This window comes from Zonotrichia leucophrys, unplaced genomic scaffold, assembly GCF_028769735.1.
Source record: "Zonotrichia leucophrys gambelii isolate GWCS_2022_RI unplaced genomic scaffold, RI_Zleu_2.0 Scaffold_53_334942, whole genome shotgun sequence".
NCBI lineage: Eukaryota > Metazoa > Chordata > Aves > Passeriformes > Passerellidae > Zonotrichia > Zonotrichia leucophrys.
Genome location: NW_026992258.1, coordinates 28,756 through 158,141, shown reverse-complemented (window position 1 = coordinate 158,141; position 129,386 = coordinate 28,756). Strand labels below are relative to the sequence as shown.

The 129,386-nt window shown below is 48.4% G+C and overlaps 1 protein-coding gene and 1 pseudogene across 6 annotated transcripts; one reads left to right on the top strand and one right to left on the bottom strand.

Annotated features, from left to right (window-relative positions):
- Positions 1–10,376: 10,376 nt before the first annotated feature.
- On the top strand, positions 10,377–17,220 carry LOC135460521 (serine/threonine-protein kinase PAK 3-like; annotated as a pseudogene).
- A 34,465-nt stretch (positions 17,221–51,685) lies between these two features.
- LOC135460519 (golgin subfamily A member 6-like protein 22) lies at positions 51,686–92,033 on the bottom strand. 6 transcript variants are annotated; one of them, XM_064737387.1, is made up of 17 exons: positions 91,897–91,958; positions 85,953–86,083; positions 83,736–83,838; positions 82,799–82,858; positions 82,126–82,185; positions 80,557–80,721; positions 79,271–79,432; positions 77,990–78,145; positions 76,707–76,868; positions 75,426–75,587; positions 74,151–74,306; positions 72,869–73,030; positions 71,595–71,756; positions 69,885–70,049; positions 63,142–63,297; positions 62,190–62,309; positions 51,686–56,401 (listed from the first exon to the last, which is right to left on the bottom strand). In XM_064737387.1, the coding sequence occupies exons 4-17, from the start codon at positions 82,818–82,820 to the stop codon at positions 56,238–56,240; spliced, it is 1,974 nt and encodes a 657-aa protein (XP_064593457.1). In that variant the 5' UTR covers positions 82,821–82,858; positions 83,736–83,838; positions 85,953–86,083; positions 91,897–91,958; the 3' UTR covers positions 51,686–56,237. The 6 variants fall into 6 exon arrangements, with proteins under 6 accessions (XP_064593457.1, XP_064593456.1, XP_064593455.1 ...); XM_064737386.1 differs by having other exon boundaries at positions 83,736–83,789; XM_064737385.1 differs by lacking the exon at positions 85,953–86,083 and having other exon boundaries at positions 83,736–83,789; positions 91,897–92,033.
- Positions 92,034–129,386: the final 37,353 nt, after the last annotated feature.

Below are 129,386 nucleotides of genomic sequence, written 5' to 3'. Positions count from 1 at the left end.
CTTGCACAGGAATTTCCATCCAGGAGCCTGGGTGCCCCTCAGGGACTGGGACCCAGCCCCTTCCAGCCAGAGGGAAAAGGGCCCCCCCAAGCCTTGTTAGCCACAGACAGCATGGGAAAGCTGAACAGCAAAGGGCCTCGGGGCATTATTCTGGAATTAAAAAGGTGCCAGCTCCATGGACAACAGAATTCTTGTTCCTAATTGGAATGAGATTGAGAAAAAAGAATGAAGAACGGTGTCACTAAAGTACTACTGATGTCTGTAAGGTGTACCTTGATAGTCAGCCAGAATCTTTGTCGGCCACAAACACCTCTAGTGTTTCACGTAGGGATTGGTCATCAAAATGTAATGATGAGTTATGATGGATTGCTGAGCTTCTTCTATAATTCTTTGGTAATGATGATGTGCTTTGCTGAGCTTATCCTTTTGTAAATCTTTGCAGCTGTGCATGATATAAATGACACAATTCTTTAGGTTGGTGTCTGTGTCTTTGGTAGTGACCCTGCCCACTGGTGAAACAGGGCCCCCTCTTGCCTAAGTGTTACCTGGCAAGGCAAAAGCCCTCCCTCCAAAATTCCCCCCTTCACACCCTGAGCATGATGTGCTCTGGTCTGGGGTATGCCCGGGCTCAGTTGGGGTCCCCTGTCCTGGCTGTGTCCCTGCCCAGCTCCCCCGCAGCCCCAGCCCCTCCCCAGCGTGGCTGACGAGGGGCAGGACAGGCCTTGGCTGTGCTGCAGCTCAGCAAGAACAAAACCATCTCTGCGTGCTCAGCCCTGTGCTCAGCACCCGGCCCAGCAGTGTCTCAGTGCCAGGGGCTGTGCCCTCAGTCCCTGCCAGGGGTTTCCATAGCAACTGCCAGGCCAGGTGACCCAGGTGTCCCCCCCAGTGCCAGTTGCCATGGAAACAGTGCCCAGCCCTGCCCCTGTCTGTCTGGCTGAGCTGGCCTTTGGCCCTGGCAGTGCTGTTGGCTGCTGGTTCCTGGTGCCTGAGCGGCCAGCGCGGCACAGGACAGGTGGCCATGGCACAGCCCCCAGCAAGGGATCCCCTCTGGCTCTGGGCACTGACACCAGCCCTGAGCAAGGGCCCAGGGCAGCTTTCCATGGCCACCAACCATCACAACGGGCCGGGCATTGGTTGCCATGGCACCAAACCAAGGAACGGGTCCCTGTGGCCATTGCCATGGCACCTGGTGGCACCAACGAGTGTCACTGCAATTGTACCTGGAACAGCCCTGGCACCGCTTTGTCCTGAGGGTTGCCATGGCAGCTGAGGACGCCAACAGCTGGTGCTCTGCAAGGGCCATGGGGGAGATGGGAAGGAGCAGCAGAGCAGGGGCTGATCCATCCCCAGTGTGCTGGACAGCCCAGGGCAGCGTCCCAGAGCGTCCTCATGGAGCTGCCAACAACATCCCCCCTCTGCAGCCCTGGCCTCTCCCCCAGCTCACACAGGTGCCCCATCCTTGCAGGCACAGACACGGCAGCACTGGCTCAGCAGCCCCTGTTTGCATTGCACAGAGCAGGGGGAGCACTCCCATGCTGTTGCTGTGGGGACATGAACCTGAGGGAGCACAAATGCCATCAGCCCCTGGGGCCAGGAAGGGCTGGGGGACACCAGGGAAACCACTCAGCTTTGTCCTGACCTCTGCACTCAGCTAGAAAGTTTGTTCCCATCAGCTGGGAGTTTCCTGTCCCACTGCAGACGCTTTTGCTCAGAGCCAGGGCTGCCTGGCAGCCACCCCCAAACTGCCCTGAGCATTTCCTTGGCTTCACCTTTGCTTTCTTTCCTCTTCCTGATACAAATTTCTTCCCATTGCCCACCCCTGTTCCCTCCCCTGCAAACAGCCCATCCCTGTTTGCCCTTTCCTCTCTGGCCCCACTCCCCATTGCAGTTCCTGACTTGGCACCATGGGAACGTCCCTTGGGCAGCAGGATCATCCTACAAGTGCTGCAGGAATTGTCTGCAGGCTCCTGCAGTGCCTGGTGCTGCTCCCTTGCCAGAGGCACCCCAGGCCAGGGGGCCACATCTGGGCAGCTGTGTCTGGCTCTGGGGATCCCTGTTCTGGACAGTGAGGAGGAGCTGCAGAGGCTCTGCAGGACTGACAGGATGGGCTTTGGGGCTGGCAGGAGAAGCTGAGGGACCTGGGCTGCTGGAGCTCCTGAAGAGGAGGCCCAGGGCTCATCGTGCAACTGCTCCAAGGGTGGCTTCAGAGAATCACAGAATCAGCAGGGGTGGAACAGGCCATGGAGATCATCCAGTCCAACCTGTCCCCTGACACTGCTGTGTCTCCTCTGGGGCTCCTCCAGGATAAACAACCTCAGATCCCTCAGCTACTCTTCACAGGACTTGTGCTCCAGACCCCTCCCCAGCCTTGTTGCCCTTCTCTGGACACGCTCCAGCCCCTCCATGTCCTTCCTAAAATTGGGGGACCCAGAACTGCAAACAGCACTTGAGGTGCTGCCCAAGCAGTGCTGAGCACAGGGGAAGAATCCCTGCCCTGCTCCTGCTGGCCACACCATTGCTGATCCAGGCCAGGAGCCTTTGGCCCACTTGGCCACCTGGGCACACTGCTGGCTCATGTCCAGCCTGCTGTCCATCAGTCCCTGCAGGTCCCTTTCTGCCTGGCTGCTGTCCAGCCACTCTGTCCCCAGACTGTATTGCTGCAGGGGTTGTTGTGGCCAAAGTGCAGGACCCAGCACTTGGACTTGGTAAACCTCGCTTTGTTGGATTTGGGCCCTGGATCCAGCCTGTACAGGGCCCTCTGCAGAGCCCTCTACCCTCCAGAAGACCCACATTCACACCCAGCTTGGTGTCCTCTGCAAATTTGGTGATTTTCTATTCTTTTTCACACATGTGATAATCATTTCCCCAAAATCATTACAATATTTCCCCTCTCCTTAACCCATGTATTCTTCTGTCCTGGGGGTCTCTCTGGTGGTCCCTGGTGCTCGTGGAACCCATTGTTCCCGTGGGCCTGGCTAAGCTGGCAGGACACTGAGGCTGCTGTACTTCCAGTTCCCCTTCTCACACAATGGGCACTGTGTGGTTTCCACAGGAGTGGGGTTGTGGAGAACAAGCTCCAGGTGTCAGCTCAGCTGGTGGAGACAATTTATCATCTGATAACATGAGGTTACAGAGTGGGCTATGACATCACAGAGTGGTTCATGTGAGGTCATAGAGCAGCTATGGCATCATAGACTGCCTCTGTGACATCAGAGATCCAGCTGTGTGACATTAGAGAATGGGCTGTGACATCCCAGAGAAGGCTGTGACATCGCAGAGGGGCTGTGTGACATCACAGAGGGGCTGTGACATCCCAGAGGGGCTGTGTGAGCTCACTGGGTTGGTCACTCTGCCCCAGCTCCCCCTCACAGTTTCTCCCAACAAGTCCAATGCTGTTCATGCCCAGCGGGTCCCTGTCCGCAGGGATCCCCCCGGCCCACCTGGAGCCACAGCCTCCACCAAAGGATGTTCCGCAGGATCCACCCCAGAGCCTGACATGGGACAAGGGGCCAGGGCTGTGTGACCAGGACATCAAGGACGGGGATTATCCAGGTCACTGTGGCCTGGGTTGGGTTGCCCAGGGCAGGAAAGATGTCTGGCAGCTGGAGCAGGGTCTGGGAAAGGCCTCCAAGGTGGGGCTGGAGCCCTTGGGCTGTGAGCAGAGGCTGAGGGAGCTGGGCTTGTCCAGCCCGGAGCAGGGAAGGCTGAGGGGCTCCTCATCCCAGACTGGCAGAGCCAGCAAGGAGGGGATGGAGAACACAGAGCCAGGCTCTTCACAGGGGGCTGGGGGGAGACAAAAGCCAATGAGTGGAAGGGGAAAGAGGTGAGATCAGCCAGGACAGGAGATGAAATGAGTCAGGCTGTTTTCAGCACAAGGGGTCTGAGTAAATGTATAAATGTCCAAACCTGAGCAACTGAGAGAGCTGGGCATACTGAAACATGAGTGTACTAGAAAATTTAGTCCCAGGTACAATTTGGCTTGTCAAAGGAATTTATGGACCAAGAATCAAAAAGCAATGGAAAAATAGAGTTCTGACAAATTTCTCAGTTCTTGCAACTTTAATTACTACTTAGAATAGCTTACATTGTGTTCTTGGACAGAATCCACTTGAAGTAATATATTCCTCTGCTCCATTAGAAATGAGTGACAATGTGCCCCATCCCCAGAGCAGTGGTATGGGAAGAAGGGAACATAAATCTTAAGTTAACCTTTTAAACTTTAATACAGTGGCTGGTCATTTTGTAATTTAACTCTAATAATTGAACAGCAAGGAGTTCACTCAGGTGGAATAATGAACAAGGATGAGTAGTTTTATAGCATTTTTTCCCCTTCTCAGAATTTTCCAGTACATTCCCTCCCTTCCTCCTCATCTCTGAATTGCACATATATGGAAGAATTTTATTTTATTTTGAAACTGATGGGAGCTGTGTTTCAAGGTGTGACTTTTGACCATGATATCTCTGAATCAAACTCGAGATTCCCAAGGATGCTTGATTTTAATTCTGAGGGATGCTTCCACAGCAGGGATCTACGCTGGATCTGTTGGTCCTAGAAGTACATAGTACCTTGGAGTGGTGCTTCAGATGTCATTTTGTAATTTAATGGATCAGATTACTTTGTTTTCAAGATAAATTAAGTTTCTTGTGGGCTCAGTCGACGAGATGGAGCCATTTCAAGAATAAGCCAGACATGACAGTACTGCACATTTATGTGGAAAACACATTTTACTAAATGATTAGTTTCCCTGTCCAGTCTTACAGGAAAATTAGACTGCTGGAAATCAATTCCTATAATAGAGCTGAAATCCTGCAAGGTAACATTTACTCTGAAGTATAAATTCAATAAAGTTACATATAAAGCATAAAATAAATATTGCCAGAGCATCTTTATAATGCTATTCTACATACTTTCTAATGCTGGGAGAAGTTCCTGTGGTCTGTTTTCAGTCCTACAATTATGAAATATGCTATAAAGCAGAGCACAACTGACTATTTCCATCTCATGCAAGAAAAGTTACACAAAGTAGCAGAAACAGTTGCATTTTAGCTGCATTTCAAAAAGAGGTGCATTGGTGCTTAAGGCCAAAGTAGGGGAAATGAGAAGATCTGTGAGTTGATCAAAAAGCTGTAAGGAAACTTTGCTCACAAAGCAGAGGTAAATTTGTAGAAGTTTGAGAAAATCCCTTTGGGTAATCCCTGGTGTAGCAGATAGGGCCTGGCGTTCGGAAGATCTCGTGATGTTACGGGAAGACAGGGCCCCTGCCCCCTTAGATAAGAAAATTAACATAGGAATGTAGCCCCCTAAACCAGATTCCAGTAACTTTCCACTTGCCCAGGTAACTTTCCATCCCCTACTAACCATAGATGGTAATGACAGACCCCCACCTGACGTAGAAGCCCCCTAGACTATAAAACCCCACGGGAAGAGAGAATAAAGGCCTTTGATCCTCCACCATATTGGTGTCCGCGTGTTTCTTAGGCCCGAGCGACCCCGGGGAAGGGGGTCGCCGTGCTGTTTCCTGAAACCAGGCCGCCTGCCTTGTATCAGAAGGCAACATTCTGGTGCCGAAAACCCGGGAAGCCGATCAGCGCCCGGGGAACGGGAATTCGCCTGGACAGGAAGCAGCGGCTGCCAGCGGCCGGTTCCGACTGCAGCGAGGGAGACGTCCCGGGACCAGCAAGGAACATGGAATCCTATGCAAAGGTCGTATCAGATATGCATGCACAGTTTGGGTTAGAATGTAAAATAAGTGTGAGCTCAGGAATTCTAATCTTGCTATTGCAAGGCTCCTAGAACTCGGGACGATCGAACGTCCGGTAAATATATTATATTCGGAAGTGCGGGAGAAGCGCACTGCCGCCTTAGCAGAGGATACTAAGTCCTCAGGCAGTGGTAAAAGCCTCAAAGCGTGGGGGAAAGGAGAAGAGGCCCTACGCAAGGCATTAGAAGAACAGGAGACGTGGAAAGTCGCGCATATACGTTTATTTCTTGCAGTAAAGCGGGGGGCGGGGGCCGCGACGCACACAGTGTCTGAGAGCGATCGGATTGAATGCGGGAATATGCCGGGGCCGGGAGCGTTCCACCCCTTCCCGAGCCTGAGCCCAGACCCCCCAGAGCCCCCAGGAGACCCCCCGGAGCCCCCATGGGACCCCCCGACCCTCTCGCGGAGCCCGCCGGGTCCCAGCCCCCCCGCGGAACCTTCCGAAAAATCCGCGGTTTCTCTATGCGTCCCTTCCCCGCCGGCCGCCAGCCCAGCGCGGCAGGCAGAGCGGCACGCGCAGTTCTTCTGCCGGGGACAGGCAGAGGGGGCGCGGAGTGCGGCCAGATTGTCAAACCCCGCCGGGACCGGCGGGGACTCGCCGCCACTATTTGCGTTTGAAGGTACCGCCGAACTGCATGGCAAGGGTGGAAGGGAAGAGGCGGGGGGCGGAGATGCAGTCAGTCTGCTTGACAACGCATGCACGGGCGAGCGGGGAGAAGGGGCGGCCCCCGCGGTGGAGCGGGAGACCAATCAGAGCGTTCTATTCAAATTAGGTCCTTATAGGGCAAGGACCTCTCCCAGCAGCAGGCAGGGGGAGCGCAGGGAGAAGGAACGGCACCACCCCCGAAGGGAGGAGCGGGGTCGGACCGAGCCCGGCTGGGACTCGGAAACCGAGAGAGCAGAATTAATACGGTTTCGAGCGAAACCAAATAAAGCTTTAAACAATATCGGGAAACGGTCGCAACACAAACTCACCGATTGGGGAAAAACAAAGACAGCTTGTAGGGACCGAGAACTGGCAGCCCCCATGAACGCTTTCCCGGTGGGGGTTGCCGGAGCGCAGGGAAACCAACGGGGGGCATATACCCCAGTTAACCTAAGGGAAGTCAAAGCGATTTCAGAAAGAGGAGTCAATTCAGCTGTAGTACCCACGTTTGTGGACGACCTTTCTAACAATAATGATCTGTTCACTTTTGATATTACGCAAATAAGCCGCATGCTTTTTGATGGGGCAGGGCGGATTCTATTTAAACAGGGGTGGCGGGACGACCGCGTTAGCCCAGGCTTCTGGGGAAAGGTAGCAACTCAGCGAGCTGTCCCCAGCTGGCACAGCTTTCCCTGGCAGCATCCTCGCTCCGGGCACGCCCGAGAGGGATCTGTAGGAGCTGCGGGAAGACACCCCGATGCAGCGGCCCAGCCACGGCGACCCCCAGGGGGGCAGGAGACCCTCGTGCCCTGTGCCCTCACAGGGAGCGGTCAATTTTGCATCCCCGCTTACGGTGCAATGGCTGAGCGGTCGGACCAAACAAAGTGATTAAAAGCGTGCCGAAAGGAAAAACGCAATCTACCCTAAAACCCTACCCACTAGAGTTAGCAAAGTCCCAACCGGCCATGCGGAAGTCTTTCAGACAGACCGCGCAGCCAGATCGTACTCAGACCCAATCCTTCGTATGTTAGAAGCTGCCTTTTTATCCCTGAATGAATCCAACCCTAACCTAACCGAATCCTGCTGGCTTTGCTACGATGTCAAACCTCCCTTTTATGAAGGAATTGCTTTAAACACTCCCTTCAGTTACTCCACAGCCGATGCCCCTCACCAGTGCAGATGGGAAACCCCTCGGAAAGGAATCACCCTGAGTCAGGTCACAGGCCAGGGCAGATGCTTTGGCAATGAAACCCTAGCTAGGCAGAGAGGCAACGTCTGCACCAAAGTTGTCAAGCCTAACAGGAAAAACAATAAGTGGGTAGTCCCATCCGCACCTGGGATGTGGGTTTGCCAGCGATCTGGAGTGAGTCCCTGTGTGTCTCTTGCCAAATTTGATGACTCTAACGACTTTTGTGTCCAAGTTCTGATTGTTCCTAGGGTCCTGTACCACTCAGACGAAGAGGTGTACCACCTTTTTGAGGAACCCAGCCGACTCCACAAAAGAGAAATACTAACAGGTGTAACTATCGCAATGCTGCTCGGGCTAGGAGCGGCAGGAACGGCAACGGGTGTCTCAGCCCTAGCGACCCAGCACCAAGGACTGTCCCAGCTGCAAATGACCATCGATGAGGACCTGCAAAGAATCGAGAAATCCATCTCCTTCCTGGAGAAGTCAGTCTCCTCTCTCTCGGAAGTGGTCTTGCAGAACAGGCGAGGTCTGGACCTCCTGTTCATGCAGCAAGGAGGCCTGTGTGTCGCCTTGAGAGAGGAGTGCTGCTTCTATGCAGACCACACAGGAGTCGTAAGAGACTCCATGGCGGAACTCAGAAACAGACTGGCTCAGAGGCAGAAGGACAGGGAAGTCCAACAGGGCTGGTTCGAGTCCTGGTTCAATCAATCACCATGGCTAACCACTCTGAATTCTACCCTAATAGGTCCACTGGCATTGCTACTTCTAGCGGTTACCTTCGGACCTTGCCTGCTGAACAAGCTGGTCTCATTCGTTCAGGCCCACCTGGAACGGGCCAACATCCTGTTCATCGGGTGGCGAATACAACCAGGGAACACTGCCAGCCACAAGTCCTAAACTTGACTGGCGAAAACTTATTCAGATGTACCAAACCCCCTTTTCCTTATCGAACTGCAACCTTATACCTCATTTCAGTGTATGACTACCTCATTCATTTGTGAAAAAGCGGGGGGAGATGTAGCAGATAGGGCCTGGCGTTCGGAAGATCTCGTGATGTTACGGGAAGACAGGGCCCCTGCCCCCTTAGATAAGAAAATTAACATAGGAATGTAGCCCCCTAAACCAGATTCCAGTAACTTTCCACTTGCCCAGGTAACTTTCCATCCCCTACTAACCATAGATGGTAATGACAGACCCCCACCTGACGTAGAAGCCCCCTAGACTATAAAACCCCACGGGAAGAGAGAATAAAGGCCTTTGATCCTCCACCATATTGGTGTCCGCGTGTTTCTTAGGCCCGAGCGACCCCGGGGAAGGGGGTCGCCGTGCTGTTTCCTGAAACCAGGCCGCCTGCCTTGTATCAGAAGGCAACACCCTGGTTTTGAAAGTGTTGGGTTAAAAAGTCAACCTGCAATACTGTGACTCAGAATGGGCAATCAAATCCTGGGGTGTCTTCAAGTCACCACTACTTGTGAAAAATCTCCTCAAAATAAAAAATAGCTGACATGTCCTGGGATGCTAAGGCAAATCTATTTCCTACTCACATGTGCTCTTCAGATCTTCCACATGGTGCAAGTGCAATCCATCCTATAAATCCAAAGTCTGATGGGCCCATTCTAGACACGGTCCTGTGGAACATCAGACGACATGTCTGTGCTGAGTCACCACAAAAGAAAGCTAAGCCAAGGCTCATGATTCCATGGGTGAACAGAGCTGATTTGCAGAGGAGTTGCGTGCACTTTATTCCCCTTCCCACCCAGGATTTTGTTCCAATTTCAAGATGCCTCCTAGGTTGGCCTCAAGATTTTGACAAAGGGAGTGACTGCATCTCATTTGTACTGGGATGCAGCTATCCAAATTTCTGCAGGGAATCTTACAGGGAGCATGGAGCTTGGGCAAAAATCTGTCCCACTGCAGCTTTGGACTGTTCCAAAGGGGCCTCCTTTGGGCTCGACATCTGCAGGTCATTGCAGAGCAGCGAGCTGCAGGCCACTGCCAGAGCTCCAACACTACAAAAGTGTGGCAGCCCAAGAATCAGCGCACGTCTCTTTGGGATGTTTTGAGATTTTCAGTTGCCAGAGAAATAGCAAGCAGGACCAGAGGAGCTTTGTGTCAAGACCTAAGCCAGCGTCTCCATGACACAAAGGGAGGACAGCCTCCAAAGCGAGTCAGAGCAAAAGCCAGCATGCACCCGCGTGCTCCAGAAGTGACTTCAGCCTAAAATACTCCTGGAAATTTATTATCTTTGCTTCTTTTTCCCCCTAAATGACATTGAAGAAGTGAGACTTTTCAGAACCAGCTACGATGCCACCTAGAAGAAGCAGACTTGCTTTCAGGCAAAGCTTTTGGGACCAAAGGGCATGTTTGCTTGGATTCCTTGGATGTCGCTTGGCTTGGCGCATTTTCTGAGTTCCCCTGGGATGCCTTGAGCACTGCCTTATGGACTGGGAGGACATTTTCTGCTGCTTTATGAGTGAGGAGAACTTGCCAGGCTTTTCTTTGGCATCAGCTGTACAGAAGGTTGGCTTGCTGGGCACAAGAAAGCCACAGAGCAGCTGCTATTGCGAGGTCAAGGCAGCGGTGCCACGTCACAGTGCTGGCAGCACAGCGTTGTCCCGGTGTGCGCAAGGCCTGCTTGTCCAGAGCGGCTCTTGAGCTTGCTCCCTGCAGGAGGATCCTTGTGCTCAAGGAGTTCTCAGCAGACGGCCTGCACCCCCAGAGGAGTCTGGGCTTTCCCTTGGGTGGCATTCAGTGTGCAAACCCGCACAGCGCTGCCAAAATGATCACGCAGGTCTGTGCTGCGGTTTGCACAGTCTTTTCTGTTGTCTGTTCTGGCTACTACCTGACCCAGCTGACTCGTAAGTAAAGGTTTCTCCTGGGACTGGCATCACCCGCCTTTTTCTTCACTCTGCTCTTTATGCTGCACCAGTGATCCAGTTTATTTGGGACCAAAACGGCCATGAAGATGCCGCCGCTTTGGTCAATGTCCTGCCAGCAGCATCAGCTAAAAAGGGTGCATCTGTATACTGGGTGGCGGGGGCAGAGTATTTGCCGTGCAGCCTGCAGCGGTTGCCTTCCCTCCCCTAGAGAGTGCGCGGCAGCGGAGTCTGTCATTTCCTCCGCTTGCTGCCTCAACCAAGACAAGCTGCAAATTGCAGACTCTGCGGGGAGATCCTCAGAAGTACTTCTAGCAACTCAGTGGTTCTCTCCAGGAGCAAAGGAAAGCACCTTTCACTCCAAATTCTGCCCCTCAGAGGCCTTGGTTGCGTGACTTGACCCTTTGATGTTGTGCCCAGACTGAGATTCCCTTGGCCATGCAGCACAAAGTCCAGTGCAGGGAGGATTTGCTGCTGAGCCCAGCAGCTGTTCCTGGGCTGCTTCAGCAGGGAGCTGCCACAGGGAAGGGGCCCTTGGTGGAAGCTTTGCTGGGCTATCATCTTCAGCCAGTGGATGGGACTTAGGGTATGCCATTAAAAAGAATATCTATCTAAAATGCAGGAAAGCAAAGAGGAAAATGCTGCTTGAGCTGCTGGGCACAACAGAAGCTCAGAGTGTTGAAGAGCAAGGGGCATTTCCACCACCATGTTTCTATTTCTCTCTTGGCAAAAGAGGCCCAAATGTAGACAGAGCCTACTATAGCGCCCTTGTTTTTCTCTTGCTTGCTGTGGGAAAGAGCTGTTGCTCCTGCAGGCATGCTGGGAAAGGGAAATGCTCTGTGTTGGGACTGCCTTGTGCTGTGCGAGTGGCCAGCACAGGCACTTTTCTGAGGGCCTCTTGTTCCTTTTGCCTTGCTTGCTGCAGGTCACCTGACACGCGGATGGAGGCAAGCCTGTCCTTTGGTGAGTGGCAAAGGAAGCTGTGATGTTGCAGGCGTGTGAGAATTGTGCGGCAATTCTGCCAGCTTGGCCTGTTGCAGTCGAGTGTGGAGTGCCAGTGTGGGAGGCTGAAAGAAAGGCCAACTGCCCGGTGGCATCAGCAGCAGCAAAGGGAGCACTGGCTGTCTGCTGATTTTCCAGGGAAGAGCCTTTCAAGAGATGAAAGGCAAATGAGACAGCTCCAAGGCATCTTGCTGCTTCTAGGCAGCAGGGAAGCTCAAATGCACTAAGACAGAGTAGCACCTCATTCAGCCAACTTCCTCAGGTTTTGATGCCTTAGAGTCCCACTTGGATCACAGTCCATGATTTCCCCTTCTTCTGGGTCCTTTCCCAGCTCAATAGAAAGCAGCTCCTAAGGGATTGGCTTTTGCCCATCTCTCTCACTTCTGTCTGTCTGCAGGGCTCAACAGCAGGGTCAGCAGCTCCTCTGGCTGCCTCTGTCTTTGAGGAAGAGGCTGAAGAGGAGCAAAGGAACATCAAGCCTCCAGCTGCTGTCCTTCCACAGCCTGAACGTGCAGAGCCAGATAGTGGCAGCTGAGCTTGGCACTGCCTTTGGTGCAGGGCCAGGCTTCCAGGTTTGGAGCAGCCCTTGTTGCTGGTGGCTGAAGATGCTGGCGGCTGTGTGCCTGCTGTGACGTAGTGCTGCTTCAGGACAGCCAGGCTGCCCTGGCCAATGGGTTCTGAAGTTGGACATTTAAGCTGGGATGCTGAGAGGGTCCGAGAATGTCTCTTGGCATCAGACAGGAGGCATCATTCAGTGATTCTCAGTGTAGGAGTCAGCCCCTTGTGCCCATTGTCAGTGCAGGCTGCCTGTGGTCAGTGAACTGAGCGGCCCAAATTCGCAGTTGACAGCCTTGCAGGGGACCTGCGAGACACTGGCCCCTGGAAGAGACCTGCTGTGTCCATGGACTAATTAGCTTCAGGCTGTGCTTCACTTCCAGCCGCTCAGAGCAGAGTTTGGAGAGGAGAATCCTTGGCAGCCCTACATTGTAAAGGGCGGGTGGGTCTGGGCAGGGCTGGAAGGCGTCTCCCAAGGGCCACTCCCTAAGGGCTGCCATGGAGAGGGGAAATCTGTGAAACAGATCAGAGAAGGGACATGCTGCAGGCTACTGAGCAGACCATTGCATGCCAGCTCCGGGCTGATTTCACTGGCCAGGGAAAGACAGGAGGAGGAAAGCAACGAGGCTCCAGGGCCTTGAATTGATCTCTTTCTGGATTTTGGCAGCCCCATGGCTACCTTGTTGCCAGTGTCTTGCAGAAAAGCTGCAAACACGGAGCATGGAGGTGGCCGTGAGGGGCTGGATCCAAGCAGCCTTTGGGCTTTTCCCAAAGTTGCCATTGAGAAGGGGACATGGGAAACGCCCCAGCTGAAGAGGCCTGGCGGTGGCTTGACAGCACCTTGCCAAGGCCTTGCTTTGGCCGTGCGCTCCGCGGGGCATGTGTGCCAGCCACGCTTCTGACAGGCAATCCTTCCTTGTCCCAGCTCAACACAGGCTCTGCAATTCACCCTGGTGCCACTGGAGCAGCGTGGCCTGCAGCAGCCAGCTCGCCCCCCACTGCTGGCACTGCCTGCAGCAGCGCAGCCCAGCAGCCCGAGGTGAGGGAGGAGCAGGGCCTGAAGACACTGAATAAGTCGGGTGCATTTCTTGTCTGCCAGAGCAGTGTGTTGTGTGCATGTCTGGGTGTAGGCTGCGCCAGAAGCTGTCCCTCAGTCTCAGAGGCACTTAGGCCTCTCTGCAGAACCTGTTGTTGTGCTTTGAGGCAGCGCGGCAGTGCTCAGGGAGTTCCTGCTGCTGGTGAGGGCGGCTGGGCCTGGCTTGGGTCTGCCTGGGCTGCCTTCTGTGCCAAAGACAAAAGCAGAGATTGTTTCTGCTTGAGCAGAAGGCTGGCACCTGGCAAGTGACTAGGCCCCAGGAAGCTCTCTGGCCCCAGCTGTTTTCGGGCTCCCGTTCTTACTCCTTCTCTGGCTCAGACACTTTGTGCCCCTGGCAGTGGACATGCCAGTGATGGTGGGTGTGACTGCAGAGGCTGCAAAGGCCCTTGGTTACCTCTTAGGGCCCCCTTCTTAAGGGCTCCTCATTTTGGCTTATGGCATGGGATGGTGCACTTGAAAGAAATCAAGGCCTTCTTGGAAAGGTCACCTGATGAAAGGTGGAGAAGATGGCCCTCCCACTTGCTGATCTCAGCAGCTGGAAGCCAAGGGACCACAAACAGCCCAGAGCTGCCGGCAGCGGGGCTGCCTTTGGGAGGCTCTGGGCAGCGGCGTCTCTGTGTGTGAGTGAGCGCCCTGCGCTGCTTTTGTCTTTCAGGCAGCATTGTGAGTGTGAGCCAGCCAACGAGCAAATACACGGCATTTGAAGAACTGGGAAGAGGGTAAGCGTGGCATCGGCTCCTTTTGTAAAAGTGTGGGCCAGGTCTTTGGCTGGTGCAATATCAAGCATGAAGTCAGGCAAGCTCCAATCATGGTCAGGCTCTGGCTTGACCTCCTGTCACCTGCCTGGACTGCTCGGTCCAAGCAATCCGAAGGCCTGATCAAAGACAAGTTGATGCTGGCGTTGTCTTGCTTGCAGCAATGAGGAGCAGGAGCTGGGAAACCCCCAGCCTCTGCAGCTTTCTGGCCTGAAAGAGCACCTTGCCATTCAAGAAATGTCAGATTCTCAAGGACAATCTTCTGACTCTAATGGTTCTCACTTTTTTGACACACACATGCATGCACACCCAAACAAGGAGGAGAGTTCCCCTTAGGTTTGGAAATGACCTGGCTGGGCGTGCGCCTTGGAGGTTTCCAGCGGCCCTTGGTCTTCATGCTGCACCTTAGTGTTCCCCTGGACAGGCTGCCCTGCACGGCAGAGGGCTCGCGGGCTGACGTGCTGTTGGCCGAAGAGATGCCGCAGCCAGGCATTTTCTAAGGAAGGTGTGCAGGCAGCCTGGGGAGATCTGCTGCCTAGACTTGATTTCAGTGCCAAGGGCTAAAGGGCTCTTTCTGCTGCTTTTGTCTTTCCAGGGGCTTTGGAGCTGTTTATAAAGCCCTTGACACCAGCAACAGGTAAAGTGCCAACAGCCCCATGGCATGTTGCAGCTCTGAAGTGCTTTCCCCACTGCTGTGAGCTCTGCCTGGAGGTTTGCGTGGCAGCTCCATATCTGCAGCAGAGGCTGTTCCTCTGAAGTACAGTCTAGGCTCAGGGGGCAGAATGTATTTGGGATGGCCTTTGGTGCTTCTACTAAGCTCTGCTGTCTAGTGACAAGACACTTTGGTGCAGCCCGCTGCCTCATTGCACCAGCATTCGCTCCGTGCTCCTTGTGATCTCGAGCAGGGTGCATCTTCTCAAGGGAACAGTGGCCAATGTCATTTCAGGTGGCAATCAAGATCATGTCACTTGAGGAGGGGATGCCCGAGGAGCTGGCTGCCAATGAAATCCTGGCCATGAGGGGACAACAGGAGTCCCAATATCATTACCTACTTAGACAGGTTGGCGCATTCTCGTGTCAATGTAACTTTAGCTAGTGCAAGCCCCAACAGACGATGCCCTTTGGTCACTGGCAGAGAAGGGAGCTGGTGATGATTTCTCTGCTGGTCTCCAGAGCATGGGAGGAGGTGGAGATGATGTTCAGTAATCTCTTGTGGCACACGTAGCTTGGAGAGCAGTTGCAAAAACCTGGCTCAGGCCCTGGGGTGACTGAGGCTGTGCCCATTGCTGTCTCTCCATGCCGTGGTTTTCTTCTTTCAGCTACCTGGTGGATGTGGAGCTCTTGGCTGGCCATGGAGTTCATGGATGGTGGCACCTTGTCTGATGTGCTCGGGGCAGTGTACCTGCAGAAAGGACAGATAGGCGCTGTCTGTCGGGAGGTGAGGGATCCCACTTGTGCTTCCCCAAGCCTGCCCAGGATGCTGCTTGCCAGCTGGAGGTTAAGGAGAGCAGAGATTTCTTGCTCTCACCTTTCTTTTGCTGCTGCTGCTGCTGCTGTCACAACACACAGGAGAAGAAAAAGCATGGGAAGTGAACTGCCTGCCGCTGTCCCCGCACTCCTCAGGCTCTGTTTTTGCACTCTTCCATCCTGTCTGTCCTGTGGCACTGGTGCTCGCTCACTCGCTTGGTTTCACTTGCTTCCTCTTCTCTGCTTTGCCTGGCAATGTTTGCCTGGAGCCTGTCTGTCCTACATTCCTTGCCACTGGAAGACAGCATGCAGGTGGCAGAATTTCAAGCTAAGGGCAAAGAGCTGTCTTCAGCTTCAAAGGATAGCTTTGCAGCCTGGATGGCGACGGATTCTGGAACAGCTCTAAGGTGCTGCTTCCTCCTCTGCTGCCACTAGGCTTCCCCAAAAATCTTTGCCGTGCCGCCTCCCAGCCAAAGGTGACGCGCTTGCTACTGAAGGCCAGTGGAATTTTTGGGAGCCCAGATGCCTTCGCTTGTAAATTGAGAAAAAACTTCCAAGAGTGTTGAAGCAGCAAGCTCTTTTTGGTGTCAGCACCATGATGCTGTGCACTCGCTCGCAATTGCCTGAGAAAGCCGTCAATCCCATCGAGCTCTTTCCTTTCTGGTGGGATGAAAATCAGATCGTGCACGTTAACTTTCCCTCCCTCCTTTTTCTCTCTCAGTGCCTGCAAGGATTGCATTTCCTTCATTCCCACCAAGTCATCCTCAGAGACATCAAAAGCAACAACGTCCTTGTGGACATGGATGGATCTGTCAAGTTGGGCGGGTATCCCTGCTGGGCTGCAACATTTCCAGCACATGCCGTGCGCTTGCATTTTGGTGAGTGCCACTTGGGCAGAAGCGCCGCTTGGCCAGTGCGTAAATGGGAAGGGTGTTTTGGAAATGGCCGATGCCTTATTTGCCTGGCTCCAGGCACGTGGAAGGAGAGCTCAGCTGCTTTTTCAGCTCGATTCAGCATGGCCTGGTCAGGCTTGGAGTGCTTAATGGTTTTGGCTGCTTTGCCAGTGGTAGCTGGCTTTGGCAGGCTTTGTTTTTGTCCTCAGGTGACTTTGGCCTCTGTGCTCAGCTCAGCCCTGAGCACAGCAAGCGCAGCTCCAGCGTCGGCACTCCCAGCTGGATGACACCGGAGGTGGTGAGAGGAGAAGCCTACGGCCCCAAAGTGGACATCTGGTCCCTGGGGATCATGGGGCTGGAAATGGTGGAAGGGGAAGCTCCTTATGAGGGGGAAGCCCGTCTCAGGGTAAGGTGCACCTTAGCAAGAGGGCTCTGTGTGGAGAGAGCTGATGTGGCTAGCAAAGGAGCAGGTGCAGTGTCCTCTTGCATCCTTGTGCTGTAGGTTGATGAACTGATGGAAGGGAATGGGCCCCCAAAACTGCAGAACCCCAGGCACCACTCGGCTCTCCTGCGTGACTTCCTCCGCTGCTGCCTGCAGGCAGACGAGGACAGGCGCTGGTCTGCCAAGGAACTCCTGCAGGTAAGAAAAAGCAAAGGGGCAAAAAGCCCTGTCTGCTGAGGACACCTGCAGGGAGGGATGAGGAGGAGTGTGGGCCACGTGGCTGAGACAGCTGCCAGGACAGGAAGGCGCAGGGGGACCTGCTGCCCTCAGTGCTCTTTCTGTGTCTTCCTGGTAGCCAAGGAATCCTGCTTGAGCCCGTGAGGATGTCATCCTGAAAATAAGGCTTCCTATCTTTGTTCTTATTCCTCCGGGCAGCATCCGTTTGTCACCTCGGGCGATCCTGCCTCCAGCCTGGCTGCTCTCATCATCTCAGCCAAGCAAGTGCAGGAAGACAAGAGAGGAGAAGCCTGCGCCTGAGGAGGTCCTTGTGCCCCACCAGCTGAGAGGAGGGAAACGGGATGGGCCATCTTTAGGCAGAGTTTCAGCCATCCCCTGAGTTTGAAGAGGAGCTGTGCTGTACATAGGAAATATAATGGTTCTATAATTTGCTCCGTTTAGGTCTTAGGGTAGGTTACAGTAGGTTAGGTTAGGTTAGGTTAGGTTAGGTTAGGTGTCTGTTAGGTTCAATTTAGATCTCTGTGGTTTTTCTTTCTGAAAAAGATGTAAGTTTACAAAAAATTAGGAAATATAGGGATTAACTTTTAAGAACTTTAGAATGTAGATAGCTTAGGTAATAGAGGATTGTTTAGCTTAGAAGAGAGTGTTGTTAATTTAGGGAAAATCTGAGGTATCTTTTAAGTTGAAATGAAAGAATTGTCATAATAAGAACTAAGCTGTGAGAGGAAAAGCTGGGCTGCAGCAGAGCTGGACCCTGCAGGCACTGCAAGCTGTTGGCCTGAGCAGGCCACCTGCGGGACAGAAGGATGAAGATTGAGAAGTAGAGAGGGGATACTTTGTTTCATCCCGAGTGACAATAAAAGTCTAAATGATCCAGAGCGTTGTAAGACTCTCTTCCTTGCCATGCTGTAGCTAAGTGGACAGTCCCTTTCAGAGGTAAGCAGCTTTGCTTGCCTGAAGTGTGGAATGCCCGTGAGAAGCTGCGAGACTTCAGGGTAATGTACGCCAGGAGATGAGTTCACATTCAGGACAACACAAGGAGGCAGATGTGCAGTCCATTCTGAGCCTCTTGTCTTGAAGATGTCAGGGTGATCAGCAGCAATCACCATTTGGTTCCCACCCTCCTCTCACTGTGTCGCCTGTGCGATGGAATGGCATTCTCACAGCGGCTTCTGGCCCTTCCTCCCTGCTTCTCCTTTCCCCCCTTTCCACCCCAGACCTCCAGGCACCCTCTGGGCCAGCCTCATCCCCACGGGTGTGTGGAACGACCAGAGCCCCCTGCAGAGCCCCATTCCCACTCTGCTGCCTCCTTGGCCTTTCCCCGCATCTGGGCCAGCCTGCAGTTGCCAGGTGTTGGACACACAGACACACAGCATACCACACCTGTGAGGGAGCAATTTGATGCAGGAGCCCCTGTTAACCACGGCTCACCAGCCCGGCACTTTTCCCACCCAGCTGCGGCTCCATTTGGACTCCATCTGCTGGGATACCCACTGTGAGGGACTGCTCAGGCCCTGGATGCTCCTTGAATGGTGCCCACAGGCCTGATTTCCACACCTCCCCATTCCTCCTACCCCTAAGGCTGCCTCAGCCTTCTAAACACAATTTTTTCTTACTCTAATGGCTTCCTGTGCTTTACTTCATACTATAACCAGGAGTAGACAGTTTTGATTGTCTTTATTCTAGAATTATTTAAAAGAAGTCAGAAGTGCTGCTAGAGTTCGTCATTTCAAACTTGAAGCAACTGCAAAAAGTAAAGAAGCTTTCTGTGCAGCTTTTCAGTGAATTTGAAGTTGATTTTCCTTTGCTGTCATCTTTTAAGCTTCATCACTTGTCTATCGATCTGTAAAAAACCCTGTAAACCCAATGCAAATTTACTATCCTTTGCATTTTTCCTCTTCTGGAAAAGCTGAGGCTCATGTGTTCTTCTTCTGTGATCTAGACTTTGATCCCCATCCTGGCTCTGGCTAAGAGCAGAACAAATGTTATTTCTTAACTGCTAAAAAGATCTGCTAGCAAAGGTCACAGTTAGAGCTAAGCATGGTGCTTCTCTCCCTCCGTTGAATACACATCTTTGTGTCTAGGCCTGGTGATTTCCAGGAGCACCTGGAAGCTACTGCCAAGGACAAAAGTCTCACTCTTGCTGAAATAAACAGGGCAAGGAGACTTTTTCTCCTTTTAATGCCTTTATTAAAAGTGATCAGCTCAGGATTGGGCAGCTCGGTGGGGCTGCAGTCTCCTGTCGTCTCTCCCAGGGAGATGAGGAGGAGGAGGATAGTTGCAGCTGTCCACTAAGGGCAGAGCTGGGGTGTCCGGTCCTTGTGGGAGCCTTTAGGGCGTGGTGACCCCTTCCGATGTTACTCCTGCTGCCTCTCTTGGCCCGGTCCCGGTCGTTAGGGACGACTCCCGTGCTCAGGGTGAGAGGGACTAACGAAGGTGTTCCGCCTCTCTTCCGGCTCAGCACTCCATTCCTGATGTCCAGACATCACTCCAATCTCTCAACTCTTAGGTGGCTCGTTGTTTTTGGGGTTTTCTCAGTATGTTTGGAGCAGTATTCCCCCACAGCATGCTGGTCCTAAGAGTTATTTTGCATAGCCCTCCCCTCAAGTCTCTTCTCCTCACTGTTTGGGGAAGTCCCCACCCTTCACTGTCTCAGAGAAGGGCCATTAACTTGCCCCAGCTAGGGCTTTTACTGATACAAAACCAACTATTAGCAACAACGGCCTGTAATTACCACAACACAAGCAGCACCCCAGCAACAACAGTGGTAACCTTTTTCTCACAAAAATATTGCAGAACTTTTGTTCATAACATTGCTGGTTTGGACACGGATTTTTTGGTAGGATTTTGATCTACATCTACAGTGATCTACAGGAACAGGATCTTTGGCACAAAGTGCCTTCAAGCAACATTTCCAAGCATCGTGGGCAATGAAGTCCAGATACTAATGAGTTGTGGTTTGTTTTAACTCTGTGTAACATACGGTACAATATCCCAAAACACATGATTTTTGAGGGATTCAGGCATTTAAAACTTAGGCTTATTCTTGTCAACCCTTTTCCTTCTTCCCTTCTGAAATCTGCGTGCCCAGGTTGTTGCCTTCTGATATAAGGCAAGGCGACCTGGTTTCGAGGAACAGCACGGAGACCCAACTCTCCAGGGTCGCTCGGGCCAGAGAAGCACGCAGACACCAATGTGGTGGACAGTCTAAGGCCTTTATTATCTCATCTCGTGGGGTTTTATAGTCTAAGGGGTCTGTCTACGTTAGAGGGGTCTGCAGTACCATCTATGGTTAGTAAGGAGTGGAAAGTTACCGGGAGTGGAAAGTTACTAGCACTACTATCGTTAGGGGGGCTACATTCCTGGTTACATTCCTAGAGTGATCTCTTATCTTAAGGGATTAGGGGGAAAAGGAGTCCTGCCTTTCCGTCACATCGTGTGATCTTCCGATCGCCTGTCCCTATCTACCACACCAGGTACTAATTTCTTTCTCAGTTTGTTGAAAAGTTACCTGCCAGAGAATACTTTGTTCTTGACCCAGAGATGGGGCAACTGTCACCGTTAGGCCGGACGTGGCATACACACGTGATCAGGGTCCAAGAAGAAAAAGCTTTTATTTTATTCAGCGTGTTCTCCGGCTTATACACTCTTAACAAAGCGTGATCTTCAGTCTGCCGCTGGCCTTGGCTCGCAGGTGGCCATCAAGCAAGTGTCCCAGGAGCCCATCTCGGAGTGGGCGTGGCTGGTGAGTGAGCAGGGCCAGCAGGAGGAGCCGGGCGGGGCTGAGGCAAGGCCCAGCAGGGCGGCAGCCGGAACGCTGAGAGGGCAGCGAGCGTGGAGTGAGCGGGGGCCATGCAGCACTCCGGGCCGGGCCATGGCGAGCTGCGGCGGGGCCTGGCAGGGGCTGCCCAAGGCGTGGCGCAGCATTGGCCCCGCTGATGGCATCGCGGTCCCCGCAGTGCAAGGGTGCCCTTGTGTCCCTGGAGCCGGCGCTGCTGTGGAAGGTGTCGCGGCCTGGCTTCCGTGGCATTGTGCGGCTCCTGGACTGATTCAAGGTGCCTGAGGGCTTCGCGCTGCTCATGGAGTGTCTGCAGCGCTGTCAGGACTTCTGGTACTTCCTGCACAAGCGGCGATTCCTGATGGAGCCTGTGGCGTGCGGTCTGTTACCCCAGGTCTGGAGGCCGTGCGGCGCTGCAGCAGCCGGGGCATCCTGCTCCTCCACATCAAGGCCGAGAACATCCTCCTCTACCTGACCATGGGCAAGGCGAAACTCATCGACTTAGGCTGCAGCACCATCCTCCAGGACACGTTCTACATCCAGATGTCAGGTGAGCCCAAAGCCGGGGCCCAGCAGGGTAGCAAACTTCCCCCCTTGGCTGACAGAGGGGGAAGAGGGAGGGAAGGAAGGAGGGAGGGAAGGAGGGGGAATCCTTCTTCAGCCAGGTGCAGCCAAGTTGCTTTTTGGCAGGGCAGGGGCTGGCTGTTGTGGAATGGGAGCTGGCTGGGAGGGAGGGAGCAGCATGGGCCTGATGAGCTGTGCCCGTGTCCCATAGCAACACCAGAGTACAGCCCACCGGAGTGGATCCTCTTTGGCTGCTACCATGGCCAGCCAGCCACCATCTGGTCCCTGGGCATCCTGCTCTATGAGCTGGTCTGTGGGCACCTTCCTTTCCACACCAATGAGGACATCGTCTGGGTGTAGGAACGTCTGTTGGAGTGATGGGGTCACGCACGATCGGGAAGGACGGAGACGAGAGATCTCTGAAGCCAGGTCGTGGAACTATCGGTTTATTACAAAGGGCATAGGAGCAGGGCCTTGGTGGGAGCTGCCAGCCGCAGCTCGGAGCAGGCCCGAGAGAAGAGAGGTTTAAAGTGTAAGAGAGTTAAAGGTTTAAGAGTGGAGAGCATGTAGGAAGGAGGGGGTGAAGAAGTGCAGAGGTGAGCGCGAAAAGAGAAGAGGAAGAGCGGAGGAATAGAGGAAGAGAAGTGGAAGAGAGAGAGAAGTTCCTGTTACAATACAATAAATCATCTTTAGTGTTGAATATTCAGATTCTCATCAACCAATCTATTACAGCATGCATATCCTATAACATTTCCATACAACCTATAAGAATCACTACATTACCGTACTGTGTTAGATTTTAAACCCTAAATCTTACTCTTTGGGCCCTATCTGCCAAGCTGCAGGGTCTGCTCTGACACTTGGACCTGTCTGCTTGCAGAGGGTATTGTTTCATCAAGAGGAGATTACCTTCGGCTGGCCACACCATTGTTTTCCAGTTGTTCAGTAACTAAGGCATCTCAAAGGTTGCTTTCATTTCAATCTCGCTTGTAGTTTCTATATTCTCAAAATCTTTTGCCAGGCAATCATATTTATAAGGTTTTCCTGTTCCATCCTCCCCAACATCCGGGGCCAGCTCTTCTTCCCACCCCAGGTGTCTCAAGCTGGGGATGCACCTTCAAGGCACAAGGGGAAGAATGGAATTGGGAGGGGAAGCTGGCACATGAGCGTCCTGCTCTTGCAGCTGGTGAGGAGGTGGATCTCCTGGGCTCAGCTGGAGAAGGTGGCACCTGTGCCTCTCTGCTGGTGTCCTCCACAAGAGAGGTCAGATAGGAAGCTTTTGGGTGCAGCTCTGAGCACTCCTGGTGTGGCCTAGGCACTGTGGAATGTGGGAGAGCATGGACAAGGAGCCTTGTCCTGCTGAGAGACGATTTCTGGTTTCTCTCTGCAGAGTGCCAGGACCTCATCAGGTGGTGTTTATGAATGGACCCCACAGACAGGCCATCACTGGAGGACCTTTTTGAGCATTCCTGGTTGCAGGAGCCCTGCCTGGCCCAGGAGACAGCAGAGATGCATCCCTGTGCACAGTAGGATCCAGGACCCCAGCAAGTAGCAGCGGCACACGTCTGGTGGTGCTGGAAGAACACCCCGGAGCGTTTCCCTGTGGCCGCGGTGCGGAGGAGAGAGCGCAGCCGAGGAGATGCTTCCGCTGGTCCCTGTGAGCTGTGGAGGGAGTGGCTCCATGCTGCCCGTCCCATTGGAGAAGTGGTGGCAGTGCGGTGAAGGTGCCACAGACTGGGACAGGGGAAACATCCCCCTGCAGCTCAATGGCATTGTGATGTCCCCACAAGCCGAGGCACAGCTGGTGTGTTCTTCGGGAGCATGACGTGGAGCTGGGAACACCATCATGGAGCTGGCCGCTGGTGGGGCAGAGCCCATTGGCTTTGGCTGTGGCCCCTGCCTGGAGGACACGATCTGCACCCCGATGGAATCAAGATGAGTCCCCAGCCGGTGCAGGGGCGGGGAGATGCTAGTGCTTCCAGGCATGGCAGGGCTCGGCCTGGCCACACGCCAGAGGTTCCCCGCTCGGCAGCGCTGGGGAATATTAATTTTTCAGCCGGCCGCCGAACTGCATTTTGCCGGGACAGGGGATGGATGTTGTGGAAGGGGAGCTGGCTCCTGGCCTTGCTGATAGCTTCATCCATCCATGTGGATGGGGGGTGGCAGAGGAAGACAGGTTCCAAAACCATGCCCCAGCTGATCTGCTTTGCAGGCCTTTGAGGAAGGGCTGTGTTTATGGGCAGGAAAGGTGGGGATTTTCCTCACCTGTGGACAGGTTTAATTCTCACATGGAGTGGTCAGACCTTCCACAGGCCCGTGAAAGGGTGACAGGCTTTTTGCTTTTTCTTGTTTCCAGGTCTCGTTTTGAATTGACTTTCATGAAATTGTTCTTTTGTTTCCCAGGAGGATTACACCTGGTGCCCTGACCAGACGGGGAAGAGCCTGCAGTGTCCGTGGAGTGCGTCCAGTGCCAGCACTACCCCAGGGGCCATGGTCTGCGGGGACAGCCCTTTCCAGAAGGAGGAGGACCTGGTGCGGGATCGGCTCCTCTCCTGGCAGCAGCTCTCCAGAGATGGGCACCCGACTCCACAGCTTGGCTGGCAGAAGGGCTCCGGGCAGGCGGCAGTGGGCACATGGGCATCCTGCTCTTGCAGCTGCTGAGGAGGTTGATGTGCTGTATTAAGCAGAGGAGGTGGAAAGGTGAGAGAAGGGCCACGCTGCCCTTCTCTCAAAACAGAGAATGGGTCAGGAGGTTTGGGCTCTGAGCGCAGCCAGCAGCGTGGCCCAGGCACAGGCCATGGCAGGACAGGGGGACAGGAGCCTGCTGTGACTGACTGTGGCTCTCTGGTTTCTCTCCGCAGGCTGCCAGCACCTCATGCCATGGGCACAGTCCCGCTCAGCCTGCCAGACTGGGAGGGCTGGAGGGCAGCCAGCCTTGATTTGCTGTCAAAAATAAATTGGGGGTTTTTTTTGTCATCATCATCACAGGAGTGTTTCTTTCCTCCTTTTCCAAGCTTTTGGCCTTCTGTGATAAATAGATGTGATTAGTTGTAACAAAATTGTAATTATTTCAATATTTTTGGAAAATAATTGGAAAGATATATGTGATTAATGCTATGAAGCAGATGAGTTTCTTTGTAGATGATACATGTGGGAAACAGGATACAGGAGATAGGAATGGCCTTGATGAACAAAGTTTAGGAAGAGTCCCAAGTCAGAATTGGCATCAAGACAAAGCTAAGACAACTCCCAGGACAGGATTGGCTGTGACATGAATAAAGTTGGGACAATTCCAGACAAGGAGTCTAAATTTGTGTTCTTATCTATAAAATAATGATGCTTAATTGGAGCATAGTGCTTACTTACATAACACAGGACTTGGGGCACAGGCACAACCTGTCAGGTTATTCAGAGGACAGCGAGGAAGACTGTCGGCCTTCCTCCAAGGAGAACACCAAAGAGCCAGAAGCCCCCTTAGCCACAGCAGGAGCATGCGCTGTGTGGGTGGTGATGTAGATTTCAAGAATCGGAAATAGGAGGAGATTTACAGGAAAATATTGATGAATATTTATTAGTACACATATATAAGTTGTGTTTGGATACTTTTGCCTTTTGCACCTGAGGCAGGGTGAGAAGCCCTCCCCGTACCCTGATCAATCAGTTTTGCTTATGCTTTATCCGAACCACTGCCAAATTTCTTTTTGTAACTACTGGATTCTATTTGATTGTATTATTTTATCTCAGTTAAAACTGCTGCTAAATTTTAAGTTTGGGGTTTATTAAATTAGACACAGGGGACCCCACATCAGGAATATGACTTAATAATTTATAAAACCAAAATGAATATTATTCAGCTAAATTAACAAGGAATAGAAAAGCACTCGAGACTTAATCACAAAGGATAAAGTAAGAGAAATTATGATACTTGATTAAATGAATACATTTTTACTTAATGAGCTCAGTCTCCCCTGGCTTTTGATCTCCTCCCCAGAAGGGGTGCAGTTATCTCCTCTTCATGAGAGGCACAGTCCTTAGGATTTGGTCTTGATTTAATGTGGAGAGTTAGGGATCTGTGTGCGGAAGAAATCGGGCTGTACGGTCAGTCAGGACATCCCCTCCCCCCCCCCCCCCCCCCCCCAGTCAGACCTTTGCTCCGTACCTGGTCGCACCCAGCTGGACGTGAGCAGAAGGAAATGACACTGACTGCCCAAGCTATAAAAACCCTTGTGACCCCTCAATAAACGCCATTTGCTGTCCACCACGTTGCTGTCAGGAGCATATGGACTGAGTGACCCTGGGGTTAGGGCCACCGTGCTGGACAAACAACCAGGTCGTCATGCCTTGAGAAGACAGCAGTTTGGCATGGGGTGCTGTGTTTCGGATAATGATGACTGCCAAAAACACCCCTAAAATCCCCTCCAAAAACCCCAAATTTCCTCAACCCCTCCCCCAAACCTCCCCTAACCCCCTCAGGGTTAATGTTTTGTTAATTTCAGGTAATTTGGGGTGGATTTAGGAGGGTTTTGGTACCTCCAAAACACCAAATTTGGTGTAGTGCTCAAACCCAGCCAAAGTGCCTCCAAATCTCCTCAAAATCCCCCAAATTTCCCCCAACCCCCTTGGGATAGATTTTGGGTGGACTTGGGGTTAATTTGCAAGAAATTTTGGGTGATTTTGGTACCTTGTGGATGCTCAAGTAGGTGAAGAATTTAAACCCAGTGAAAATCCCCCCAAATCCCCTCCAAACTCCCCTTAAATTTCCCCCAGAGCCCCTCAGGATGGGTTCTAGGGTAATTTTGGGTGGATTTGGGAAAATTTTGGGTCCTTTTGTGGAGTGGCAAGGGCCCCGGGTGCAGGGCTTGGAGCGGGGCAGAACAGCGGGGCAGGAAGGGGGGGAGGGAGGGAGGTGCGAAACCCCCCCGAGGATCCCCTGATGGGGATACCCCTAAAAAGTTCTGTAAGTTCTGTGCCAGGACTGAGAAACAAAGGGGACTTTTGATTTTTTTGCTTTTTAAGTTAATGTTTATTTTTCTCTTATCAACAGTTCAGCACACCGGCTGCACACCAGACTTAGCGTACAAAGAGAAGGCACCAAAAGTCACAAGACACACAGGTTCAAGGTCTTTTAAAATTACTTTGTCCAATTAACTCTTAGAACACATTTTATTTCTACCTTTCTACCAGTAACTAATTCTTTGTTTGCCACTCAGCCTCTGCATTGCAGCTCTTTCCAACCAATCACCCTGTGCTCCCAACACAGCAGAAAATGGAGAAGATGAAGAATGAGAAGGAGATCAGACAATGCCCAAAATCTTCCATCTTGTCTTCTATCCACCCTCATACTAAAAACCCAAAGCTCTCAGTTTTTCATCCTGTGATAAACTACACTACTATCTATTTCACACACTCATAGATTCCAGTTCATCCCAAAATCTTGGAAGCTTTCTCCATGGACAAAGGACAAAAGCAGTGTTCTCCTGTGGATCAGGACTTCTCAGGACAGGCAGGGAGACACTCCTTGTGCCCTGGGTTCCGACAGCAGGGGAGAAGGGGAGGTTGGGGACAGGAAATGAAGGACTTAGGCAGGAAAAAGGGGAACCTTAAACAGCGTGGTGAGCGCCTTTTCTAGAGGGAGGGCCCAGGACGGCATGGCCGTCACCTTCCTGGGTAGGTATGGATGCACAATCCAGGTAAGATTTCCCATGGATCGGCCTGGGAAACATCAGAGAGCTGGAGATGAAGAATTCTGAACAACCTCACCGTTGGTGTTTGTGACAATTGTTTTCCTCATGGATTGTTTATCCCAAGGGATGTTTTCTTAATTAGCCAATCATGTGAAATGTAAAATAACCAATCAGGTCCACCTGTATCGGGACCAAGTATAAAATATGGGTTTCCTAATGAAGAAGATTGTTGGCCTTCTGAAGATGCATGGAGTGTGTCACTCATTTATCCGTGACATTTCTGACTCAACAGTGACAGGCAGGGAAGGGGGGACATGGAAAGACGGGGAGGGAAGGAGGACACAGGACAGAGAGAGGACAGCAGCGGTTCCCTGTCACCTCTAGATGGATTCTGTCCCTTGTTCTACCCTCAGGAAAAGGGGGACAGGGCGGCACAGAGTGTTGGGAAGGATGAAAGTTCGACAAGAAACTTTAACAGATATGGGTGCTTGGCAGAAAGACTTTTGAATGTAGAATCTGAAGAAGGAATAGAGATGGAAGCAAGTTTTGATATAGAGGAAAAGAATTGCTGAGCCAGTCTTACTGGATAATTAAGAAGGCAAAGGGTATGTTACTTACAAGGGGTTTTTATGGCTTAGAGCAAAGGATAAACCTACCCCAAACAGAAGATGTTTTTACCAAGCAAAAAGATTTCACAGGCAAACAAGACTGTCAATGTTGCAAATAGAAAAACGGTCTCAGAATTTTCCACTGCAAGAAAACTGAATAACAACTTCTAACTTAAACTGTAACATACTAACTTTAAGTGATTGGAGAATAGTAACATCAATATGGTAATTACAGCAGTTATGAAAGGCTATAGGTAAAAGTAAAAGTATAGATCGGTTCTTCTATCTTGAGATGCTCAGCAAAGAGAGTATATATTGCACTGTAACGAAAGCTAAAAGGTCTCCAGGCTTGTGTGCAGCTGGAGCTGACAGCTGTAGGCACAGGCTCTGCCACCCACGACCCTGGACTGCTGTAACATCTTGGATACAATAAAGTGCATTTTGAAGAGCTGCCTGGAGTCCCACATCTTTCATTCAGGCTCTTACGGGAGAGGGACACGGTGCGACAGAGAGACGGCAGCAACTCCGTGCTGGCTGGCAGTTGGCACTCCTTGCTGCACTCTGGGGAGCAAAAGACTAAGGAAAGACATGAGCAATGTTATGGATACATATTATAATATTGCCTTTTTGGAAATATTAAAATGGATTTTATATATGTGGTGTTAAAGTAACTTTGGTATAAATATACAGTTTTTATTCCTGTTGTTAAGTAAGCTTAGTGGAATAGGTGCTTGTGTTAAACTGCCTGCTTGGATGGGATAACGTCCAATGCACACAGGATGAGGACACCTGTACAGATCTGCCAACTATCAGCACTCACTGTCTGAAGGCAGAGTGGACCAAGGCCCAAAAACTGGAGGTGATAAAGGAGCCAAAACCACAAACAAGAAACACACATGCTCTAAAAAGGCAGACACAAAGAGTGGCGATGTGAAATCGCTCCTGGAATATGTAAAGTGGATTATGGATATGCATGAGGATCTATGAATATGCACCAGGCTGATGTAAGGGAAAGGTATTTCAGGGGGATCCCCGAAGGTAACAGGGTGCTCCTGGCTGAGTGCCAAGATGCATCCGGCCGTAATAACTTTGGCTCCATGGTCCTGGTCTCCCATTGTCCTTTATTAAACTTTGTACATTTTCACAGGAGAGTGAACGTGTTTTACACATTTAGGAACAGTTTAAGTTTTTTTGTTTTTCATGGGAGGTAGTTTTGAAGAGCTACAAGTGGCTAATCTGCCTGCAACAAGAACCATTCCACGGGCTCTTGTCACCTTTCCTGATACATCTTCTGCAGCTCATGGAGGGTAAAGCCCCGGAGGCTCCTTAGGGGCGGTGATGGGCGATTGCAGGCAGTGCCTTGATGCCCTGCATCAGCGGTGCCCCCTCCTGGGAACCCCCACGTTTTCCAGTTTCTGTGAAGCTGCCTGTGAAAAACACGTTCACTCTCCTGTCAAAATGTACAAAGTTTAATAAAGGACAATGGGAGACCAGGACCATGGAGCAAAGGTTATTACGGCCGGATGCATCTTGGCACTCAGCCAGGAGCACCCTGTTACCTTTGGGCATACCCCTGAAATACCTTTCCCCTTACATCTGCCTGTTGCATATTCATAGACCCTCATGCACAGCAAACTTTTCCCCCAAACTAGTTTACATGCTCCAAGAATGGTTTAGCATGGCTCTTCCTTGGATCTGCCTTTTTAGAGCATGCAGATTCCTTGGTTGAGGTTTTAGTCCATTCCTGTTACCTCCAGTTTTTGGGCCTTGGTCCACTCTGCCTTCAGACGGGGAGTGCTGATAGTTGGCAGATCTGTACAGGTGTCTTTATCCTGTGTGCATTGGACGTTATCCCATCCAAGCAGGCAGTTTAACACAAGAAGTTATTTCACTAAGCTTAATTAATGACAGAAAACAAAACTATATCTTTACAACACAGTTACTTTAACATCACACATATAAAATCTATTTTAATATCTGTGAAAAGCCAATATTATAATACGCATCCATAAAAATAAACCTCTTGCTGAATGACAGTAGATGTTGGTCCCATGGCCCAGTCCCAGTACTGGGAATTTTGCTTCCCTTACTGGAAATTCCCCTCCTCATAAGTTTTCTACCCTCATGTTTTTAAGGTCACTATTGTTATACATATTTATTACAATATTGGCTTTTTGCAGATATTAAAATGGTCGGGGTGTTGGCAGCAGTCCCAGTCAATGGTGGCTGCAGCCCTCCTGCAGTGCCAGGTGTGGTTCTGTTGGAGCAGGGATCCTGGAGAAGGGGGGAGTTTTCCTCTGAAGGTCCAGGGCTGCTGTAGATGGGCCTGGTCTTCCTCTGGGAATCCAGTGGAGAAGACAGTTGCTCCTCTGGGAATGCCGTGGGAAAAGGCTGCTCCTCTGGGAATCCAGTGGGAAAAGGCTGCTTGTGCTGTTCCAAACCTCAGAGTCTATCCAGGTAAGAATGCTTGGCCCCTCCACATGGGTGGAGCATCACCCAATGGCATGATGTCATTTTATCAGCCATGCAGGGACACTCAATGGCCCATTAACAGCAGATAATTAACAATTAATGGCCTATCCATTATCAGAAGATGTCTGTTGGAGGGAGGATTGCTTGTGGAAGAGATAAACTGCCTATTGAACAGAAGATAACTGCCCCACCTCTGACAGATGGCAAACAGAACACACACTGATCTAGCAATCCAGGTCCTGTCCTCACTGGCTGCTCCCATTCCACAGAGTTCATGGTGTCCAGGGAGGCTGCAGCTGCCGGTGCTGGGAACAAACGAGACAGGTCTTGGTTTCAGAAAGCTCCAGAATCGATTTATGACCCCTGAAACACAGGGCAAAGGCAGGGCCGTGGGCTTTCTGTAGGGTGTCTCAGGAGTGGAGTAAGGGTTTGGGTCAGGGGAGGAGATGTTAGCAACACAAGAAGGGTGAGATCAAATTCCTGCCCCTTAGCAACAGGGGCACTCCACACAGAATGTGTCCCCAAGTCCTAAAGTCCCCCTCAAACTCCTGTTTAATGGTGGGACTTTAGACATCTTTGATCAATTTATTTCATTTAACCCTGTTTTGTCTATTTTTAAGGGATGAAGATTAAGCAAAAGAAAATTAAGGCCAAACCAAAAGGAGAAGCAGCCAGATGTGTTCCCAGCATGGATCACAGGGAATGTGAGTGACCAGGGTTGTGCCCAAAGTGCCTCCTCCAGTGGGGGATGGAGCTAGAGCAGGGCACAAAACTCTTCCCGCACTCAGGGCACTCGCAGGGCTTCCCTTAGTGGTGCCTCCGTTGGTGTTTGTTCAAGTGAGAGCTTTGTGAGAAGCTCTTCCCACACTGGGGACACTTGTAGGGCCTTTCTCCAGTGTGGATGTGCCGTTGTCTGACGAGGGTGGAGTTGTCCCTGAACGCCTTCCCACAGTCGGGGCATTGGAAGGGCCTCTCCTCTGTGTGAATCCAATAGTGCTGGAGGAGATGGGAGCTGGCCTGAAACCTCTTCCTGCATTTATCACACTCGTAGGGCCTCTCCCCAGTGTAGACCTTTTGGTGATGGATCAGGTAGGAATGCTGCCTGAAGATCTTTCCACTTTTCCCACACCTGTGCGGCCATTTCCCAGCGTGAATGCTCCAGTGCTGAATCAGGTTGGAGCTCTGTCTGAACCTCTTCCCACACTCCCCACACTCATAGGGCCTTTCCCCAGTGTGGGTCCTCTGGTGCCTGATCAGGGTTGAGCTCCGACTGAAGCTCTTCCCACATTCCTCACACTCATGGGGCCTCTCCCCAGTATGGATTTGTTGGTGCATGACAAGATGGGGGTTGTGCCTGAAGCACTGCCTGCAGTCGGGGCAGCAGAAAGGCCTCTCCTCTTGTGCGTGCGCTGGTGCTCAAGGAGACTGGAGCTGCACTTGAATCTCTTCCTGCACTGATCACACTCGTAGGGCCGTTTCCTAGTGTGGATTCTCTTGTGCTTGATCAGGTTGGAGCTCCTCCGGAAGCTCTTCCCACACTCCCCTCATTTCTGGGGCTTCTCCCCATCAAGGAGTTTTCCATGGAGCACAAACTCCGAGCTCTGGCTCCATCTCCGGCCGCCTTCCTGGCCCAGGCTGGCTCTTTCCCCCTCAGATCCCCGCCAGCTGTGTTTGCAGCCCCTCCTCATGCGGCATCTCTGGGACTTTTCCTCCCCATTGGCTTCCTGTGCCGTGGAGCCTCTCAAAATGGCCTCTGCCACCAGGTTCTGCCACGGGCATTTGTCCTCCCTGCTCTCCATGCTCAGCTCCTGCTCTGCGGGAGGAAGGACAGGATGGGATTTGCCTCTGTGCCACAGGCAAGGGCAAGGAGATGCCCCCAGGGCTGTGCTGCAGCTGGGGCCGTGCTGGGCTGGGAGATGGAGCAGCACAGAGGGGAAAGGGGCACTGACTTCCTCCTCACCTGCCTCAGTGTCCCAGGGCATCTTCCTCTTCCTCACAGCCTCCCTGGGGTTGGGAATGGGAAATCCTTGTTTGGGGAAAACAAAGGAAAAGCACACAGAGTTTCAAGGTCCCTCTGCACCAGTCCATCTCTAGGAGTCACCGGCCATCTGGGCAGCATAAAAACCTCCCAAACACCAAGATTCAGCCCTGAAAAAGCCTTCCAGGAGTTGCCCGTCCCTGGTCCCTCCCGTCTGGTGTTCGGGGGTTCCCCCCTGTCCCATCTGCTGGGGTCACACTTGGATTGGGGGTTCCCCTTCTCCTCGGTGCCCGCCCTGCCCAGGCTGCTGGCAGTCCCAGCAATGCCAAAAGCTCCCCCCTCTTGGCTCTCCCCATTTTGGGATGCCAGGGCTGTTTGGGCTCCCGGGCTCCCTTCTCCCCTCATTCTCTGCTCTGGGCTGCAGCGGCTCCAAGGAGTCCCCCCTGCCCCTCTCCAGGCTCTTGAGGCTCCCGCCAATGGCGGCGCTCCCCCTTCTCTGGGCTCCCCACTTTGGGCTCCTGGGGGACACAGGGCTCTGCTCCTCCAGGCTGCCTCTGCCGGCAGCCGCCATCGGCACCCCCCGATGTCCCCCGAGGGGCCTTTTCCGCTCAGCCTTGGACTGCATCATTCTCTAAACATCCCCCCAAAAACCCAACCCAACGACCCCCCGGGATATCTGGGCCGGGCTCCCCTCTCTACTCACCTGCGCGATGTGGGGGGCGAGGATTTCACAGGTGGGGGCTGCGAATTCAGTCATGGCTCAACTCCCTGCATGGTTCCCTCAGCTCAGCCTTGATCCGCCTTTGTCCATCCTCTTCCTCTTCCTCTTCCTCCCGCTCCTCCTCTGTCTGATCTCCACCTCCTTCTCCTCCTCCTTCTCTCCTCCCTCTCCGACGCCCCCCTAACCCCGCCTGCTTCACTTCTCTTTCTTCTCCCGCTCCTCCTCTTCCATCCCCCCTCCTCCTCCTCCTCTGTCTTATCCCCACCTCCTTCTTCTTTTCCATCCTGAGACAGAGTAGAGATCCATTCTACATTAGGTGAAGTGTCTAGGAGAGGTGAAAAGTCTGTGAGGCCAAAGCTGAAGGAAAAACACGCATGCCGAGACAGCAAGGAGACAGAGAAAGAAAAACAGAAAAGACCACGAGGTCAATTTGCCCCCGACCTAGGAATTCCTTTGATAAAGAAGAACTGGAGATAAATGTCACGCGGAATGAATATGTATGAATCTATTGTGAAACTGTATGCATATGCATGTGGGAGGGGGATAAAAGAAGACCTGAGATCTTCAGGGGTACGCATGCCTTTTGAGGAGAATTTTCTCTGCATGCGTCCAGAGCCGTAAATAAACATACTGAGCTTTACAACTTTTATAAAGTTGTGAGGTTTCTTCTTTTCTCCGCAAAACATTTTGGCGAGCCAAGCCAGGAGTTCTCTGTCCCTGCAGGGGCAGAGGGAATAGATGGACCTCCAAGGCGCACCCTAGGATTTTTTTTTTCCTGGTGGGGCTCCGCTCATCTCACTTGCCACCTGCGGAGACAGACAAAGACCTGCTGGTCTGCGAAGGAGAATACGGTGTGTACTGAGGGGCTCCTGGAGGAGGGAAAGGAGAGCAAGGGAGTAAACCACCCTGAGAAGTCTGGGTTCAGCTGATAGAGCAGCTGTATTAGAGATGGGGTTCATCGTTCTGATACAGTGGAACCGCTAGCGGCTCTGGGTGGTGAGCTGGGTGAACCTGTGTATGTGTGTGTTGGGGTTCATCGTTCTGATAGAGCAGAACTGGTGAGCCCATGTGTGTTTTGTTTGTGTGTGTGTGTGTGATGTCCGGACACTGTGTTGCTGTATGGTCAATACTTGTGTGGTCAATGCACTGTGTTTCTAATTGTGCAAGTGATAAGTGTATTGTGTATAAAAGTGAGTAAATCTACAGTGCCCTACAGTGCGGGGGGGTCAGTACTTCCCGTGTTTGAAGCAGCCGAGTGAGGCCAGAGGCGCCGGCTGCAGCAGGCTGTGGGGGCAGGGAGAGAAGTGCCCCGCGGAGAAGCGAGTGGAGGAATGTAAGTGATAGTATTTATTGTGTTCAAATGTAGTAATTTGTGTAAATTTGGTACATTTTAACCGTGAGTATGAGCTCAGAGAGTTCCTTTGCCTTGGATGTTTGGACTTGATCTCTAGACTGTGTGCTGTTATTTTGATTGTGTCCAGGAAAATTGATGTGAGTAAATGTTGAATTATGGTATGGTGTGTGTGTTGAGAAAAGTGAGCACTTTGAGAGATATGCCCTTTCCCAGTGATTTTGTGTGGTGATTTTCTTCCCTGCATTGCGGTAATTTGATTCTCAGATTGTATAGTGGTGTTTGTGGAGACTTTAAGATTTTTGTTGCAACAAGAGTAGCATTTTACATAGGAGAACTATGGTATGGTGATTTATGCTTAACTACGGTAAAGCGAGTTAAAGGAATTCCAAGAATTCTCCCCCTCACAGCAATTCAAGCCTTGGCTCTAGTGAATTTTAGATAAAAGGCGGGGGGTGCACATGTGTGTCTCTGTCTGTGGGCATATCAGAGTTTCGGCTGTGACAAGTACAGCCTTTTTTGCAAGGCAGTAAAACAAGTGTAAGTAGACACAGTGCTTAATTTTGTAAAATAGAGTTTAGAATGAAGAGATGAATTAGTTAATGAGACTTCAGCTGGTACCATAGCAAGTCTGGACTGAGAATAGTCTGCTGTAGGGATTTAAAATTCTCTGTAACAAACAGAAGAGCCTGCCTTTGTGGGCGATTTCGGGTAGCCTTTGGTGCATCAAGAGGCTTGCATGCTGCATGAGGTGACAATGGCTGTCCCCTGGGCACAGGGACAGCTCTGGCTGCCCTGTCTCCCCAGGGAACACGGGAATGGCCTGTGGGCAAAAGCTGGATGTGCAGGTATTATTGCAGTGCGGTGTTTATGAGAAATGCTAGTTCTAATAGGCGTCAGGGCACATGCCCTGAGTGTAAATTAGAGGTTTCTGGTCAAGTGGATTCAGAACCTAAGGTCTTAGATCTTGTGTGTGGGAATCACATCTGATACCTGCCACCTGGAGCTCTGTGTGTGTAGGAGGAAAACTGAGAAACTACTGTGAAGGTCTGTGAAAAGAGGTTTGAGTGGAAGTGAGATAGGGCAAGGAGAAATAAATAATGAGAACTGACCAGAGCAAACAGCTTCCTAAATTAGCCCCTTTTGGGAGGGGCTCACTGGGAGAAGGCTGCCAGTAGGAGCAGCTCAGAAAATAAAAAGATTTATAACACTTCATTGCAGTTAGTACTGTTTTAAAATAGGAAGATAAATGGGATGGGGTTTCTGTATGCTGAAATGTCTTTTTGTTTTAAGAAATCACCCAGAATGGCAAAGAGACTGTGAGATCAGAACGCCCTCTGGTCTTGGCCCTTGAAAAGGAGAACAAGGCAAAGAGAAAGCAAATCAAATGTTTTGTTCAGCATACAGCATAAGAAAGCAATGTATGATGTCAAACAAAGATTATCATGCTGAAATGCAAAGCAATCACAGTTTGCAAAATGAATACATATGATTTGTTAAGGTCCGAAGGTAAGGGAGGGAGGATAAAGATGACCTCCCCAAAAGGGAAGAATTTTAGTTGATACAAGGGCCATATATTCAGTTTTAGAAAAAGCTTTAGTACCTGTGGAGAATGTTTATGTTGTAGTGTGGAGAACAACTGAACAACTGGCCAGTCTGAGAAGGCATACTTTTGCAAATCTTTAAAGTAACATATGTACTATGTATACTTACAATTCGCTCAATTCGCTAAGCATTCTCAAATGAGAAAGGTTACTCTGGAGGCAAATGATAGAAAGATGCTAGGCTTAACATTAACAGACACTGAAATTAAAGACATTATTAAGGAGATATTAGAATAAGTAAATAAGTGTTTTCAAGGCTATGGGCCTCTGCTGTACCAGGGAGAATGAAAGATGCCCCAATGGTAATCAAGCTTAAGGAAAGAACACAACTAGTGAAAACTGAGTAGTACCCTCAAAAGGAAGATAAGGAAGGAATCAGCCCAATAACTGATAGTACTGGATTAAGGGCTGTTAATAAGGTGACACAGAATTTATAACCTGTGGTAGCAAATCCATATACTTTACTAACTTGTTTCGCACCTGAGCTAACCTGGTTCACTGTTTTAGGCCTAAGAGATGCCTTCTTTTTGAAGCCCCAAAGCGGATAGCCTTCAAGAAATAATGAGTTAAAACATGGAATGTGAAACATTCGAAGAAAGCATAGCATTTAGGAAACATATAGAGCAATAAATCGGCTAAGGCATGGAACACAATGACAGGAAAGAGAGATAGGGATAGGGGAGTTGATGGGCTAAGCATGTTCAGAGCCAACAATGTCAAACTGACCCTAAGAGTCTTGCCAAGCCATGGGGACCAAGCCAAGAACACCGGGAATTGGCCATATTAGGATAGGAGTTCAAAAGTTTAAGGAGGAAGACTCATCAGGTGCCCCCTGCCCATGATGAAGGCAACCGGAACGACCACTGAAATGATCCTCAAAAGAGAAGTCTCCGCCCACGCTCCGCCTACACCACGCCTCCTATGAATATGCATGCAAGGCCATGATTATGCATGTGATATGATGTAACCTTGCACCCAAAACTGTATAAAGGGCTTGCTTTCGTTACGAGATACTCAGAAATCCCTTTGTGATTTCTCCGACGCGTCGTAATAAAATACCTCCTGTCTATGCTGACTTACTTGAGTCTCTTAGGCAGTTATTCTCGCCTTTTGGGGCAAAATTCGGCATCATTTTGCCTCCCTATCCACGAAGCCAGCCAGAAAATTTTTAAATGAGCTGGTGAATGGAGAGGCAAAGAAAGCAGCAAAGGGTGAGGTACAGATTTTCCTCGAAGGTAAGCCATAATACAATAATACTAATCAAAAGAGACATACAACTGCAAGGGGTGGGCTACCATTGAAAGAGAGCTAGTAATCTGTCGTGGGGTGACAGCCTTCAGCCTTTATCCCAATATCGTGTGTTGTGTCTGGAAGCTGTGCCTTCCCCTCCCCCGCCCCCCCCCGGCCGTCTTGCTGTGGCCGGATGGGGGAGAGGGGGGGGGGGGGTGTGCCCAGGCACTTTTGCTTTTGGCTTTTGGCTTTGGCTGCTTGGCTTGGCTAGCCGCTTGCTTGCTTGCTTGCTTGCTTGCTTTCTGCTTTTTTTTGCGCTGGTTTTTTTTTCCTTTTTTCCCTTTTCTTTTGTTCTCTCTTTCTTACCCTCCCCTGAAGATACTGGACCGGCTCCGGACCTGGCCTGAAAGCTCCAGGACACCCGAAGCCTGCGACAGAAGCTCGGCGCCCTCACAACACAGTCTGGTCCCTTTTCTTTTCTTGTGTTGGGGAGTGTTCTTTCTGTTACTTGTAAATAAATAGGTTTTGTTTTCCACTTTGCTCCTCCGAGGAATTCCTTCCCGAACCCGGTGTTGGGGGAGGGGTGGTTGGAGGTTTGTTTTGTTTTGGGGGGCTCCCTTTTGGACATTTCCCCCTAATTTGTCCTAAACCAGGACAGTATACTTTTTGGTGCGTTGGCCGGGAAATTCGGAGGCCAAAAAGAGTGGAAAAAAAACCTATAACAATAATATTTTGGTTTTGGTTGTTTTGTGGGCATATTGGTGATTCATAATGTCATTTGGAGTGGAAGCTTGCCGGTTTTGCTGGTCCCTAGGGGCTTTTGAAGTTTTAATACCTTTGTTGTCCCTAGGGTTATTTCCTTACCCAAAAATAGCTCTGATGTTGTCCCTAATAAGTAGCTTTTGTAAGCGGGGGGCACTAACCAGAATAATCATTGTGCTGGCCTTATGTGCGATGATGTGTCGGATAACAATGCTGGACTTTATTTCAGGAATGTATGGATTGTTGTCATGGCTGTGTACTCAGTTTGTTTGGGGAGAAGAAGAGGAAGGGGCTTTTCAGCCTTTGTCTTCCTTCTTCTCCTACAAATTGTTGACATCTCTATTAGAAAATACTGACTTTCCCCTGAGTTTGAAAGAAACCATCTTTCTGGCATTTAATTTATTAAGCCTTGTCTATACTGTCTGGAGTGTATACAAAATGAAAGCTGAGATTTCTAGAGGGGTTAGAGAGACTCCTGATTCAGGAGTAAAACAAAGCAGGAAAAATTTTGACTGGAGTGGGAAATGGGAGGATATGGGCCAGACTTTAAAGGAATTTTCTGATCCTATAGACTGGGACTTTCCATCTGATCAAATTCAGAATCCAGTCCAGGTGGCAAAGTATTTGAGGGAGAAGTGCCATGGTAATACTAAGGAAGAAAGGATTACTGCAGTGAGCTGGGCCTTGGCGTTTGTTTACCGTACTCTGCTAGATACTGTGGAGCAGCAGATAGCAGAAAGGGAACAGGGATATAAGTTAGTTACTATCCCAGTGACCCAGGCTGCAGCTAACATCCCAGGCTCCAGGCTAGCAGCTGAATCAGACAATAGGCCCCAAACCATGGCTGTTGCAGCTAATACAAGAGGTGGAAAGTGTAAAGGCAAGATCGATCGGAAGGTGGAGGATGATGACGATGATGCAGAAGAAGGACCCTCACCAAAATCAGAGGCCACATCAAGGGGCACAGAATCTGGAGCCAATATTGACTCCTTTTCTCTGAAGGACCTCAGAGGCCTAAGAAAGGATTACAGCCGACAACCTGACGAATCTATAATTAGTTGGTTAGTCCGCCTTTGGGATGCTGCAGGGGAGGTTACAATTTTGGATGGTACTGAAGTGAGGCATTTGGGATCCCTGTCACATGATCCTGCCATCGATCAAGGTGTGATGAGGGGGGCTAACCCTCACAGCCTCTGGGAACCGGTCCTAAGAAGCATAGCAGAATGATACCTGTGTACGGATGATCTCTATATGCAGCAGACACGGTGGAAGACCATAGAACAGGGGATCCAACGCCTGAGAGAGATGGCAGTCGCAGAGCTCATTTTCTCAGATGACACAACAACTAGGAATCCGGACCTGGTACCATGCACTCCGGTAATGTGGAGGAAACTTGTGCGACTTGGGCCACCTGAATACGCTTCTGCCCTAGCAATAATGAAGCGAGATGATACATATGAGACTGTGCTCGATATGGCAAAGAATCTTCGAGCGTACACAGATGCTGTGCATGGCCCAACTCATGCCAGAATTGCAGCAGTGGAAACCCGACTGCAGAAACTAGAAGACAAAATAGAGGAGAATCATAAGAAACTCCGGGAAGAGATCAAGGAGGACCTTATTCAAATCTCAGCCATACAAATTAGAAGCCCTGGTGTCCAACGCCGGCGCTCCTTTGATGGGGAGAGAAGGTACATCCCACGGGCTGAGTTATGGTTTTTCCTGCGTGAGTCTGGAGAAGACATGAGGAGATGGGATGGAAAACCCACCGCTGCTTTGGCACAACGGGTGCGTGATTTGAAGAAAAGAGAAAGTATCACCAAAAAGATAGCAGCTCCGGTCGCTCGTAGCCGAGATGATGATGACATGTCCGATCCCCTTGAAGGAACTTCCAAGGCATATGCCCAAGGAAAGAAGGACAATCTGGCTTAGAGGGGCCCTGCCTCTAGCCAGGAAGAGGCACGGGAGAACCGGGTTTTTTGGAAGGTGTGGATCAGATGGCCTGGCACATCAGAGCCACAAGACTATGACCATGTCCCCAGAAGTAGAGCTAATGAAGAGCAGCAAAACAACCAGCAAGTACATCAGGCTGCAAAGATAGGGGAGTTGAAGATAGATCTCGACTGGGAGCATAAGGGAGAGTTATTCTTAGCACGATGGGCCCACGATGCCTCAGGCCACCAGGGTAGAGATGCCACCTATAAGTGGGCACGAGACCGAGGGGTGGATCTAACCATGGACAGTATCTCTCAGGATATTCGTGACTGTGAGACGTGCGCTGCCATTAAGCAGGCCAAGCGACTGAAGCCCCTCTGGTATGGGGGGCGGTGGTCTAAGTACAAATACGGGGAGGCCTGGCAGATTGATTACATCACACTGCCTCAAACCCGCCAGGGCAAGCGCTATGTACTAACCATGGTAGAAGCCACCACAGGATGGTTGGAAACCTACCCTGTGTCCCATGCTACAGCCCGTAACACTATCTTGGGCCTTGAGAAGCAGGTCCTTTGGAGGCACGGTACTCCCGAGAGAATTGAGTCGGATAATGGAACTCATTTTAAAAACAATCTTATTAATACTTGGGCTAGGGAACATGGCATCGAGTGGGTATACCATATCCCCTATCATGCACCAGCTGCAGGGAAGGTGGAAAGGTACAATGGATTGTTAAAAACCACCTTAAAAGCATTGGGTGGGGGGTCTTTAAGAAACTGGGAGCAGCATTTGGCAAAGGCTACCTGGTTAGTTAACACACGAGGTTCCATCAACCGAGCGGGTCCTGCTCAGTCTGAGCTCCTTAATATAGTAGATGGGGATAAAGCCCCAGTGGCCCATGTCAGAGGTTTGTTGGGAAAGACAGTATGGATCAACCCTGCCTCGAGTACAGATAAACCCATCCGTGGGATTGTCTTTGCTCAAGGACCAGGTAATACATGGTGGATAATGCAGAAAGATGGAACAACACGGTGTGTACCTCAGGGAGACCTGATTGTGGGATGAGACTCATATATGAATGTCATTGTTTGTTGAATGTGAGACAGAAGGAAACTGTAAGTGTCAAAGGTCTGAGCAAGTAAGATGAGAGGAATGCGTAAGTGTCAAAGGTGTAAGTGAAATGAAAGTTTTTTATTGTATGTTCACGATATGGGATAAGGGGTGGAGTGTCGTGGGGTGACAGCCTTCAGCCTTTATCCCAATATCATGTGTTGTGTCTGGCAGCTGTGCCTTCCCCCCCCCCCCCGGCTGTCTTGCTGTGGCCGGATGGGGAAGGGGGGGGGGGGGGGTGTGCCCAGGCACTTTTGCTTTTGGCTTTTGGCTTTGGCTGCTTGGCTTGGCTAGCCGCTTGCTTGGGAGGGAGAGGGAGAGGTTAGATTCCCTGAGGTCTCTACATTTCAGAACAAACATCTGCCTCAAGTATGACCTAAACCTCTGTCAGATACACTTGTGAAGTGTGTCTGAATTTGCAGTGTGAGCCCAGCACATCCCTTTGGCAGAGAGGGATGATCATGGACAGAAAGCAGTTCCTGTTCCCCATAACAAACATCTAACTGGCATATTAGGGACAAGATTAGGAGTTTTAAATGGAATTGATTCAGAAATACTGATGAATAAACTGGCTGCTGCAGCAGGTAGCCTAACAAAATTGAAGCAGCCTTTATAGTAATCTCTATTGGCATTAGGAACTAGCCAGTGACAGATTTCAAAGTACTGCCAAAGTAAGGAAGTATGAAAAGGCCGGGGACCAAGACCACAAATTGATAGTAGAAGCACTTAGTATAGTTCAAGATAATGTGTCTTTAGCTTTCAGTTGTATACAAGCACAGTTATGGATACAAGCAACAGCAGCTCTGATCATATAGGAAAGGGGTGAAGGTAATTTTCCAGCTGAAATTTGGAAAATTGAATGGGATAATGCAATTGATTTTGAAAGGAAGTTTCAATCCTGGTGGACTATGGTGAATTTCACCTATGATCCTGTTTCTAATGTGGCCACTGCCTTTGTGCTTACCATACATAATGCCACTGTTTATGTTATCCATCCCATCATTGCCCTAGGATTAAACCATGAAAAAACAACACTCTATCCTTCAGAACATAGAGTGTGGGCACGAAAAGATGAATGAAAAAGTGGCAGACAGTAAACTTAGAATCCTGCATTACCAGAGAACAAATGAGATTCATTTGTGAAAGCAATACTGTTAATGCCCAAGATGTGTTTGGACATTGAACAGAGTATTTGCCACTTTGAAATTCATCCAGTCACTGACCAGAAAAACTGTGCTTGTATATACTGGAAAAGGGTGTATGCTTGAGAACTGCTTGTGCTGCTGTACAAATTGATAGCAATGATGTTATTCTGTCTAGTAGAAACCATTCTAATCTCTGTATTTGTAATTTGTTTAAAATTATTGGGTGTGATTTTTCGTATTTGGTAACAGTAACATCCCACCAGCTGATTACAGCCAATTACACAGTGTATCACAGACTACTACCTACCCCTATTGGGGTGAACATTACATTAGTAAAACAATTAATTAAGCACCAAGACCTATTAGAAGTCTTGAAAGAAATCCAAGAAAGTGGAAGGAAAACCTTAATTACTGTCCAACATGATACAAAAGAGATAACCAGAGTTCTACAAAGAATAAAATAAAATATGGATCATCACTGGTGAGATGTGATCTTTGGGTGGTCACCAAGAGCAAATGGAATCTTTAATAAGTTGTGCCACCCTATTGTAGTTTTACTAATATTAGTTGGGATAAGCTTAAGATTATCTATTACATTGGTAATTTGGAACTAGAGAATACTACAACAAATGGCTGTACTAACCTCTTTATCAAACGTACATAATGAAGCATTAAAAGACACTTATTGTCATGAAAGTTTTCATTAAGTAAAAGAATTTACTTATTTCCTAGGAAAGGGGGGAATAAGACAGAGTAGGGATCCATCCTGAATTAGGTGAAGTGTCTAACAATGGTGAAATGTCTGTGAGGCCAAAGCTGAAGGAAAAACTCGCATGCAGAGACAGCAAGGAGACAGAGAAAGAAAAACAGAAAAGACCACGAGGTCAATTTGCCCCAACCTAGAAATTCCTTTGATAAAGAAGAGCTGGTGCTAAGTGTCATGGGGGATGAATATGTATGAACTTATTGTGAAACTGTATGCATATGCATTTGGGAGGGGGATAAAAGAAGACCTGAGATCTTCAGGGGTACGCATGCCTTTTGAGGAGAATTTTTCTTCGTGTGCATCCAGCGCCGTAAATAAACATACCGAGCTTTACAGCTTTTATAAAGTTGTGAGGTTTCTTCTTTTCTCCGCAAAACAACATCATCCCCAGGCTATCTAACTCCCTGTTCCGAGTTCCAGTCACATGTTTCTCAATTACTCTGAGCTGTTTGCTTAATGCCACCATGTAGGTGGACATTCTGGACATTCCCTTTGTATTCTATATGGTCTTCTATAAGGCATTCCAAAAGGATTCAGCATTCCTTTAGCTCAAAAGGTTTAGTTTGAATTTGCAATAGTGCTAATGGAAGAGCTTGGGATAGGGTAGATTGACTTCTTGCCCCAGTCTTATGATTTGCTGCTTAATCAAATGATTCATTCTCTCCACCTGGCCGCTTGATTGGGGGCGATATAGGGTGTGAAGTTCCCAGTCTATGCCCAGCTGGCTACTAATCTGTTGCACTATTTTCGAAATGAAATGTGATTCTTTATCTGAGGATATTGTTGCTGGAACTCTGAAGCATGGTATTATTTCTTGCAAAAAAATAATCTGGTCACCTCCTGAGTTTTCACACTTCTGGTGGGGAATGTTTCTGGCCACCCTGAAAATGTATCTATTAATACCAGTAAGTACTGATACTCCCCTTTCCTTGGGAGTTCTGAAAAGTTGATTTGCCACTGCTGTACAGGCCCATGGCCTCTCCCAGTCTGACCGAGTTTCGGCCAGGGGGTATTTTGGGGTTAGTCCGGAGGCAAGGATCACATTGTCGGCTTACCTGAGTGATAGTGGCATATAAATTCCTGACAACGATACAACGATTGTTTCAATCAGGTGTGTGTTCTAGAAAGCCTGTGGAAATTACTACTTCAAAGTCAACACTTCATTTCAATGTACTCTGTATCACTCGCAACCTTGGTCATTTGGAGAAAGGAGCCACACTCTATAAAAGGCTTTTAAGTAGTTAGGCCCTAGTGTGTTTTCTAGTGCCCTTCCTTCACTAGTAACCATGAAAATGGGAAGGGATTACTAGCTCTCTTTCAATGGTAGCCCACCCCTTGCAGTTGTACGTCTCTTTTGATTAGTATTATTGTATTATGGCTTACCTTTGAGGAAAATCTGTACCTCACCCTTTGCTGCTTTCTTTGCCTCTCCATCCACCAGCTCATTTCTTTCCTCCAATTTTAAGCTCACTCTCTGGTGTGCCTTAATATGCCTTTTCAGGTAGCAGAACTGCTTCCAACAGCTGGATTGTCTCTTCTTTCCCTGTGAGGTCAGCAGTCCCCTTTCCTTCCAGATGGCTCCATGTGCATGTACAATTCTGAATGCCTTTTGCTGTTTCTAAGGCATGGGTCCATGCCTCAGCATTCTGTGTAGAGGTACCTGTTGGTAAGGGTCCAGACTCTATTACCTCTCTGCAGGTAGTCACTGTGAACTTTGCAATGTCGCTTTCCTTTCAGTGAACCAGGTCTCTGCATCGTCTGGAGGAGTGTCCTTTAAGTCTGGTCGGCTGGAGTAGGTAGCTTCAGTGGTCTCTAGGAAACTATGGTGTACTGTTTCTCCTTGATTCCACTGAGAAAAGAAGCTGGGTTGACAATATTAGTCACCACTATCTCTACATCATCTTGCTCTACCATGATGGCCTGGTATTTCAGAAACATCTCTGGTGAAAGCCAGTGGCCACCCTTTTCTTCCAGCACTGCGGACACTGTATGGGACACTTGCACAGTCATTTTTGTCCCAGGGTAAACTTGCGTGCCTCTTGAATATGTAGCAGCACAACTGCTGCTACAGCTCGGAGGCAACCTGGCCATCCTTTGGCTGTTGCATCTAGTTGCTTAGAGAAGTAAGCAACTGCCCTCTGGTATGGACGCAAGTCTTGAGCCAATATTCCCAGGGCAATTCCTTGCGTGGAAAAATAGAAAGAATGCTTTACTTACATCTGGAAGTTTCAAAGCTGGAGCCGACATGAGGGCACTCTCTAGCTGGTGAAAGGCCCGTGTGGCATATTTTGTCCACTGGAGTTCTCTGTTTCCATTGGCAATAAGAGCATAGAGGAGTCTGCCGAGCAGTCCATAATTATAAGCCCACAGCTGGCACTACTCTGCCATGCCTAAGAAGGTTTGGAGTTCTTTCGTTGTCTGAGGTTTCAGGGTTTGGCATAGGGCTTCCCTGCCTTAAAGTCTGCTGCTCAGTACTCACTTCTTACCCCAGGTAGATTACCTTCTGTTTCACTACCTGTGCCTTTTTCTTTGAGACTCTGCGTCCTTGGAGCCCTAGGAAATTCAAAAGGCTTACCGTCCAGGCTTCTCTTGCTTCCCTCATCCGAGTGGCTACTAGAAGATCATCCACGTACTGCAACAGCCTCCTTTCCTCTTGTGGAGCTTCCCTGGACTCTGGGTCTTTGCAAGCTGTTCTCCAATCGGAGCGGGGAATTTTGAAGCCTTCAGACACATGGACTATGTGAGCTTATGTTTGAATGCAAAAATTTTCTGGCTGGCTTCGTGGATAGGGAGGCAAAAGAAGGCATCTCTTAGGCCTAAAACAGTGAACCCGGTTAGCTCAGGTGCGAAACAAGTTGGTAAAGTCTATGGATTTGCTACTACAGGGTATAAATTCTGTGTTATCTTATTGACAGCCCTTAATCCAGTACTATCAGTTATTGGACTGATTCCTTCCTTATCTTCCTTTTGAGGGTACTACTCAGTTCTCACTGGTTGTGTTCTTTCATTAAGCTTGATTACCATGGGGGAGCATCTTTCACTCTCCCTGGTACAGCAGAGGCCCATACCCTTGAAAACACTTATTTACTTATTCTAATATCTCCTTAATAATGTCTTTCTTAATTTCCGTGTCTGTTAATATTAAGTCTAACATCTTTATATTATTTGCCTCCAGAGTAACCTTTCTCATTTGAGAATGTTTAGCAAATTGAGCGAATTGTACAAAAGCTTTTAGGTACACATAGTACACATGTTACTTTAAAGTTTTGCAAAAGTATGCCTTCTCAGACTGGCCAGTTGTTCAGTTGTTCCCCACACTACAACATCAACATTCTCCACAGGTACTAAAGCTTTATTTAAAACTGAATATATGACCCTTGTGCCGACAAAAATTCTTCCCTTTTGGGGAAGTCATCTTTACCCTTCCTCCCTTACCTTGGGAGGAGCCTTTAGCAAATCATATGTACTCATTTTGCGAACTGTGATTGCTTTGCATTTCAGCATGATAACCCTTGCCTGATTTCATACGTTGCTATCTTATGCTGCATGCTGAACATCATGTTTGATTTGCTTTCTCTTTGCCTTGTTTTCTTTTTCAAGGACCAAGACCAGAGGGCGGTCTGATCTCACAGTCTCTTTGTCATTCTGGGTGATTTCTTAAAACAAAAGACATTTCAGCATACAAAAACTATCCCATTTATCTTCCTATTATAAAACAGTACTAACAGCAATGAAGTATTATAAATCTTTTTATTTTCTGAGCTGCTCTTACTGGCAACCTCCTCCCAGTGAGCCCTTCCCAAAAGGGGCTAATTTAGGAACCTGTTTGCTCTGGTCAGTTCTCATTATTTATTTCTCCTTGCCCTATCTCGCTTCCACTCAAACCTTTTCACAGACCTTCACAGTAGTTTCTCAGTTTTCCTCCTACACACACAGAGCTCCAGGTGGCAGGTATCAGATGTGATTCCCACACACAAGATCTAAGACCTTAGGTTCTGAATCCGCTTGACCAGAAACCTCTAATTTACACTCGGGGAATGCGCCCTGACATTTATTAGAACAGCAAAACAGCAGTACCAGTGTTTCTCATAAACACCGCACTGCAATAATACCTGCACATCCAGCTTTTGCCCACAGGCCATTCCCGTGTTCCCTGGGGAGACAGGGCAGCCAGAGCTGTCCCTATGCCCAGGGCACAGCCACTGTCACCTCACACAGCATGCAAGCCTCTTGATGTACCAAAGGCTCCCTGAAATTGCTCACAAAGGCAGGCTATTCTGTTTGTTAGAGAGAACTTTAAATTCCTACAGCAGAATGTTTCCAGTCCAGACTTACTGCAGTGCCAGCTGAAGTCTCATAAATCTCATAAGTCTCATTAACTAATTAATCTCATTCATCTCTTCCATATAAACTCTGGTTTACAAAATATCAGTCTTTTCTAGTTCTCTTCTTGCACAATCTAATTAAGCACTGTGTCTACTTACACTTGTTTTAATGCTTTGCAAAAGGCTGTGCTAGTCGCAGCCGAAACTCTGATGTGCCCGCAAACACAGACACACGCACCACCCCCCCCCCTTTATCTAAAATTCACTAGAGCCAAGGCTTGAATTGCTGTGAGGGGGAGAATTCTTGGAATTCCTTAACTTTCTTTACCGTAGTTAAGCATAAATCACCATACTATAGTTCTCCTATGTAAAATGCTACTCTTGTTGCAACAAAATCTTAAAACCTCCACAAACGCTACTATACAATCTGAGAATCAAATTACCACAATGCAGCAGAAGAAAATCACCACACAAAATCACTGGGAAGGGGCATATTTCTCAAAGTGCTCACTTTTTTCAACACAACACAGCATACCATAATTCAACATTTACTCATCAATTTTCCTGGACACAATCAAAACAACAGCACACAGTCTAGAGATCAAGTCCAAACATCCAAGGCAAAGGAACTCTCTGAGCTCATACTCACGGTTAAAATGTACCAAATCTACACAAATCACTACATTTAAACACAATAAATACCATCACTGACATTCCTCCACTCGCTTCTCCGCGGGGCACTTCTCTCCCTGCCCCCACAGCCTGCTGCAGCCAGCACCTCTGGCCTCACTTGGCTGCTTCAAACACGGGTAGTACGGAATCCCCTGCACTGTAGGGCACTTGCTCTCTTTTATATACCATACACTTATCACTTGCAAGATCACAAACACAGGGCACTGACCAGACACATTAATCATACAGCAACACAGTGTCTGGACATCACACACACACACACAAACAAAACACACATGGGCTCACCAGTTCTGCTCTATCAGAACAATGAACCCCCAATACACACATACACGGGTTCACCCAGCTCACCCCAGAGCCACTAGCGGTTCCACTCTATCAGAACGAAGAACCCCGTCTCTAATACAGCTGCTCTATCAGCTGAACCCAGACTTCTCAGGGTGGTTTACTCCCTTGCTCTCCTTTCCCTCCCCCAGTGGCCCCTCAGTACATACCATATCTTCCTCTGCAGGCCAGCAGGTCGTTGTCTGTCCTCGCAGGTGGCAAGTTGAGACAAGCGGAGCCCCACCAGGAAAGAAATCCTAGGGCGCGCCTTGGAGGTCCGTCTATTCCCCCTGCCCCTGTGGGGACAGAGAACTCCTGGCTTGGCTCTCCATAATGTTTTGCGGAGAAAAGTAGAAACCTCACAACTTTATAAAAGTTGTAAAGCTCGGTATGTTTATTTACCTCGCCGGACACATACGGAGAAAATTCTCCTCAAAAGGCATGCGTACCCCTGATGATTTCAGGCCTCCTTTTATTCTCCTTCCAAATGCATATGCATACAGTTTCACAATAGGTTCATACATATTCATTCCGCGTGACATTTATCGCCAGTTCTTCTTTATCAAAGGAATTTCTAGGTCAGGGGCAAATTGACCTCGTGGTCTTTTCTGTTTTTCTTTCTCTGTCTCCTTGCTGTCTCGGCATGCGAGAACTGGGACTGACTGGGAACATACTGGGGCTGATCTAGGAAGCAACTGGAACCACGCTGGACACAGCTGGGACCATACTGGGAGACATTGGAAGCAACTGGGATTATACTCGGACTACACTGGGAGGGCTGGCTTGTGACTGGGATCAGACTGGAGCTTACTGGGATCATATTGGGGTTGAAAGGGAGCGACTGGGATCACACTTTGGGCTACTGGGAGCAACTGAGGCAAACTGGGATGATGCTGCAAGCAAACTGGAGGAACTGGGAAGGACTGGATGCATGCTGGAGGCAACTGGGATATACTGGGCATGACTGGGGAATCATACTGGGAGAACTAACATCTTACTGGGGCCACTGGCAGTGTCTGGAAATGACTACAGACATGCTAGGGGCAACTGGGATATACTGGGATTGTCTGTAACCATACTGGGGGGACTGGAATCACACTGGGAACAACTGGGACCATACTGGGGAGAACTGGGACCATGCTGGGGCAACTGAGAGTGAGTGGGATCATACTGGGAGGGACTGGGATAATCTGGGGAGTGACTGGGACTAGAGCAGAGGTAACTGGTTCCACTGGGACCATATTGGGAGTGTCTGTAACCATAGGGGAGTGATGGAAGCACACTGGGAACAGCTGGGCCCATGCTGGGAACAACTGGGATCACTCTGAGGGTGACTGGAATCATGCTTGGATTCACTGGGAGAAACTGGAATGGTGCTGAAAGCAACTGGGAGGAAGTGGGAGTGACAGGGAACTCGCTAGAAGCAACTGGGATAAATTGAGAGAGACAGGGAGCAACTGAGGTCACACTGGAGGCACTGGAATTGTACTGGGATTGTCTGAGAGCAACTGGGATTAGACTGCAAGTGACTGGGATCATACTGGGAGTGGTTACAATCATACTGGGATTATACTGGGTGTGATTATACTGGACCCTGACTGGCTGTTACTGGGAGCTAAAGGGCCCATGCTGGGACCCAACTGGGGACATAGAGCAACTGGGATAAAACTGGGAGCAAGTGAACCATGCTGAGGTAACTGGGAGTGCCTGGCAATGACTGCCAGAATGTTCAGGGCAACTGGGATATATTGGGAGTGTCTGAGATCATAGGGATGGTGACTGTGACCACACTGGGAGGGACAGGGAATGTGCTGGGGAAACTGGGAACACGCTGGGGGCAAGTGGGAGTGACTGGGGCCCCGCTGGGAGAGACTGGGATCATACTGGGAGTGGGTAGGACTATTCTAGGGGAGAACTGGGGGAACTGGGAATACACTGGATGAAAGTTGCAGGAACTGGGATTAACTGGAACAGTGCTGGGAGCCAATTGCATCAGCATAGGGAATGACTGGGAGGGACTGGGATCATACTGAGAGCAACAGGGATCCTGCAGGGAGTGAGGGGGAAGTGACCAGGCTCCTACTGGGAGTGCTGAGGAAACTGGAAGCAGCCACTTCTGGCCCTGGGACCCTCCAAAAACACTTCCCGGGAACCCCTGATGTCCCCCCGAGGGCCATCTGCGGCTCGACTTTAGAGCCCTGCCAGCTCCAAACATCCCCCCCATCCCCCCCCAAAAAACCCAAACCCACGCACCCCTCGCCAGATTTGGGCCGAGCCCCCCCTGACCAGGCACTGCGGGATGGGGGGCGATGCTCCTGGGGCTGCAGAGACTCCAGGGAGTGCCAGGGCCACGAGATTTCTTTTGTCTCCCTTCTCCAGCTGCTTCTTACTGCTGCTGCACCTTGTCCTCTTTCCTCCTCCTCCTCCCCCGGTCCCGAAGCCCTCGCAGCCCACTTCCCAGCCCCCAGCCCCTCCTTTTTCCCCACTGAGGACTCCTGGCACCCCTTTTTCTGGGCACAGGATTCCCTGGACACCCCATCCCAGCTCTCCTAGTGCCTGCACCCTCTTTCCTTGGCTCTGAGCCCCTGAACCTCCTTCCCAGCTCTGCCAGCCCTTCAAGCCCCCCCTTTCCTTGGCCTGTTGACCCCCCTCAATCCCCAAACTCTCACTTTCAGCCCCGCAGCTCCCCCAGATCTCTGTGTCCCCCCAGTTTTGCACTCCCTGCAGTGCCTGGAAGTGGCACTGTCGGAGCCCGGCCCGGGGGTCGCCCAGTCCTGGATTGTGGGGGACGGGGACAGGACCCCCTGGGAGCACTGGGGCAGTGAGCAGGGCTGGATGGAGCTGCAGAGAACGGGGATGGTGGGGGGAGCTGAGCTGGGATATTGGGATAGCCAGAACTGGGATATTGAGATAGCCAGGGCTGGGATATTGGGATAGCCAGAACTGGGATATTAGGATAGCCAGGGCTGGGATATTGGGATAGCCAGAACTGGGATATTGGGATAGCCAGGAGGGCACTGCCGGAGTAGCTTTGGTGGCCCTGGGCACCCGGTGGGGCTGCAGCTGCTGCAGGGGCTCCTGGGGAATGTTCCAGAGCAAAGCTCAAAGCAAACAACAGGTCCTGGAGGGAATTCTGCCCCTGGGTCTGTGCTGGGAGCCCAAGGGAACAGCCCAAAGTGTTGGAGCTCAGTCTCCCTCGGCCAGGCTGTGTTCCCTGTCCCTGTGCCCTGTCCCCCAGCTATCCCCTGTACTTGTGCCCTGTCCTCTGTGCCTCACCTGTTCTCTGTCCCTTAGCTGTTCCCCGTCCTCTGTACCTCAGCTGTACCCTGTCCCTGTCTCTGTCCCTCAGCTCTGTGGGGTCAGAGGTGGCAGCAGGACCTGGGGCAGCCCAGGGGGAGAACAACCCTGAGCCCCAGCTGGGCCAGTTGCCCCAGTTCCCTCCCCCCAGAGGTGTCCAGGTCACTCCCAGCATGGGCCCTGTGTCTCCCAGTCACACCCAGTATGATCCCAGTAACTTTCAGTTACATTCAATACAATCCCAGTATGATCCAAATCACTCCCAGTATGATCCCAATCACTCCCAGAATGATCCCACTAAGATCCCAGCATGGTCCCAGGTATTACCATTCACCCCTAGGATGGTTCCAGCCTCTCCCAGTATGATTCCAGTACCCCTTGTTGTGGGTAAACCAGGACTCCTGAATAACTGACCAATGTGACCAAGCAGAAGCTCTTTATTGTTTACATTACACACACTTTTCCAGATTCTACAAACTATTAAGATCACACTTCTTGATTGGTGCCTTTGTCTCATTCCCTCATTCTCTGTCTCCATTTCTCAATGTCTGTGATTGGTTACCGTGCAGGTGTTTCACAGTCCTCTGTTATCCAGTTCCTGCCATCCTGGTGTGCCCTTTCTCAGCTTCTTTTTTCTTATTTTAGCACAGTTTATGTCTCAGTAACCTTGATGAATTCCACAGTGCCCTGAGACAATTCTGATAAGAACAGTTACAGATGGTATGGCTGGTGCACACTGAGGCCTGAGTTGTTCACATACACTGCTACAATTCCCCCTTCTTCTTCTTGCAGCAGCCAGACTCTCTTTACTGTGTTCTCTTCTAAGGGTCATGAACTTAATTATGCATGGAATAACACAAAGCAATAAAATAATGACTACTAATATTAACAAAATTTCCTTTACAATACCTTTCAACCATCCAGTTATTCCCCATTCCTTAAAACATTCATCCAACCCCCAGTCATTCATTCACAGTCAATTTCTTCACGTTATCTTGTAGTTTTTTGAGTTTCCTGTGAATGGATGCAGAATGGTCAGAGAGGTTCATACAACACATCCCTTCCAACTCCTCACACCCGTGCCCATGTGCTAAAAACAACAAATCTATAGCAGCTATATTTTGCAGTGTGCCATGACTAATACTATCTACATCAGTGAGCATTTGATTTAGAACAGTTGAAGTTGTGTTCAGTTGTTCAGCTGTCCAGCATCCCAACTTATTCAGGGGAGTCAAAGCCTGAGCAGCCACAGCACCTGGAGCAAGGAATGTTGCTGTGATTCGTGCTGGAGCACTCCAAAGATCCACATAATCATTACAATTAGATCCTAAGACTGGGATTGCTCTTTCAGTTCTTGTGCTGTGTCCTGCTCTCCAGATAGTCTGATTCAGCATTTCTCACATGCTAGGGGCAAACATGGTTAGTTTTCCTGGGTAACAAGGTCCACCAAAGGGATTACTTGGAATTGCAGGCCAGGGCCTATCCCCACAGATTAAACAGACACCTGGTGGAAGCCTTTTTACAGTCTCATTTGCACCAGCACTGCCAGGATAAATCCAATTGTGGCAATACTTGGTCACATTCTGATACCATGGAGAATTGGGATTAAGAATGACACTATTATTCTTGGGATGTGGGACTAGAACATTGCTTAGTTGTTTTTGGGTCCAGAAAGTAGTTTAAAACAAGCCATAATTCCCAGGAACTGATCCTAACAGGTCTAGTTCTTGGGGTTCTAGTCCAGTTTCATTCAGGGATTGTGTCATCACACCTGCTTGGAAGCCTTCACCGTTTGCCTTAATTCCCAGCCTTTTGCATATGTCAAATTTTTTACCACCTCTGGTGATGTTACACCAGTGATTCTCCACGCTTGATCTCTTTGCTTCCAAGTATGGTTTTCCTCCAGCTCCTACCCACCTTGCAAACCCAGTAAAATCACTCACTGGGATACCAATTAGACATCTGCAGAAGGGATCTCTGGGCATGGCCAAGGATAAGCAAAAGGAATTCACCCCAGGAGCAAAGGCCTAAACCATGGGGGTTGACTCCAGGACCCAATCCACCAATCATATCCTGGCCCTGTGGACAGGTTGTGACAATTGCCTGAGCATCCTGCAGTAATATTCCAAGTTGTTTGGGTAAAACTTTCACAGTTTGATGAAAAAACTCATGAACCCTTCTGGCTTGGCCAAATTTATTGATGTTGGGAGAAGCTGAGGCCCAAAATGGTGCCACCAATTGATCACCTTCTCGTTCCCTAAGGCCAGGCCTCCCTCCAATCTGCAGTGACTCTGAATATGGGCAATGTTTTGCGGAGATAACCAAAAGCTCCACAACTTTGTGAAAGTTGTAAAGTCGGTGTGTTTATTACAGCGCTGGAGGCATGTGGAGATTACTCACCATAAAAGACATGCGGACCTCTGGGGACTTCAGGTCCCTTTTTGTCCTCCTCTCAAATACATATGTATACAATTTCAGAATAGGTTCATACATATTCATTTTTACGAATTTCGTGTGACATTTGCCGCTAGTTCTTCTTTATCAGAAAGAATTCCTAGGTCAGGTTGACCTGCTCTCACAGCAGCTTCTGTCTCTCTCTATCACCCTCTGTCTCCCCCCCCACCCGCTTCATATCTGTCCTTCACTGAAGCAGTTCCTCTGTGCCTAGGTTTTTGAAGTCAGGATAAATAGCTATGTTTTTTAACTACAGACTCAAATATGTACATTACACCAAAATCAAAATGGATTTCTACTCTGGAGAATTTCTACTCTGTCTCATTTCCCCCCTTTCCTAGAAAATAAGTAAATTCTTTTACTTAATGCAAACTTCTACGACAATAAGTGTCTCAATGCTTTACCAAGTACGTTTGATAAGGAGGTTTACACAGCTACACACTAATTTAGAATTAGAGAATACTACAGCAATATAATGGATAATCTTAAACTTATTCTAACTAATATTAACAAAACTACAATGGGATGACACAACTTATTAAAGATTCCATTTGCTGTTGGCGACCACCCAAAGATCACATCCTACCAGTGATGATCTGCATTTTGTTTTATTCTTTGTAGAATTCTGGTTATTTCTTTTGTATCATGTTGGACAGTAATTAAGGGTTTTTTTCTGCTTTCTTGGATTTCTTTCAAGATTCTCAGTAGGTCTTGGTGCTTATTTAGTTCTTTTACTAATGTAAGGTCTATCTCAATAGGAGTTGGTGATAGTCTGTGATACATTGTATAATTGGTTTTAATCAACTGGTGGGATGTCACTGGGGCTCAGTACAAAAAATCACACCCGATGATCTTAACAAAATTACAAAGATTAGAATGATTTTTACTAGATAAAATAACATCATTGCTATCAATTTTTACAGCAGCACAAGCAGTTCTCAAGCACACGCAACCTTTACCAGTATATATGAGCACAGTTTTCTGATCAGTGACTGGATGAACTTCAAAGTGGCAAATACTCAGTTCAGTGTCTACACACACATATTGGGCATTAATATTATTGCTTTCACAAATGAATCTTAGCTGTTCTCTAGTAATGCATGATTCTAAGTTTACTGTCTGCCACTTTTCATTCACCTTTCATGCCCACACTCTATGTTCTGAAGGGTAGAGCACTGTTTTTTCATGGTTTAATCCCAGTGCAATGATGGGGTGGATAACGTAAACAGTGGCATTACGTATGGTAAGCACAAAGGCAGTGGCCACATTAGAAGCAGGATCATAGGTGAGATTTACTATAGTCCACCAGGATTGAAACTCCTTTTCAAAATCAATCGCAATCTTAGACAACTTTCTGAATTTCAGCTGGAAAATTACCTTCACCCCTTTCGCATATGATCAGAGCTGCTGTTGCTTGCATCTATAACTCTGCTTGTATACAACTGAAAGCTAAAGACATTATCTTGAATTGTACTAAGTGCTTCTACTATTAACTTGTGGTCTTGGTCCCTGGCCTTTTCTTACTTTGGCAGTACTTTTGAAACCTGCTACTGGCTAGTTCCTAATGCCAATAGAGATGACTATAAAGGCTGCTTCAATTTTGTTAGGCTACCTGCTGCAGTGGCCAGCTTATTCATCAGTATTTCTGAATCAATTCTATTTAAAACTCCTAATCCTGTCCCTAATATCTCAGTTAGATCCTTTCTTATCCTGCTCCTGAGATATGCCTGTCTTTGTAACCACTTTGTCCAGCCCTCAAAGGATGTTCTTAGGAAAGAGGAGCAGGCTGGTTGGATTTTTGAGATGTTAATTTGGATCATCAACTCCACTTGTTTGAGAGACCATTCTGGATTGAACAACAGAATGTTGTTCACTCACATTCCTCACTACATAGGGACCTATTTCATACACTTCAGGTTCAAGTTTGGGTTGAGTCTGAACTATTTGAGTCCTAGAGTGGGTTGTATAAGGTCTTATTGTTGTAAAAAGTGCAGTGTCTATTTTAAATTTAAATGAGAGCCCGATAGCATCACGAGCCCAAAGGCAAGTCACTTTTACAGACTGTATCAAGGTGAAATTACACCAACAGTCTGATTCACTTAGGCTATCACAAACTTCCTGGTGTTTGTACACACCAGGAGAGGTTGAGACACTAATTGCATCTGCTCTCTCATAAGCCATCTCATTGACCACCTGGCATCCTACTTTGATTTCTTCTCCTCTGATCTCTTAAGTGTCCACAGTTCTTGCTCCTGCCATTCTTGCTCCTCATATACCTGATTCCCGTGGATTACTACAGTGGATAGGTTTAAATCTTTTATCTCAGAAAGTTCTTCCATGGATCCAGTATACTGATTAAAAGCCTGGGACCAAGGCCATTCAGCATTGCTTTGGACAGAGGTACTCTCTAGTTCTAAAACTTCAGTTATAATTATATACAAAACAATTCTGTAAATGAAAGTATGAACTACCACCAGCCGCAATACACACATTTTGCCCAAGTAAGTTTTAGTCTCAGTTCATTGTCTCCTGGTGTCACTCTCCAAGGGGCTTCTGGGGCCTTCTTCACTCGAGAGTGATGGATCCAGGCGTTCTGCTCCTTGATATTGATTGCGGGGAAGGTGGTGAGAGGTACTTGCAGTGGTCTCTCCCACTGTGGTTCCGAAGTCTTCTCTGTAAGAGACTTAACATATACGTAATCACTAGGCTGTATGTTATGTACTGGCCCATCTAACTCCCTGCTCCAAGTTCCGGCCCTGTGTTTCTCAATTTCTCTGAGCTGTTTGTTTAAGGCCACCATGTAGCTGGCTAGTGTTATCTCCCCAATGTGGGTGGACATTACCTTTTGTATTCAATATGGTCTTCCATAAAGTATTTCAAAAGGACTCAGCTTCTCTTTAGCCCGAGGTTTAGTTCAAATTTGCAATAGTGTCAGTGGAGGAGCTTGGGGCCAGGGTAGATTAACTTCCTGTCCCAGTCTTACAATCTGCTGCTTAATTAAATGATTCATTTTCTCCACCTGGCCACTTGATTGGGGGCGGTATGGAGTGTGAAGTTCCCAATCTATGCCCAGGTGGCTAGTAATCTGTTGCACTATTTTGTAAATGAAATGTGATCCTCTATCCGAGGATATTGTGGCTGGAACTCAGAAGTGTGGTATTATTCCTTGTAATAATACCCTGGTCATCTCTCGAGCTTTTACAGTTTTGGTGGGGAATGGTTCTGGCCACCCTGAAAATGTATCTGTAATACATTTATTAATACTGAAAATTAATGCTAAAATACCAGCAAATACCAATACCCCCCTTTCCTTGGGAGTTCTGAAAAGTCAATTTGCCACTGCTGTCCAGGCCTATGGCCTCTCTCAGTCTGACAGAGTTGTGACCTGGTGGTATTTGTGGGGTTAGTCTGTAGGCAGAGATCACACTGTCGGGTCACTTTAGTAATAGTGGCATATAAATTCCTGGCAACAATTCTTTCAATCAAGTAGGTGTATAGGGCACATATTCCCCAGTGTGCTTTCTGGTGTTCTTCCCGTACTAGTGACTACAATAAATGGGAAGGCATTACCAGCTTCTCTTCAATGGTAGCCCACCCTTCTTGGTTATATGTCCCTCTTTGATCTTCAATTAATTTTCTATCTCTCTTATTATATTCTGGCTTACCTTCAAGGGAAATTTGTCCATCTGAAATTAGGGCATCTCCAGTAGTTACCTCACCTTTCACTGCTTCCTTTGCCTCTCTATCCGCCAGCTCATTTCCTTCTTCCAATTCTGAGCTCACTCTTTGGTGTGCCTTAATATACATAATTGCTACCTTTTCAGGCAGCTGAACTGCTTCTAGCAGCTGGATTATCTCTTGTGCATGTTTGATGTTCTTTCCCTGTGAGGTCAGCAGTCCCCTCTCTTTCCAGACGGCTCCATGTGCATGCACGACTCCGAATGCATAGCTAGAGTCTGTGTAGACGTTTATTCTCTTTCCTTTTGCCATTTCCAAGGCATGGGCCAGGGCAATTATCTCAGCCTTCTGCGCAGAGGTCCCTGTTGGTAAGGGTCCAGATTTGATTACCTCTCTGCAGGTGGTCACTGTGTACCTATCATGTCGGTTTCTATTGGCAATGTAGCTACTCCCGTCAGTGAACCAGGTCTCTGCATCTTCCAAAGGAGTGTCCTTTAAGTCTGGGTGGCTGGAGTAGGTAGGTAGCTTCAATGGTCTCCAGGCAATCATGGTGTACTGCTTCTCCTTGATTTCCACTGAGAAAGGAAGCTGGGCTGACAATATTAGTCACTACTATCTCTACATCATCTTGCTCTATCATGATGGCCTAGTATTTCAGGAGCCTCTGTGGTGAAAACCAGTGGCCACCCATTGCTTCCAGTACTGCAGACACTGTGTGGGACACTAGCACAGTCATTTTTGTCCTAGGGGAGACTTGGGTGCTTCTTGAATATTCAGCACAACTGCTGCTACAGCTCTGAGGCAACCTGGCCATCTTTTGGCTGTTGCATCTGGTTGCTTGGAGAAGTAAGCAACTGCTCTCTGGTATGGACCCAAGTCCTAAGCTAATATTCCCAGGACAATTCCCTGTCTTCCATGGGAAAACAGAAAGAATGGTTTACTTATATCGGGAAGTCCCAAAGCTGGAGCTGACATGAGGGCACTCTTTAGCTGGTGAAAGGCCTGTGTGGCTTTTTTTGTCCACTGGAGATCTCTGTTTCCATTGGCAATAAGAGTTTAAAGAGGGGTCTGCCGAGCAGTTCATAATTATAAACCCACAGCCGGCACCATCCTGCCATGCCTAAGAAGGTTCGGAGTTCTTTTATTGTTTGGAGTTTTGGGGTTTGGCATATGGCCTCCTTGCGAACCTGCCCTAAAGTCCGTTGCCCAGCACTCACCTTGTGCCCCAGGTAGATTACTTTCTGTTTTACTACTTGTGCCTTTTTCTTTGATACTTAGTATCTTTGGAGTCCTAGGAAATTCAAAAGACTTACTGTCCAGGTCACAGGTGCTTCCCTCCTCATAGTGTCTACTAGAAGATCACCCACGTACTACAACAGCCTTCCTTCTTCCTGTGGAGCTTCCCAGGACTCCAGATCTTTTGCAAGTCACCCCCCAAACAGAGTGGGGGAGTTTTTGACACCTTGAGGCAACACGGACCATGTGAGCTGGGTTTTGCACCCACTTTTAGGGCTTTCCCATTCGAATGCAAAAATTTTCTGGCTGGCTTTGTGGATAGGGAGGCAAAAGAAGGCATCTTTTAGGTCTAAAATGGTAAACCAGGTTAGCTCAGGCGTTAGACAAGTTAATAAAGTATACGGATTGGCTATCACCGTATACAAATCTTCTGTTACTTTATTAACAGCCCTCAAATCCTGTACTATCCGGTATGACCCATCAGATTTCCGAACGGGTAAAATGGGAATATTGAAATCAGATTGGCATTCTTTCAGTAATCTTAACCGCAGAAAATTTTCAATTATTTGGCTGATTCCTTCCCTGTTTTCTTTCTTTAGGGGGTACTGCTTAATTCTCACTGGTTGTGTCTCTTCCTGGAGCTTTATTTTATTGCTATGGGGGAGGAATTTTTCGCCCTACCTAGTACATCAGAGGCCCATACTCTGGGAAATACTTGACTTAGTATCTCTTCATCAATTTCCTCCTCAACTTCAATAGCTGTTAAGATTAAACTTAATACCTCTGTGTACATTTGATCATTCACCTCCAGAGTAACCTCTCTATTTTTTAATGTAATGGTTGCTTATAACTACTACAATAAATCTCTGCTTAAAAGTGCCTTTGGTGAACTGGGCATGTACAAAAATTTATGAATACCCCCTTGTTTTCCCAATTTATACCTCAAAGGTTTGCAAAAATATGCCCTTTCAGACTGGCCAGTTGCCCCCTGCACTACAACATAATAATTTTTCCACAGGTACTAAAGCTTTATTTTAAACTGAATATGTGGCCCCAGTATTAACAAAAAATTCCACCCTTTTCCCTTCCTCCCCCAGCCTCATTGTTATAACCAGTGGATCCGCTGGGGCAGAATCCCCTGGTCCTCCTCAGTTGTTTTGTATGTGTGCAGCCACTTGTCAGTCACCTCGTCTCCATTCTGGGCATTGATCTTTCCAGTGACCAGTTCTTTTGCAGATTGCACACTGGTTCCTGCCCAGCCAAGGTGGTCCTTGTCTGGGTGGTCCCTAGTTGTATTTTCTTTGCCTTTCCTCCTGTACCACTGCCACCAACCTTTCATTCCTTGTTTATATCCTTCTTCCTAAATACCCTCCAGGCCTCCTCTAGCAAGATGCTGAGATTTCTCCCTTCCAGTCTCCAAATTTTCTGAAGTTTACGTCTAATATCTCCAGCAGACTGTCCCAAAAATGAATTAACTAGTAGATTCATCCCTATCTCAGACTCTGGATCCAATGATGTATGACAACGCATAGCATCCCTTAAACACTCTAGAAACTCAGATGGAGTCTCAGAAGACCCCTGCTTAAGAGAATATATGACAGACCAATTTATGGGTTTTGGAATAGCTCTTTCCACCCCTGTTGCTATCCACTCTTGATAATCTGCTAATTTCTTTACCTCTGCCGACACATTAGGATACAATTCTGGGTCTTGGAGGGGGAAATATTCTTTTACATCTAGCTGTGTGCTCTTGCAGTAATCCTCTGCCAAAGTGCCTGCTGTCTTTAGGATCAGCTGTTTTTTCTGTTTCAGTGAAAGCATCCAGTAGTAACTGGATATCACCCAATCTGAATTGTGTTTCTTGATAACATATCATAGACGTTTGGCAGTAAGTATCAGATCAACACGATAATTCCCAGCAATCCTTTCCCATGCCTCTAAATCAAGAGTGGTAAATGGCACTTTAATCATTAATCTCCCTCCTTCTTGTCCCACTGCCTCTTGCAGAGGGGCCTGTAACACTGCTTGTCTCCTAGTTCTAGATGCAACTGGACTGTCAGGGGGGATGGGTTCTAGTGGATGTGCCTTCCCAGCCTGAGTCCTCCTCCTTTTTGGGGAAGTCCTCTTCCTCTTCATCCTCATCCTCAATCTCCCTCCTCCTAGAAGGAGTTTTCATCCACTCAAACGTATCTCGTTCTTGCTCCTCAGAATGATAAACCTTGTCTGATCTCATACACCTTGTCCCATACTGCATGCTGAACAACAATGTTTGATTTGCCCCTTTTCTGCCTTGTTTTCATTTTCAAGGGCTAACACCAGCGGGTCCAAGGGGGGTCTGATCCCACAGTCTCTTGCAATTCTTGGTGATTTCTTAAAACAAAAAAACCATATCAGCATACGAAACCTCATCCCATTTACCTTCCCGTCTTAAAAACAACATTAACTGCAGTAAGGTATTATAATCTAAAGTTCCAGTGGGAGGCCACTTAGCTCTGTCCTCTAACCTGTATAATGGCCACCAATGCATGCAATATTGGATTAGATCTTTTTTATTCTCAGAGCCCCCTCTACTAGTGCCTTCTTTCCAGTGGGCCAAGATGCACCCCAACTCCAGGTGGCAGGTATCAGATGTGATTTCACACACACGCTTTAAGATCTTAGGTTCTGAATCCGCTTGATCAGGAAACTTTAATTTACACTCGGGGCATGTGCCCTCACACTTATTAGAACAGCAATACCAGTGTCTCTCACAAACTCCACACTGCAATAGTAGATTGGCAGGGTGCCAATCTCTCGATGCGCCAAAGGCTCTCAGGAATTGCCCACAGAGACAGGCTATTCCATTTATTACAGGAAACTCTAAATCCTCTGCGGCAGGTTGTTCCCAGTCCAGACTTACTATAGTACCAGCTGAAGTCTGGTAAAGCCCCTCTAAATGAACTTGTTAGTCTCCTCTATCTATCCAATAATTCACAGGATTCACAAACTCCCAGGGGTCGAGTCCAAACCACCGGGGCAGAGGAACCCCTTGGGTTCATCTAGCCACGGTGAAAACGTGCACAATCTACACCACAATTCACTACCTTTACTCAATGAACATCCTCACCCACGCTTCTCCACTACTTGCTCTGATTTTCTGCTGGGCGTTCCCTGCCCCCACAGCCTGCCCTGGCCAGTGCCTCAGGCCTCACACGGGCCCTCCAGTCGCAGGTAGAAACCCCTCCGCACCCGAGAGTAGATATACTCTCTTTTGTACATCAAACACAATTACAAAGACACTAACATTAACCACACAATGCATTAACTATACAATGATACAGCGTCTGAACACCACACACACACACACACACACACACACACACACACACACGCGAGTCCACTTGAACCCACCTCCAGGGTCGCTAGCGGCTGCACTATTGGACAGTGAATCCCTGTCTCCCAGTTGTTCTATCAATCGGGCTGCCGCCTGCAGGCACAGGCTGAGCACTCAAACGTCTCTGAGTGACTTATTCAGCCGTCCTATCTCTCTTTTCTCCAGGGGGCCCCTCCATACATACCATGTCCACCGCATGCCAGCAGGTCCTTGTCTGTCTCTCCAAGAGGCAAGCTGAGATGAGTGGAGCTCCGCCAGGAAAATCCCAGGGCGTGCCTTGGAGGTCCGTCTATCCCCTCTGCCCCTGCGGTGACAGAGACGGTTCCTCCTGGCTGGCTTCGCAGGAGTTTTGTTTATCTTGCAGAGATAAACAAAACTCCACAACTTTGTGAAAGTTGTAAAGTCGGTGTGTTTATTACAGCGCTGGAGGCATGTGGAGATTACTCACCATAAAAGACATGCGGACCTCTGGGGACTTCAGGTCCCTTTTTGTCCTCCTCTCAAATACATATGCATGCAATTTCAGAATAGGTTCATACATATTCATTTTTACGAATTTCGTGTGACATTTGCCGCTAGTTCTTCTTTATCAGAAAGAATTCCCAAGTCAGGTTGACCTGCTCTCACAGCAGACTCTGTCTCTCTTTATCATCCTCTGTCTCCCCTCCACCCCCTATCTCTGTCCTTCACTGAAGCAGTTCCTCTGTGCCTAGGTTTTTGAAGTCAGGCTAAATAGGTATGTTTTTAACTACAGACTCAAAGATGTACATTACACCAAAATCAAAATGGATTTCTACTCTGGAGAACTTCTACTCTGTCTGATTGTCAGGTGTAATGAACAGAGTTCAATGCTTGTTTGCTTCTAAGTTCTTCGCCAGCTTCATATCCTCTTCATACCACCCGAGTCCTGGTACTCTCTTTCTGTACCCACGGCTTTACCACCTGGTATCAAAGCCGGTGCCTGAGTCTGAGCCCCTTCTGCCGCCCATTTAGCCTCATGGTCTGCCAATCTGTTTCCTAATTCCTGTTCAGTCTTACCCTTTGGTGACCTCTACAGTGCATGACTGCCACCTGTTCCTCTAAATTTACAGTTTCCAATAGACATAAAATTTCTTCAGCATGTTTAATTTACTTACCTCGAGCTTCACGCAATCTTCTGTTCCAGACATCACCCTGAGCAGGCCCTATGCCAACTGCACATCTGGAGTCAGTCCATGTATTATTAATCCTCTCCCCTCCTGCCAATTCCAGGACTCGTCGGTGAATTATCTCTTCTCGCGGCATGGCTATCCCTGCAAGTAAAGGTTTTGCCTTGATTACCTTGTGGGCAGTGGTCGCTGCATATCCTGCCTTATGAGTCCCTGACTTTATAATGCCACTTCTGTCTGTGGACCAGTAGTCCCCAGCATCCTCCAGAGGTTCCTCCTTCCAGTCAGGTCTGCTGGACTAAACTGTCTCCATCATTTCCAAACAGTCAGAGGCTACAGGTGCCAAAGTAGCTCCACTGAGAAAAGATGCTGTGTTACAATATTAGTGGTTACAAAATTATCATCATTTTGTTCTACCAGTACAGCTTGATACTTCAGGAAAGGAGGAGGGGAGAGCCAGTGACTCCCCTTCTGCTCTAACACCGCAGAGACAGTGTCCAAGTCATTTTCCGGCCCATAGTGAATTTGCAGGCCTCTTGAATGTTAAGAATAATGGCTGCAATGGCTCACAAGCACCCAGGCCAAGCCTTGCTTACCTCATCCCATGGCTTAGAGAAGTAAGCAACAGCTCTCTTGTAAGGTCCCAGTTGTTGGGCTCATGGTAGGGCTGTTCTTGAAATCTAGGGGTAACACTGTCTGGCTTAACGGGGTTTTTCACTCTGTGTCTGGATTTTCCCATTTGAAAGCAAAGAACTTCTGACTATCCTGGCTAAAGCCAAATGGGGAAAGGCATCTTTTAAATACAGTACCATAAACCACACCTAATTAGTTTTTGACTTGGTTAACAGGATGTAGGGGTTTGCTACCACTGGGTAAAAATCCTCCACAATTTTGTTTACTGCTTCTAAATCTTGCACTAATCTATACCTCTTACCATCAGGTTTTTTAACTGGAAAAATGAGAGTATTATATTCTGATTCACATTCTATGAGTAATCCAATCCAATTTCAAAGAAGTATTAATTATTTCTTTGATTGCTTTTTGATCCTCTGCTTTCAATGGATATTGTTTAATTCTAACAGGGTTGGCTTTTGGTTTTTCAATCTTACTTCTATCGGAGTTGCATTTTAGCTCGCACTGATGTCCCTGCTGCCCACACTCCTGGATATACTTGATCCAGGACTTCTTGAGTCATTTTACTACTCACTTCAGGTTGCTTCAATGCCAAGCTTAGTATTTCTGATTAATTGATCTTCCTTTCTTTTAGATTTTTTTTTCCTTGCCTAAAAGTTACTCCAACTCCTAACAGTTCTAACAAGTCTCATCCCAATAATGATTTTGGGGATTCCAGCATGCATAAAAATTCATGTATCCCAGTTTGTTTACTTATTTGATACTTAATTGGCTGCAAAAAGTACACTTTCTTTTGTAGGCCAGTGGCTCCTATTACTTTTACAAAATCTTTACCCACTTGTATTAGTTCTTGATTTAACACTGAATGTGAAGCGCCTGTTTTGACCAGAAATTCAGTTTCTTTTTCTTGATTCTCTAACCTAATTGCAACCATTGGGTATGCTAGTGTAGATCTTCTCGCTTCCCATAATTCGACTTCCAGCATCATTGCAGGCTGAGAATTAACCCCTTGAATGTGCCATGAAGGTATCCTGATGCCCCAAGAATCTGAATTTGGAATCCATAACCTAGGACAATTCTTTTTCCTATGTCCTAATTCCCTACAAGAGGCGCTCTGATTCTCCTGTATTTGGGCTGGGTGTATCTCTGGGTCCCTCAGCCCCTCCCAGCGGGAGTTCTCAATAATTCTTGATCTTGTTTTCTCCTTTACTGCCAGCAGTACTGCTTTCAGCTCTCCTACTTGTGCATTTCCCATTTCTTCTCCTACTACTTCCATTCCTGTTCAATGTGGAAAGCAACTGCTCTGTACTTTGATTTCCAATCGGTGTGTTTGGCTGTGGCATCAGTGAACCATACAGCTTTGCCTTCAGAGTCTGAAGTGAATGCAGGAGCACCCAGTGCAGAACATGGTTTATGTGAGTGTTGTAGAGCTAACACGACTGGAGACACAGCTATCTGTAACTTTGCAGGTTTTGTTGGCCCTTCAGTGACATCCATTTGATCTGTGACCAACTGAGATGTATGTATCATTAATGTGTTCAAGGCTCTTGCTATTCTAGAAAATCCAGGAACACGATTTCTCTGGTATCCCAGAGTACCCAATATTTTATATCCAAAACTGCCATTAGTTTATGTGCAGATGCCTGCACATAAAGTGTAGCAGTGAGATTTGCAATATTTGGGAGAGCTGTGATGAAATGTTTCATGTTAACATTAAGCATTTGATAATCAATTGTTAAATGCCACCTCCTGTCTGCTTTTTTCACAAGCCAAACAAGTTTTGTAAGCAGAACAACAAGAATTATAAGCAGAATGCATCCTATTATAACACCTCTTGGTTTTAAATTTTTAATTACATTGCAACGCATTTCAGCAGAGTAACAGATAATGTTTTACCTATTAAAGCCAGTTAAACAATTTCTATTTTTATCTAAAATTAAAAGTTTCGGCTTTTGGCTTCTGTGGGGGTAATCAAAGAGATTTTAGGCTCCAATGTTAATTACAAATTTTGAAGGTTGCCTCTTTACTACTACAGCCAACTCTGTTGGGATGCCATCTTTGAAAAAAGTAATTACTCAACATATGTTCACATGTTTCCTGAGCAGTTATTAGTTCCTGGTTAAACATAATCCATGGCTCCTGATTTTTAACCATTGTTCCCTTTATCTTTGTTATGCCATAGGGCAGTGTCCTAGTTTTGCAGCACAGAAGTGATGATTTAAGAGAAGCTGCTATCAGTTTCCTCCATGTCTGACAAAAAGAACCCATCAGTAATGGCTTTGGCAATCCATTAAACCACTAAAAGCTGAACACGCTTCTACCTAAAATCACGTTAAAGATGGAAAATCCCGGGAAATCTCTTTCTTTTTCGGCCGGCAAAGAGGTGGCAAGAGCCGGGCCAGACCGGGCAGCCTCTGCTGCGGGGCTGGGCCCCTTCCTGGGACACCCAGCGGGCCGCCATCGGCTGCCGGGCAGGGAGAGGGGAGCGCCAGGGGGCAGAGGCCAGCTGGGCCATGGCTTCCATTTCTAACATCTTACTGCTTGTTATAAGCCCTGCCCCACCGCCAGCCCGGGTCCGCCAGGCCCCAGAGCAGCCCCGGCCGGGCTGGCTTGGCCAAGCTTCTGCCACCATTGAGATTCACCCACAACCCCCGGGCAGGGGGAGGTGAAGCCATCAGGCACCGCCGCTGCTGAGTTCTGGCCTGGCTGCCGGGATCCATGCCGATCCCCCAGCCCAGCCCAGACTGCAGCTCCGACCCGCAAGCACCAAGCCCAGCCGGGGTCAGGCGGTCATTTGTAGGCCCCAAGCAAGATATTGCCTCTTTCAGTGCTTCAATTCCCTCGAGTGAGAGAAAGGGACAAAAGAACAAAATGCAGGCAATGTAGAGCAGCAACACAAAGACATCAAGGTCAATGAAGAAAGACTCCAGTCCCAGATAGGAGGGCTGAGGAGATGCCTTGATCTTGGAGCTGAAATCCTATTGTAAGGCTCTGAAGACGAATGTAATTGATACATTCAGACTTTTTTTCACTATAACACATTAGCAAGTATAGGGAGATAACTTGTTTGGCAAAAGCCTCCATGCTAAAGCAAGCAAATGTTGAAGTAGTTGTGATTTTATGAGTTTGAACAGAGATAGATAGAGAAGAGTGATGAAGACCCTGTGCCCTCAGGGGGGGAGAAGATCTCTGTTCCCGGAGATGAAGATGATTTTAGAGATAGATAGAGAACCTTTGCTTTTGAAGAGCTCATCTTTAAATAGTGCCCCATAAGCTGACATGGTGCATAAACACAGCTGTGGGAAAGGTTGTGGAAAACAGGAGGGACATCACGATTGTAGATTTCCCTGGGCAGCTTCTATTCATAGAAATTGAGAGCCTCAAGAGAGCTGGTTTTCTCGTGGAGAAGTCTCCATAACATTAACAAGAGGGACTTCTCTCCCTAAGTGAACTAAAAGAAGACTGTTCTAGAGGCGGGAAACTGACTGAAAATTTTGTCTCTTTACATTCCCAGGAGAAAAGGAAAAGTTGTAGGGACAGGAGGTGTTCTGAAAGTCTCGTTTTGATTCTTAGTACTCTTAGTTACTGTTAATAAACTTTTCTTTATATCCTTTTGAGCCTGCTTTGCCTTGTCTCCTAATCCTCTCTCACAGCAGAAAATGAGTAAGTATGTTCTAGTGAGTGCACTGGTGATTAGCAAGCACTGAACCCACCACACTAATTGGTGCATTGACTGGGAAATCTTAAATTAGTGAACCAAAACCACTACAGGCAAAAAGGTCTTAAAAACATCTCTTTAGCTAATTACAGATTTAGCCACAACTCTCTATCAGTCCTGTGTGCTGATTTGGACTGGGTTAATTTTCTTCCCAGTGCCTGGTGTGGGGCTGTTTTTGGGATTTGTGCTGAACACGGGGATGACATTGGAGATGTTTTTGTTATCGCTGAGCAGTGGCTACACAGGGCCAAGGCCTTTTCTGCTTCTCTTATGACCACGCTAGGGAGATGAGGTGCTGGGAGGACACAGCCAGGACAGATGACTCCAGTGTACCCAAGGGATATTCCAGACCATAAGACAACATGCTCGGTATGGAAAGTGGGGAACATTTAGAGTGATGGTGTTTGTCTTCCCAAGTTCCATGGGATGCGGCCTTGCTCTCCTGGAGGTGCTGAGCACCTATCAGCCCATGGGAATGGGTGCTTTGCTTTGCTTTGCTTGAGTGCCTGACTTTTGCTTTCTCTACTAAACTGTCTTCTCCCCAACCCAGGAGTGTTCTCACTTTTACCTTTCCAATTCACACCCTGATCCTGCTGGTGGGGGAGTCAGTGAGTGGCCCCAAGTGTGGGGCTTGGCTGCTGGATGGGGTTAAACCACAACAGCTGTCAGGACCAACTCCTTTAGCAAAGTCTGAAGGTGATTTTCAAGCTTTAAGCAGTTACTCCTCAGTAACAGCACAGCACCACTCTAGGATAATGTTTCTGCATGGATTAGAGTGGAAGAGTGATACACTTCCACAAGGATAAGGGAAGGTTTCTTGCCTTAGATTTCCACACATGAGGAAAGGGTTCATCCCTGGCAGGACTCGAGCAAGGTGCAATGGCATCAGCTAAGGTCCTCTAGCTCAGCTCAGATTGAAAGAAGAACCAGATGCTGGGGTCACCTGAGCCCAAGATTTCCTTAAGCTCTTCCTCTGGGGCTCTCACAATCCTTCTCTCCCTGAAGTGTTCACCTCCCAAGGCTCAAGGGCACATGGGCTCTGGAAAGAATCACAGGATCACAGAATACCCTGAGCTGCAAGGGACACACAGGGATTATTGATCCCAGCTCCTGGCTCACCCAGGACATCCCAATAATCCCATCCTATGCCTGGGGGCATTCTCCAAACGGTCCTGGAGCTTTGGCAGCCTTGGGCCCATAAGCAAGGAGAGTCTGTCCAGTCCCTCAGCACCCTCTGGGGAAAGAACCTTTTCCAGATATCCAGCCTAATCCCACCCTGGCACAGCTTCAGCTGTTCCCTCAGGTGCAGTCATGAGAGAGGAGAGAGGATTAAAAAGCTCCTCCTACACTCACAAATCACCAAATGGGTAACACTGGAAATCCTTTGTTTCTGTTTCTGTCCATTGCCCCTCAACCCATTACTTGGCACCACCAAGAACAGCCCACCTCCATCCTCCTGACACCGCCCTTCAAACACTTCTTCCCATTGATGGGATCTCCTCTTAGCCTTTTCTTCTGGCTCGCTCAGCCTCTCCTCACCGGAGAGATGCTCCAGGTCTCTGATCATCTTTATAGTTACTCAGTTGGGCCCGTCCCAAGAGCTCCAGGTTTCTCCTGTACTGAGGAACCCAGCATGGGACACAGAGGTCCAGATGTGCCCCTCTAGGGCTGCCCCTCCCTCGGAGGTTGGCAAAGCTCTTCCTAAGGCAGCTCAGGCAGCCATGGGCCCTCTTGGCCACAAAGACACATTGCTGACTCTTGGACAACTCTTTGTCTAGCAGAACCCCCAGGTCCTTCTCTGCAGAGCTGCTTTCCACCAGGTCAGCCCTGAGGCTGGGTGGGTGACTGGGCTTATTCCATTCCAGGTTCTTTGAATAGCTTTGGATGGATGGACTGAAGGAGAGCTGTGGGTATTCCTGAGGGTTTGGCAAAGGCCTGAGGGGAAGGATGGAGGATGGGGACCATCTCTCTGCATCTCCCCAGACTGGGGATCTCTGGGCTGTGGGAGTGTGGGAGACAACACTGTCATGAGAAAGGTGAGTGGGCAGGTGGATTTGGACACTTTGACCACGTCAGGCCATACCTACACACACTGATAAAAGACAAGAAGGCCAAGAGAGGCTTTGAGCACCTGTAGAGAACACTTCAGCACAGAGTAGATTCAGTGCCATAGATCACAAAAGCTGAGAGGCTCAGAAAAGCTGACATTAGTCATGGATGGATTGTGGTGGTCTATCTCATGACTACACTCAGTTTCTTTGGGCCTCTACCTACATCCCCTCTGAGGAGCTGAGCAACATGAGCTCACAGAACAGTTGCCCAGTAGAGCAGCTTCAGCATTCAGAGAGATGAAAGTTTTCTTAATATTAGCCCTACCCACCTAGGTAGTTCTCCAGGTATGCTTGGAAAAGCGGGAACTCAAGATATGGCACCTCCTGTCTCCACTGCAAAGTTTGATCCAGAATTTGAAATACTTGGGAGACCTGCTGGAGTAACGTTTTGATGCTGCACTGCAGGGCCATTGAACGTTCCTCCTCCTTCTTTCCTGTGAAGAAAGAATAATGCCACTGAGTCACTGATGATTGCTCCTTGAAAAGGAGACCAGCTGTCTAACACAAGCATGCCCAAAGGCTCTGATACAATATCCCAGAAAGCGCCTCTCCGCTCAGGGATCACATGTGCGTGGATTTTTCCTTCCTCATTCTCGCTTACGAATCCTCCCTCACAGAAAGTCCCTTTGGCCATGCAGGCACAATCTGGAAATAGTTTTCCCATTACCCTCCCACTTTTAGCAGGGAGGGCCCAAGAAACCCTGAGCAAATTTCCATCCCTTTTCAACATCTCATTACTGCTTTCTGTAGACCAATAAATAAAGAGCTCCAGCTTTGCAAAGTGGGCCACACACTTCATTCCAAGCTCACAGTTGGTTGAGCCCGCAGGAATTGCAGGGGTTTCCCTGGACTCTCCTGGGCTGCTCCTTTCCCTGGCTTTGCTGGCTGCACTGCAGCAAGAACAGGACTCAGGGCAGGGAAGGCCGATTGTTCCTCAGCTGCCCCTGCCCTGGGGCCAGAGGCTGTTCCCAACACTCTCTGTCTCCGGCCCAGGCCCAGGGGCACAGTCTGGGGCCGGCCAGGCCCACACTGGACGCTGTGCCACAGCTGAGCCTTCCCCTTGTCAGCACCAGCTCCTGCAGGCACAGCTGCTCTCCACAGGCCCTGTGCTAACAGACACGTCCAGCCTCTGCTCAGGGCAGCTCCTCTCCCTGCTGAGCATCAACAGGGTGTTAGAGAGTTTTGTTCCGACATGGCTTATAGAAAAAGGCCATGATGATATACAGCTGGTTAAGAAGCAAAAGGCAGCTGTAAGCAGCAAGTTCTCAGGCTTTTCCTTAAAAACAATAAAAACTGTGTCCTTAGCTAAGTGATGAGAAAAACATGGAGGAAAACATGGAGACCTTGAGTATGGACAATAACAAGTCAACAGAAGGATGAGGAAAACAAGTATTAGCCTCAACAAGAAACCACAGGTATTAGCAACAAAGGAGGGGTTGGCATGTAATCTGTAACCAATGATGAGCTCGGTTTTTGCAATATGTATGAGCTTAATTAACACTACTATAAAAGTATGTAAGCTGCATCAATAAATCGGAGATCGATTATCATCACTAGGATGTGCCCATCTCACTTCAATTTCCTCAACAGCGAAACAAGGCTAAGCTCACATGTGCCCCAGTGTGGGACCAGGAGTCGGGCAGCAGCAGGAGAATGGCAGGGGGGAAAGGGAGAGAGACAGGGACAGGACTTCAAGGGGGGACCCTTAGCCAGTATCAAGCAGTGAGAGAACTCCCAGCACACAGCCCATGAAAAACTGAGGGACAGAAGAGGGACTCTGACCACCTGCACCTGCAGAGAACACTTCAGCATGGAGGTGTGTCAGTGCCATGGGTCACAGAAGCCGCTCCGCATGGAAGGGCTACCCCTCCCCATCCCCTGTGAGACGCTGAGCAGGAGAAGCTCACAGGGTGCTTGGCCTAGAGGGCAGCTATTGCCCTCAGATGGATGAAAGTCTGCTTGGCAATGGCCCTGCTCACCTTGCTTCTCCAGGTAAGCTCTGAGAAGCTGAACCTCACGCTTTGTGGTCTCTTGCCATTCCTGTACATCTTTTTCCAGAGTTTGAAATTTTTGGGACAACTGTCCGAACTTGTTGTCCAACATTGATACCAGCTCCCGTGCAATTTCCTCCTCCTTCATTCCTGTGATTAAAGAAAAATACCACTGGGTCACTGATGATTCCGCTTTGAGCAGGAGACCAGCTGTCTAACACAAGCATGCCCAAAGGCTCTGATACAATATCCCAGAAAGCAGCGCTCCGCTCAGGGCTCTCCTGTGCGTGGATTTTTCCTTCCTCATTCCCGCTTACGAATCCTCCCTCACAGCAAGTGCATTTGGCCATGAAGGCACAATCTGGAAATAGTTTTCCCTTTACCCTTGCACTTTAAGCAGCGAGGGCCCAAGAAACCCTGAGCAAATTTCCATCCCTCTTCAACATCTCATTTCTGCTTTCTGTAGCCCAACAAATAAAAAGCTCCAGCTTTGCAAAGTGGGCCACGCACTTCATTCCAAGCCCGCAATGGCTTGGGCCAGCAGGAATTGCAGGGGTTTCCCTGGACTCTCCTGGGCTGCTCCTTGCCCTGGCTTTGCTGGCTGCACTGCAGCAAGAACAGGACTCAGGGCAGGGAAGGCTGATCGTTCCTCAGCTGCCCCTGCCCTGGGGCCAGAGGCTGTTCCCAACACTCTCTGTCTCCTGCCCAGGCCCAGGGGCACAGTCTAGGGCCAGCCAGGCCCACACTGGACGCTGTGCCACAGCTGAGCTTTCCCCTTGTCAGCACCAGCTCCTGCAGGCACAGCTGCTCTCCACAGGCCCTGTGCTAACAGACACGTCCAGCCTCTGCTCAGGGCAGCTCCTCTCCCTGCTGAGCATCCACAGGCAAACAAGGCTAAGCTCACGTGTGCCCCAGTGTGGGACCAGGAGTCGGGCAGCAGCAGGAGAATGGCAGGGGGGAAAGGGAGAGGGACAGGGACAGGACTTCAAGGGGGGACCCTAAGCCAGTGTCAGAAGGTGGGAGAACTCCCAGCACACAGCCCTTGCAAAGCTGAGAGACAGAAGAGGGACTCTGACCACCTGCACCTGCAGAGAACACTTCAGCATGGAGGTGTGTCAGCGCCATGGGTTACAGAAGCTTCTCCCCATAGAAGGGCTGTCCCTCCCCATCCCCTCTGAGGAGCTTAGCAGGAGAAGCTTGGTCTGGAGGGCAGCTTTTGCCCTCAGATGGATGAAAGTCTGCTTGGCAATGGCCCTGCTCACCTTGCTTCTCCAGGTCAGCTCTCATTATCTGAACCTCACGCTTTGTGGTCTCTTGCCAATTCTGTACATCTTCTTCGAGAGTTTGAAATTTTTGGGACAGCTGTCCGAACTTGTTGTCCAACATTGATACCAGCTCCCTTGAACTTTCCTCCTCCTTCTTTCCTGTGAAGAATGAACAATACCACTGGGTAACAGATGATTCCTCCTTGAGCAGGAGACCAGCTGTCAAACACAAGCATGCCCAAAGGCTCTGATACAATATCCCTGAAAGCGGCTCTCCACTTAGAGCTCTCCTGGGCGTGGATTTTTCCTTCCTCATTCTCGCTTACGAATCCTCCCTCACAGAAAGTCCCTTTGGCCATGAAGGCACAATCTGGAAATGGTTTTCCCTTTACCCTTGCATTTTAAGCAGCAAGGGCCCAAGAATCCCTGGGGTTATTTCCAACCATTTCTAACATCTCGCTTGTGTTTTCTGTAGCCCAACAAATAAAGAGCTCCAGCTTTGTAAAGTGGGCCACACACTTCATTCCAAGCCCGCAATGGCTTGGGCCAGCAGGAATTGCAGGGGTTTTCCTGGACTCTCCTGGGCTGCTCCTTGCCCTGGCTTTGCTGGCTGCACTGCAGCAAGAACAGGACTCAGGGCAGGGAAGGCTGATCGTTCCTCAGCTGCCCCTGCCCTGGGGCCAGAGGCTGTTCCCAACACACTCTGTCTCCGGCCCAGGCCCAGGGGCACAGTCTGGGGCCAGCCAGGCCCACACTGGACGCTGTGCCACAGCTGAGCTTTCCCCTTGTCAGCACCAGCTCCTGCAGGCACAGCTGCTCTCCACAGGCCCTGCGCTCACAGACACGTCCAGCCTCTGCTCAGGGCAGCTCCTCTCCCTGCTGAGCATCCACAGGGAAACAAGGCTGAGCTCAGATGTGCCCCAGTGTGGGACCAGGAGTGGGGCAGCAGCAGGAGGGCAACTGGGAAAGGGAGAGGGACAGGGACAGGACTTCATAGGGGGACCCTTAGCCAGTATCAGGCAGTGAGAGAACTCCCAGTACACAGCCCATGCAAAGCTGAGGGACAGAAGAGGGACTCTGACCACCTGCACCTGCAGAGAAAACTTCAGCTTGGAGGTGTGTCAGTGTCTTGGGTCACAGAAGCTGCTCCCCATGGAAGGGCTGTCCCTCCCCATCCCCTGCAAGAACCTGAGCATGAGGAGCTCACAGGGTGCTTGGCCTGCAGGCCAGCTTTTGCCCTCAGATGGATGGAAGTCTGCTTGGCAATGGCCCTGCTCACCTTGCTTCTCCAGGTCTGCTCTGAGAAGCTGAACCTCACGCTTTGTGGTCTCTTGCCAGTTCTGTACATCTTCTTCCAGAGTTTGAAATTTTTTGGATAGTGGCCCAAGCTCCTCTTTCAACATGGATTCCACAGCCCTTAAAATTTCCTTCTTTCCTGTGATGAAAGAATAATATCAATGAGAAACTAATGATTACTCTTTGAGCAGGAGACCAGCTGTCTAACACAAGCATGCCCAAAGGCATTGATACAATATCCCTGACAGAGGCTGTCTGCTCAGGGCTCTCATGTGCGTGGATTTTTCCTTCCTCATTCCTTCTTAGGGTTCCTCACGACACAGCAAGTCCCTTAGGCCAAGAAGGCAAAACCAGGAAATGGTTTTCCCATTACCCTCTCACTTTTAGCAGGGAGAGCCCAAGAAACTCTGAGCAAATTTCCAAAAATTTCTAACATCTCGTTTGTGTTTTCTGTAGCCCAACAAATAAAGAGCTCCAGCTTTGCAAAGTGGGCCACACACTTCATTCCAAGCTCACAGTTGGTTGAGCCCGCAGGAATTGCAGGGGTTTCCCTGGACTCTCCTGGGCTGCTCCTTGCCCTGGCTTTGCTGGCTGCACTGCAGCAAGAACAGGACTCAGGGCAGGGAAGGCCGATTGTTCCTCAGCTGCCCCTGCCCTGGGGCCAGAGGCTGTTCCCAACACACTCTGTCTCCGGCCCAGGCCCAGGGGCACAGTCTGGGGCCAGCCAGGCCCACACTGGACGCTGTGCCACAGCTGAGCTTTCCCCTTGTCAGCACCAGCTCCTGCAGGCACAGCTGCTCTCCACAGGCCCTGCGCTCACAGACACATCCAGCCTCTGCTCAGGGCAGCTCTCTCCCTGCTGAGCATCCACAGGGAAACAAGGCTGAGCTCAGATGTGCCCCAGTGTGGGACCAGGAGTGGGGCAGCAGCAAGAGGGCAGGGGGGAAAGGGAGAGGGACAGGGACAGGACTTCAAGGGGGGACCCTTAGCCTGTGTCAGGCAGTGAGAGATCTCCCAGTACACAGCCCATGCAAAGCTGAGGGACAGAAGAGGGACTCTGACCACTTGCACCTGCAGAGAACACTTCAGCATGGAGGTGTGTCAGTGCCATGGGTCACAGAAGCTGCTCCCCATGGAAGGGCTGTCCCTCCCCATCCCCTGTGAGAAGCTGAGCAGGAGGAGCTCACAGGGTGCTTGGCCTGGAGGCCAGCTTTGCTCTCAGATGGATGAAAATCTTCTTGGCAATGGCCCTGCTCACCTTGCTTCTCCAGGTCTGCTCTCATTATCTTAATCTCATGCTTTGTTTTCTCTGGCAATTCCTTTACTTCTCCTTCCAGAATTTGAAATTTTTGGGACAGTTCCTGGAGTTTCTTGTTCAACATTGATTCCAGCTCCCGTGCAATTTTCTCCTCCTTCTTTCCTGTGAAGAATGAACAATACAACTACGTCACTGATGATTCCTCCTTGAGCAGGAGACCAGCTGTCTAACACAAGCATGCCCAAAGGCTCTGATACAATATCCCAGAAAGCGCCACTCCGCTCAGGGCTCTCATGTGCGTGGATGTTTCCTTCCTCATTCCCCCTTAGGAATCCTCACCTCACAATAAGTCCTTTTGGCCATGAAGGCACAATCTGGAAATGGTTTTCCCTTTACTCTTGCATTTTAAGCATGGAGGGCCCAAGAAACCCTGAGCAAAATTCCATCACTTCTCAATATCTCATTACTGCTTTCTGTAGACCAATAAATAAAGAGCTCCAGATTTGGAAAGTGGGCCACACACTTCATTCCAAGCTCACAGTTGGTTGAGCCCGCAGGAATTGCAGGGGTTTCCCTGGACTCTCCTGGGCTGCTCCTTGCCCTGGCTTTGCTGGCTGCACTGCAGCAAGAACAGGACTCAGGGCAGGGAAGGCTGATCGTTCCTCAGCTGCCCCTGCCCTGGGGCCAGAGGCTGTTCCCAACACTCTCTGTCTCCTGCCCAGGCCCAGGGGCACAGTCTGGGCCCAACCAGGCCCACACTGGACGCTGTGCCACAGCTGAGCTTTCCCCTTGTCAGCACCAGCTCCTGCAGGCACAGCTGCTCTCCACAGGCTCTGCTCTCACAGACACGTCCAGCCTCTGCTCAGGGCAGCTCCTCTCCCTGCTGAGCATCCACAGGGAAACAAGACTGAGCTCATGTGCCCCAGTGTGGGATCAGGAGTGGGGCAGCAGCAAGAGGGCAGGGGGGAAAGGGAGAGGGACAGGGACAGGACTTCAAGGGGGGACCCTTAGCCAGTGTCAGAAGGTGGGAGAACTCCCAGCACACAGCCCAGGCATGCTGAGGGACAGAAGAGGGATTCTGACCATCTGCACCTGCAGAGAACACTTCAGCATCGAGGTGTGTCAGTGCCATGGGTTACAGAAGCTTCTCTCGATAGAAGGGGCTGTCCTTTGCCATCCCCTCTAAGGAGCTTAGCAGGAGGAGCTCACAGGGTGCTTGGCCTGAAAGGCAGCTTTTGCCCTCAGATGGATGAAAGTCTTCTTGGCAATGGCCCTGCTCACCTTGCTTCTCCAGGTCAGCTCTCATTATCTGAATCTCACGCTTTGCGGTCTCTTGCCATTTCTTTTCCTCTTCTTCCAGAGTTTGAAATTTTTGGGACAGCTGTCCGAACTTGTTGTCCAACATTGATACCAGCTCCCTTGAACTTTCCTCCTCCTTCTTTCCTGCGAGGAATGAAAAATACCAATGGGTCACTGATGATTCTTCCTTGAACAGGAGACCAGCTGTCTAACACAAGCATGCCCAAAGGCTCTGATACAATATCCTTGATAGAGGCTGTCTGCTCAGGGCACTCCTGTGTATGGATTTTACCCTCCTCATTCCCCCTTAGGAATACTCACCTCACAGCAAGTCCCTTTGGCCATGAAGGAACAATCAGGAAATGGTTTTCCCTTTACCCTTGCATTTTAAGCAGGGAGGGCCCAAGAAACCCTGAGCAAATTTCCAACAATTTCTAACATCTTGTTTGTGTTTTCTGTAGCCCAATAAATAAAGAGCTCCAGCTTTGCAAAGTGGGCCACACACTTCATTCCAAGCTCACAGTTGGTTGAGCCCGCAGGAATTGCAGGGGTTTCCTTGGACTCTCCTGGACTGCTCCTTGCCCTGGCTTTGCTGGCTGCACTGCAGCAAGAACAGGACTCAGGGCAGGGAAGGCTGATTGTTCCTCAGCTGCCCCTGCCCTGGGGCCAGAGGCTGTTCCCAACACACTCTGTCTCCTGCCCAGGCCCAGGGGCACAGTCTGGGGCCGGCCAGACCCACACTGGACGCTGTGCCACAGCTGAGCCTTCCCCTTGTCAGCACCAGCTCCTGCAGGCACAGCTGCTCTCCACAGGCCCTGCGCTCACAGACAGGTCCAGCCTCTGCTCAGGGCAGCTCCTCTCCCTGCTGAGCATCCACAGGGAAACAAGACTGAGCTCATGTGTGCCCCAGTGTGGGACCAGGAGTGGGGCAGCAGAAGGAGGGCAAGTGGGAAAGGGAGAGGGACAGGGACAGGACTTCATGGGGGGACCCTTAGCCTGTATCAGGCAGTGAGAGAACTCCCAGCACACAGCCCATGCAAAGCTGAGGGACAGAAGAGGGACTCTGACCACCTGCACCTGCAGAGAACACTTCAGCATGGAGGTGTGTCAGTGCCATGGGTCACAGAAGCTGCTCCCCATGGAAGGGCTGTCCCTCCCCATCCCCTGCAAGAACCTGAGCAGGAGAAGCTCACAGGGTGCTTGCCTTGGAGGACAGCTATTGTCCTCAGATGGATGGAAGTCTGCTTGGCTATGGCCCTGCTCACCTTGCTTCTCCAGGTCTGCTCTGAGAAGCTGAATCTCATGCTTTGTGGTCTCTTGCCAGTTCTGTACATCTTCTTCCAGAGTTTGAAATTTTTTGGATAGTGGCCCAAGCTGCTGTTTCAATATGGATTCCACGGCCCTTAAAATTTCCTTCTTTACTGTGAGGAAAGAATAACATCAATAAGAAACTAATGATTACTCTTTGAACAGGAGACCAGCTGTCTAACACAAGCATGCCCAACGGCTCTGATACAATATCCCACGAAGCGGCTCTCCACTCAGGGCTCTCCTGTTCATGTATATTTCCTTCCTCATTCCCCCTTAGGAATCCTCACCTCACAGCAAGTCCCTTTGGCCATGAAGGCAAAATCTGGAAATGGTTTTCCCATTACCCTCTCACTTTTAGCAGGGAGGGCCCAAGAAACCCTGAGCAAATTTCCATCCCTTTTCAACATCTCATTACTGCTTTCTGTAGACCAATAAATAAAGAGCTCCAGATTTGAAAAGAGGGCCACACACTTCATTCCAAGCTCACAGTTGGTTGAGCCCGCAGGAATTGCAGGGGTTTCCCTGGACTCTCCTGGGCTGCTCCTTGCCCTGGCTTTGCTGGCTGCACTGCAGCAAGAACAGGACACAGGGCAGGGAAGGCTGATTGTTCCTCAGCTGCCCCTGCCCTGGGGCCAGAGGCTGTTCCCAACACTCTCTGTCTCCTGCCCAGGCCCAGGGGCACAGTCTGGGGCCGGCCAGGCCCACACTGGACGCTGTGCCACAGCTGAGCTTTCCCCTTGTCAGCACCAGCTCCTGCAGGCACAGCTGCTCTCCACAGGCCCTGTGCTAACAGACACGTCCAGCCTCTGCTCAGGGCAGCTCCTCTCTCTGCTGAGAATCCACAGGCAAACAAGGCTGAGCTCACGTGTGCACCAGTGTGGGACCAGGAGTCGGGCAGCAGCCGGAGAATGGCAGGGGGGAAAGGGAGAGGGACAAGGACAGGACTTCAAGGGGGGACCCTTAGCCAGTATCAGGCAGTGATAGAACTCCCAGTACACAGCCCATGCAAAGGTGAGGGACAGAAGAGGGACTCTGACCATCTGCACCTGCAGAGAACACTTCAGCATGGAGGTGTGTCAGTGCCATGGGTCACAGAAGCTGCTCTCCATGGAAGGGCTGTCCCTCCCCTTCCCCCGTGAGAAGCTGAGCAGGAGGAGCTCACAGGGTGCTTGGCCTGGGAGGCCAGCTATTGCTATCAGATGGATGGAAGTCTGCTTGGCAATGGCCCTGCTCACCTTGCTTCTCCAGGTCAGCTCTCATTATCTTAATCGCACGCCTTGTTTTCTCTGGCAATTCCTTTACTTCTCCTTCCAGAGTTTGAAATTTTTCGGACAGCTCCTGGAGTTTCTTGTTCAACATTGATTCCAGCTCCCTTACCAGTTCCTCCTCCTTCATTCCTGTGAAGAAACAACAATACCTCTGGGTCACTGATGATTCCTCCTTGAGCAGGAGACCAGCTGTCAAACACAAGCATGCCCAAAGGCTCTGATACAATATCCCTGAAAGCGGGTCTCCGCTCAGGGCTCTCATGTGCGTGGATTTTTCCTTCCTCATTCCCCCTTAGGAACCCTCACCGCACAGCAAGTCCCTTTGGCCATGAAGGCACAATCTGGAAATGGTTTTCCCTTTACCCTTGCACTTTAAGCAGGGAGGGCCCAAGAAACCCTGAGCAAATTTCCCACAATTTCTAACATCTCGTTTGTGTTTTCTGTAGCCCAATAAATAAAGAGCTCCAGCTTTGCAAAGTGGGCCACACACTTCATTCCAAGCTCACAGTTGGTTGAGCCCGCAGGAATTGCAGGGGTTTCCCTGGACTCTCCTGGACTGCTCCTTGCCCTGGCTTTGCTGGCTGCACTGCAGCAAGAACAGGACTCAGGGCAGGGAAGGCTGATTGTTCCTCAGCTGCCCCTGCCCTGGGGCCAGAGGCTGTTCCCAACACTCTCTGTCTCCTGCCCAGGCCCAGGGGCACAGTCTGGGGCCGGCCAGGCCCACACTGGACGCTGTGCCACAGCTGAGCTTTCCCCTTGTCAGCACCAGCTCCTGCAGGCACAGCTGCTCTCCACAGGCCCTGCGCTCACAGACACGTCCAGCCTCTGCTCAGGGCAGCTCCTCTCCCTGCTGAGCATCCACAGGGAAACAAGGCTGACCTCACGTGTGCCCCAGTGTTGGACCAGGAGTCGGGCTGCAGCCGGAGAATGGCAGGGGGGAAAGGGAGAGGGACAGGGACAGGACTTCATGGGGGGACCCTTAGCCTGTATCAGGCAGTGAGAGAACTCCCAGCACACAGCCCATGCAAAGCTGAGGGACAGAAGAGGGACTCTGACCACTTGCACCTGCAGAGAACACTTCAGCATGGAGGTGTGTCAGTGCCATGAGTTACAGAAGCTGCTCCTCATGGAACGGCTGACCCTCTCCATCCCCTGTGAGAAGCTGAGCATGAGGAGCTCACAGGGTGCTTGGCCTGGAGGCCAGCTTTTGCCCTCAGAAGGATGAAAGTCTTCTTGGCAATGGCCCTGCTCACCTTTCTTCTCCAGGTCAGCTCTTATTATCTGAATCTCATTCTTTGTGTGCTCCTTTGATATGTTGAAATCTTTATGCAGAGCTTGTATTTTTTTGTTGAGGTCCTGCAAGTCTTCGTTCCTCTCGGATTCCAGCACCTTGTTGCTCTTCTCCCACTTTTTCCTTCCTGTAGAAAAAGATTGGTATCACTGCGAAACTGACAGCTCTCCCTTGCTTGGGAGAGCACCCATCCTCTCTTAGAGTGCTCATATCTTCTCTTTTTAGTCCCTTCTTGAGGGTCTTTTCTTAGATCTTGATGCAGGTCGGTTTTTTGTCCCTCAATCTGGAGAAAGAATCACTTCAGAGGAATTAAACACTGTGCTTAATATGCAATCCAGAAATAGATTCTTTTTTTACTTTATTTTTTTATTCGGACAGCAAACAAAAAGGTCAGACTTAGTTCCCTCATGTCCTGTCTCTTTACTGATTTGTTTGCTTCAGACCTCTTTTTCTGTAGATTATCCTTTCTAATTTAGCAGCCTTTGAAAAGAATTCACTCATCCGTGAAAAACAGAGATGTGGAATTCACAGGCTGATGCACCTGTGGTTATCACATACCACCATTCTGGTTTTCAAATCCTTTTCAAACAGGAGTTTGCTGTGGGAAGAAGCCTTGGCCTCCCTACTGTAGCCCCAGTTTTCTTCCTGACATGTTTTTCTCTAACAGTTTTGCCTGTTGAAAGGAGTCTTGGCACCACTGAGAGCCCTTCTAAACATGGGCTTGGAGCTCCTGTGCAGCTGGTGAGGAACACTAGGACTAGCCTCATTGCCTCCTCACTTCCACTGGACCATGAGGGAGAGCCCAGGCCATGCTAAATTCCAAGTGTCCGCTGTGGGAGTGACATTCCCCTGCAAGCATCCCAGCTTGAAAGAGCTGGGAGCAGGAGAATAGCTGTCCTTAGAACCCAGGGGGTGGGATCCAGCAGGGGCCAGGCTGTGCTGGTCTGTGCAGGGAAAAACCCACTGCAGAGACATCTCTGCACCCTGGGATCCCAGGGTCCTGGGCATCTGCATGGAGATGGACAATGTAACAAAGGACTGGCTAGGGCCCTTTGGAAATGGGAATTTATGGACAGGTAGGATTGCTTGATCTGACTGCACTAGGCCCTCATACACAACAGCCCTCTGGATCTCCTCCCTGCTGGGCAGGGTTTAGTTTCCAGGTAGTGTGGGCATGGACTGGTACTCACCTGCAGAAAGGTCCCTGTAGCTAAGCCCAGGATGAGATTCCTCCTTCAGTGCTCAAAGAAAGGAAATCCCAGAAGGGATGTGATATGTCTCTGAAATCGTTACCAATTGTGAGGAACAGCCCCTGCTAGAGGTGTCCCTGGTCAAAGAAAGCCACCCCTCTGACCAAACTGATCCCAGGCCAAAGGCCAGGCCTTCTGCTGTGCTCTGGAAGGGGTTCTGCAGGCAATGTGCTCAGGGGAGACAACTCCACTGGCCTCACTTCTCTCAGGGATAACACATCCCATCCCAAGGGTTCCCAAGGATGGCCACAGATAAGAGCAATGGGATCCAGCATACTTACTGCATTCGTCGATAATAATTTCTACAACTCTCTCAACCAGAGTAAAAGCAAATGCTGCAGCTGGACATCAGGTACATATGAAAATAAAATCAAGAAGAAAAAGAGGACATTTAACAGGGACCTTTTCCCAAGGAACTCCAGGACTGCACTGAGTAGGTTCTGGGGCAGAGCACATACCTCAGCTGGCCCAGGAGCCCCACAGCAGTGCTGGGGGGTTCCTGACCCTCAGGCCCAATGAGGCTCTCCTGGGCCAGCGAGCTGCCTCAGCTGCCACAGCACTCAGGCACCAAACAGGTGCCTCAGCCCCACCAGAGCACAGCCACCCATGAGAGGGTGAGACTCTTCTGCCTCCCACTCTGAGAGTGGAGAGAGATCTCCCACGTTCCTTCACTGTCCCTTGACACATTCATTTCAGCCTGACCCTCAAAGCCCTGCTCAGCAACACCCCCTGCTAGAGTGGGATGTGTCCCTGGTTAAAGGAGGTCATGCCTCTGACCAAACTGATCCCAGCTCAAAGGCCAGGCCTTCTGCTGTGCTCTGGAAGGGGTTCTGCAGGCAACGTGCCCAGGGGAGACAACTCCACTGGCCTCACTTCTCTCAAGGATAACACATCCCATCCCAAGGGTTCCCAAGGATGGCCACAGATAAGAGCAATGCGATCCAGCACGCTTACCTGGTACTGCGAACTTGTCCATTGCGCCTTTTGCAGTTGCAGAGACAGCAATCTCCGTGGCTGGACATCAGGTACATATGAAAATAAAATCAAGAAGAAAAAGAGGACATTTAACAGGGACCTTTTCCCAAGGAACTCCAGGACTGCACTGAGCAGGTTCTGGGGCAGAGCACATCCCTCAGCTGGCCCAGGAGCCCCACAGCAGTGCTGGGGGGTTCCTGACCCTCAGGCCCAATGAGGCTCTCCTGGGCCAGCGAGCTGCCTCAGCTGCCACAGCACTCAGGCACCAAACAGGTGCCTCAGCCCCACCAGAGCACAGCCACCCATGAGAGGGTGAGACTCTTCTGCCTCCCACTCTGAGAGTGGAGAGAGACCTCCCACGTTCCTTCACTGTCCCTTGACACATTCATTTCAGCCTGACCCTCAAAGCCCTGCTCAGCAACACCCCCTGCTAGAGTGGGATGTGTCCCTGGTTAAAGGAGGTCATGCCTCTGACCAAACTGATCCCAGCTCAAAGGCCAGGCCTTCTGCTGTGCTCTGGAAGGGGTTCTGCAGGCAACGTGCCCAGGGGAGACAACTCCACTGGCCTCACTTCTCTCAGGGATAACACATCCCATCCCAAGGGTTCCCAAGCATGACCACAGACAAGAGCAATTGGATCCATGAGTCCACACTTACTTATGGACTCAAATTGGCCTCCTTGGTCATGCTGTCATGAACTCTTTTTTTGTGGCCATTAGGTTCATATGAGAAGGAAAAGAAAAATGAAAAAGAGGAAGCGTCACTATGATATTTCCCTAAGGATTTAAAAAATGCATTTAAGAGCTTTTTTGGGACACATATATCCCTTATACTACTCAAACCTCTGATCTACTCAGGATCTTTTAATTTACTTATTTTCCCTTCCGTGATTGTCCAAACAGAATGCAGCACTTACCAAGATATTCAGTCCTTGTTTCTTGTCTCCTGTATCCTTTTCTCAAGGTTCACTCTGCAATGCGAGGGAAAAGAGGGGCAAAATCTCTGTGGTGAGTGCAGGACTAGAGAAGATAATGCAGTTGTTAAGATGTTCTGTTGTACTCTCAGCTGTTCCCTAACTCATCTTGTCTGCCCTGCAGCTCTGAGAATTCTCACAGACATCATCCTTCTTGGTCAAAATTAAGACCTTCTGCTTTTGCAGAGTGCAGAACCTGGTGTTCAACCCCAGCAACAATTTTCCACAGTGGAAAGGGACCATTTTCCATTATTTCCAACTCAAATTCTGGAGATTATCCTGACCAGCTGTCCTAGGCTGACGTGATGTGTAGCAGGCCCCATGGGGCTGGTGAGAGCTCCACAGAGGATTGAGATTTAACAGTAGGAGCTGCTGAGTCATGATGAGACAGCAAAATGAGCTCCTGTCTCTGACCACTGCCCCAAAGCTTATCTCTGTAACTCATGGGCCACTATCCCCAACCCTTACTATTGGACAAGTTTGGATCCCCCTATACCCGATAAAAAGGGCCTGTTTTAGCCCATTCAACAGAAGAAGAGCTGTCACTGGGACCCTTCACAGTCTCCCCAATAAAACCATCACTGTGGAACACCAGCACTTCTCTCTTGCGTCTGCTTCTGCCTCAGCGAAGGGCACCCTACCAAGCAAGAAAAGAGCTGAAATCCTAAGAGAGCTGATGATCACTAAAGAGCTGACAATCAGCAAGCTTACTAAAGGGTAGCCTGAGGCAATGGCCACAAGCTAACTGGGTATTCGGGCACTCTGTCTCCGAGGGGGACTGAGCTCCCGGGCCATCCTGCATCACTCGATAATAAGGCCAAGATCAAGGCTTTATTAGTGATGCTTGTATCCCCAGTTGTCTGTTCTGTTTATGCTGGATATTATGTTCTGTGCCTTCAAGACTGACTCTGAAGAGTGAAAGTGTTTTGGTTTCTTATCAGCCACTCCCCCATGCGTGGTAGGACACAGAGATGGGGCAGTACATAGTGCTGCTTTTGCTTTTTGCTTGGCCTTTTGCTCTGCTCTTGCTCCTGCTTTGCTCTTGCTTTTTGCTTCTGATCATTAGTTAGTTTAGCTAAGCAGTCCGAATTTTTCCCTGGACTGTTTTTCCTTACCTGTTTTTGGAACTACTCAAACTACGCGAACCTGGGACCTGGGAAAACACCAAGAGTTTGCACCTTGTGGCTGCAGCAGCCATTCCCAGCGCCGGGAGGGACCAACAACAGAGCGACCATCCGCAAGAGAGACTTTCTGAATTTGTAATCCTTTTCAGAGTGGTGTCTCTCAGAGTCTCTAGCTGGTCAGAGTGACCCTGATACACATTAGAAAGTCTCTTTTCCCAGCCCGGCGGTTGAAGAAGGCGTCAGAGCTCTTCATTTCTCCGTCTCAAGGTTGTTTATTGTATCTTATCTATACCATTCTTTCTCCTGCCCTGCCGAGGTCCGCTCAGCAAGACAGTCTAAGGCACTCTGCCTCCCCCGGGGCGGTGGTACCTTTTTATACTAAAAACAACTACGTGTACAATATTTGCAGTTCCTTTCCAATACCTATCATCTACGTTAGACAGTGAGCTTTTACACTAAACCAATCTAAAAGTGCCACCATCACAGCAGAAGATGGAAGCCAAGAAGAAGGAGAAAGGCTGGACATGCCCAGATTCCTCCAGCTTTCCGCCTGAACCCTCATTCTAAAAACCCCAAAATCTACTTTTTCATGCTGTGAAAAATTCACTATCATTCTTTTAAACTTTCATGGCTTGCAGATCTTGATCTAAGTTTGGTAACTTGCTCCACAGGTCATAATCAAAACCACAGGCATCTTGGGCTCTGTGCCAGGGTCTCTGAGACCCCTGGCAAGGGGTCTGGGCTGCTCAGGAATGCCAGAGGGATGCTCTGGGTTCTGACAGGTGTCACTGGGTATTGTTCATTTTGTGTGCTAGGGGGTGTTTTGCCGGTTAAATAAACAGGTTACTTCCACTTTTCTCCGAGGAATCTTTCCTGAACTGGCTGGGGGGAGGGGCCGTGTGGGTTTGCTTTCTGGAGGGACCCCCTTTTGGAGGTTTTCTCCCAAATTTGCCTTAAACCAGACACCAACTATGAAGAAATCTATGGAGAAAGGAAAAGTAACCCTCCCACTCGCCCTTCCTGGTTGTGAACACACCTGGTGCAGGGTGGCTGGGGCAGCTGCAGTGCCAGATGCAAGCTGAGCTCCAGGTGGGAGCCCGAGACAAGAGCTCATGAACAGCCAACAAAGGGCACCAAGAGTGGTGTGACAAATAGGTATGATTCGTGCTGATAAAAATTGAAACAGCAATCAATATTGATACAGGAATTAATATTTGGGAATAATAAAATAGTTAAAAGTTGTAATGTCAAAGAAGAGAGGGAGGTGAGGGGCTCCACCCCCCCGCCCTCCTAGCAGATATTCTCAAGGACCACAGGAAAGAAGCTGAAGATACAGTGGCTAAAAATGAGCAAAAACCTGGATGAGTCACAGAAAATGCTAATTATAAGGGATTTATTGCCTTGATATGTAGATGCAGTGATATGTTAGTCTTGGCTTACATTGTATTGGCTTGGTGCGCATGTGTAACCCAAAGGTGAATTAAAGGACACAGAGGAAGACTACGAAATTTTCAACAGATGACCCCCAAGAGACTTGTGCGACCACCAAACCGAGTGGTGGCACATGCGCGGTAAAGGTGGTAATGAGGGCGGAGATAGAAAAGTGATGAAACGAAAACGGGAGGAGATGGTATTGACACATGGCATAAAAGGGGTGATTTTCACTTGGCAAGCTTGTACGTGATGTGGCAAGGATCCCAGAACCCTGCACTCTGTACTGTGCGGTTATCTTTTGCTTATACGCTATTCTTGGAACCAAATTATCCCTTATTTTAATCAAATTCTACTGTATCCAATTTTATATTTTTTTATTTTAACTATTCAATTAAAATTGTTACTACTTTTAATATTGTTTGGTTTTTTTATGATGGGATAATTGGGCAAACATAACAGTGGTGACATGGCTGGGGAAGGGACACCGAGAGACCCCGCAGGAGCTGAGGGAATGGGAGGAAGAGCCAGATTCAAGCCTTGGGCACGCAGACTGTGAGGGGATAAAACTGAGTGGCTCCCTTGTTGGGATCCCTCTTCAGAGGCACCAGCTCAGGCTGGTTCTGTGTTACTGCACCGAGAATAAATGGCTTTATGGAATCAGGCATCTGAGACTGCTCTGGGAAACCTGGGCTGGAACCAGGGAGGACATAGGGGCAGAGGGTGGGAGTGGGGGTGTGGGGAGTCCAGCAGGGCCCACTGGGGCACTGGAGCCACTGCTGTGGAGGGGCTCCAGTCCCAGCACTGAATATCTGTGGTGGCTGGACTCTGATGGCCAGAGAGCCTTGGGCAGGGTCAGACTGGGAAATTTCTTAAATGTCCTCTGTTGAATTGTGTTGTTATATGTTTTAGTTGCATTAAGTTGTACTTTGGTTTATCCCTGTTAGTTCCCCCTGTTAGAATGGTTCTGCCCCTGCTGACTCCTCCCATCCTTTTAATGTCAATCTCCCTACTCCCTCCCCCTTTTCCCCAAAAGTGGCTGAACCCTTCCCTTAACCCCTCCCCAGTGTTCTGTCCATCACTTGACAGCCCATTTCCCCTCCTCTAGAAACTTCTACCAAGGGCATCGAGTGACAGGTTCAGACACCAGAACCCCTCCCTTGGGTGGCCTTTATTGGTGCCCCTACCTGCCCATTTCCCTGATCCCCTCGCCCTCCTGTATCCCCATTGGCAGGTGGCAAACCCCTCCCTGGTTTACTCTCCCCTTTATAACACCCTGCAGAGCCCCAGTCGGGTGTCTTCCGCTGTCTATTCTCGCTGTTTTAGGGATCTTGTTAGAGCTCAGGAATAAACCTGGACTTTGCCCCCAACTGGAGTCCACTCTCCTTTTTCTACCAACATCATGCTGCTGTTTCATCTGAAAGGTGAAAGCCTCAGTCACTCTCCCAACCTCCCGAGGAACTGGAGAGTGTCCCTTGCTGCCTGCAGTGCCAGAGCAAGCCAGGGTGACTCCGAGCACACACTCGGAGAGGCACTGTGACAATCCTCTTCTGCACAGCTGGCTGCAGAAAGCAGGGCCCTGCTGACCCTTCCAACAAAGCCACCTGTCCCTTCTGACCACATCCATCAGAGCAGCAGGGACGAGGTGAAGGCAGAAACAGGGAGTGCTCAGGAGTGAGGAAAGGTCTGCTCAGGGCACAGGTTGCTGCCCTGCTCTGCTTCCCTCTCCTTCTTGCATTCCACTTCCTGTGCTGTCTGCTCTTTGAGGCTTTCTGGTTTCTTTGCCCAGGGCCACGTTCCAGAGAAGGAGGAGGACCCAGACTGAATTAAGGAGCCCCTTGGCAAAAGCTGCTGCATGTCCAGAAAGGTTTCCTGGTGCTCAAGGGGAGGATAGACCAAGGTGAGGAAGGACTGACTGGGGGTACTGAGGATTAGAAATAGAGAAATGCCAGCAGGGACCCAAGAGAAGTCACAGCCCCAGGGCCCATAGTTGTCCTGAAGGTCAGATGGGAAATGCCAGGGCTGCTTGCCCAGGATTGAATCCTGCTCTGTCTCCTCCCACTACCTTTCCTGTTTTGCTCTGGTCTGAAAGGAGGGAAAGCACATAAATGGCATAAAACACTCAAGAGTTTGAGGGTTTTTCTCCTGAAAACAGAGCAATAGCGTCACAGCTTCTCAAACAGTAACAAGAGTAGATTATGTGCACGTGGACCCATCCCTGGATGTGCCTGTGCCATTGATAACTGATGAACACAGATATTAGCTCAGATCACCACTCATGGAAAGATGGTTCTGCTTCCAGGGATGGGTCACCCCCTTTCTCACAGTCAGAGACAGATTGTTCTCTCTGTCTTTCTCTCATATTTAGAAGGAGCCCTGACCACTGCTTTAGACAGGAGAATTATTTTATGCAGGGTCAGATCTGCAGTCTTGAGCCAAAGCGGAAGCTTTGAGGAAAAAAAAGAAAATGAAGGAGGAAAGACAGAAGAGGGGAGGATAAGGAAAAAGAAAATGAAGGGGGACAGGGAGAGAGGAGAAAGGGGGGAAAAAAAGAAACTCTCTCTCTGCATTGTCAGTGATGTCTCTGTTAGCCAGAGACCACCAGAGTCTGGTCTCCCAACAGAGGCCAAATAAATTAAACATTTTGAATTTCCACTGAGTCTAATACAACATTAATACCAGTATTTGAGTTAAATCCAGGAGCACTGTATGAGTGGTCCTGAAATCTCATTAGGCTTTGTCTGGGGTGCTAAGTTGAGTTACTGTTTTAATATTTATATTTTATATTATTAAGTTCTACTCACTCCATGAAATAACTATTTATTTTATATTCAGACTAAAAATTTTTCCTGATCAGCCAAGATCAAAGAAACAAACATTTGGCCAATATATTCATGGCCTCCAGGCTGGTCCTAATCAACATGCTACTTACTTTTTACTTTTCTCCCAATTAATGTGTAGCAAGAGTAATGGCAACAATTTTTATTATCGGACAAAAATAACATTAAATAAATAAGTAAGGCCTGAATTGACAATTTTTTTTCTTTGTAGGAATGAATTAGGGACTGGATTCGTCTCTGTAGACTCTGGGCAGGAAGGGACAACGGACTTTGAATGGGAATTCTATGGAATATTAACTTTGTGGTCTCCCCCCAACCCTTCCTGACTGTTCCCCCACCCTCTGCAGCACAGCTGGGCCTTGATGAGGCAGACACTGAAAGCCCTGGGGGCCCTGGAGGGCAGCAGGGCTCCTTCAAGCCTCAGCAAAGCCCAGTGAAGGCCCCAGGATGGTCCAGGGAGCTTTTCCCTCTCAATCCCCTCTGGCAGAACTGGACTCAGCACTTGAGGGCCCTCGGCAGTGCCCAGCCCAGGGACGGTCACTGCCTGGGAAGCCTTGAGAGGAGGGTGTGTCACTGCTGTGCATGGCCAACAGTGATTGCACTGGCCTTACCCACAGGGGCAGCTGCAGACTGTGCAGATTGCTTTGCTGCAGACAGCTCTGTTTGGGCAGGGTCACACTTCTGTTGTTGGCTTTGTTGCTGCAGACACTGATATTTTAAGGAAACCCCACCAGCACTTGAAGGACAGCTAGAGGAGGATTGCCACCCAGTGACAACCAGGGCAGTGGTTCCTGAGTGCCACAGTCCCCTGTGGCTGGGCAGGTGTGGTGTGAATGTGCTGGGCAGGGGTCAGCCCTTCCCCTGGCTGGGCTCCTGCTCACACAGCCCCGGGGTGCTGCTGCCTTGCTTGGCTGCTGGCCCGTGTGCTCCACCTCCCAATCGCTGCCCTTTCACCCTGGTCAGTTCAGCCGAGAGCCTCAGGAGAGGAGTGCTTTACTCCTGGCTCTTGGAGAGACCATTCCTACCGCCTCTCAGATTTCCTTACAGGCATTTACGGGAAATCGGTGTCAAACGGAGAAAGGAGGTGCTGCAGGGGAGGGAGGAGCCCGTGGGGATGGGAACCCTCTGCAGCTGCTGCCCCTGCCACCACCTGGTTCTGTCCATCAAAGCCTTCTCTGCAGCCCCAGCCGTGTGCTCTGCTGCCGGCCTCAGTCCCTGCCCCTGGTGCCTGGACCCCGCTATTTCCCGGCTGTGACAGCCCAGGCTGGCACTGAGGAGCTCATCCCTGTGTGGGGCAGGAGCAGCTCCCCGTGAGCACCCCCCATTCACCCGCCAGGCAGCTCTGCTGAGCCATCGCTCCCGGATCCCCACGCTGCTGGAGCCCTTTGCTTTGCCTGGCCATGGATGCCAGGGCAGCTGCCATTCCCATGGGATCCTGCTCACTGGCTGGAGACCCCTCCAGGCTGCCCTCAGAGCTCTCCTGCCAACTCTCCCTGATGATCAGGGAGTTTCTGAGCTGCCAAGGCAGCGTCTCCCCTTTCTGACCCCTCCACTGCTCACTCACACAAAATAGCCCATCCTGTTGAGGATCTCCAGGTGTCCCAGCTGCTCTTCACATCCTCATCCTCCCTGACACTCCCCTTCTATTGCATTCCACCAGCACTCAGGCACAGCCTTCCAAACCATCTAGGGATGGGTTTGGCTCCGAACAAAAATAATGTAGGCAGATTTTGAGATTGAAACCAGCAATTTTGGGTTCTCAGGCTTCAGAAACTCCCACTCAGGAGCATTTAAGCTAAGAAACTGCCAGTTTGGGAGCTTTGAGATTCAGTGATTCAGGGAGCTTTGGGGTCCCAAACTATTTAGAGAGATTTTGGGCTCTGAACAAGCCCAAAGTTTAGGCAGCATTAAGGCTGAGAAACACCAATTTAGGGAGCATTTGGTTCAAAACCAATGATTTGGGAAACTTATGGCCTCAGAAAGTCCCCTCTAGGCATCTTTTCAGCTCAAAATTCCAATTTAGGGAGCTCTTGGGCTCAGAAGCACAGGTTTAAGGAACTGCAGTACACAAAAAGGGATCTCAGCAAGCTTTGCAGGTCAGGAAAAGCAACTTGGAGAGCTTCAGGGCTCAGGAACACCAACTTAATGAACTTCACGGCTCAGAAAAATCAGTCTCCAGAGACTCAGGGCTCAAAAGCAGCAATTGAGGATACTTTGGGGCTCAGCAATACCATTTCAGGGCACTTTTGGCCTCAGAAATTGGCATTTGGGGAAGTTCACAGTTGTCAATACAAGAGTTTCAGGAGCACTGGGGCTCACCCACCTGGGGGCGTTTTGGGACCCGAAACAGCATTTGTGTTCAGAAATACTGATTTAGGGAGCACTGGGGCTCTCAGACACCAATTTAGGGACACACAGGCCCATGAAACCCTGATTTGGGGAGTTCAAGGCTGAGAAAAAATCATGTTGGGAGCTTTAGGAATCAGGGAGAGTGATTTGGGGATATTTTCAGAGCAAAAAGAACAATTTAGAGAGCTTTTGGGCTCCAAAAAACCAATTCATGCCAATTTTGGCCTCTGTAGTCCCTATTTAGGAAGCTTTGGAGCTCCAAAGCAGCGATTTAGGGAACTTTTGGGCTGAGAAGCATCAATTTCGGGAACAGAAGGAGCAAGTCCTGAGGAAACACGGGAGCAAGGGGCAGGCACTTACCTGGGGCAGGTCTGGGAAGGAGCCACTCCGCGCTGGCGGGCGAGCACTGCTTAAAAACTGGGATATATACAGCTCACTAGCTCACCGTGCCCGACCCGTTCCCGCCCCCACGGGCTCCTCCCTCTCTCCCCTCAGCTCCTTTCCCGGTTTTACACCGATTTCCCGTAAATGAGGTTTCCCCGCTCCCATCAGGAAGCGGCTCCTTGGCTGGGGGGGGGGGGGGAATGGGCACAGCCAGCAGCCCCCCCCCCCGCTCCCGGGGCCTCCCAGGCTGGGAGTGATGGCAGACCGGGCACAGGGGCGCCAGGGCTCTGGAACACTGATTTGAGAACTTCGTGCCTTAGAAACCGCTGTTTCAGCAGCTTCGGGGCCAGAACAGTGAGCTCAGGAGTTTTGGGGCCGAGAATGAGCAATTCTGGGGGCTTTAGGGCTCCAAAACACTGATTTTGGGAAGTTTTTTGGCTCGGAAAATAAAAAAAAAAAACAAAAAGGGAGCTGTGAGTCCAAATTTAGGGATATTTTGAGCCCACAAACAGCTGTTGGGGGAGATTTTGGGCTCAGAAACAGCCATTTGAGGATATTTTAGTGTCTGAAACACCAATTTAGGGAGCTGAGAAACACTCTTTTAAGGAGGGTTTGGGCTCATAAATATCAAATTAAAGAGTTTTTGATCTCCCAAATCAAAAAACTATTTGGGGAGGGCTGGCAGACTAACTGTACCCCAAACCTGTTACCAGGCTTGCAAGGGTCCCTCAGGGGTGAAGAGAGAGGCGAGAATCTTGACTCCATGATCAGAAGGCTGGATTTATTATTTTATGATATATATTACATTAAGACTATACTCAAAGGAATAGAGAGAAAAGTTCAGAAGCTTGCTGTGCTAAGAATAGAAAAATGAATGAATCAACAAAGGAGCTCTCTCTGATTCTGTCCCAGAGAGCTTGGCCCCTGATTGGCCCTTAATTGTAAAACAGGCAACATGGGCCAATCACAGGTGCACCTGTTGCATTGCACAGCACCAGATAACCATTGTTTACATTCTCCTTCTGGGGCCTCAGCCTTCCAGAAGAGGGAAAAATCCTAAAGAAAGGATTTTTCACAAAGGATGTCTGTGACACCATCCCACCAGGGCAAGTGCTGTGTGCCTCTGGTGGTGAGAACAATGGCTGGATGACTGCAGATATACCACATATATTACCATATATATAACCATATAATATATTTAGTTTATAAACTAAAAATATTCCTGATGGCAGCCACATTCCTGGATTTAGAAAGGCTGACAGAAGTGTAACTGTACCAAAAGGTTTGATTCTTATGCACAGGGTGATAGGGAGAAACATTTTAATAGTTTTAGACTGATTTCTTCCCATGTATTTAAAATTAACACAAAAATCCAATTTCACAGAACCCAGGAACTCACCAGAACAGTGAGCGGTGGGTGGTGGGACAATAACATCCTGCTACAACTGATGTTATTCTTGCATGAAGAACCAAATGAAATTAAGTCATGTATACTGAAATGTTTCTCATTTTGAGAAATCACTTTGGATAGCAAAAGGATTGTGGTATTAATGTAGCACCTTCAGATCCTTTCGTTTAGGCTTTAGAGAAGGAAAATAAAGAAAAATATTAAATGTTGTTGTTATATGTGTAGCATGGAGCGCATCTGCTCTAAGCATTTAGATTATCAAGAGAAAGGAGGTTTAAATGCAGTTGCAAAGCCCAGTGCATAGAGGACTAAGAAGGCTGGCTGCAGGCACAGTTAAAAAGCAGTAAAGGTAAAAGAAAGTTCAGGAGGAAGGTAAAAGTTGTCTGGCTCTTATTTGCATAGCATAGTCCTTGATAATTGAATAAAACTACAGGAAATCCAGGAAACAGATGCTTTTGATATGGGTAAACTACTTGACGTTGCACGGGCAGTACAAATCACATCAAAGGGAAATCAGCTAGAAGTGACTAAATAGAAAATAATACCAGGTGAAGAAAAAGGAAGTAGGATTGACGGGGATAGCACGGTTGGGATGGATGGAGACGAGAGATCTCTGAAGCCAGGTCGTGGAACTTGCGGTTTATTGCAAAGGACCTGGGTGCAGGGCCCTGCTTGGAGCTGCCAGCCACAGATCAGAGCAGGCCCAAGAGAAGAGAGGGAAGAGAGGATGAGAGGGTGAGAGAGTAAAAGCATAAGAGAGTAAAAGGGGTAAGAGCGTAAAAGGCAAGAACTAAGAGAAAAGAGGTAAGAGCTAAGAGGTAAGATCTAAGACAGCGAAATTCCAGTTACAATACAATAAATCTTCTTCTGTGTTGAATATTCTGATTCTCACTAACCAATCTAGTACAAGATACAAATCCTAGAGCATTTGCATACAGCCTGCAGGATTCATTATGTCATCATACTGTGCTACATTTTAAACCCTATTAACTCCTCTTTGGACCCCTTCTGCCAAGCTGTAGGGTCTGCTCTGACCCTTGGAACTGTCTGCAAGCAGAGGGAATTGTTTCATCAAAAGCAGACTACCTTCAGTCAGCCACACCATTGTTTTCCAGTAGTTCACTAACTAAGGTATCTTAGAGCTTGCTTTCATTTCAATCTTGCTTATAGTTTCTTTATTCTCAGAATCTTTTGCCAGACAATCATATTTATAAGGCTTTCCTGTTTCATCTTCCCCAACAAAAGGAATTGGCAAAGGACTACTGCCCCCAGGGAGGAAGGGGAGGGGAGTCTTGTGGCAGGGGAAGGGGTTCAGTTCCTCACTTCATTAAGAAGATTGGGAACAAATCAGTGCACTTATTGTAAAAAGGAGGGACATTGGAAGCAGAAGTGTCCTCATCTAAAACTCAGGATTTCTCCAAAGCCCCTCATGGCAATAGCTGGGTACTTGTGAAGGGAACCAGAGGTTTCATCCCCAGCAGAGCCTGTGGTAACAATCACACTGGGAAAGGAAAAACTGGGAGTTTTGGTAACAGGAGCTGTTTATTTTCTATTAAATACCCTGCAAGGGAAGTTAAGTGACAATTCCATCAGAACTGTCAGTGTCATTGGGACTTGTGAAACATGCCCCTTTTTCAAGCCAGCTGTGCAATGCAAACTTCACAATGCCAGAAGTTTATGTCCAAAAAGGAGACAAAAGGGTCCTGTAACTTTATACAAATAAAGGGAGAGGCCATGACACCTTTACCCTGGGGTCTCTCCAATTTTTTGAGGACACAGCCTCCTTCTCAATACTATTTTCCTATCCACATCACCCTCTGTCTTTCCCCACTGGCTGAGGTACTTGAGAGGTACAGACTTCCCAAATCACCCAATACATATCCCCTCCTAATATGCACCCCTCTTTTTTTTGTACCTCTATTCTTCTTTTCTGAGTCCAGGGATTTAAGATGGCCTTGGATAAGCAGCAGTCTGTGTCAATTAGTAACGTTTCTCTGAAATGTATGGTTCCTCCTGTTGCTTCTTTCACCTGCCAGTATCTATTTTTATCTACAGGCAGACTCACAGTTTGTAAAGACATATTCCTCCCATTTGTTTACCAAATAAATTCAAACTGAGAAAATTATAGATAATACATCAATTTTTGTACTTGCTTAACTCTCCAAAACTGTTATTAGTAGGAAACTTACTGTGAAAATTGAATGCAGAGATCAAGTTTTGGGAGTGTTGCTTCATTCAAACAAGAAAGCACTGATGAGGGCTCCAGCTTAGGCTTGCCAGATCCCACAAGATCTGTTGAATTATTCACTTGTGCCAAGGATGGCTCAGCTGTTTGTGAGCAGTCACAGCTACAGTGCTGTCTGCTGGAATTCATAAAATTAGAGGATTTTTAGGAAATGGTTAAAAAAGAACAGGCCTCAGACTGAAGTTTTGTTAGCATTGCAAATACAGCAGAAAAGCTTTCTAAGCAGTAGAGCATATGTGACAAATAACAATAGGCCTCTGTAGAATTAACTTATAGATGGCAACAAGGTTATTTAATGTATATCTTTAGAAAGTTAGCATGAATAGAGCTCTGTTCTTGGTCTCTTATGAACCAGTCTTTGTTTTAACTACCATTATGTGTGTTTTATAAGATTGGATAGAATGCTTGTCAATATGTGTTGTTCTGTGTATGATTGGCTGAAATCTAAGATGAGATGGTTTTATGCTATGCTGTAATGCCCCACCTCCTTAGCATTCCCTGTGGATCAGCGAGCTGTTAACATCCTATCTCCATTGTCTAACAATGTCCTGAGACTGATGTGCTGAAAATAAAAAAAAGCTTTTGTGGTCTAAATTGTCCAGTGTTGTCCATATCTAGACGTAGTTGCCGCAGTCAATAGTTTCCTTAGTAAGCGTAAGCTCTTAACATAATTAGATATATATTTCCCGCACTGTCAATTCAGGAAGCTCCTAAATTGGCTCTGGGACAAAGCATGACAGTCTGTGTACCACAGTTGGTACAGATGGGCTTGGAACAAAAGGGAGGCCATTGGCTGTCCCCAGCTCAGGTACCAAGTGGTATTAATGGACCCTCAAAACCACCTCTGTTGTTAATCCAGCTGTGTTTCTGTTGGCCTCCAAAGTACTCTAGAACATGATTGCCTACAAACAATCAAAGAAGTTGATTCCAGCCAACCAGACTTGAAGGACAGCCTGACAGAGAACCCAGACTGGGAGCTGTACATGGACAGAAGTAGCTTTGTTCACAAGGGAAATCACATCTGGGTATGTGGTGACTAGGCTAAACAAAGGAGTTAAATTTAAGGTTCTTACATTGTTGTACTTGCAGGTGCCCTCATGGCAGGAATGATGAATCTGACTCCATGTTCTCAGAAGGCTAATTTATTATTTTATAATACTATATTATATTAAAGAATACTATATTAAAGAATACAGAAAAGATACTTACTGAATGCTAAAAAGATAATAATGAAAACTCGTGACTCATTCCAGAGCCCTGACACAGATTGGCTTCAATTGGCCAATGAGTCAAAACAACTCACACCAGAATCCAGTCAGGCAATCACCTTCAGGCAAACAATCTTCCATGATACATTCCACTTGTGCACAAACACGGGAGAAGCAAATGAGATAATAATTGTTTTCCTTTTTTCTCTGGGGCCTCTCACTGCTTTTTCAGCTTCCCAGGAGAAAAATCCTGAGCCAAAGGAGTCATGTTCAGAGAATGTGGATGCAACATCAACATCAGGCGTTTCAGCGCAGAAGACTAAACTGATTGCTCTCACCCAGGCATTGGAACTGAGAAAGAAAGAAATCAATCATCTGGATGGATTCTAAGTATGCTTTTAGTGTAGTGCTTGCCCACAGGGCAACCTGCAGGGAGAGGTTTGTTATCAGCACAAGGTTCATCAATCAAACACGGGACACAAATATTACACATGCTGGAAGCAGTACAAAAACCAGCTGAAGGTGCAATTCAGTAGAATTCACTGTAGAACACACCAGACAAGTAAAATAGGGCCAAAATAGGGAAATTACTTGGCTGACAGGGCAGCTAAAGAGGCTGCAGAAAAAGGCATCCACATTTTGATTCTACAACAAGAGATCAGTGTACCATTGGTTAATCTAGAATATGGTGCAAAGGATTGTCAGCTAAGCGAAGCATTATAAGCTAGATTTCACCCTGGTGGATGGGCAGTCACCCCTTCTGGAAGAGTAAAAATTCCCGAAAAACAATGAGAAAAATAGTAGAGAACACCAATCTGTACATTGGAGTGCAGAATTATTTAAGAGACTTAAGAAAGACAGCAGTTGGCTCCAAGATGACCAGAAAGACCTCTGAAGTTTCACCCAGGGATTGGTCATAAAATTTTTAGAAAACTTAAAGATCAAAGCAGCCAAAATACTCATTGTAACTAATTGTTGGAAATGTTCTCAGCTAATGTTGAGAGGAACAGGATTCCCTTGGAGGGCCCACCCTGTGGGGTGGCCAGAACTCTGTCCATGGGCTCTGACTTGTCATTGTCAGTGCAGGGACAGTTGAAGAAAACAGGAATACAATGATCAGTTGAACAGGATTCCCTAAGATTTCCCTTCAGGAGAAACCAAACCCTGTTACAGTTTGAGGCCACAGTGTGAGAGGATTTCTGTGCTTTGCCATCACTCCCAATGTCAGCAGAACTCGGGGTGCTGGAGCAGGTCAGGAAATCACACCTTTGGTACTGGGAATGGGAGCTGCCCGGTGTGTGGAGACTGCCCATAAATGGCTTCCTGAAGGATGGTTTGGATCCTATTTCCAGGCAATGTTGGTGCTTCCCTTCAGCAACAACCACAAGGAAGAGTTGGGGCCAAGAGCAGAGGCAGCTGATGGTGTTCCCTGCAGTGACCCCCTCCCACACAGGCTCTGCGGGGCCATGGAGGGGCTCAGAGGTGCCTGCCTTGTTCCAGAGCTGCCAGATGGGCTTGGGGCTACCCTGGATCCTCCTGGGGGAGTTCCCTGGGGTCAGAGGAGTCAGTGCCCAGATTCCTTTCCCTGGGCTTGCTGTGCCCCCGGGGGCTGCAGAGCTCTCCTTTGCCAGTTTGTTGCTAGATGAGGAATTGTTGGCATCCGATGGGTTTATGCAATGTTCACTCTTCAAAAACGTCGCACCTGTAAAACCACTGCAGAATGCTTATTCTGCAGCAGCGTGTTAAACATTAACCAAGAACAATGGACAAGTAACCAGCCCTGTTATGCCAACTTTTCTTCTAATTTAGGAAGGAGTACCAGTTCACTGGACAGTCAGGTCTGACTTTGGCGTCACCAACCACCAGTAACCACCAGACACCTCTGGAACAGACAAATACATGCCCAAAGGAGAGGGAACATATGTTAATAATGATTACAGGGAAATGATTATCATATTGATGTTTATTCCAGGAAAATCAAGGAGCATGTCTGTAAAATACAGTTTATAAACAGGAGCTTTCCTGTACTCAGCATTCACAGTACTTCGGAGGAGATCTCTTGTGCATCTGGCTGAATAAATAATGCTTCTTCTTAATGCTACATTGCTGTTAGGGAGTTTTATTTTACCAATTTTTGATAACAAGTTGACAGAGAGATTCAGTCCTTTATCTCTGGGTGACCCCACCCTGGGCAGGATTCTGTTCCCAGAGTCCATTCACTTCTGACCTGATGGGCCGGGCTGTCCCTGCAGATCCTCTGTGCTCTCCTGGCAGGTTCTGATGTCCTACAGAAAAGTGCTCACCTGCCACCAGAGCCATCACGATCTACAGAGCCCCAGGCAGGTGGCTTGGAGATCATTTGTCATCTCCATGGCCATTGGCCACCAAAGCACAACCCCTGAGCACAACCCTCAGTCCCAGTCTTGGTGTCCTGGGGCACAGCAGCAGGGTCTGTGCCACCAGGGGCTGTGAGGAGACACCTTGTCCTGAGGCCCTGGGGCCTCCTGGCACAGCCCCAGCCAGGCTGGGCACTGTCAGCCCCTTGTCCTGCCCTCAGCATCCCACCCTAGCCCACCTCCCAGTGGCCTCAAGGATCTGCTGGAAGGAGTCCCTGGGGAGCCTTGCTCAGCAATGGCCCTGGGGGCTCCTTAATGCTCCCAGGGACTGCAGGTTTTTCAAAGGACCTTGAATTTTGCTTTTGCCTTGGAGTCTCTGAGAGGTTTGTGCAATCATGGCCTCCAATTATCTGCTGTAATTAGTCCCTGGAGAGTCTTTGTCAGTAATAACACTCAGTGGGGCTCATGAATGCTTCAACCTACTTCAGTTATTTTAAGGTACTTGGTGTTTCCCTTTTGATACAGACTCTGGGAGAAGTTTATGCAATCATGGCCCTTGAGAGCTTTGTACTGACACTCAGTGGGGCTCATTAATGCTTTGAGACACTCAAGGTGTTGAAAGTACTTTGGATTTTCCTTTCCACACTCAGTGTCTGAGAGGTTTTTGTGCCATCCTGGCCACCAGTTCTCTCCTCCAAGGAGTCCATGAGGATCCTGTGTTGGGGATGGACTTTAGTGGGACCCATGAATGCCTGGAGACGCTTTGGGTGTTTCCTCTGCCTTTGACTCCTGGAAAGGTTTGTGCAATCTCCTCTCAGGTCTTGAGGTTCAAGGGCTCAGCTCCAAATGCACAGTGAGGCTCATGAGGATCAAGTTAAGTCCTAACAAACCATGGCTCTGCTTCGATTTCCCTCTGCTCTGGGTCAGTTCATCAGGAAGGTTTCCTACTGCAGTCATGGAGAAGTGTTTCAAAGAGTTTCTAATAAATACACATTCCTATTTTAAAGGCCCCACGGAGCCTTCATCTCCCATCCAACCCCATGACCACAGAGCCCAACAATTCACAGTTACATTCCTACAAGCCTCACCATGCCCCGCGCACCAAAGCACCCACGGTAAAGCCTCCTAATTGCCCCCGAGGGCTTCCCGAGCTCACAAGTTCCACCAAGGTTCCACCCTGAGGACCCGAAGTGGACGCTCGGAGCCCCAGAGGCCCCGACAGAACGAGTTTCGGGACTACAGCTTCCATCATGCACCGCCGGACCAATTGAGTCCCATTACGGCCGGCACTTCATTCCCCGTGATGCCCCGTGCCATATAGAGCGTCATTATGGTGGGACTTTATCTCCCATCGTCCCCCGCGGTCCCACAGTCCCTCATCACCCAATTCCGCCCCTACAACTCCCGCCATGCCCCGGGCTCCAGAGTGCCCTCTTAGTGCTCTCCAAGTGCTCCCGACCCTACAAGGTTCCCTCCTCCGCTACCCCCTGATGAGAACCCGCAAGCGGCTCCCGGGCACTTGGGAGAGCTGCGCTAGAGACTCTTTCGGGACTACAGCTCCCATCATGCACCGCGGCACCCGTTGCCCCTCATTACAATCAGGACTTTATCTTCCGTCATGCTCTGCGCACCGTGGATCGTTGTTAACAGCCGGGCCTGCATCACCAATATGCCCCGCGACCCCAGAGCCCCGACATAACCCAGTTCCGCCCGTGCAAGTCCTGTCATATTCCGCGCCACAAAGGGACCCCTAACAGCTCCCTAAGTGCCCCCCAAGGGCTCCCCGGCATCATAGATTCCCCGCAGGTGCCCAATGAGGACCCGAAGTGGCCGCTCGCACCCCCAATTGGCTCCCCGGACCCCCAAGTGCTGCAGTGGAGCTACTTTCTGGACTACAGCTCCCATCATGCTCCGCAGCTCTCATGGAGCGTTGGTGCAGACGGGACTTCATTTCCCGTCATCCCCGCGCCCCGTAGGGCGCCATTAGCATTCCGCCTTCACCCCCCGCGCCCCAGAGAGCCCTGTTAGAGCCCCTCAAGGGCCCGCCCCGACCCCGAAGGGCCCCAGATTCCCCTCCCTGACCTCCAAGGGCCCTCTTGCACCTCCAAGTGCTCACCCGGATCTGAAATTGTCCCTCAGAATCCTTAAGTGCCCCCCCCCTCATTTCCCACCCGGCTCCCCCAAGGAAGAATTGTAATTCGTTAAAAATGGGACAGACATTTCCAGCCTTAAGAAATTTTAAAACCTATCTTTCCCTGATTTAACCATAATTTTTAATAGCCTCACAATGTCTTGTGCAGAATAGAAACATTTGCAGAGAAACTAAACCTTTTTTCTCTAGAAGTGTCTCCCTAACAGCATTCAATTAACATTTCCTCAAGCTGAGGAAAAAAAAAACCCACTTTTATGTCCAGATATTCCAGAAGTCTTTATGATAGTTTTAGACCAGGCTACAGCTCTTTTCTAGCTCCTTAGATGTTTGTGACAACTGATTTGCGTGGGAAAGTAATGGTCAGCTCTCCTGCTTCTTTTTTGTTAGTCCACAATGATATCCACAAGGACTTCACAGATTTTGCACTTTGAAAAGATCATACTAGTCTCTCTTGCTACTCTTAAAAATAATAATAAAAAAAAAAAAACTACAAAAAACAAACCAAAAAAACTCCTGCAGGAGATTAAGTAAGAATTAATCTACCATCTACCTCTTTCTGTGTGTTTTGGTACTTCTCTGAAAGGCATTTTGGTTAACACCAGCAGTCAGGTGCTCTTGTCAATTAGGCCATGCTTGAAGTACTGGGGCTTGTTCAGGCAGAAGAGTCATGCATGGGAAGAGCCAGGAGACTCAGGGCAGGACAGCACTGCAGAAGCTCCTCACTGTCAGTGCATTTCTGATGCCTTCTTTGCAATAACAGGGAAGGAGTTTGCCTCCAGGAAGGACTGAAAGCCACCTCCTACTATGTATTTCAAACCTGGAGTTTGTATGCAGAAAACCACAGAAGTTTGAGGCCAGGCTATATTGATAAACTCCTGTGCTTCTGTGCAGGGGAGACCCCAGCAGTTCAAAAGTTATTTAAGCTTGCGTTTCATTTCCAATACTGTTGACGGGATTTGATCAGATATACAAAATTCAGCATATTTATTTTTTTAAATTCTGTTCAGATATGTACACACTTGTGCTTTGGGCAACTTCATCCTTAAACAAAGCTGTGTCTTGTTCTGAGACTAATTTTCTAGCAGAAAATAAGAATAAAACAGCTCTCTATTTCTGTGGTTAACTTTTCCTCCAGACCCTCACGTTCTCTCTGAATTCCCTCCCCGGATTCAAAACTGCCCCAAATTTGCCCCACAACTTTTGCAGTGGAACCTAGAGTGCCCCCGTGAACTCTGCGTGAGAAAAAGATGATTAAAAAGATGGCAGAAGAACTGAACATAGGGCTAACTAGAAGAAAGAGGGAGAAATCAATAACTAGTAGAGGTTAACTAGTGAATGGAGAAAATTGTGATACTTAGAAACAATGAACGTTCATTTTATTAGTTGTTATGTATGTACAGATTTTAATATAAATATAAAGTTAGGTAATAAAAATGAAACATAAATATTATTACAAGTAAGAAATAAATACAATAAACATATTGTATTAATAAATATTAAAAGCAAAGATAAATTACATTATTTTTTAAATATTTTGGGATGTCAGTCCCAGGTGGGCAATATCAGACAGGGTGAGGCTGAGGGTGAGGAGCAGCTTGTCCAAACAGGGTCAGCCCTCAAGGGGCTCATTCTTCTCTGTGCCCAGACCTCCTAAGGAGACATTAAGCATCAAGATCACCTGGGGAATGCTTCTATCAGCTCTTCAATGTACAAAAAAGTAGAAATATATTCCCTTGATTGAAACCAAAAATCATGAGGTGCACTTTGAAATCTTCCTCCTGAAGGGAACTGCAAACTGACTCAAATCACTGCACAAGCCCTGAGGCCGTGGAGACAGTTGAAGGGAGACAAAGAGCTCCTGAGGGCTTTCTGTATGTTAGGGATCACCACGGTAGATTTGGGGCTGGGTCCAGGACCCTCAGGCACTGAGAGGAGGCTGAAGAAGCTGCTCAAGGAGTCAGCAGCAAAACTCCAAGTGCCTTGGAGCATGGCTGGGCCCCAGTGAGGGCAGGGACTGCCAAAGGCTCCCCAGGGACTGGTGAGAGCAGATCCTTGAGGCCCGGATTGCAGAGAGCCAAAGGCTCTGAGCAGGGAGCTGCAATGCTGTGCAAGGCCTGGGCCGTCTGGGGGACGCAGAAAGGCCAAGCCCTAAGCCCAGCCTGGGACAGCAGGGCCGGTCCCTCACGGGTGGCTTGGGACTGTTTGTGGGGCAGTGCGATGTGAGGGGTGAAATAAACAGGGCCAGGAGACTTCTTCTCCTTTTTAATGCCTTTATTAAAAGTGATCAGCTCAGGATTGGGTGGCTCGGCAGGGCTGCAGTCCCTGTCATGTCTCCCAGGGCGACTCAGAGGAGGAGGACATGCTCAGCACTGTCCACTAGGGGCAGAGCCGGGGGATCCAGTCCTCGTGGGAGCCTTTAGGGCCTGGTGTCCCTGTCAGATCTTACTTTCCCTGGCTCTGTCCCGTCCGGTCCCGGCGTCGGGACGACTCTCTGCTCAGGGCGAGAGGGGCTCTGAAGCTGTTCAGCATCTCTGCAGGTTCTGCACTCGGCTCCTCACGTCCAGACATCACTTTAGTCTCTCAATTCTTATTTGGCTCGTTGTTTTGGGGGTTTTCTCTCTGCCTCTGGAGTCGGGGTCCCAAAAAGCATGCTGGTCTTGGAGTCACTTTGCATAACCCCCCCACCCTCTCAGGTGTCTTCACTATGCTGTGAAGAGAACACAGCCTCGGGGAAGGGCCATTACCTCACCCCAGCCAGGGCCTTTACTAATACAAAAGGGGCGATAAGCTACAATGACCCGTGACAAAGCAAGCAGAACCCTGGCAGGGACAGAGATCTGGCTGCCTTTTTGTAACTTTTTCTCACAAAAAAAATATTAACCGAATTTTTGTTCATTACAAGGGGCAGCAAGGAAAAATGTAATAAACCTGTGTGACACTGCAGATCCTCATGGAGCCAAGGGGCCAGTGGGACACTGTGGGAAGTTGTGGAACCAAGGGGATCATGGTGGTACTATTGGGGCCCATGGAACCAAGGGGCCAGTGGGACACTGTGGGGCCTCATGGAAAGAAGAGGCCATTGTGAGCCTGCAGGGCTGGAACACCCAGAACACTGAAATGCTGGAGGTAACCAAAGGCTCCTTTACACGAGTTTGGTGCACAGGAGAAACACCAGCCAGATATTCTCAAGAGGTCAAAATTACACAAAATTTTACTGGCAAAGAACAAAAAACCAAGGAACTTTGGAAGAGGATTTAATGCAACATCCAATTACACAGAAAACACTTATCATAGCAGTAATTTAATTAACTTAGCTCATTTAACCTGGAAACCTTTTACCACATAAGCTGTTGAGGTACTGTTTTGTGGAGAAAAGAAGAAACCTCACAATTTATAAAAGTTGTAAAGCCCAGTATGCATTTATTACAACGCGTGCGGGACGCATGCGTACCCCTGAAGACCTCAGGTCTCCTTTTGTCCCCCTTCCAAATGCATATGCATACAGTTTCACAATAGGTTCATACATATTCATTCCACGTGACATTTATCGCCAGTTCTTCTTTATCAAAGGAATTCCTAGGTCGGGGGCAAATTGACCTTGTGGTCATTTCTGTTTTTCTTTCTCTGTCATCTTGCTGTCTCTGGCATCTGACTTTTCCTTCATCTTTGGCCTCACAGACTTTTCACCTCTCCTAGACACTTCACCTAATTCAGAATGGATCTCTACTCTGTCTCATTCCCCCCTTTCCTAGGAAATAAGTAAATTCTTTTACTTAATAAGTAAATTCTTTTACTTAATGAAAACCTTCATGACAATCAGTGCCCTTTAATGCTTCACCATGCACATTTGACAAAGAGGTTAGTACAGCTATTCGTTGTAGCATTCTCCAGTCCCAAATTAACAATATAATAGATAATCCTAAGCTTATCCAAATAATATTAGTAAAACTACAATGGGGTGGCACAACTTATTAAAGATTCCATTTGCAGTTGGTGACCACCCAAAGATCACATCCCACCAGTGATAATCCATATTTTGTTTTATTCTTTGTAGAACTCTGGTTATCTCCTTTGTATCATGTTGGACAGTAATTAAGGTTTTCTTTCCACTTTCTTGGATTTCCTTTAAGGTCTACAATAGGCCTTGGTGCTTAATTAATTGTTTTACTAATGTAGGGTTCATCCCAATAGGAGTAGGTGGTAGTCTGTGATACATCGTGTAGTTAGCTTTAATCAGCTGGTGGGATGTCACTGGGGCCAAGTATGAAAAATCACAGCCGATAATCTTAACAAAATTACAAATACAGAAATTAGAATGATTTCTACTAGACAGAATAACACCATTGCTATCAATTTTTACAGCAGCACAGGCAGCTCTCAGACATATACACCCTTTTCCAGTATATACGAGCACAGTTTTCTGGCCAGTGACTGGATGAATTTCAAAGTGACAAATACTCTGTTCAGTGTCCAAACACACATCCTGAGAATTAATAGTATTGCTTTCACAAATTAATCCCATCTGTTCTCTAGTAATGCAGGATTCTAAGTTTACTGTCTGCCACTTTTCATTCGTCTTTCGTGCCCACACTCTATGTTCTGAAGGATAGAGTGTTGTTTTTTCATGGTTTAATCCTAGGGCAACGATGGGATGGATAACATAAACAGTGGCACTATGTATGGTAAGCACAAAGGCAGTGGCCACATTAGAAACAGAATCATAGGTGAAATTCTCCATAGTCCACCAGGATTGAAACTTCCTTTCAAAATCAATTCCATTATCCCACACAATCTTCCGAATTTCAGCTGGAAAATTACCTTCACCCCCTTCCCATATGATCATAACTGTGCTTGTATACAACTGAAAGCTAAAGACACATTATCTTGAACTGTACTAAGTGCTTCTACTATCAATTTGTGGTCTTGGTCCCCGGCCTTTTCATACTTCCTTACTTTGGCAGTACTTTGAAATCTGTCAATGGCTAGTTCCTAATGCCAATAGAGATTACTATAAAGGCTGCTTCAATTTTGTTAGGATACCTGCTGCAGTGGCCAGTCTATTCATCAGTATTTCTGAATCATTTCCATTTAAAACTCCTAATCTTGTCCCTAATATGCCAGTTAGATGTTTGTTATGGGGAACAGGAACTGCTTTCTGTCCATGACCATCCCTCCCTGCCAGAGGGATGTGCTGGGCTCACACTGCAAATTCAGACACACTTCACAAGTGTATCTGACAGAGGTTTAGGTCATACTTGAAGCAGATGTTTGCTCTGAAATGCAGAGACCTCAATGAATCTAACCTCTCCTTCCTCCCCCAAATCACCTGATTTCCCAGATGTGTGGCAAACAGGAATGTCTCTCCTAGTCTACAAAACCTCACCCACCTTGCCCCTAGCTAAGATCAAGCTGTGGACTGTGTTCAGGGTAGAAGATAACAGTATTTGTCAAACAGATAAGAATAAAACTGGCTGGAACAAATGGGATTTGGGTAGAAAGATTTCAGGTCCAAGCCTCAAGTAAATAATGGAGGGGAAATCTGAGAGAAGAGCCTAAATTCATTGCAGTGCCTCAGAAGAAACTGGGATCAGGTTTCTGCTACTTGTAACACAGCACAAAAGTGATGCTCAAAATCCTACAGCCTGCTGCTGAGCTCTGAGGGGGTCTCTCTACCTCTTTTAAGCAGAATCCAACCACCTCAGACTGGGACAATCACTGATCCAAATCTCAGTAGGAAAAGGGATAGCTATAAATAAAGAAAATCACCTTCCTTGCTTGGGTTCATTCACCACCTGCAGTTCAGCACCCTTTACCAGCCTTTGCCTGGGTGTTCAGCCAACCAGCTTAGAAAATGACCTAAGGAAACTGATTTCTTGGTGTTCCTGGTTTTAGGCACCAGAAGAGCTGGCTCCTTCCTTTCTTGTTCTGCTCCTGAGATATGCCTGTTTTTGTGACCGTGTTGTCCAGCCCTCAAAGGAAGTTTTTAGGAAGGATGGGCAGGCTGGTTGGATTTTTGAGATGTTAATTTGCATTATCAACTCTACATGTTTGAGAGACTATTCTGGGTTGAATAATAGCTGTTGTTCACTCGCATTCTTTACTACGTCAGGGCCTATTTCATACACTTTGGGTTCAAGTTTGGGTAGAGTCTGAACTAGTATGGGATGTATAAGGCCCTGCTGTGGTAAAAGATGCAGTGTCTGCTTTGAATTTAAATGAAAGTGTGATAGCAATTCGAGCTCAAAGGCAGGTCACTTCTACAGGCTGTATCAAGGTGAAATTACACCAACAGTCTGATTCACTTAGGTTGTCACAGACTTCCTGGTGTTCATATACACCAGGGGAGGTTCAGACACTAATTACATCTGGTCTCTCATAAGCCATCCTATTGATGACCCAGCACTTTACTTTGATTTCTTCTCCTCTGATTCCTTCAGTGTCCACAGTTCCTGTTCCTGCCATTCTTGCTCCTCATATACCTGATTCTCGTGGATTACTACAGTAGATACGTTTAAATCTTTTATCTCAGAAGGTTTTCTCAGGGATCCAGTATACTAATTAAACGCCTGGGACCAAGGCCATTCAGCATTGCTTTAGATAGAGGTACTCTCTAGTTCTAAAACTTCAGTTATAATTACATACAAAACGATTCTGTAATCTAAAGTATGAGCTACTCCCGACCGCAATATACTCATTTTGCCCGAGTAAGTTTTAGTCTCAGTTCATTGTCTCCTGGTGTCACTCCTGAAGGGGCTTCTGGGCCTTCTTCACCCGAGAGTGATGGATCCAGGCATTCTGCTCCTTGATTTTGATTGCAGTGAAGGTGGTGAGAGGTACTTGCAATGGTCTCTCCCACTGTGGTTCCAAAGTCTTCTCTGTAAGAGACTTAACATATACATCAACCCCAGGCTATCTAACTCCCTGTTCCGAGTTCCAGCCACATGTTTCACAATTACTCTGAGCTGTTTGCTTAATGCCACCATGTAGGTGGACATTCTGGACATTCCCTTTGTATTCTATATGGTCTTCTATAAGGCATTCTAAAAGGATTCAGCATTCCTTTAGCTCAAGGTTTAGTTCGAATTTGCAATAGTGCTAGTGGAAGAGCTTGGGCTAGGGTAGATTAACTTCTTGCCTCAGTCTTACAATCTGCTGCTTGACCAAATTATTCATTTTCTCTGCCTGGCTACTTGATTGGGGCAATATGAAGTGTGAAGTTCTTAATCTATGCCCAGGTGGCTACTAATCCGTTGCACTGCTTTGGAAATGAAATATGATTTTTTATCTGAGGACATCATGGCTGGAACTCTAAAGTGTGGTATTATTTCTTGTTAAAACTAATCTGGTCACCTCTTGAGCTCTGACAGTTCTGGTGGGGAATGTTTCTGGCCACCCTGAAAATGTATCTATTAATACCAGTAAATACTGATACCCCCCATTCCTTGGGCGTTCTGAAAAGTTAATTTGCCACTGCTGTACAGGCTCATGGCCTCTCCCAGTCTGACCGAGTTTCGGCTGGGGGTATTTTGGGGTTAGCCTGGAGGCAAGGATCACATTGTTGGCTTACCTGAGTGATAGTGACATATAAATTCCTGACAACGATACAACGATTGTTTCAATCAGATGTGTGTTCTAGAAAGCCTGTGGAAATTACTGCTTCAAAGTCAACACTTCATTTCAATGCACTTTGTATCACTGGCAGCCTTGGTTATTTTGAGAAAGGAGCCACACTCTATAGAAAGCTTTTAAGTAGTTAGGCCCCAGTGTGTTTTCTAGTGCTCTTCCTTCACTAGTAACCACGAAAATGGGAAGGGATTACTAGCTCTCTTTCAATGGTAGCCCACCCCTTGCAGTTGTACATCTCTTTTGATTAGTATTATTGTATTATGGCTTACCTTTGAGGAAAATCTGTATCTCACCCTTTGCTGCTTTCTTTGCCTCTCCATCCACCAGCTCATTTCTTTACTCCAATTTTAAGCTCACTCTCTGGTGTGCCTTAATAGGCTTTTTCAGGTAGCTGAACTGCTTTCAACAGCTGGATTGTCTCTTCTTTCCCTGTTAGGTCAGCAGTCCCCTCTCCTTCCAGATGGCTCCATGTGCATGTATGACTCCAAATGCATACCTCGAGTCTGTGTAGATGGTTATTCTCCTCCCTTTTGCCCTTTCCAGGGCACGGGTCAGGGCAATTATCTCAGCCTTCTGCGCAGAGGTCCTTGTTGGTCAAGGTCCAGACTCGATTACCTCTCTGTAGGTGGTCACTGCATACCCAGCATGTCGCTTCCCATTGGCAACGTAGATGCCCCCATCAGTGAACCAGGTCTCTGCATTGTCCTGAGGAGTGTCCTTTAAGTCTGGGCGGCTGGAGTAGGTAGCTTCAATGGTCTCTAGGCAGTCGTGGTGTACTGCTTCTCCTTGATTTCCGCTGAGAAAGGAAGCTGGGTTGACAATATTAGTCACCACTATCTCTACATCATCTTGCTCTACCATGATGGCCTGGTATTTCAGAAACCTCTGCGGTGAGAGCCAGTGGCCACCCTTTACTTCCAGTATAGCGGGCACTGTGTGGGACACTAGCATGCCTCTTGAATATTCAGCACAACTGCTGCTACAGCTCTGAGGCAACCTGGCCAGCCGTTGGCTGTTGCATCTAGTTGCTTAGAGAAGTAAGCAATTACCCTTTCAGCATGGCCCCAAGTCCTGAGCCAATATTCCCAGGGCAATTCCTTGTGTGGAAAAATAGAAAGAATGGTTTACTTACATCTGGAAGTTTCAGAGCTGGAGCCAACAAGAGGGCACTCTATAGCTGGTAAAAGAGCCCGTGTGGCGTCTTTTGTCCACTGGAGATCTCTGTTTCCATTGGCAATAAGAGCATAGAGGGGTCTGGCAAACAGTCCATTATTATAACCTCACAGCTGGCATCACCCTGCCATGCCTAAGAAGGTTCAGAGTTCCTTTGTTGTCTGGGGTTTCAGGGTTTGGCATATGGCTTCCCTGCCTTAAAGTCTGCTGCTCAGTACTCACTTCTTACCCCAGGTAGATTACCTTCTGTTTCATTACCTGTGCCTTTTTCATTGAGACTCTGCATCCTTGGAATCCTAGGAAATTCAAAAGGCTTATCGTCCAGGCTTCTCTTGCTTCCCTTGTCTGAGTGGCTACTAGAAGATCATCCACGTACTGCAACAGCCTCCTTTCCTCTTGTGGAGCTTCCCGGGACTCTGGGTCTTTGCAAGCTGTTCTCCAATCGGAGTGGGGAATTTTGAAGCCTTCAGGCACATGGACTATGTGAGCAGTGTTTGAATGCAAAAATTTTCTGGCTGGCTTCGTGGATAGGGAGGCAAAAGAAGGCATCTCTTAGGCCTAAAACAATGAACCCAGTTAGCTCAGGTGCAAAACAAGTTGGTAAATCTATGGATTTGCTACCACAGGGTATAAATTCTGTGTCATCTTATTAACAACCCTTAATCCAGTACTATCAGTTATTGGGCTGATTCCTTCCTTATCTTCCTTTTGAGGGTACTACTCAGTTCTCACTGGTTGTGTTTTTCCTTAAGCTTGGTTACCATGGGGGGGCATCTTTCACTCTCCCTGGTACGGCAGAGGCCCATACCCTTGAAAACATTATTTACTTATTCTAATATCTCCTTACCAGTGCCTTTCTTAATTTCAGTGTCTGTTAATGTTAAGCCTAACATCTTCATATCATTTGCCTCCAGAGTAACCTTTCTCATTTGAGAATGTTTAGCAAATTGAGCGAATTGTAAATATACATAGTACATATGTTACTTTAAAGATTTGCAAAAGTATGCCTTCTCAGACTGGCCAGTTGTTCAGTTGTTCCCCACACTACAACATCAACATTCTCCACAGGTACTAAAGCTTTTTCTAAAACTGAATATATGGCCCTTGTATCAATTAAAATTCTTCCCTTTTGGGGAGGTCATCTTTATCCTCCCTCCCTTACCTTCGGACCTTAACAAATCATATGTATTCATTTTGCAAACTGTGATTGCTTTGCATTTCACCATGATAATCTTTGTTTGACTTCATACATTGCTATCTTATGCTGTATGCTGAACAAAACATTTGATTTGCTTTCTCTTTGCCTTGTTCTCCTTTTCAAGGGCCAAGACCAGAGGGCGGTCTGATCTCACAGTCTCTTTGCCATTCTGGGTGATTTCTCAAAACAAAAAGACATTTCAGCATACAAAAACCGCATCCCATTTATCTTCCTATTTTAAAACAGTACTAACTGCAATGAAGTGTTATAAATCTTTTTATTTTCTGAGCTGCTCCTACTGGCAGCCTTCTCCCAGTGAGCCCCTCCCAAAAGGGGCTAATTTAGGAAGCTGTTTGCTCTGGTCAGTTCTCATTATTTATTTCTCCTTGCCCTATCTCACTTCCACTCAAACCTCTTTTCACAGACCTTCACAGTAGTTTCTCAGTTTTCCTCCTACACACACAGAGCTCCAGGTGGCAGGTATCAGATGTGATTCCCACACACAAGATCTAAGACCTTAGGTTCTGAATCTGCTTGATCAGAAACCTCTAATTTACACTCAGGGCATGTGCCCTGACGCTTATTAGTACTAGCGTTTCTCACAAACACCGCACTGCAATAATACCTGCACATACAGCTTTTGCCCACAAGCCATTCCCGTGTTCCCTGGGGAGACAGGGCAGCCAGAGCTGTCCCTGTGCCCAGGGGACAGCCATTGTCACCTCATGCAGCATGCAAGCCTCTTGATGCACCAAAGGCTCCCCAAAATCGCCCACAAAGGCAGGCTCTTCTGTTTGTTACAAAGAATTTTAAATCCCTACAGCAGACTATTCTTAGTCCAGACTTGCTATGGTACCAGCTGAAGTCTCATTAACTAATTCATCTCTTCTATCTAAACTCTGTTTTACGAAATTAAGCACTGTGTCAACTTACACTTGTTTTACTGCCTTGCAAAAAAAGGCTGTACTTGTCACAGCTGAAACTCTGATATGCCGACAGACACAGACACACATGTGCACCCCGCCCCCCATCCTTTTATCTCAAATTCACTAGAGCCAAGGCTTGAATTGCTGTGAGGGGGAGAATTCTTGGAATTCCTTTAATTCGCTTTATTGTAGTTAAGCATAAATCACCATACTATAGTTCTTCTGTGTAAAAGGCTACTCTTCTTGCAAACAAAATCTTAAAATCTCCACAAACACCACTATACAATCTGAGAATCAAATTACCACAATGCAATGGAAGAAAATCACCACACAAATCGCTGGGAAAGGGCAGATCTCTCAAAATGCTCACTTTTCGCAACACACACAGCATACCATAATTCAACATTTACTCACATCATTTTTTCTTGGACACAATCAAAATAACAGCACACAGTCTACAGATCAAGTCCAAACATCCAGGGCAAAGGAACTCTCTGAGCTCATACTCATGGTCAAAATGCACCAAATTTACACAAATCACTACATTTAAACACAATAAATACCATCACTGTCATTCCTCCACTCGCTTCTCTGCAGGGCACTTCTCTCCCTGCCCCCACAGCCTGCTTGAGCTGGCACCCCAGGGCTCACTTGGCTGCTTCAAACACGGGTAGTATTCACCCCCCCCCCGCACTGTAGGGCACTGTAGATTTACTCTCTTTTATATACCATACACTTAGACACTTACACAATTACAAGCACAGTGCACTGACCACACAATGCATTAACCATACAGCAACACATTGTCCGGACATCACACACACACACAAACAAAATACACACGGGCTCAGCAGTTCTGCTTCTGCTCTATCAGAACAATGAACCCCCAATACACACATACATGGGTTCACCCGACCCACCCCCAGGGTCACTATCGGTTCCACTCTATCAGAATGATGAACCCCGTCTCTGATACAGCTGCTCCATCAGCTGAACCCAGACGTCTCTGGGTGGTTTACTCCCTTGCTCTCCTTTCCCTCCCCCAGGGGCCCCTCAGTACATACCTCATCTTCCTCCGCAGGCCAGCAGGTTGTTGTCTGTCTCCGCAGGTGGCAAGCAAGACGAGTGGATCCCCACCAGGAAAAGAAATCATAGGGGACGCCTTGGAGGTCCGTCTATCCCCCCTGCCCCTGCAGGGACAAAGAACTCCTGGCTGGCTCGCCAAAATGTTTTGCAGAGAAAAGAAGAAACCTCACAATTTATAAAAGTTATACAGCCCGGTATGCCTTTATTACGACGCGCGCCGGACGCAAGCCTCCCCAAAAGGCATGCGTACCCCTGAAGACCTCAGGTCTCCTTTTATCCCCCTTCCAAATGCATATGCATACAGTTTCACCATATGTTCATAAATATTCATTCCGCGTGACATTTATTGCCAGTTCTTCTTTATCAAAGGAATTCCTAGGTCGGGGGCAAATTGACCTTGTGGTCATTTCTGTTTTTCTTTCTCTGTCGTCTTGCTGTCTCTGGCATCCGACTTTTCCTTCATCTTTGGCCTCACAGACTTTTCACCTCTCCTAGACACTTCACCTAATTCAGAATGGATCTCTACTCTGTCTCAGTACCCAAAAATGTTGCGTATAAAGACCATTAGAAGGAGAAGAAGGAGAGAGAGACAGAAAGACAGAAGCTCTATAAAAAGACACGCATACGACTATCAGTTCCTAGGGTTCCAGTGATGGTGTGACACAAATCCCAGGAGAAGACAGAAACCATACCAGGGGCTCACCTTGTGCTCCGTGTTTTTAAGCCCCTGGGCCCTTGTGGGTCTCCACCCAGGTGGGATTTCTGATCGCTTGGGCAATCAGGGCTGGGTTAGCACTGTCCCCACTGTGTGACTGATTGACAGCTCATCTCACGATGTCTCAGGACATTGATCTCATCCAGCCTCTGACAGTGACCATGGTGACCATGTGAAGGATGGTCACCACAGTGACCATGGGAAGGATGAAAGTTTGTGTAGGGGCCTGAGTAAATGTATGTACTGCAGTAAAAGATCACTGTATTGTATAAGTGACCCTACCCCAATTCTAGTTATTGTAAATGGGCTGCAGCTGTGATGTCCTTAATTGGGCGGCAGCTGTAGCCCGTGGAGGTAGCTGGGATAAAAGTGGGTGGGGCAGTCAGGGAGTGCCTTGGAGGAGTCCTGACTGAGAAGCAACATCAACTCTGCTGTGAAGAGCTGCGTGTGAGAAAACCAGCCAGAGAAGGTATGGGACTCTAGAAATATGATAATAACAATATGAATACAACAAGTTTGACTAGAAACTCTCACAGATATGTAAGCATGGCAGAAAGATTTTTTTAAATGCAGAGTCTGATGAAGGAATAGAGATGGAAGCAAGTTTTGATATAGAAGAAAAGAATTGCTGAGCCAGTCTCACTGGCTAACCAAGAAGGCAAAGGCTATGTTAGTTAGAAGGGATTTTTAGGCCTTACAGCAAAGAATAAACCCACCCCAAACAAGATGTTTTTACCAAGCAGGAAGACAGCACAGGCAAACAAGTCAGCAAAGTTACAAGTAGAAAAAAGTTCTCAGAATTTTGCACTGCAAGAAACCTGAAAAACAACTTCTCGCTTAAACTGTAATGTACTGACTTTTAGTGATTGGAGAATAGTTACATGAATATGGTAATGATAGTAGTTATGATAGGCTATAGATAAAAGTTAAGGTATAGATTGGTTCTACTGTATGAAGATACTCATCAAAGAAAAGTATATAATATAATAAAAGTATATATATATAATAAATATATAATAAAACTATATTATGAAATACATAAGAAATAATATATAATAAATATATTAAAATAAAATAAACAAAATAATAAGATTATATTAAAATAAATAAAACTTTAAATAAGTATATTTATATATATATAAGTATATATATAAGTTTATATATATAAAGTATAAAAATAAAATAAATCAAAGTATTATAAAACAAAATTAAAAATAAATAACAAAGCATATAATAAGATATATAATGAAAGTATATAATATATGCAAAACCAAAGGGTCTCCAGGCCTGCCTGCAGCTGGAGCTGAAAGCTGTGGGCACAGCTCTGTCACCCACCCCTGGACTGCTGTGACACCTTGGATGGAATAAACTGCATTTTGGATACAATAAACTACATTTTGTATCCAATAAACTGCATTTGGTGTACGATAAACTGCATTTTGGAGAGCTGCCTGGAGTTCCACATCCCTCATTCAGGCTGGGTGTCACAGGTGTCACATCCCTCATTCAGTCACAGGTGTGGGTGATGAAGATGAAGGTGATGATGAAGAAGATGGTGATGATGATGATCATGGTGTGAGCAGTCTCATGATGATGGTCAGTGGTGTTGGATGAGGAGGAAGATGGTGATGAATGTTACCATAATGCGGGTGCTGGGATATGTGATGATGATGATGAAGAAGATGAAGATGATGGAGGCACTGTGAACACTGTCCCAGCCTGCCCTGCCCAGGAAGGCAGAGGGAGCCTTGGGAGCCCCCAGAGTGGCTCTGCTCAGGGTGGGGGAGAAACCAGAGACCCCCAGGGCTGGGTGAGGGGGGACAGACACAGTGTCAGGGGACAGGGACAGGGGCATGAGCGCACACCCATCAATCTGAGAAAAGCACCCATGAACACACAGACTTGATTTGCTGAAGGGATTATTGATTATCGATCATTGATTATTGATTATCCATTATCTATTATCGATCGTTCCAGGGCCATTCCCAGGCTCCCAGGGTGGCTCTCACGGGATGATCAAATCCTGATGGCCCGAATGGGACAGGAGCTGAGTGTGACCCCAGTGTGTCTCCAGATCCCTCCAGGGACATCCAAACCCCCCCAGGACCATCCCAAACTGGGGGACTGGGAGAGACTGTGGGGGACTGGGGATACTGGGGGGCACTGGGATGCCCTCAATGCCATCCCCCGCACAGAGAACACTCTAAGCCCAGCACTGGTCTATACTGGGGTGCACTTAGGTGCACACTGGTCTATACTGGTCCATACTGGGATGCCCCCAGTGCCATCCCCAGCACAGCTCCAGGTACCCACCTCAGCCCTCTGCACTCGGAAGCCTTTGGGTTTCTGCAGAGAGGGGGCAGAGGGCACCGGGTTCACCATTGGGTCACCGGGGTCACTGTGGGGTCACTGTGGGGTCACCAACGCAGCCAGGCAGGGAGGCCCAACTGGCCCCCAGTGCCCCTAGTCTCCCCTAGTATCCCCCAGTTCCCCCCCAGTCAATCCCAGTCCATCCCAGTTTCCCCCATTTCCATTCCAGTCCCTCCCAGTCCATCCCAGTATCCCCAATCTCACCATAATGCAGACCCGATGCCTCCCATGACCCCAGACTGCAGGGGCAGAGCAAAGGGGATTTGGGGGAGTTGGGGATTTGGGGGTTGGGGTATTTGGGGATTTGGGGGGCTGTACTGGGATGTCCTGGACTATACTGGGATGCCCTGGGCCATACTGGGATGCCCTGCAACACGCTGGGCTATACTGGTACCCACCTGGCTATCACCAATGCCACCAATTTGCTGTGGGGAGAGCAGGAGATGACCCCGGGGTCACTGGGGTGTCCCCAGTGCCCCCAGCACCAGTTCCCCCAGTCCATCCTAGTCTATCTCAGTGCTCCCCAGTGCCCCCAGTTATCCCCCAGTCCATCCCAGTCCCCCCCTCCCTAAAGGCTGGGATTTTTGGGGAGCCCCAACAGGACAAGATTTTTGGGGAGCTCCAAAAGGATGGGATGGGATGGAATGGTATCAATGGGATCCATGAGATCAATGGGATCACTGGGATGGGATCGGATCCATGGGGTGGGATCCATAGGATGGATGGGATGGGATTTTTGGGGAGTCCCCAGCCCTGAGCCCAGTCCAGGGGCCCACAGCCTCACCTGGCTCTGAACTGGGAGGCACAGCAGGATGGAGAAGAGCAGGGCCATGCTGAGCACAACCACCTTCATCTTCCTCTGGCTCTGGGTAGCGCTGCCTGAGGCTGCAGCAGGTGAGGAGCACTTTTATCCCTGCCGGGACTCCTCCCTGCACCCTCCCTGCCAGCCCCCAGGCCAAATCCCGGCTTGGCACAGCCCCCAGTCCTGGCCACAAGCCCAGCCCTGGCACAGAGTCCATCCCACCCCACCTGTGGCACGGATCCAGCCCCCTCGCCTGGAATCCCTCCAGCTTCCTGCACGGGGCAGCTGCCCCTGGAAGGGCCCAGGCACCTGGGGGGCCAAGGGAGGCAGGCAGGGAGCTAAAAGGCACCTGGGGAGCCTGTGGGGACAACCCCTAGTCCAACACAATCCATCCTCCAACAGCCCCCAGAGCCAGGGGTTCCTGCTGCTCAGGGTGACCCCAGATGTGGCACAAGGTCTCTTTTCCCATCCTGGCGACCAGAGAAGGAGTCAGAAATCTTCAGTTCTTGTTCTCAAGGTTGTTTATTGTTTTTTATCTATAAAATTCTTTCTCTGGCCTGCCCAGGTCTGTTCAGCAAGACAGTCCAGGCACTCTGCCTCCTTTGGAGTGATGTAATATATTTATATTTTTATTAATATTTTATATTTATATATATATTTATAGATTTATATACAAGTTACATATATTTATATTTATATTTTACATATACTTATACATATCTGTATATATTTGTATTTTATTTATATATTTGTATTTATATTTTATTTATATAATTATATTTATTAATAATATTTATTTATTCGTTTATTTATTTATTCATTTATTTTAGATTTATATATTTTTCAAAACTACTATTTACAATTCCTTCCCAATACCCATCACCTGTGTTAGACAGTGAGCTTCTGCGCTAAACTAACCCAAAAGTGCCACCATCTCCCAGAGGATGGAGACCAAGAAGAAGAAGAAGGACAAAGGCTGGATACGCCCAGATCCCTCCATCTTGCCCCTTGAACCCCCATTCTAAAATCCCCAAAATTCTCCACTTTCACCCTGTGACAAATTCACTCTCATTCCACTCAAACTCTCTTGCCTTGTAATTCTTCCCATCAAGGTGGGGATTTGCTCCAAAGGTCACAATCCCAGTCCCAGCTGTCCTGGGCTCTGTGCCGAGGGCTCTGAGCCCTCCTGAAACCATCCAGGACAGACAGACATATTTGCCCAAAGGCAATGATAAAATCCCATTTTCCCCCCTGCCAGGGGCTCAGGGCTGGGCTGGAACCTCTGGCAGGAAGGGGATCCCTGCTCAGGGCCAGCCCTGGGGCTCGGGGGAGCTCTTAGAATGTTGGGGGACACCAGGCAGGGGATGGACTCTGGGCCTGGTGAACAGCAGAGATTTGATACCAGGATGGCAAAAGCAAAGGGAGCCGTGAAAATTAGACCTGGATTGCAAGGAGATTCAATCAGGCAGGTTCACCAGAAAAACAAAATCTCATTAAACTCTGCCAAATGTATTTATTTGCATGTTTAATATTTATTTGCATCTATTAATTATATTTTATTTCTTTATTTAGCATATTAAAATTTGATTTGCATCTATTAATTTTATGTATTTATTTAGCATATTTATTATTTATTTGCATTGAGTTATTATTATTAATTATTTTATTTATTTAACATATTTATTATTTATTTGCCTAAATTTGTGTGTGTGATTGTAACGCAATCATTGCAGCAAATATTGCTGGTCTTCCTGAAATGGGATATATTATTATATATTTATTATATTGGTAGTGTTATTAATATTTATTATAGTTATTATAATAAGATATAATTTTAAGTATCTATATTATATAGATTATCTATCTACATTTATTATATATTTTCATAGATAAATATATATTTATTATAAAAATATATAATGATTATGTTTACTATATATAATAAATATATATTTTTTATATATATTAGAATACATTTCAATACTAATAATATCAATAATTTCATAATATATTATATTTATAATAATTTAAAGATTACAATATTTTAATAAATTAATATATCTTTTATATATGTAATTATATATCATTTAATAAAATACAATTATATATTATTTAAATATAAATAATATATAATTAAAAATATAAAATTATTTATATTAATTAAAATTTAATAAATAATACTTTGATGTTAATAATATTAATAATTTAAAAATATATTATAATATGTCCCCAATATATTATTGTATATTTATTGTATCCCACAATTAAATCAGATTCTGATCCCCAAAAATCTCTCCATGGCACACAGGAGCAGGATTGGACTGGGGGATCCAGCAGGATTGGAGGATCCCGGGGGATTGGATTGGGGGATCCAGCAGGATTAAATTGGGGCGTCCAGCATGATTGGATTGGATCCAGTGGGAATGGCGGGATCCAGCAGGATCGGGGGGATCCGTCAGGACTGGGGGATCCAGCAGGATTGGACTGGGGGGATCTAGCAGGACTGGGGGGATGGAGCAGGACCCAGTGGGGCTGGGTGGGACAGTGGGGCAGGCAGGGGATCTCCCCCGGGCTGTCAGACGCAGGACGTCTGTCCATCTGTCTGTCCTGGATGGTTTCAGGAGGGCTCAGAGCCCTCGGCACAGAGCCCAGGACAGCTGGGACTGGGATTGTGACCTTTGGAGCAAATCCCCACCATGATGGGAAGAATTACAAGGCAAGAGAGTTTGAGTGGAATGAGAGTGAATTTGTCACAGGGTGAAAGTGGAGAATTTTGGGGATTTCAGAATGGGGGTTCAAGGGGCAAGATGGAGGGATCTGGGCGTATCCAGCCTTTGTCCTTCTTCTTCTTCTTGGTCTCCATCCTCTGGGAGATGGTGGCACTTTTGGGTTAGTTTAGGGCAGAAGCTCACTGTCTAACATAGGTGATGGGTATTGGGAAGGAACTGTAAATATTGTACATGGAGTTTTGAAAAAAATATAAATGTAAAGTAAATAAATAAACAAATAGATAAATAAATATATAATTAGAAATAAATATATCAATATCAATAAAATATAAATATAATATATATAAGTATGTATAAATATATACAAAATTGAATACATAAATAGATAAAAATATTATATCTATAAATATATATGAATAAAATATAAATATATGTATAAATATGTACAAAATATATCATATATAACTGTATGTAAATTATACTATATAAATATATATAAATATATAAATATATAGTATAAATATAAATATATTAAAAGATAACATCACCCCGAGGGAGGCAGAGTGCCTGGACTGTCTTGCTGAACAGACCTGGGCAGGCCAGAGAAAGAATTTTATAGATAAAAAACAATAAACAACCTTGAGAACAAGAACTGAAGATTTCTGACTCCTTCTCTGGTCGCCAGGATGGGAAAAGAGACCTTGTGCCACATCTGGGGTCACCCTGAGCAGCAGGAACCCCTGGCTCTGGGGGCTGTTGGAGGATGGATTGTGTTGGACTAGGGGTTGTCCCCACAGGCTCCCCAGGTGCCTTTTAGCTCCCTGCCTGCCTCCCTTGGCCCCCCAGGTGCCTGGGCCCTTCCAGGGGCAGCTGCCCCGTGCAGGAAGCTGGAGGGATTCCAGGCGAGGGGGCTGGATCCGTGCCACAGGTGGGGTGGGATGGACTCTGTGCCAGGGCTGGGCTTGTGGCCAGGACTGGGGGCTGTGCCAAGCCGGGATTTGGCCTGGGGGCTGGCAGGGAGGGTGCAGGGAGGAGTCCCGGCAGGGATAAAAGTGCTCCTCACCTGCTGCAGCCTCAGGCAGCGCTACCCAGAGCCAGAGGAAGATGAAGGTGGTTGTGCTCAGCATGGCCCTGCTCTTCTCCATCCTGCTGTGCCTCCCAGTTCAGAGCCAGGTGAGGCTGTGGGCCCCTGGACTGGGCTCAGGGCTGGGGACTCCCCAAAAATCCCATCCCATCCATCCCATGGATCCCATCCCATGGATCCCATCCCATCTTTTTGGGGCTCCCCATCCCATCCCATTGATCCCATGGATCCCATCCCATCCCATCCCATCCCATCCCATCCCATCCCATCCCATCCCATCCCATCCTGTTGGGGCTCCCCATTGATCCTATCCCCTGCCCTACCTTTTTTGTCCCTGCCCAGGCCGACATGGAGGGCAGCGGAGTGATCTGTGCTGGGGTGAGACTCGGGAAACTGGGGGCACTGGGGTGGACTGGGATGTACTAGGGGAACTGAGATGGAGTGGGGGGGCACTGTGATGGACTGGGATGGATTAGGGGCACTGGGATGGATTGGGATGGACTGGGGGCACTGGGATGGACTGGGAGATGCTGGGATGAAGTGGGGGGGGCACTGGGGGGCACTGGGGACAATGGGGGGCACTGGGGACACCCCAGTGACCTTGGGGACATCTTCTGCTCTCCCCACAGCAAATTGGTGGCATCGGGGATGGCACGGTGGGTACCAGTATAGACCTGTACGGCCCAGTATGGCCCAGTATATACCAGTGTGTGCCAGAGCATCCCAGTACGGCCCAGTATGGCCCAGTACGGACCAGTATGGCCCAGAGCATCCCAGTATAGAGCAGGATAGCCAAGGGCATCCCAGTATAGCCCAGGACATCCCAGTGCAGCCCCCAAATCCCCAAGCCCCCAATCCCAAATCTCCAAATTACCAAATCCCCAAATCTGCAATTCCCAAATCCCAAACCCTCAAATCCCTAAGTCCCCAAACTCCAAAGCCCCCCAAATCCATCAATCCCCCAAATCCCAAATCCGTAATCCCCCAAAACCCCAAATCCCAAATACCAAATCCCTAAATCACAAATCCCCAAATCTCCCAATCCCAAAATCCCCCAAATCTCCCAAATCCCCAAAACCCCAAATCCCAAATCCAAATCCTCAATACCCAAATCCCAAATCCCCAGTACCCAAATCCCAAATCCCCTGTCCTGGGGTGACCATATGATGCTTGTATCCCCATTCATCTGTTCTGTGCCTTTAAGACCGGCTCTGAAGAGTGGAAGTTTTGTTTGGGTTTCCCTTATCAGGGACACAGAGATGAGCGGTACATAGGGCTGTTTTTTCACTTCTGGCTTCAGCTTGCTGCTTTTGCTTGCTCCCTTTTTCTGCTCTTGCTTCCACTCTGCTTTCACCTCTGCTTATTAGCTAGTTTAGCTAAACAGTCCACATTCCTTCCTGGACTGTTTCTCCTCTCCTGTTTCTGTGACCATCTCGAACCTGCTCCGGACTGGGACCCGGGAAAACTGAAGGTTCGGCTGCAGCAGCTGGCCCAGCGCCGGGGGGACTGAGAACAGAGCAACCACCCCCGAAAGAGACTTTCTGATTTTGTCATCTTTCTCAAAGCGGTGTCATCGGGTATTGTTCATTTTGTGTGCAGGGGGGGGCTAGGCCAGTCAAATAAACCGGTTCTTTCCACCTCTCTCCAAGGAATTTTTTTCCCAAACCAGTTGGGGGGAGGGGCCGTGTGGGTTTTGCTTTCGGGAGGGGCCCTCCTTTGCAGATTCTTTAACAAATTTGCCCTAAACCAGGACACCCCCAAATCCCAAATCCCCCAATCCACAAATCCCCAATCCCAAACCCCCAAATCCCCTTTGCTCTGCCCCTGCAGTCCAGGATCATGGGAGGCATTGGGGGCTGCATCAAGGTGAGACTGGGCATACTGGGATGGACTGGGGAAACTGGGATGGACTGGGATGGACAGGGATGGTCTGGGGATACTGAGATGGACTGGGGGATACTGGGGGACCTGGGGGATCTAGGGGAACTGGGATGGACTGGGGGAACTGGGGAATACTGGGATGAACTGGGCAGAACTGAGGGGAACTGGGAGATACTGGGATGCACTGGGATGGACTGGGGGAAATTGGGGGGAACTGGGATGGACTGGGATGGAATGGAGGGAACTGGTGGGGATACTGGGGGTTAGTTGGGCCTCCCCACCCGGCTGGGCTGGTGACCCCAGTGTCCTCTGCCCCCTCTCTGCAGAAACCCAAAGGCTTCGGAGGGCAGAGGGCTGAGGTGGGTACCCAGAGCTGTGCTGGGGATGGCACTGGGGGCATCCCAGTATGGACCAGTACAGACCAGTGTGCACCACAGTGCATCCCAGTGCATTCCATTATGGACCAGTATAGACCAGTGTACATCCCAGTGCACCCCAGTGCATCCCAGTATGGACCAGTATAGACCAGTGTGCATCCCAGTGCATCCCAGTATAGACCAGTGCTGGGCTCAGTGTGTCCTCTGTGCTGGGGATGGCACTGAGGACATCCCAGTGCCCCCCAGAACCCCCCAGTCCCCCCCAGTATGCCCCATTTTGCCAAAGTATTCCCCAGCTTGCTCCAGTTTGCCCCAGTACCCCCCAGTACGCCTCCGTACCCCCCAGACCTCCCCAGTCCCCCCCAGTTTGCCCCAGTTTGGGATGGTCCTGGGGGGCTCTGAGGGGGTTTGGATGTCCCTGGGGTCACTGTGGCATCACTCTGGGGTCACACTGGGGTCACCCTGGGGTCACACTCAGCTCCTGTCCCTCTCAGATCGTCAGGATTTGATCATCCCTGGAGAGCCACGATGGGAGCCTGGGAATGGCCCTGGAACGATCGACAATGGATAATCAATAATCAATGATCGATAATCAATAATCCCTTCAGCAAATCAACTCTGTGTGTTCATGGGTGCTTTTCTCAGATTGATGGGTGTGCGCTCAGGCCCCTGTCCCTTTGTCTGTCTGTGTCTGTCCCTGTCCCCTGACACTGTGTCTGTCCCATGTCTCTGTGTCTGTCCCCCCTCACCCAGCCCTGGGGGTCTCTGGTTTCTCCCCTACCCTGAGCAGAGCCACTCTGGAGCTCCCAGGGCTCCCTCTGCCTTCCTGGGCAGGGCAGGCTGGGACACTGCTCACAGTGCCTCCATCATCTTCATCTTCATCATCATCATCACAATCATCATCATCATCACATATCCCAGCACCCACATTATGGTAACATTCATCACCATCTTCCTCCTCATCCAACACCACTGACCATCATCATGAGACTGCTCACACCATGATCATCATCATCACCATCTTCTTCATCATCACCTTCATCTTCATCACCCACACCTGTGACAGCCTGAATGAGGGATGTGGGACTCCAGGCAGCTCTCCAAAATGCAGTTTATTGTACAAAAAATGCAGTTTATTGTACACAAAATGCAGTTTATTCCATCCAAGGTGTCAGCAGTCCAGGGCCGTGGGTGACAGAGCTGTGCCCACAGCTTTTAGCTCCAGTTGCAGGCAAGCCTGGAGACCTTTTGGTTTTGCATATATTATACACTTTTATTATATATTATTTATTTTATTTATTTTTATTTTATTTTAATATATTTTATATTATTTTAATTTTATATTTATGTATTTTATGTATTTTATTTTATATATTTATTATTTTAATTTATTATTTTATTTATATTTTAGTTATATATTTAATAATATAGTTTTATTATATATTTTCTTATATATTTATTTTATATATAAATATATAAATATAAAAATATATATATTTATATATATTTATATATATATATATATATACTTTTGTTAGACACTCTTCTTTGCTGAGCATCTTAATACAGGAGAACCAATCTATACCTCAATTGTTGTCTATAGCCTATCATAACCACTACAATTACCATATTCATGTTACTGTTCTCCAATCACTAAAAGTTAGTACATTACAGTTTAGGCTAGAAGTTGTTTTTCAGTTTTCTTGCAGTGGAAAATTCTGAGACCTTTTTTCTACTTGCAGCTTTGCTGCCTTGTTTGCCTGTGCTATCTTCCTGCTTGGTAAAAACGTCTTCTTTTTTGAGGTGGGTTTATCCTTTGCTCTAAGTCATAAAAACCCTTCTAACTAACACACCCTTTGCCTTCTTGGTTATTCAGTAAGAGTGGCTCGGCAATTCTTTTCTTCTATATCAAAACTTGCTTCCATCTCTATTCCTTCATCAGATTCTACATTTAAAAATCCTTCTGCCATGCATACATATCTGTGAGAGTTCCTTGTCAAACTTTCATCCTTCCCAACATTTATCCACAATGGGAGCAGTGCCCACCACAAGAGCATGTCCCCTACAGCAGAACCAGCATTGACCCTCTCATTGTGATCAATACCCACAGCAGGACCCTGTCAGTGTGATCAATATCCACAGCAATGACCCTGTCAGTGTGATCAATATCCACACCGGCACCCTGTCAGTGTAATCAATACTGTCTTGGTTTGCAAAGACAGGAGTCTGCTAAGGAAGGCAGGAGCCTCCCCTGAAATGGAGAATGTAAACCCTCCCCACCCCTCTGAATTGCTTTAAATTTTAAGTTAGGGGCTCTCAGGCAAAAATATGGGAGCAGGAAATAACAGTTCTTTAATAGGGAAGGAAAAAAATAAAAGGATAAAATAAACAATGAGTTCACTAGAACAACACCGACAGAGTTGGAACCCAACCTGACACCCTGTGGGTCAGGGTGTTGGTGGCAGTCCAATTGGAAGTGTGGCTGCAGTCCTGAAGTATCAGGTGTGGTTCTGTTAGAGCAAGGGGGATTTGTAGAGAAGGATGTATTCTTCCTCTGAAGATTCAGTGGGAGAAGAGACAGCTGCTGTTCCTCTGGGGAATCCCATGGAGAAAGCTGTGCTGGTGTCTCAAAAACCTCTGGATTATATCTGGGTAGCAATGACTGGCTCCTCCCTCTGGGCAGAGCATCTGACAATGGGATGATACAGTTGTTATCAGTCATACAGTGACATTCAGTAGTCTGTTATCAGCAGATAGATGTCCCCTCCTGAGGGAGGTGTGAATGTGGTCACTCAGAGAGATAAAGCAAACTGCCCACCTGACAAAAGATAATCTGCCATACAGATGGTAATAGAAAACATCTTGCATTGCAATCTTCAACATTCTACCAAGGTGTCACCATGGTCTCCTGGGTCCTGTAACAATTCACACTTGGTTCCATGAGATTCCACACTGTCACCATGGTCTCCTGGGTCCTGCAACAATTCACACTTGGTTTCATGAGATTCCACACTGTCACCGTGGTCTCCTGGGTCCCACGAGGCCCCTCTCTGTGTCAGAGTGGTTCTCCATGTTCTCCAGTTCTCCGTGGCTTCCTGAGAAGTTGATGTGTTGACAGTTGACCCTTGGTTCCTTGCGATTCCATTGCATCCCAGCAGTGTCCTTGGTTCCATAAAGCCCAGGTTTATCTCAAGGGAGCCTTGGTTTCAGGATATTCCATTGTGGCACAATGGTCTCACCACTCTCTGAGGCTGCACCGTGAAACAGTGGACACCTGGTTCCATGAGATTCTGTGGGGTAACAGTCAATTCTTTTGCTTCTTTTCTGCCAAGGTCAGGATTAAATCACAAGACAGCATTTCTTGATTGGACTCAGGTATTCATTAGCCCTTGTCTCTAGAACAGTCTCACAAGCTGTGAGTTCTGCAGCACTTGGCTAACAAGGTAAAAATGGAGCCCCATCTCTCTCTCTCTGCAAGGTCTTTTAAGGATAAACTGTCCAATTAAGAAATGACACCTAAATTATTTTTACTTTTAACCCAATAACCAACCACCAGTGCCTGACAATGGGGACTTTTTATTCAATTACACAAAACCACCCAAACCTGAGGAGGAGACGGAAGAGGGAGGATGAGGAGGAGGAGAAGGAGAAGGAGCAAAGGAAGAGAAGAAGGTGAAGAAGAAGGAAAAGGGGAAGGAAAAGAAGAAGGTGAGGAAGAAGAATAAGGTGAAGAAGAAGGCAAAGAAAAAGGATCAGCCTCCACCCTAAAACCTCTATCTTGCTTTATATATATTACTATATTCTAAAACCTTAAACTCCAAGTTTTCCACCATGTGATATTATACCCTTCTATTCATACTCCACACCCATAATCCCAGTTCTATCGTTCCATACTGGAAGCCTTTTCCACAGCCTCAGATCAAATGCAGTGTTCTCTTGGGGGTCAGTGTCTGTCAGCTGAGAAAGTCCAAAATTATCAGCAGCCAGGGTTCCAACAGGTAACAATGTTCTCCTGTGTTCCAGTAGGTTCCATCACAACCGGCTCTGTCACCATGGACACCTGGTTCCATGGGATTCCATGGGGTAACAATGTTCTCCAGAGTTCCATAAGGCTCTGTCACCATGGTCACCTGGTTCGATGAGATTCCATTGCGTAACAATGTTCTCCAATGGCTCTGTCACCATGGACACCTGATTCCATGAGATTCAGTTGGGTAACAATGTTCTCCAGTGTTCCATCAGGCTCTGTCACCATGGACACCTGGTTCCATGAGATTCCATTGGGTAACAATGTTCTCCAGTGTTCCATCAAGCCCAGCTCTGTCACCATGGACACTTGGTTCCATGGGCAGTGGCCATGTCCCAGTGGCACCTGTGTTCCAGGGCACCCCTGTCTGACCAGGGACAGTTTGTTCCAGGACATTCCATGGAGTCACAGCAGTCACTTGGTTTCCATGCAGGTGCCTGGGGAGCGGGAGCTCAGCCCAAATATCCTGAGGGTCCCTGGGATGGTGTTTTTTGGGGGGAATCTTTGGATCTTGCAGGGGTCCAAAGCTGAGCCGTGGATGCCCCTTGTGACAGAGTGGAGCATCATGGAGCCAGGAGACTCTGATGGAAGCTAGGAGACCCTGATGGAGCCAGGAGACCTTCATGGAGCCAGGAGACCCTCATGAAAGCCAGGAGACCCTGATGGAGACCAGGATACCCTCATGGAACCAGGAGACCCTCATGGAGCAAGGAGACCCTGACGGAGCCAAGGCTGCAGTGGGACACAGAGGGACCTCATGGAAGCCAGAAGACCCTCACGGAAGCCAGGAGACTCATGGAGCCAGGAGACCCTGATGGAGCCAGGAGATCCTCATGGAAGCCATGAGAACCTCATGGAAGCCAGGAGACCCTGATGGAGCCATGAGACCCAAGGCTGCAGTGGGACACAGAGGGACCTCATGGGAGCCAGGAAAGTGTTGTGAGGCTGTGGAACAATGGGGCACCGAGGTTTCACTGGGGCTTGACAAAAGCTCCTGGAGACAAGGAAGAGCCGCAAGGCTCTGGAATCAGCATCTGCAGGATGATTTTCTGCTCCCTCCTGGGATGCTGGTGGACAATAAAGCCTGAGGCAGCCTCCCAAGTGTCCGGCTGTGTCACCGGGGGGGCCACATCTGGGGGGATGCCCTGTCAGCCCTGGCCCTGCTGCTCCTCCTGGCCGGGCATGGAGCTGCTGGGAGCCTGGGCTGGGGGGAATCCTCAGGGCTGTGCAAGGAAAGGTTCCCCACAAGCAGCACTGGAGCAAGATGTGCAGGCAAAGGCAGTGAGACAGCAGAGAAAGCAAGAGAGCAGAGCAAGCGACACAACAAACGCACCAAGAGCAAGAGAGCAAGTTTGAACAGAACTTGCAAAGGGCAAAATCAGCTCAAACCAGGTTAGACTGAAGAAAAAGGAGCATCAGGCATGGGCTGATGATCCAGGTAAAAAGTTCCAACGTGAGGAGGAACTTCTCATCAAAAGAGCACCAGAAGACTGATGAGCACCACAGGAGGAACTCACGCAGGCGCTGAGGACACACAGGGTTGTAAAACTGTGACACAGCTTTATGCAAATGTGAGTATGCTAATGAAGTGTTGTAATCGTGACTTTGAAAATGGAACTGAAGGCTAAAGGAGATCGAGCGGGTGACACTGTGGAATCTCATGGAACCAAGTGTGAATTGTTACAGGACCCAGGAGACCATGGTGACACCGTGGTGGAATCTCATGGAACCAAGTGCCCATAAGTTTCATGGCTCAGCCTCATGGAGCGCTGGAGACCATTGTGTCCCAATGGGAACACAGGGAACAAAGGCTCCTTAGCAGGAGGGCCTCATGGAATGCAAGAGATCATCCTGATGGAATGGAAACTCATGGATTCAAGGGTCCACTGTTTTACAGCGTGGCCTCATGGAATGCAAGAGGCCATTGTGATGGAGTGGAAACTCATGGAACCAAGAGTCCACTCTTTTGCTGTGTGGTCTCATGGAATGCTGGAGACCATTGTGGCACCATGGAAACAAATGGCACAAAGGCTCCACTGTGACCCAGCAGGGCCTCATGGAACCAAGGACACCGCTGTGATACAATGGAATCTCATAAAACCCAGGTCCAGTTGTGACAAAGC

What these genes read in the sequence shown, in the direction of transcription:
- LOC135460519 (XM_064737385.1), bottom strand. Translation starts at nt 82,820, where the DNA reads ATGGACAAGTTCGCAGTACCAG. An exon ending in AGCTGACCTGGAGAAGCAAG is followed by an intron (nt 78,146 to 79,270) that starts GTGAGCAGGGCC and finishes CTTTCCTCACAG; the next exon opens with TAAAGAAGGAAATTTTAAGG. An exon ending in AGCAGACCTGGAGAAGCAAG is followed by an intron (nt 74,307 to 75,425) that starts GTGAGCAGGGCC and finishes CTTTCATCACAG; the next exon opens with GAAAGAAGGAAATTTTAAGG.